General features: G+C 34.3%; 12 protein-coding genes and 1 long non-coding RNA gene across 19 annotated transcripts; 8 read left to right on the top strand and 5 right to left on the bottom strand.

The window, feature by feature from the left end:
* Positions 1–15,118: 15,118 nt before the first annotated feature.
* On the top strand, positions 15,119–18,910 carry LOC109005116 (GDSL esterase/lipase At1g29670-like). Of its 2 annotated transcripts, none has more exons than XM_035693667.1 (5): positions 15,119–15,485; positions 17,261–17,400; positions 17,621–17,863; positions 18,087–18,330; positions 18,459–18,910. In XM_035693667.1, the coding sequence occupies exons 1-5, from the start codon at positions 15,242–15,244 to the stop codon at positions 18,680–18,682; spliced, it is 1,095 nt and encodes a 364-aa protein (XP_035549560.1). In that variant the 5' UTR covers positions 15,119–15,241; the 3' UTR covers positions 18,683–18,910. The 2 variants fall into 2 exon arrangements, with proteins under 2 accessions (XP_035549560.1, XP_018839455.2); XM_018983910.2 differs by having other exon boundaries at positions 15,119–15,509.
* Positions 18,911–32,773: 13,863 nt separating this feature from the next.
* On the top strand, positions 32,774–38,871 carry LOC109022199 (GDSL esterase/lipase At1g29670-like). 2 transcript variants are annotated; one of them, XM_035693668.1, is made up of 5 exons: positions 32,774–33,151; positions 37,382–37,518; positions 37,723–37,968; positions 38,157–38,400; positions 38,553–38,871. In XM_035693668.1, exons 1-5 carry the CDS (start codon positions 32,893–32,895, stop codon positions 38,771–38,773), a joined length of 1,107 nt encoding a protein of 368 aa, XP_035549561.1. In that variant the 5' UTR covers positions 32,774–32,892; the 3' UTR covers positions 38,774–38,871. The 2 variants fall into 2 exon arrangements, with proteins under 2 accessions (XP_035549561.1, XP_035549562.1); XM_035693669.1 differs by lacking the exon at positions 37,723–37,968.
* Positions 38,872–42,508: 3,637 nt separating this feature from the next.
* Positions 42,509–43,928, bottom strand: LOC108979167. 2 transcript variants are annotated; one of them, XR_001994168.2, is made up of 3 exons: positions 43,698–43,928; positions 42,689–43,124; positions 42,509–42,583 (listed from the first exon to the last, which is right to left on the bottom strand). It is a non-coding gene; the product is annotated as an uncharacterized LOC108979167 (long non-coding RNA). The 2 variants fall into 2 exon arrangements; XR_004802291.1 differs by having other exon boundaries at positions 42,689–43,118.
* Positions 43,929–44,219: 291 nt separating this feature from the next.
* On the bottom strand, positions 44,220–45,687 carry LOC118349317 (spermidine hydroxycinnamoyl transferase-like). Its single transcript, XM_035693666.1, has one exon. It carries the CDS (start codon positions 45,619–45,621, stop codon positions 44,251–44,253), a length of 1,371 nt encoding a protein of 456 aa, XP_035549559.1. The 5' UTR covers positions 45,622–45,687; the 3' UTR covers positions 44,220–44,250.
* An 11,073-nt stretch (positions 45,688–56,760) lies between these two features.
* On the top strand, positions 56,761–60,050 carry LOC109018677 (GDSL esterase/lipase At5g45670-like). The gene is made up of 5 exons (XM_019000821.2): positions 56,761–57,134; positions 58,558–58,694; positions 58,872–59,114; positions 59,285–59,528; positions 59,659–60,050. The coding sequence occupies exons 1-5, from the start codon at positions 56,879–56,881 to the stop codon at positions 59,883–59,885; spliced, it is 1,107 nt and encodes a 368-aa protein (XP_018856366.1). The 5' UTR covers positions 56,761–56,878; the 3' UTR covers positions 59,886–60,050.
* A 3,437-nt stretch (positions 60,051–63,487) lies between these two features.
* On the bottom strand, positions 63,488–65,095 carry LOC108979504 (spermidine hydroxycinnamoyl transferase-like). The gene has a single exon (XM_018950193.2). The coding sequence runs from the start codon at positions 65,029–65,031 to the stop codon at positions 63,652–63,654; it is 1,380 nt and encodes a 459-aa protein (XP_018805738.2). The 5' UTR covers positions 65,032–65,095; the 3' UTR covers positions 63,488–63,651.
* A 1,350-nt stretch (positions 65,096–66,445) lies between these two features.
* On the top strand, positions 66,446–72,236 carry LOC109022161 (2-methoxy-6-polyprenyl-1,4-benzoquinol methylase, mitochondrial). 3 transcript variants are annotated; one of them, XM_019004985.2, is made up of 10 exons: positions 66,452–66,493; positions 66,586–66,722; positions 67,574–67,666; positions 67,861–67,987; positions 68,084–68,145; positions 68,488–68,646; positions 68,769–68,913; positions 70,143–70,214; positions 70,854–70,962; positions 71,949–72,236. In XM_019004985.2, the coding sequence occupies exons 3-10, from the start codon at positions 67,576–67,578 to the stop codon at positions 72,048–72,050; spliced, it is 867 nt and encodes a 288-aa protein (XP_018860530.1). In that variant the 5' UTR covers positions 66,452–66,493; positions 66,586–66,722; positions 67,574–67,575; the 3' UTR covers positions 72,051–72,236. The 3 variants fall into 3 exon arrangements, with proteins under 3 accessions (XP_018860532.1, XP_018860530.1, XP_018860531.1); XM_019004987.2 differs by lacking the exon at positions 68,488–68,646 and having other exon boundaries at positions 66,446–66,493; XM_019004986.2 differs by lacking the exon at positions 67,574–67,666 and having other exon boundaries at positions 66,454–66,493.
* Positions 72,237–74,912: 2,676 nt separating this feature from the next.
* LOC109022163 (60S acidic ribosomal protein P3-like) lies at positions 74,913–76,199 on the top strand. Its single transcript, XM_019004989.2, has 2 exons — positions 74,913–75,265; positions 75,825–76,199. The coding sequence occupies exons 1-2, from the start codon at positions 75,068–75,070 to the stop codon at positions 75,990–75,992; spliced, it is 366 nt and encodes a 121-aa protein (XP_018860534.1). The 5' UTR covers positions 74,913–75,067; the 3' UTR covers positions 75,993–76,199.
* Positions 76,200–79,804: 3,605 nt separating this feature from the next.
* On the top strand, positions 79,805–83,623 carry LOC109022165 (18S rRNA (guanine-N(7))-methyltransferase RID2). Its single transcript, XM_019004991.2, has 9 exons — positions 79,805–80,083; positions 80,327–80,402; positions 80,874–80,957; positions 81,065–81,120; positions 81,359–81,415; positions 81,517–81,566; positions 81,757–81,909; positions 82,916–83,051; positions 83,181–83,623. The coding sequence occupies exons 1-9, from the start codon at positions 79,985–79,987 to the stop codon at positions 83,343–83,345; spliced, it is 876 nt and encodes a 291-aa protein (XP_018860536.1). The 5' UTR covers positions 79,805–79,984; the 3' UTR covers positions 83,346–83,623.
* Positions 83,624–84,057: 434 nt separating this feature from the next.
* LOC109018920 (pumilio homolog 6, chloroplastic-like) lies at positions 84,058–92,968 on the bottom strand. Its single transcript, XM_019001115.2, has 10 exons — positions 92,755–92,968; positions 91,231–91,917; positions 89,588–90,975; positions 89,358–89,499; positions 89,104–89,211; positions 88,280–88,492; positions 88,073–88,183; positions 87,213–87,407; positions 86,439–86,610; positions 84,058–84,505 (listed from the first exon to the last, which is right to left on the bottom strand). The coding sequence occupies exons 2-10, from the start codon at positions 91,852–91,854 to the stop codon at positions 84,483–84,485; spliced, it is 2,976 nt and encodes a 991-aa protein (XP_018856660.1). The 5' UTR covers positions 91,855–91,917; positions 92,755–92,968; the 3' UTR covers positions 84,058–84,482.
* Positions 92,969–93,967: 999 nt separating this feature from the next.
* Positions 93,968–97,584, top strand: LOC109018921 (mitochondrial outer membrane import complex protein METAXIN-like). Its single transcript, XM_019001116.2, has 6 exons — positions 93,968–94,241; positions 94,904–95,232; positions 95,443–95,519; positions 95,645–95,705; positions 96,037–96,202; positions 97,070–97,584. Exons 1-6 carry the CDS (start codon positions 94,076–94,078, stop codon positions 97,249–97,251), a joined length of 981 nt encoding a protein of 326 aa, XP_018856661.2. The 5' UTR covers positions 93,968–94,075; the 3' UTR covers positions 97,252–97,584.
* A 752-nt stretch (positions 97,585–98,336) lies between these two features.
* LOC109018922 (protein ALTERED PHOSPHATE STARVATION RESPONSE 1-like) lies at positions 98,337–103,334 on the bottom strand. Of its 2 annotated transcripts, XM_019001117.2 has the most exons (5): positions 103,249–103,334; positions 100,499–101,730; positions 99,872–100,083; positions 99,524–99,747; positions 98,337–99,140 (listed from the first exon to the last, which is right to left on the bottom strand). In XM_019001117.2, exons 2-5 carry the CDS (start codon positions 101,616–101,618, stop codon positions 98,414–98,416), a joined length of 2,283 nt encoding a protein of 760 aa, XP_018856662.2. In that variant the 5' UTR covers positions 101,619–101,730; positions 103,249–103,334; the 3' UTR covers positions 98,337–98,413. The 2 variants fall into 2 exon arrangements, with proteins under 2 accessions (XP_018856662.2, XP_035549557.1); XM_035693664.1 differs by lacking the exon at positions 103,249–103,334 and having other exon boundaries at positions 100,499–103,214.
* An 11,955-nt stretch (positions 103,335–115,289) lies between these two features.
* Positions 115,290–124,833, top strand: LOC109016287 (putative inactive cadmium/zinc-transporting ATPase HMA3). Its single transcript, XM_035692974.1, has 10 exons — positions 115,290–115,431; positions 115,783–116,132; positions 116,945–117,202; positions 120,217–120,314; positions 120,455–120,710; positions 120,812–120,949; positions 121,067–121,394; positions 121,763–121,971; positions 122,162–122,358; positions 123,294–124,833. Exons 2-10 carry the CDS (start codon positions 115,922–115,924, stop codon positions 124,722–124,724), a joined length of 3,126 nt encoding a protein of 1,041 aa, XP_035548867.1. The 5' UTR covers positions 115,290–115,431; positions 115,783–115,921; the 3' UTR covers positions 124,725–124,833.
* Positions 124,834–128,417: the final 3,584 nt, after the last annotated feature.

The raw sequence follows: 128,417 nt of genomic DNA, 5'->3' as shown, positions 1-128,417 counted from the left end.
TTTGAGACGTGGCTTGCCTCTTGTAGCATTTTTAACAAGATATCTCCCGATAAAATTAATGTATAAAAGAATTATACAAAGTGATGGCTCCGTTTGGATTAGGAAAATTTTTCATCTCATCATTACAACTTTTCAAATTTTCACACAAAATATAATAAACAATTCAACTTTTTCAAATTCTAAAACAATAATAATATTAAAAAATAATATTATAACATTATTTTTTTCGACTTTTATCTTTAATCTAAAACAATCTCATCTCATCTCTGAATCAAAATTAGCCATTTGTGTGTTAATGAACAGAAAGTCAAGAAATCTATTATCCGCCATCTAACATGTCAATTATAACTATCATTGCAGCAAATAATTGATGTATTAGTTGACATATCAAATAACACAATGTCACTACAAAAAAAAAAATATTTATGACGAATTATTTGTAACGACAATGATTAAGTATGACGAGTATAGACTTAGTTTGACAGAAAATAATCATTTTAACAAAAAATAACTCATCACAATTAATCAATTAACATAAAATCCAAATCCGTTAACCACCTTTTTACCACTAATTACCGCATTATGTAACACACCCCAGATGTTTGATAAAAATACTCAAAGACCTGCTCATTTCATATGCGAATTACAATTGCAACTGATTGAAATTGAGGATAATCCTTTAACTTAGTAACAACGACTGATTTCTCAATCATTCCACCGAGAAGGAATGCAACCCCTGCACCAATAATGACACCGATAGAGTGGGCTACAAAGTCCACAAGCAGTCCAAAAACATAACCATCACCACCAAGCGTTAACATTGATGCTGGAACATTCAACACTGTCAGAGGAATGTACGCAACAGCTAGCACAACAGGACCCCAAGGTCCAAGATCTTGTTCAATCCATAATAAAAATTCCTTCAGAATCTTGTCTACGGGGAGAGCAAAGCAAGTGGTTGAATAGGAAAATCCTTCAAAATCCATACTAATCACGATCCTACTTTTTATCCTTCTGTGGATAATGGGAATGACAGAGATAGAGAAATCCCCAATGGTTTTGGTTGTTGGGTCTTTATCCTTGTGAGAGACGATTACAAAAGAGCCAAAGTAGAGCACGATGGGTGGAAGATGAGGAGAGAATCTCATGGCCATTTTTTTTTCTCTTCCCCTATCAAAGAGTTTGAAAACAACTCTAAGTGGTAAAAATCAAATAGCTGAGGAGCAATGCTCGTATCTACTAAAACTTGCAACTTAGTCATGTCCTGTGTGAAGGGAGAAAATCTCTTATACTGGGCCAAATGATAGGCCTAGATCACAACCCAGATATGTGGCCTGGGTCAGAGGCAAGGCCCAGCCATATCACATGGACTGAGTCAAACAAACAACCTAGATCAGGGCTCGGGCAGGAGAGAGACCCGGGTCGAGCCAGGCTGACGGGACAGAGGACGAAAACAAGGCTTGAGAAAGAAGGGACATGACATACATCACCAGGTGGAAGGGACTCGGGACAGAAAGCATGCCGCATTTAATGCAACCCAGGGCAGAAACCATGTCGTATTCAATGCAACCCAGAGCAGAAGGCGTGTCGCATTCAATGAGGCCCATAGCAGAAGGCATGCTGCATTTAATGGGTCCAGGGCAGAAATCATGCTGCATTCAATGCGACCCAAGGCTCGATCAACGCGCAGCAAGCCTGAGTCTTTCTCTGCTCGACAAGGAGACGGCACATGAGCAGTTCGGTGAATCAACAGCACAAGCGTATTATCCCCTGTTATGCTACCCCACTATGGTAGGGACCTGGTCGGTAAGACACTATCAGCAGTGGACAAGATAATCAGTCAATCTATCACTATCACCTTATACTCTCATTTTCATTACTGTTTATCATCTTTTTCTTCATCATACTGACTTAAGTATCGAAGGATCAACGGACCCCGAGGTCCGCCCCCTCCCCCGGCGCGGTAGTTACTATGCAGGTGATTGCTCGAATACCAATGGCGTGAAGTTGCCCAAGCCAGCGAAATACGACATCAACAATTCTGTTTGTTTTCAAGAAGCTCAACCTTCCCTTCCAACCCATATAGCATTTGATAGATTGATGCCATATCAAACCTGATTTGAGAAAGGTTTGATTTCACCTCATTCACATCATTTGCAATAAGCTTGGTTGTTTCCTTCTGCTCCTCCACCTTCCAGTCTAAGTTCTCCAGCTTCTTGGTTGGATGTCTCTTAGTTGCACCCAGTGCTTCATGGACATGCTCTAATTGTTTGGACACAATTGCAACAACATTTGCCATATTGTGCTTAGTTACAAACATTACATTAGAAAGCGACCAACCCTTCCACCACATGTCACAATATCCCATTACTCCATGTGCAGCAGCAGCCACTAAGTAAGGACTATAGCTCCCATTCGATGATGAATCCCCATTGAAGATGGTTACAAGATGGGACACTGCTAATTCCCTGATAATCCCATCAACCAAATCAACCCTCTTAGAGTTCATGCAAGCTCCCAAAAGCGCATTGAGTGATAAAACCGTGCGCTTGCAGTTCCTCTCAGTATTGTTCGTCGAACACTTTCTGGGCATGCTTGAACATGCCTAATTTTTCATAAAGAGAAACGAGTTAGACTAAGAAGCCTGCTTTTTGTAGCTTCGGCTCACCATGCTCTTTTATTATTCCATCCAAGGACAGATTTTCTACTTCCTTTACCTCTAATTTGTTGAGGAATCGTTTGCCATTGATGTGCTTCCATATATGTTCCTCAGACTTATATATGGTGTCTCCTATCAACTTACATATCAACTTCGAATAAGAGAGAGGGTCTTGCTTGAACATATTGAAAGGAAGTTTGTTTTGGGACCAAGCGAAGTCGATGAAAACCAAACTACAACTTTTGGAATGAGAGTAGGATTCCCTATCTTTGGCGAGCACTTCGTGGCCAGTCTCCATGCACTTGAATAGTCCATTTTCTAGGTCCGTGGAGGTAGGCGCTCTCAGATCCAGGATGGGATCTTCGTCCTCCTCTCCGGTGGAGATTGCAACATCCTCGAGCTTGCCAACTGGGGCCATTTGAGCGTCGGTGTCCTCGTTCTCGCTGGCAGAAGCTCTATCTTCCTCTCTGTCTTGGAGCTTTGCTGAGAGATTATAATGGGGAAAGAGGCTTTTCGGGGTTATTTCGGATCCACTAGGATCAAATTCCCATCTGGTTTTGAGAACTATCTCAATGGTTTTTCCTTTTCTGATCATTGTATAGACCTTGCTTGGGACGTCTAACGGAGGAAAATGAAAGAGGAGATAATTTATGGAAAGTGATGGAAACGGAAGTTGGAGGAGGAGATTTGAGTGTTGAAAAATTAATTTTGGATTTGTAACATAATTTATGGGAAAAGGAATTTCGATGGAACAACCCTTGGTTCGTTCTTCCCCTTCCTGCAACTCACGGAACTCTTGTTCCAGATAGGTGAACTATTCATTGAAGTTGTTCTTGAAGCCTTCAAAGCTGTTCTTGACATCTTTGAATGTCTGTAGAATTATTTCATAACGTTTTTGTGACTGCTCGGCCAACTCTTTGGTTTTGAGTAACGATGAGATAATTTCTTCCATTTCCATGGATTGATGAAGCTACCAAGAAAAGCCTGGCTCTAGATACCATTTGTAACATACCCCAAATGTTTGGTAAAATTACTCAAAGACCTGCTCATTTTGAGAGGAGCACCTCCAGGAGAAAAAGAGAGAAGACAGAAAAGATAAATAAAGTTTTCATTCAGGTTTTGCATGCCCTTACAAAAGTCTCATTTGTCTATTTATAGTGACCCAATCATTAACTAACTAGTGGGCCAAAGGCTAGTACAATAAAATAAAAGGAAATAACATAAGCATAACATGTCTAATAAAGTAAGAACTAGGCCATAGCCCAACCCCACTTACCCATGCATTAACACTCAAAGCTATGGGCCAAGTCCATCAACTACCCAAGTCGGCTATGACTTCAACTCCTATTGTCATTGTAACTACAAGTGTGACACATTAATATATTTGATGCAGAAGTCATTCCTTGAACCAATCGATCAGATTAATGCAAGATTCGAATCTTAATTTTTGCCCTATTTTACATAGGATTTGGCATCATGTCGATCCCTCGCTTTTTTTTTCCTTTCCCATTAATAAAATTAGAAAACTTATTTCACTACTGGGGGTGATAACTGGTCGGTCCGGATCGAAAAAATCGACCGGACTAGTCATTTCGGTTTGGACCAGACCAAACTGAGACGTTGGTCTCGGTCTATGTTTTAAAGGATCGAGAAGTTTCAGTCCAGTCCTGATCCAGGGTTTTCCCACCTCAGACCGAACCGGACCGAATGAAAAAAAAAATTATATATATTATTTATATAATAATTGTACAATTTATTATGTAATTTTCATCTAACCTATCACCATTAACAATATAAAATTTTAAATATGTTATTAACACTTGATAATATTTTATCAATTAACTAATATATAATATCAATTAGCTAATTATATAGTATTATATAAATTAATAATATAATTTTCATCTAATTTATTATCATTGACCATATAAAATATTTTTTATTGAGTTAGTTACATAATTCACATTAATAAGTCACTTAATTTGAGTTTAGTATTTTAAATAAATATTTTTTATTAATTAATTAATAAAAAGTAAATAAATGAAATAATAATTAGGTCTGACCGAACGGACTGACCGGACCGGACGAGACCAAACTGATAGCTACCGGTTCGGTCCGGTCCGGGAAAATGATGGACCAAAAATGACTGGATCGGACTGGACCGACCGATTTGCACCCTTATTCGCTACTTTCCAATATTTGTTGTACCCATTCTCTACTTTTCCTCCTCATTTCTGGCATTTGTGAAATACACGGATCTTATGCATGGCTTGATTCTTGAGTCGGGTGGCAATTTGTATTTTCAGGTTGTGATTGTATCATATCAAATCATGAACATTTGATTATATGGGTCAATTCGAACATGACCCGTTAAGTTAAATGTATCAAACTTTCAAACATTAACCCGACTCATTTAAATAACGGGTCGTGTCATATCTAGGGGTGTAAACCGGTCGGTCCGGTGATGGACCGCGGTCCATCACCAGACCGAACTGGACCGGACCGAACACCCCGTAGGGACCAGACCGGACCGGTCCGGTCTGGTCGGTCCATTTGGTCCGGTCTTTTTTTTTTTAAATCAATTAATAAAAAAAATTTATTTAAAATACTAAATTAAATTAAGTGACTTATTAATGTGGATTATGTAACAAACTCAATAAAAAAATATTTTATATGGTCAATGATAATAAATTAAATGAAAATTACATTATTAATTTATATAATTACTATATAATTAACTAATTGATATTATATATTAGTTAATTCATAGAATATTAACAAGTGTTAATAACATATTTAAAATTTTATATTGTTAATAGTGATAGGTTAGATGAAGATATATATAAAATATTGTTAATTTATAGAATATTAACAAGTATTAATAACAAATTATCAAATGTGGTTATTTTTTTTAAATGATAATTAAAAAAAATTATGGTTTGAAAAATTGATAATTATAATTTATATATATTTGTAATACATTTAAATTTTTAATAGACTACAGTGATTAGTATTAGTATTAGTTATAAACTTATATATTAGTATAACTATATTTAATATTAGACTATAGTTATATATTCGTATTAGTTATAAACTTAGTGATTTAATATAGCTATATAATATATTAGACATTATAATAGTATTAATATTATACTATTAGTATACTTATATATTAGTATTAGTTATAAACTTAGTGATTTAGTATAGCTATATAATATATTAGACTATATAATAGTATTAATATTATATTATTAGTATAGTTATATATTAGTATTAGTTATAATGAGCTATTTACAATTTTTTACATTTTGTATATGAAGCAATAACTAATAAGCATAAATAATTTAATTATCCATGATTCCATACATCCATACATGCTTTAAATTTACTTGCAAGTTGCAACTTAGGTCATAGTCTTAGACTCTCATAGATGTTGGTGGTCACACATTAGTTAATTATGAATTGATAGGTTAATTGATAATATATGATTAATATAATATTAATTTGTAATTATATATTTAAAATTTTATATTCTAAATGGGGATAGGTTAGATGAAAATTACATAATTTATTTTACATTTATTATATAAATAATATATTTATAAAAAAAAAAAAAATTAGGTCGGTCCGGTCCGGTCCGGTCCGGTCCGAGAAATCTCCACCCCGGGACCGGACCGAAGACCGAAATTCTACAACTTTCTAGACCGGGACCAACCCTATACTTTTTCGGTCCGGTTCAGTCCAGACCGCACCGATCGATCCGGTCGGTTTTTCCGATCCGGATCGGCCACGTTACACCCCTAGTCATATCACATGTTTTGAACCGTTTAATAATTAATTAGAAATATGTCAATGTGACGCGATTTATTTAAACTCGTTTCATGTAAATAGGTTGAACTAACAAACATATATAACCTATTTGACATGATTAACATAATTTCACATAAAAATCAAAATTTATATTTATTAGTAGCCACAATATATTAAAAAGAATAAGACTAACTACTAAAAAAATTATCATTATTTTTCAAATTTTAATGTATAATAAAACCAATATTACAAACCCTACAATAACAAATATGATCATAGGTATAGAATTACAATCATAACAATAAAAATATAAGCATATTGAGAAATATCAATATTACAACTCAACAAAAATAAAATTGTAATTTTGAAATAAAATCTAAACAGGTTGATTTTAAGTACTTAAGCAAGTTAAACCGTTATTGACCTATTTATAAATCGTGTTTTAATGAGTCAACCCGTTTTGATCCGAACCTATTAATTATATTAAACTCAAACCTATTAATTTCGTATCGTATTCATGTTAGATTCACAGATCGTATCACATATTGTCACTCATATTCTTAAAGCATGTCTCGAGAGTTTACTCAACGTAGCCAATCACATTGACTAAAAAAATCTATCCATTATCCACGTTAGAAATGATGAAACAATGATCATGGCAAAAACTTCTCTTCCTTTTATCCTATGGCCTTTTTTTTTAATCGCCATGGGTATTTGGATAGAATAATGCTAGATACAGTTATCAAGTATACAAATACTACATAATCGTTTTAAAAAATAGTTTAATTTATTATTAAAAAATTAGATTTTTTCGTAATTATTTATTTTTTTTAAAAAAATTAAGCAGCACTTACAGATTCTAACTGCTTTCTCTTTGAGCAGTCTATACATATACCTAGCTACTCTTTCCAGTTTCCACGCTACTTTGTTGAAGTTAACGTACGGGAACCACCTAAATTTATTGAAGTAATTTACACCCCCAACTGTCATAAACCCACCAGCAGTACGTATCGCTGCACGCACAGCTTCAATGAAAATCTTGAAGGATTTATTAAGAGGGTTGTGGGTTTTAGAGATTTCTGAGTATATATGGCTTATTACTTTTCATTTATGTATAAGAAATGTCGCTGTTCATTTTATTAAGTGGCTTTTGACTTAATTAATTGACATAAAAATCACTAATTAGAAAGCATTACTCTTTTTAATTTGTAAAAAGATTATAAAATTAAGATCGAAAAATAAGACTGCTCCATATTCTTTTTGTATAAACAAATCTTAATTTCTTTCCTATTAATTAAAAATCGTCCTTGGACGTTCCTCCTAAGAGCATGATCTCGTTGGCTTAGACAAAAGTAAAGCTAAAATCACATATTTTACTCTTTACCTATTTCATTCAAGAGAGATTTTCGCATTAGATTATCTATCTATTAGTCAAAATAATATTAATTTAATATTTTTTTTTATAATTTTTATCTAATTTTTTTTCTTATATTTTATAATTCAAATTCATTGTAAATTGTATATATGAACATAAGCACCTATATATAATAATAATAATTAGTGGTGCAATTGTTATGTAGCAACAAAATGAGAGAGAAATTAATATAAATTATTCAATGGAGAGTAAACAGTAACCATATAAACATAGAGAGTTGCTGTAGCTAGCGAGCAATATATTTATCTTTTGTCTCTTTCAATATAGACCATTTTTAAGAATTATTAGTCAAATTTTAGTTTACATTTACGTTTGATTAAGACAATAAAAATGCTCTAATATCCAGGTAATTAGCATTATATTGCTAGCTAGCTTTCTCCGTTTTCCTAAATTGGTGTGGTATTAAAGAGGTGGAGTACTCAATGTTGGAATAACATTAAATTACTGCATGTGGGCAGATTTTTTCCCTGTACGTGTTTTGTGGGCTATGGCAATTAAGACTAGAAATAATCTAATCTGATTATATAAAAATACTTTATAATAAATTTATTTTTATTATAAAATATATACGATGAGTTATATAAAATTACATCAATTTATAAAATTATTTATATAAAATTTTTTTATAGCTATATATAGCACTCATCGATAAGGAAATTGTGAGCGAGACAAATCAAGTACTACATGACGTACAATATTGTCTTTGATAATATTATTGCAGGATCTTCACCTTGACACAAATACACATAAAGCAACGCCACGTAGGAGCATGAGGGCTACCAGACCCAACGTACAGCTGACCGTCTATGTAGCTTGAATTGGCAAGCTGAATCTCTAATATTTTATTTCCATGTTTGGTTGCTATTTTATTTCCTTCTTAGTTGTTATTTTCTTACGCTAGATCATTTTATTTCCTTGCTGGTATTCTTTCTTTATTCAACCATTATTTCATTTGATGTAAACGATTTATAACAAACCATGGAACTTGTTGGAAGTTTTTATGCAATCAATTATTAACAAAATCTTGGTCTTTTCAATACCGTGAATTGAGAGAAGGTCTCTCTACACCGTGAGCAGAGAATTCTGGTGCTTGTACCTATCAATTGGTATCAAGAGTCGTATAATTTTCCTTTTTGCTGCCCATGGCTGATCCCGCAAAGACAAATAAGGTTTGCTTTGAGCAACTTGAATGAGCTGTGTTGGAATTGTGCCACGGTATGCAAGCTATGCAAGAGGCGAGTGTGACCGCCCAAACTATTCTTCAAGAGTTGGCCTCCCACTCCTCTGTTTGGACTTCAGATCATCGCCGTAAGGTTTCAAACTGCCAACTGCCCAAGAATAGTCCACCATCATCACCATGTTCCACCAATTCCAGGAGTTCTGACACTGGCGAGTCCGATGAAGGCGAGAGCGATGGCTCCCGTTCCTCTCAACTGTCAGATATGGGAATTGAAAATGGTCGTATTGCAGCTACAGACAAGACTTTGCGCATGCATTCTCGCATGAAGCTTGACTTCCCTCATTTTGCAGGTGAAGATCCAACAGTTTGGCTTGACCGTGCTAAGCAATATTTTGCTACTCAAGAAATTCAAGGCAAGAAGAAGGTGACGCTCGCTTCCTACCATCTCGAGGGTGAAGCCAACCAATGGTGGCAATGGTATACCCATTCTCATGACGGGAAAACCATCTCATGGCACAAATTTGAGAAGGGTATTTTGCACCGCTTTGGACCTATGGATTTCGAAGACTTTGATGAGGCACTTAGCAAAATTAAATTGAAGGGCACTTTTCGTGAGTACCAACAAGAATTCAAATGACTGGCTAATCGAGTGACTGGCTGGCCAAAGAAAGCATTGTTAGGCGCTTTTATGAGAGGTTTAAAGGAAGACATTGCAGTTGAGGTTCGTATGTTTCGGCCTAAGGGATTGAAGAGTGCTATCGACTTGGCCAAATGCTAGGATGAGAAGTTACAGAGGGTCTGCAAATCGTCTGGCAGTGTTCACCCCAATACTCGCTGTGTGGGCGTTATTGTCCCCACCAACTCCACTACTTCGTTGCCAACTGCTAAGCCTTTACTCATTAATGCAGTGAAACAATTATCATTCATGAGATGCGAATCCGACACGAGAAAAATCTCTATTTTAACTGTGACGAGAAATTTATTCTCGGACATCGCTAATAAGCTCAATCATGTTTCATCGAGGCTGATATTCCACTCGACGTGGAAGAGAATTATGACGAAGAAACGTCTTCGACTAATACGCCAACAGACCCATTTATTTCTCTCCATGCATTGTTAGGGAGCTTAGGCAATCATACTATGTGGGTCCGTGCTATGGTTAACCGGCAGGAAATTAATGCATTGATCGACGGAGGATCTAGCCATAACTTTATTAACCAAGCAGTGGTTAATCATTTGAATCTCGCGGTTACACCTATCACTCTATTTTATGTCCGAGTTGCTAGTGGGGAAAAACTCACCTATCAAGCCACATATGAGAAGGTACCTATTTGCATTCAAGGGTTTTCTTTCGAGACAACGTTATTTGCCTTACCTATTCGGGGCTTGGATCTCGTTATGGGCTATCAATGGCTTGAAGGCTTGGGATGTGTGGTTCATGACTATGCCCGCCGCTCTATGGAATTTAATATTGGCACTCGCAAATTTGTTATTCAGGCTGACGCCATAGGTCCCTCCTTGGTTGTAGACGTTAATTCTTTGTTGCAGGAATGGAAGCACGGCGCTGAACTATTTTGCTTGGTTGCGATCGAGAGTGATTCAGCACTCCAAGTGGATCCCACTCCAAATTTAGCTCAAGAAATTCAGGCTATTTTATTGGAACACCAGCAGGTGTTAACGACTCCACATGAATTGCCGCCCTCACGAATGTTTGAGCATCGCATCTTGCTAAAGAATGAATCCGTGCCCGTCAATGTCGCTATGCCCACTTCAAAAAAATGAAATTGAATGCCAAGTGGAGGAGATTTTGTCTATGGGATTGATTCGCCCCAGTACTAGCCCTTTCTCGTCACCAGTCTTGTTGGTTAAGAAAAAAGATGGTACTTGGCGCTTTTGTACCGATTATCGAGTCTTGAATGAGGCGACTATCAAGGACCGTTTTCCAATTCCTACTATCGAGGATATGCTTGATGAATTATTTGGCGCGACGTATTTTTCTAAATTGGATCTCAGGGCGAGCTGCCATCAAATTTGGGTTCACCTGGATGATGTCCATAAGACGGCTTTCCACACACACCTTGGACACTTTGAATATTTGGTGATACCATTTGGGTTTTGGAACCCGCCATCAACATTTCAAGTTGCCATGAATTCAATTTTTAAGGTGCATTTACATCACTTTATTCTTGTATTTTTTGATAATATTTTGATTTACAGTAAATCTTAGTCGGATCATCTATGCTATCTTCGGACTACTCTTGGGATATTGGTCGAGCATTCCTTTTACATCAAACCCTCCAAGTGTATTTTTGGTCAACAAGAGGTGGACTACCTCGGCCACATTATTACTCCGGTCGGCATGAGGGTGGATTCTCGTAAAATTGATGCTATGCTTTGTTGGCCTCAGCCCAAAAATATCACCGCACTACAGGGATTTCTCGATCTCACAGGATACTATTGCAAATTCGTGGGAAATTATGGCCTCATTGCAGGACCATTGACCCAGTTATTACGAAAAGGGTAGTTCGCATGGAGTGACGATGCTGAACGTGCTTTTACTTCCTTGAAGACTGCTATGACGACTACCCCTATTTTGGCTCTTCCTAATTTTTTGAAGATTTCATGATCGAAACAAATGCTTCTAGGGTAGGCGTGGGTGCAGTGCTCTCCCAAAGCGGTCAGCCAATTGCTTTCCTTAGCAAACCTATTGGACCAGCAAAGAAATCTTAGTCCACCTATGAGAAGGAGATGCTTGCAGTTTTGGAGGCCATCAAATCTTGGCGACCCTACTTATTGGGAAGAAGATTCAATATTTGTACTGACCAAAAAAGCCTTTGTTATCTCTTGGAACATTGCATCACCACTCCAGAGCAACAATAAGCTTTTGGGATTTGATAATGAGATCATCTACAAACTTGGGAGGGAAAATGGTGTGGCCGATGTACTTTCGCGCAGCAGCTTAGACCATGAATTGGTTGCCATCTCTGGACCGATATGAGAGATCTGGGATGATTTATGGGAAGCTACAAAAAAGGACGTCATTTTGGGTCCTTTGGAACGTCAACTGCATGTAGACCCATTCTTTGTTGCTGGTTACAGTTTGAAAAATGGGTGCATCATGCGGGAGGGTCGCATCTTAGTTCCTAAGGCTCCGGCCATTAAAGAGGCTCTTTTATGTGAATTTCATGATAGTACCGTGGGTGGGCATTCAGGCGTTCTTTGCACTTATAAGCGGCTTTCCTTGTTTTTTCACTGGCGGGGCATGAAAAAAGACATTTAGCTTCACATCCAACAGTGCGACTCTTGCCAACGGAACAAATATGACACACGACATCCAGCCGGCCTGCTCGAGCCATTGTCAATTCCATCAGGGGTGTGGACTAATGTGTCCATGGATTTTATCAGTGGCCTCCCTAAATCAGTGGGTAAGAATTCCATTTTCTTGGTCGTTGATTGCCATGGATTTTATCAGTGGCCTCCCTAAATCAGTGGGTAAGAATTCCATTTTCTTGGTCGTTGATTGGCTCACTAAATTTGCCCACTTTGTTGCATTGGCCCATCCTTATACAGCTCGAGACGTTGCTGATGCGTTCATCCAGAATGTGGTCAAACTCCACGGTCTTCCCATCTTCCATTGTCAGTGACCGTGACCGCATCTTCATGAGCCATTTTTGGTGCAAGCTCTTCCGTTTACAGGGCACAACGATGCACACTAGCTCTGCCTATCATCCGAAAACTGACGGCCAAACCGAAGTTGTAAACAGTTGTTTAGAGCAGTATCTTCGCTGCTTTGTACATGTGATGCCGAAACGGTGGGAAGCTTTTCTCGCATGGGCCGAATTCTCCTACAACACCTACTTTCATAGTTCCATACAGATGACCCCATTTGAAGCACTTTATGGCTGCCTTCCTCCCATTCTGAATGCTTATGTACCAGGTTCCATTATTGTAGCTGAAGTTGATAGTGCTCTTATTGCTCCCGACGGCATTCTCCGTCAACTCAAGACTAATTTGGCTATTGCTCGCAATCGGATGAAACAATAAGCTGATAAAGGCTGTCGGGATGAAGTCTTTGTCGTTGGTGATTGGGTCTATTTGAAATTACAGCCCTACTGTCAATACTATGTTCTTAAGCGTCCGTAGCAGAAGCTAGCAAACAAGTTTTTTGGGCACTATCATGTTCTGGAGCGCATCGGCATCGTAGCTTATCGCCTCCAATTGCCTCCTGATGCTAAAACCCATTCTGTCTTTCATGTATCCCTCCTGAAGCGTCGTCTTGGGGATACTACCGTTGTACCCTGCTACAACCTGAAGAGGTCTTGGGTTCACATTGGGTCCAGAGTGCTAGTGGGCAGGTCAAGGAAGTATTGATTCGTTGGAATATTTTACCAGCAGAAGATGCCACCTGGGAACCGCTTTCGACTATTAAGGAGCAATTTCCTACCTTTAACCTTGAGGACAAGGTTCTTCTCGCAGAGGGGGCAAATGCTACGATTACACATGAAGCAATGCCACGTAGGAGCATAAGGGCTACCAGACCGAACGTACAGCTAACTGACTATGTAGCTTGAATTGGCAAGCTGAATCTCCATTATTTTATTTCCATGTTTAGTTGCTATTTTATTTCCTTGTATATATATATATAAAAGAGGACGGTACCCCTAATTTAATCGATAGCACTCACTTGTGACAGAAGAAAATAATGATTATTACAATTCCAGATGCTTAGGGGATACAGATAAACAAAAAAGCCAAAACCCATGCATCAAAAACTAAAAATATCTACCCAAAATACCAAATACCTATAAAGTACAAAGTAAACCACAAATTCCAAGACCAGACCAAAAACAACCCTGGGCAAAACAGAAAACCTGCAAGAAAAGGCACATTCAAAAATGATAAAAAAACAAATAAACCAAAGCACCATACCTGGGATAACACTATGAGATCCGCAAATAAGGAAGATCAACTCTGTCCATATGAATAAAACCTCTTAACTGGCTAGGTAACATATCACTATCACTTGACCAATCTAAATTTGAACCCCCAGCTCCCTGCATGACAAGCAAGCCAATCACATGAACATACTCTATGCAAGATAAATAGACATGTAATTCATCCCATAAATCTTCTAAATACTAGATATTACAATTTCATTTAGTGATCCAATTAACAAGAAGTTGAGAGTCAGTCTCAATCTCTATCTGATAAAAACTAAGTTGATAATATCGATGAACCTCTTCTACCAAACTTCTAATTTCTGCAAAATTATTGGAGCTCTGCCCCAAGCTGCATGTAAATTACCACAGGCATCATGAATAACACCTCTGCTCCTGTAGGCTCAGAATTACCCAAACTATTACTATCAGTATTAAGTTTCACTCAACCCTGCTGAGGTCGAGACCATTTCACCACACGAACCTTTTTAGGTTTTATTGGTAAAATCGGAATATTCAGACGATTTAAAATATGCACATTCTGCTTGGAGATCCTAGAAACTTTCATGATCAGGTGCATAATTTTACGAAGCCATAATTTAATAACATGCCAAACTGATTCAACCATAACACCCTTGTGTTCATACCTAGCTTTGTAGCATCTATCCCAGTGCTTCCAAGCATAAATCATATATAAAAGTGATCCAAACCCTTTTTTTCTTTGGTTGAATCGAATTAAGAAGCTAGAGACCGGTAAATAAAGTGGTTTGCAGTACTCTAATTGATCAATATAGGCCGAGTTGAGGAGTACTTCATGGTAACTGGATCATGTAGTACGTACCATTTTTTTTTGGTTGTCAAGACTTTTTAATTAACTAACTTATTCCTATTTCTCTGCATGATCAAGTCAAGATTTGTGGCGGATCATAAAAATGCATGCATGCATGCAGGGGGCTATAAACTAGTATTCTTTATTCAAAAGCATTAATTTACTCCCATTAAATTAGATCCAGCTTGTGAGTAGTCGAAATCTGGTTATAAATAGTTATCCCCGGCCTTGTAAAGTGTTGTACATGAGATCGAGTTTCATGAAGTATTTCACGGCCTTCAACTTCTGATTTCCTTTCTCAGAACTAGTACGTACTACTACTGTCTCATCATATAATATAATTCCGATCGGAGCGATCTCCTTAATTAGTTGTTTTCGATCGTTGTCATTAATGGCATATTGGCTTGTAATACTAGGGAAGCTGCAGCTTGCTGCTTTGATCTTGCTGGTGTCAAGTTTCCTGCAGCAACATTTTGCCAATGGTCAGCCCCTGCAAGTACCTTGTTTCTTCATATTTGGGGATTCCCTTTCCGATAATGGGAATAATAACAACCTTAAGACGACGGCAAACTCCAATTATCAACCATATGGGATTGATTTCCCCAAAGGCCGGCCGACTGGGAGGTTTACCAACGGTCGTAATCTGCTGGATTTCATTGGTACATATATATGCATGCATTTTCTGATCTTAAATATTTCTACATAAGTTTATATATATACATATATTATATATATATGCATACACTTGTTATAACATGGTATATATGATCCATAATTAATTCTTCCATCTTTTTTCTTAGTCCAATATATAGTTGAAGTACCATTTCGTTTGGGAACCTAGAAAAAATTGATCTTTCAATATGATCAAGCTGGAAAATTGATCATGTTTAAATTCAAAAAAATTAACGTATTAAAATATTTCATTGTAAAATTGGGAAATGGTTATGAAATAGTTGTAATCGAATTATGGCTAGATTTGCGAAGTCATAAGGGTGTAAAAAACAAACCAGTGAACCGGTAAATCAGAACGGACTGAACCGGTGGGTTTGGTCAAGTAACGATTTTATTTTTCTTAAAATCGGTCAAAATCGGTCTAATTTTAATTTTTCTTTTTCTAAAATTGTACCGGACCGAACCGGACCGGTTCATATATATTATAATTTTTTTATTTTGTATCTGATTTTTATATATAATATATAATTGTATATAAAATAATTTTGTATTATATGATAAATTACTAATTAATATAATTTTAAATTTTAAAATCTTATATCACTATAGTCTATAATATAATTATAATATATATTATAATATACTACACTATATTATCACCATAGTATTATATACTATAATATATTATTATATATATTATATAATATATAATGTAGTATATTAAAACTTAAAAACTAGATCGAACTGAGCCAGAATCGATAAAACTGGAAGTACCGGTTTAAGTGATACGTAACGGGTATGGAATCAGTTTTTAAAAATATAAAATCAGTACATATCACCAATTTGATCACAAATTTTATCTAAAATAGATCAAACTGGATCAATTACACCTCTCGCCGAAGTGGAATAGGAAATTAACCTGAATATCTACCTAACCCGATTAAGCAAGATAATTAATTAATATTTGTTACGTGGTAATTAAAAAAATTAAAATGGCACCAAACTTGCCCAACCAGATCGACGCAGGGTGGCGGCGTGGGCTGGCTACAAACTTATTATAAATTGCACACTTGCATGAAGACTTTACCGGCCTCTAGTTATCGTATTTGGCAGGGTACGGCCGTAACATAATTCGAAGGTAGAATTGGTACTGTGTGCACTTGTACTACGTACGTATATATAATTCATGCACGTGTATATTATTAGTTTATATATTTACACGAAATAATGCTAGTTACACCTTTAGAATATTGTGTAAATTCATGCACTTTTTTTTTTTTTTAAAAAAAGAACATAATTTATTATTAAAAAATTAATTTTTTATATAAATTAATTTATATTTATATATATATATATATATTTTAAAAGGAATGCAATAGAGTTGCATATATACCCTAAAATTCTAAATACCGTTTTTCTATATAAAATCAGATACATTAGTTAAAATAGTTTGTCTTTCGATAAAAATATATTTAGATGCAATATTTTTAATATTTTTTTAAAATATATATATTTATTACTTTTACAATCAATTCATAATAATAATATCTGATTTAATAAATCATTTTGAAATTTAAAAATGCATAGTACTATAGATCATAAATTTTTTTTTTTAATAATACTACTATAATTAATTTGTGCAGCATTCCAGATTCTAGAATGAAGACCAACAATTTGTTCAGATATATATATATAGACACAGATCTTGCTAACTTTTGAACACTTTTTTCCATTACAGCGGAAGAACTGGGTTTTCCTGAGGATTCCATCCCTCCCTACGCTAAATTAGCTACCGTCGGACCGGTGGAGAAGGCTCTTAAGGGTGTGAATTATGCATCTGGCGCAGCGGGGATTCTGAATGAATCTGGAAGAACACGGGTAATTATAAATTATTTATTAGTTACACAAAAAGTGGCATGCATCGATCCAAATGAGTCAACTACGTACGCATAAACAATACTGCATGAACAGTGCACGAAAGATATATATGTATATCAATATAGCTAATTCAAAAACGCATCAGAAATATAAATTTAAAAACGTATGACGTCGTTGTTGAAGTTAATATATATATATATATGTATATATATATTTGCAGGGTGATCGGATACCCATGAATGAGCAGTTGACAAATCACCAAAAAACGGTGTCGCGCATTATCAACAAGTTGGGAAAGAAGAACGCCACTCAACTCCTAAACAAATGCATATACTCGGTTGCAATCGGCACTAATGACTACATCAATAACTACTTCTTGCCGCAGTTCTACCCTGCTAGTCGCATATATACCCCTTCTCAATACGCTGAAATTCTCCTTCGAAAACTCTCTCAGCAATTAAGGGTTGGTATATGTATTAATATATTTATATATATATATATATATATTATATCTACACGATTAAAGAAATGCTTGGTTTACAAAGAGATCGATGTCATAAAATTGTAAATTTTGATTTTTATTAATTTTATAAGAATATTTTGTGAACATAATATATTATTTATATAAATTTGATCCTGTTGAGTCTTGAATCCGATCTAAGTAATTATATACGTTGATGTGTTAGACTTTGCACAGGCGTAAAGCAAGGAAAGTAGTCGTTTATGGACTGGGTCTGCTCGGTTGTATTCCGTATGAAGTGAAAATGTACGGAGCTAACATTTCTGGATGTGTCGACAAAATCAACGAGGCAGTCATGCTTTTCAATAATGGGCTTAAATCACTGGTGTCCGACCTCAATAACAATCACACCATTAATGCTACTTTTATATTCATAAACTCTACTGGAATTTCGTTAACCAGCTCTCCAGGTACATGACCTACTTACTTTTTATCTTTTTCTTTCTTCTTCTTAATCTTTAATTTGGAGGTTACGTACTGCGCGCATGCATGGAGATGGAATGAAATTTGAATCCTGTGTGCATGTCTCTGCGCGCAGGTTCCATTACAGTCTCAAATGCGGCCTGCTGTCAAGTGTCGGAGGCCTCGGCGCCGCAATGCATACGCTCTGGAAAGACATGCAGCAACAGGACCCAATATGCTTTCTGGGATGAAGCGCATCCAACTGAAGCCGCATATTCGGCTACTGCGGCAAGAGCATACAGAGCTCTGCTTCCAACTGATTCTTATCCATTTGATATTCAACGCCTCGCCCAGCTCTAATTAAATTAACTAATATATATCGGAAGAGAAAATATTCTCTGGTGAAAATAAATTAATAATTATATATTGATGTAATAACCATGCATTAATAATAATGCTTAAATTACTGATGGGTACGTTTGATCTATATATAATATTCAATAATTAAAGTTCTAAAATATCCAGCAACAGATCATCGCGTGACAATATTGTTTTGGGTACAGACCATTTTTATATGTTATATGGATCATTTTTCAGAAAATTGTAATAGTAGTACTACTGCCCATAAATAATCAATGGAGCAGTTCGATCTAGAATTTTTTTTTTTGTCCAAATTGAATCTCAAATTATTCTCAATATATATATCGTTGACGAAGAATTATCTCTAGAATTCATGTTTATTTTTTTTTTCTTTCCCAGGTAGTAAACGTGGACAATCGTGACGGACAACTTTTTGCCACTACTCGCATTAATATATTAATTTGATGCAGTCCTGCAAGATTCCAATCTTAATTTTTATCCTTTTTTACACAGGATTTGGCATTGTCGATCCGGCCTTGCCTTTTTTTGTTTTTTTTTAATCTTTTATTTCTTCCTGCCCATTAATGAAATTAGAACTCTTATTTCACTATTTTCCAATATTTGTCGTACCCATTCTCACTTTTCCTCCTCATTTCTGGCATTTGTGAAACACACGGTTCTTATGCATGCCTTGATTCTTGAATAGGGTGGCAATTTGTGTTTTCTGGTAGCTCATAATGTCAAATTATGAACATTTGACTATATGGTTCAACTTGAACCCAACTTGTTAAGTTTAATGTATCTAACTTTCAAACCTTAACCAGACTTATTTAGATAACGGGTCGTTTCGTATCACCTGTTTTGATCTATTTAATAATTAATTAGAAATATGTTAACACGACACGACTCATTTAAACTATTTTCATGTAAATGTTTTGAACTAACACGCATATATAACTCATTTGACATTATTAACATAATTTTAAATAAAATTTAAAATTTATATTTATCAGTAATCACAATATCTTAAAAAAATAAGACTAACTATTAATAAAATATATAATTATTTTCAAATTTTAATATATAATAAAACCAATATTACAAACCCTATAATAACAAATATGAGCATAGATCTAGAAATACAATCCCAATAATAAAAACATAAGCATATTGAGAAATATCAATATTACAACTCAATAAAAATAAAATTTGAAATTTGAAATAAAATCTAAATGGGTTGATTTTGAGTACTTAAGCGAGTTAAACCATTATTGATATGTATATAAATCGTGTCTTAACAGGTCAACTCATTAATATCAAATCCAAACTAGTTAATTTCATATCATATTCATATTAGATTCATGGATCGTATCACATATTGCCACTCTTATTCTTAAAGTATGTCTCGAGAGTTTACTCAACGTAGCCAATCACATGGACTAAAAAACTCTATCCATTATCTACGTTAGAAATTATGGTGAAATGATGATCATGGCAAAAACTTCTCTTTCTTTTATCCCTGGATATAGTAGTCGAGTGCGCAAAAACTATGATCATGCCGACCCATTTGTTTTTTTTAATCGTCATGGGTATTTGGGCAGAGTAATGCTAGATACAGTTGTTGAGTGCGTGCAAGTGTCGCGCAATCGTTTTGAAAAATAGTATAGTTTACTATTAAAAAATTAAATTTTTTTCATATGAATTCCAAAATTATTTATTTTTTTTCAAAAGAATTACGCAACTTGCGCACACTTTTTCTTTGAGCAGTCTATATATTTACCTACCTACTCTTTCCAGTTTCCACGCAGCTACTTTGTTGAAGTTAACGCGGGAACCACCTTAATTTATTGAAGTAATTTGCACCTCCAACTCATGTACTCATAAACCCACCAGTAGTAGTACTACGTATCACTGCATGCACAGCTTCAATGAAAATCTTAGAGGATTTATTAAGAGGGTTGTGGGTTTTAGAGATTTCTGAGTATATATGGCTTATTACTTTTCATTTATGTATAAGAAATGTCGCTGTTCATTTTATTAATTATGTGGCTTTTGCCTTAATTAACTGACATAAAAATCACTAATTAGAAAGCATTACTCTTTTTTGTATAAAGATGATAGAATTAAGATCGAAAAATAAGACTGCTCCAATATAATTTTTTTTTATAAACTAATTAATCTTTCTTTCCTATTAATTAAAAATCATCCCATTTCTCCTAAGAGCATTCTCGGTGGCTTAGATCACAAAGGCAAAGTTAAAATCACATATTTATATTTTTATTTATTTCATTCAAGAGAGATTCTCATATCGGATAATTCATCTATTAGTCAAAACAATAATAAAATATTATTAATTTAATATTTTTTTATAATTTTTATCTAATTTATTTTTCTCATATTTTGTAATTCAAATTCATTAATTGTAAATTGTATGAATACAAGCACCTATATATAATAATAATAATAATAATAATAATAATAATAATAATAATTAGTGGTGCAATTGTTATGTAGCAACAAAATGAGAGAGAAATTAATATAAATTATTTAATAGAAGGTGAACAGTAATCATATAAACATAGAGTTACTGTATGTAGCTAGCAACCAATATATATATTTATCTTTTGTCTCTTCTAATATAGACCATTTTAAAGAATTTTAGTCAAATGAGTTGAGATGAGTTGAGATGAGTTGAGATGTCTTGCGAATCCAAACGTCTCCTAAATTAATGCATGGGGGCAGATTCTTTCGAATTCCCTGTACGTGTCTTAGGGGCTATGGCAATTAAGATGAGAAATAATATATATAATCACAAAGTCATGATCACATAAAATTAATCTTATAAATTGATATGTTTCTATATGCACGCATAGAATATAATTTATCAGATTATAAATTTATTTTTATTATAAAATATATATGACGGATTATATAAAACTACATTAATTTATAAAATTATTTTTATATCATTTTTTTTTTTGTAATTGTATATATATAACACTCGACAAGAAAATTGCTAGACAAACCAAGTACGACTACACATGATACAATGTCTTTGATAATATTACTGCAGAATCTTCATGAACGATATTGGCCATGATTCTTGGGCTTCTGTTACACCAATTTTTTTATTTTAATAATTTCTTTGTAGTTAGCCGCACATTCCGCTTGACATGTTGAACATAGTTACGCTAGCGGCTAGGTGTGAACTTTCTACGTACGTATATGCTAGTTGTGCATGCAATATCAGACATATATAGAGGGTTATCATGCCTTTTAATTAGGCTAACGGCACGCATTTCCTTCTGATCTCTTACGCACTAGAGGACGTTGAAAGTTGTGGGTTTCCATCTCATATTATAAATGAATTGTAGCCATTAATTTTCTATGAAAAAAAAGGTATTCGATCGATCGAAACAATAAATTAACGACTTTAACTTTAATTAATTAGTAGTACGTATAATCGGCAACCACGAATTTTCAAGTACATTAATCGATATATACAATGTAAGCATAAAACATATCTAAAAGTGATCCAAACCCTTTTCTTCTTTGGCTGAATCGAGTTTATAAGAAGCTAGAGAGTACCGCTAAATAAAGTGGTTTGCAGTCTAATTGATCAATATAGGCCGATCGTTGAGGAGTACTTCGTGGTAACTGGATGTACCATTTTTTTGGGTTGTACAAAATACTTTCTAGATACATGTATGTATACATATATATATATATATATTGAAGTTTATGAGAAAATGTGGTAGCCTTTATAATGATTTTCTTTCTCAGTACCGATGAAAAATAATTAACTAACTGGTGTAATATTGCTATATACAAACTTCAAATAGATAAGTTTCATACAAGTGTTTTATAAAAAAGTAGATCTCATTAATAAAGAATAGTTCTTTTTTGTTTTATCATTTTTTAAGGTAGAGTTCACTTTTTTACAATGATTTACATGAACAAAACTTGTCTATTTGAGACTTGTACAAATCATTTCTCTTCTTATATAATCCTCTGCATTATTCAAGTCAAGATTTGTGGCGGATCACGATAAAAATGCATGCATGCATGCAGGGGGCGATAATCTTATTATATTCTTTATTCAAAAGCATTAATTTACTCCCATTAAATTAGATCCGGCCAGCTTGTGACTAGTCGAAATCTGGCCATTATAAATAGTTATCCCCGGCCTTGTAAATTAAGTTTTGTAACATGAGATCGAGTTCCAAGTATTTCGCGGCCTTCAACTTCTGATTTCCTTTCTCATAACTACTACGTACTACTACAGTCTCATATATAATATTTCCGATCGAAGTGATCTCCTTGATTAGTTGTTTTCGATCGTTGTCATTAATGGCATATTGGCAGCTTGTAATACTAGGGAAGCTGCATGCAGCTTGCAGCTTTGATCTTGCTGGTGTCAAGTAACTTCCTGCAGCAACATTTTGCTAATGGTCAGCCCCGGCCTGCAAGTACCTTGTTTGTTATTTCCACAGTTTTCCTCCGTCACTAGGAAGGATTTATGAATAAAATTAAGGAGGAATCACTTTTGGACATATGGCCCAACTCTTTTTTTAAAAAAAAAAAAAAAAAAAAAGAGTAGCTTGTTTGTTCATATTTGGGGACTCCCTTTCCAAAAAATGGGAATAATAACAACCTTGCGACGACAACGGCAAAATCCAATTATCAACCATATGGGATTGATTTCCCCAAAGGCTGGCCGACTGGCCGGAGGTTTACCAACGGTCGTAATCTGCTGGATTTCATTGGTACATATATATATGCATTTTCTGATCTTAATTTCTACATAAGTTTATATATATACGTATATATATTATATATATATATGCACACACTTATTATAACATGATATATATGATCCATAATTCTTCCATGCATCTTTTTTCTTAGTCCAATTAATATATATATATATATATATAGTTGAAGTACTATTTCGTTTGGGAACCAAGAAAATTGTTAAGGGGTGGCTTGAATTCAGATGGAACAGTGCATGTGTCGTAGGTTCGCTCGAGCGAAGTTTCACTTGGCTCGAGCGAAGTCAGACAGAGAGTCTCGCTCAAGCATCGCTCGAGATTCAGCTCGAGCAATATGAAGACAGAGAGCTTCGCTCGACATTTGCTCGACACTCAGCTCGAGCGAATTCAGACAGAGAGTTTCGCTCGATATCCGCTCGACATGCAGCTCGAGCGGTATCCAAGTCAGAGAGCTTCGCTCGACTCTCGCTCGACTGTTGGCTTGAGCGAAGTACAGAAAACCTACGTTCGCTCGACACTTGCTCGAGTGTTCGCTCGAGCCAATGTTCACAGAAGTGAACATTACTGTTCCTATAAATACCAAACGGCGCCCACTTCTTCTAATAACTTCAGAAATCAATTTTTTCACTTGTTTTTAGTGTTTTCTTGAGAGAGAAGTTATAGAGTGAGTTTTGAGAGATAACTTCCTTGTGAAGTTTTGTTGTATTCATCTGTACTCCATCTTTGTTGATAGTGAAATCTTCGATACCGATCCCACCAGTGGACGTAGGCTCATTTTGAGTCGAACCACTTAATTCTTAGTGTTCTTTTTGTGTGATTGTCATCAATTTCTTTCGTTTAGTTCCGCTACGTACTATACTTCGAGTTAGTCTTAGATCTACAGTTATTCCCAACAAAAATATTGATCTTTCAATATGATCAAGCTGGAAATTAAATTTATGTTTACATTAAAAAAAAAAGAAAAGAAAACGTATTAAAATATTTCATTGTAAAATTGGGATCAAATGGTTATGAAATAGTTGTAATCGAATTCTGGCTAGATTTGCGAAGTCGAATAGGAAATTAACCTGAATATCTACCTAACCCGATTAAGCAAGATAATTAATTAATATTTGTTACGAGGTAATTAAAAAAAATGGCACCAAACTTGCCCAACCAGATCGAAGCATGAGGATGGCGGCGTGGGCTGGCTACAAACTTATTATAAATTGCACACTTGCATGAAGACTTTATCGGCATCTAATTATCGTGTTGGGCAGCGTACGGCCGTAACATAATTCGATGGTAGAATTGGTATGCATGCACTTGTACCTGTGTACTACGTACGTATATATAATTCATTCACGTGTATATTATTAGTTTATATATTTACACAAATAATATGTTAAATACAGTTTTAAAATATTGTCTAAATTCACACACTTTTTTTTTAAAAAATAATAGAGTTTATTATTAAAAAATTAATATTTTTCATGTAAATTAATTCATATTTATATACTTTTTTCAAAAGGAGTGCGACATATATCACTAAAATACTAAATATATATCCCTTTTCAATAGAAAATCAATTACATGACTAATTAAAATAGTTTGACAAAAATATGTTTAGATACAATGTTTTTAATATTTTTTCTTAAAACATATTTAGTTCTTTAAAATTTAGAAATGTAAAGTATTATAGATAAATTTTCTTTAATTTTTTAATAGTATTATAATTAATTTGAACAGTATTCCAGATTCTAGAATGAACTTGTTCAGATATATATATAGACACAGATCATGCTAACTTTTGAACACTTTTTTTTATTACAGCGGAAGAACTGGGTTTTCCTGAGGATTCCATCCCACCCTACGCTAAAGCTATCGTCGGATCGGTGGAGAAAGTTCTTAATTAGGGTGTGAATTATGCATCTGGCGCAGCGGGGATTCTGAATGAATCTGGAAGAACACGAGTAATTATAAATTATTTAGTTACACAAAAAGTGGCATGCATCGATCCAAATGAGTCAACTACGCACGCATAAACAATATTGCATGAACAGTGCACGATATATATATATATATATATATAGCTAATTCAAAAACGCATCAGAAAAATAAATTTAAAAACGTATGACGTCGTTGTTGAAGTTAATATATATGTATTATATATGTACTGCGCGCATGCATGGAGATGGAATGAAATTTGAATCCTGTGTGCATGTCTCTGCGCGCAGGTTCCATTCAATAGAGGCCTTGGCGCCGCAATGCATACGTTCTGGAAAGACTGCATGCAGCAACAGGACCCAATATGCTTTCTGGGATGAAGCGCATCCAACTGCATGAAACCGCATATTCGGCTACTGCGGCAAGAGCATACAGATCTCTGCTTCCAACTGATTCTTATCCATTTGATATTCAACGCCTCGCCCAGCTCTAATTAAATTAACTAATATATAATATCGGAAGAGAAAATATTCTCTGGTGAAAATAAATTAATAATTATATATTGATGTAATAACCATTAATAATGCTTAAATTGCTGATGGGTACGTTTGATATATATATATATAATATTCAATAATTAAAGTTCTAAAATATCCAGCCCAGATCATCGCGTGACAATATTATTTTAGCTACAGACCATTTTTATATGTTATATGGATCATTTTTCAGAAAATTGTAATAGTAGTACTACTGCCCATAAATAATCAATGGCGCAGTTCGATCTAGAATTTTTTTTTTTTTTTTCCAAATTGAATCTCAAATTATTCTCAATATATATATCGTCGACGACGAAGAATTGTCTCGAGAATTCATGTTGTAGTAAACGTGGACAATCGTGACGGACACCTTTTTGCCACTACTCGCATTCATATATTAATTTGATGCAGTAGTCATCCCTTGAACCAATCAATCAGATTAATGCAAGATTCCAATCTTAATTTTTGTCCTTTTTTACACAGGAGTTGGCATTGTCGATCCGGCCTTGCCTTTTTTTATTTCTTTCCTGCCCATTAATAAAATTAGAACTCTTATTTCATTCTTTTCCAATTGTCATTATACCCATTTTTTACTTTTCCCCTCATTTCTGCATTTGTGAAAGCCATGTACTCCTATGCCTTGATTCATGATGAGATATGTTGTTGGGTTTGGGAAGATTGGTTTATTTTTATGGCGGTTCAATTTGATGACACGATCAGATAAGGATACGTCAAGTTTATTTATTATTATTTTTTTGTTGATTTTCAATTAGGCTTGGGCTGGGAAATTTTTTTGACATTGTTTAATTGTGACTTGAGAATCGTTAGATAGAAAGTTTTCTCAACATTCGCGCGATAGGTCATTCGAATTAATGAAGTTTAGACAGAAAGTTTGTTCGATATGTTGCTCTAGCGAACATTATACAGAGAATTCGCTTGAGCGAATAACATGGTAATTGTGAAATTAGGATTTCCGTCATACAATCCTATATATATGTTTATTATGAACAATATGGCTAGTTTGGAATAGTATATTTCACTCCACAATGTGTTTTGTCATTCTTCAGGATAATAAAATTCTCAACAGTTCCATAGATGCAGGCACGTTGCCGAATTACCTAAATCTTTATGTTGTATGATTGATTTCTTGTTTTACTTTACTTTTTTTGCATCATTTTCACAACATATGTCTCGAGAGTTTACTCAATGTAGCCAGTTATCACATCCACTAGAAGAATCTATCTACCATCTACATTAGAAGATGATGAAAGGATGATGCATGGTAAGAAACATGGGACATAAAACTTCTCTTTCTATTACAATCTTTTCATTGTGCCTTTTTTTATTCACCGTGGGTATTTAGGCAGGCTACCTAGCTACTCTTTCTACACTACTTTGTTGAAGTTAATGGGAACTACCTTTATTGAAGTAATTTACACCTCTAACTGTCATAAATGTTGTGAAATCTTAATTGTACTCTTAATTGATATGAATCAAAACCAATATATCGTTGAACACATAAATAATTTGGAAAAAATTAGTCTCATAAATAATATTACTAGTCTTTATTGAGGTTTCATCTCCAACTTTAGTTGAAAATTTAACTAGACATATTCATGAAAATAAAGATCCAAAAATGATAATAATAGATCAAGACAGGGTAATGAAAAATGCAATTTTAATTGTTTTCCCCCAGACATGTCATAGATACTACTTGTGGCACATTATGAGGAAATTGCTAGAGAAATTGGCTTCCAATACTCAATACAATAGTGGGCAGCTCAAAAGTACACTTTAGCATTGTGTGTATGACTGTCAAACTACAGAGGAGTTCGAGAAGCATTGGGATTTATTTCTTGACACCTACAACTTGCATGATCATGCATAGCTACAAAGTCTATGCAGAGAAAGGATGCATTGAGTACCAGTGTATTTAAAAGATGCATTTTGAAAAGGAATGAGCGCCACACAACATAGTAAAAGCATGAATGCCTTTTTTGACGGTTTTGTTCATTCATGCATTACGTTAAAAGAGTTTGTTAATCAATTTGACAATATCTTGAGGAAGAAGGCTGAGAACAAGAATGCAACAGACTTCCATTCTTTTAATTGCACAATCTTGTGCGTATCTCCGTTACCATTTGAGAGGATATTTCAACATTTGTACACAAATGCCAAGTTTAAGGAAGTGCAACAAGAAATAATGGGAATGATTTGATGCAATGCTCATCTTTACAAAACCGAAGGTGCAATTTCAACGTATCAGGTGGATGACAAAATTACTTTAATAAAGATGAGTTTGAGGTAAAGTGTAATTGTGGACTGTTTGAAATGAGAGGCATCATGTGTTAACATGCTCTTTCCTTTTTATCTACACTTGTTCAAACTTTGTCTAAAAAGTATATTTTGGAACGATGAAGGAATGATATAAAATGAAGGTATACCCTTATTAAGAGTAGGTACGATGGCTTGAGTGAAGATTCCGAGGCACAAAGATATGATCGGATAATGAGGAGATGTTGTGAAGTATAAAAAAATGCTTCTACAATGGAGGAACATTGGATTGATTTGCTATAGCGGTTAGATGTCATGGATCTCAATTATCTTTCCTCAAGACTTCTGACCACACCTTCTAGAGATAATTATCCCATTGACCCCACAAGAGGGAGCTCAACAAAAGTGCTCAATCCTCATGTTGTGTGAGGCAAAGGCAGACCACCATCGATACAGAGAGTGCTTACAATAGAAAAAATTTCCAATATGTCAACTACGAGGAACAAAAAGGTAAGGGACACTAGTGGCATAAATAAAAGGAAAAAAAAACACGTTATACTTGATTACTTATTTGTAATAGTCGGTTATTTATTTATAAAGAAATTTGTATTAAGTGATGATTATTGATGGTAGCTATTATGAAGTATTCATTTGTGCATATATTTCTTCAAACACAACCATGTGAAACAACAGAATGATGTGAAATGTACAAATACTTGATTTTTTATGTAGCTAACTTGCAACAAGGTTATATGATACGAACACAACACAATGTCATAATTGAGGCTTATACTCACAGCCAAACATTTTACATTTTACTTGTTATTGTGTCATTTAACAATATATATATATCGTTCGTGGCAGATGCACTATATGAGAGATCATGGAAGTCCTGAAAATTGAAGACATTAAGAAATTATGCATTGCAGTGATTATGGGATGGTTTAAATGTTTCACTTCATTATTTGTTGAATTTTGATGTAATGTTTGACATATTGGTTGATTTTGAGGTATTGATGGAACATGTAAATTGCTTGATAGTCTTTTGGCAAGTTGTTGTGTTTTGTAAAATGGCCAATTGCACAAGTTACGCTAAAAAAAAAAAAAAAAATCTTATTCCATTATCCAAGTTGCATTATACAATAAAAAGTCAGAGAATTTCCCTTGTTAAACCAAAACAAAATCGTATTCTATAATAAAATCTAAATAGATTTTCTCATCCAAGTTACAGTACTATACCATAAGAAGTAAAAAAATTGCCACATTACACCAAATCAAAATTGATTACATTGTCCAAGTTACTCTTTTCGTACATTTTCCTCTTTTCTTACATTTGGGGCCCGAGTAAAAATTCACAAGTTTTTGAATATTGCGGCAAATTTTTTCGTTGCTAAAAAGTTAAAAAATCATTGCAAAAGGCCAGTTTTGCAATCCCATCTGACCACTTCCGTCACAACAAGTTTTTAAATATTGCGGCGAATTTTTCCGTCGCAAAAAGTGAAAAAATCATTGCAAAAAGACCAGTTTCAAAATTTGATGCTGTTAAAATACCAATTTCATCGGACCACTTTCGTTGCAACAAGTTTTTTAATATTGCGGCGAATTTTTCCATTGCAAAAAGTGAAAAAATCGTTGCAAAAGACCAGTTTCAAAACTTGATGTTAAAAGTCCGCGACGAAATCAAAATCACTGGAATTAAAGGCTTTTTGCGGTGATTTCATTTCCGTCAAACACAAAATTGCTGCAAAATGCCCTTTTTCTTTTAGTGTAGCCCTTTCCATGTTGGTGGTCTCACTAATCTATCGGTATTCAATGACTTAATAGTACTATGCTCACATATAGTACCAAGGCATTTTAATCCAGCCTACAGGTCGCCCCCTCTGTAACTTGAACTCGTGATACAATCCATGTTCTAATTTCAATTGTTAAAAACTCAATCATTGATCCAAAAATTCTAAAAATTGTATTAAGTCTTTAACCATCAGGATCATAATATAGAGGTTTCCAAAATCTGAAATCGGCGATTGCGCTCACACCTTCCTCTTTCTCTCTCAACCCCCTCCATCCCTGCTCGCCTATATATGTAAGCTGATCTCCACTACTATGTATATCATGTGGGTTATATCTTGCAGAAAACGTGGAGGGGCTAAGCTGGCGTCTTCGGAAACTTCTAGTGGCGTGGCTAATATTTGCAACGATGATGAGGTACAAATGAGATTCAAATTAATTCCTCTCTTTTGCTGATATAACCGATCAGATCAAAGGATCAATCTGTTCATTAGTCTTCCGTAATTAGTGCATTGGTAGGGCGTAGGGTCTATATAGGATCGGTGCAATTTGTTCTTCAAGTACTTAAATTGCGAAGTAGATCAATAAATAGCACATGATGCATTAATTCTAGGGCCATGGGTCTGATATCGTATATATAGGAGCTAGCTCACAATGCTTAATTAATTAATTAATTTATAGCGTTAGTTGGTAGCAGGGCCGGCTCAAAGGCAAGGCGACTAAGGCGCTTGCCTAAGGCCCTACTCCTTGAGCTCCTGATGGTTAATATGGTTTGTTCAAAAAAATTGACACAAGTCATTTATATTCTTTTAAAAAATAAAATTAATAGAAAATAAATATTAAAAAATGTTAGTATTGTAACCAACACATTTCGGATATTCTTTTAACGTTTTACTATGAGTTGTAAATAAATTAATAATTAATATTTTCAATAAACACCTTATAATATAAAAGCGTAGTTATTTCATATATACAGTAATTAAGAATAGAATATAAAATTTAGATTATAATCTCAACTTTAAATAATATTAATCATGATCTGAAAAAGAAAAGTTTTATGATTTTTTTTTTTCGATTTGGGAGAGGTGGTTTTGAATTTCGGACCTCTATTTTGAAGGCTGAATGTTATGACAATCAAGTCACATGCTTTTAGTTAAAAAAGAAAAATTTCTAATCTTAAAACTTACCAAAAAAAAAATAGTATATTATACAATCAGAATATTTGTTGATTTATATTATATTTAATTAGAGAGTTGATTGAATTATTATATTAAAAATTGATAAAAATAATCTCGTCTTAAATTCTGGCCTTAGGCCACCGTGTGCATTGAGCTGCCCCTGGTTGGTAATATTATTCCAACTTGCAGAGATCAGATCACCTCATGTTCTCGATTAATGACAATCTTTGTTCAGTTCATGTAAAATGTTTCGGGTGACAGTCAGATAATGCATATTCACAAAATGACAAAACTATATATATATATATATATATATATATTATCGAGAACCAATATTGCTAAATTATATTAATCGGAAAGTACGTTCGTTTCCTGCATTAAATTCATGCAGTGACAAATTAACATTCAATAAACAAACAAGATCAGTCTAGCTTATAAGATGCTGTATTAATTCCTAATTAAAGAGTTAATTCAAAACTTCAATTACTAGCAATGAATATGCAGGGACCATTTGACCAGTACTCCCATGCATGCATGGTATGTAACTGGGCGTATATAGCATTTTTTTTTTGGGTTGTACAAGCCTTTCTAGCTAGATAGGTATAATTTCTCATAAAATGTAGGCCGGCGTAGCCTTTATGCATTATCGAACGTGCGGCTATATACGTACGACTCGAGCTAGCTCGAGGATTGTGAAATATTTGTATTACTTACTCCTTATTCCATTGTATATATATAGGAGCCAAAATAATTAACTTATAAGTTATTCCTAATTCTCTGCGGGCAAGTCAAGATCATTAATTTGTCCCGGTTCTTAAAAATGCATGCATGGGGCTAGCTAATGTATTCTTTATTCAAGAGCATTTACTCCCAGTCTCCCACTTTAGATCATCGATCGGGGCTAGAAATCTGCCCATATATAAATATATATATATATATATATATATATCGATCTACTATATTATAATTAGTGAATATTTAACTATGAATAATAATTTTTGTTATTTTTTCATTAATTTTTCTTATTTTTCTATTAAGTCCGTTAAATCATATTTTACTAAAAAGTCCTTAAAATTCTTGACAATTTTACATGTAGCTCCATTGTAGAATTTAATAAAGGATCTTGTTTTACTAAAAAGTCTTTAAGACCATTGACCATTTAACGTGTAGCTCCCTTGTAGAATTTAATAAAAAATAATGTTTTACCAAAAGGCCCTTAATAGCCCCGCGGCGCACATGAATTGACGTATCTTTTTCATGTCATTTTTGTTCTGACAGTGTACTCATTTTTCTTTCTTTTTGTTTCAATTTTTTTAAATAAAAAAGTAATAATATTTTATTATTATATAGAGAGTAAATAGATAATCTAATATGGATGCAGACCAATGCTCATACTTTACTGAAATTTAGATTTTTTTTTTAATCTTTATTTTTTGTCTTTCTTTAACCTTATATTTTCTTTTTCCAAACAAATAAGTTACTGATTTTTTTACTTTTTTTATTTATTTAAATCATTATGTTAGGTGCACTCGGAGCCTTTCCCGCGTGTGTGTGTATATATATATATATATATATATATTTATATATATTTATATAGTTCTCCTCGGCCTTGTACAATTTTGTAGAGAGTTTCAAGTATTTCACCTTCAACTCTCGATTTCCTTTCTCAGAACTACTACGTAGTAGTTCCGAAGGTCCCCTAATTAGTTGTTTTCGATCGATCGACGTTGTCATTAATGGCATATTGGCTTATGATACTACTAGGGAAGCTGCTTACCAGCTTCTTGCTGGTGTCAAATTTCCTGCAGCAACATTTTGCTAATGGTGAGCCCCAAGTACCTTGTTTATTCATATTTGGGGACTCGCTTTCCGATAACGGGAACAATAATGACCGTGCAACGTTGGCAAAAGCTAATTATCAACCATATGGGATTGATTTCCCCAAAGGGACGACGGGGAGGTTTACCAACGGTCGTAATCTGCCGGATTTCATTGGTATGCATTTTCTTTTTCTACCTAAGTTTATATATATATATATATATATATATATATATATAAAGAATAATGATAGTAAGCTTACCACTCTTCTACTACTGATATTTTCATTTTTTATTTTTTTTAAAAAAATTTTCTTTTACTTAATGATTAAAAAATTGACTATTAGTGAAATTGTATATTTTTTAAACTTTTTTTTAATGATTAAAGATATTAGAAAAATACTTAAAAGAACAAAAAATAAATACACTAAGATTAGTAAAGTTGTGGTAAAAAGATTATAAGTCTATCATTACCTATATATATATATATAGAGAGAGAGAGATTAGAGAGAGAGAGGAAAATGCTAGCTAGGAACAGATGAAAGGGATCCTAATTAAAAGGATCCATAAACTGTCGTGACTTTATACCATGCGGTTAATTTTTTTTTTCCCCTTTCTCCACAACCCTCCCCCCTTTTCCCTTCCCAAAGCCCCCCGGCATAGACTTAGATCTCGTTTGGAATATGGACTCATCTCAACTTATCTGAGTTGAGTTTAAATTTAAGTCTAGCCCAACATTGAAATATACAATTTATAAATCATTAAACATGCATCACTCAATTCAAGACCTCTTTACATGTGAGACTCACAATTTTTTTCAACTCAACACATCTTTATACGCGAGACCCACAATTTTTTTTAACTTTCTATAAATACATTTAAACTCATCTTAACATCCAAATACATTTTACTCATCTTAGGTGTGTCCCTTAGAACTCACTCAACCATCTCAATTAACCATTATTTATAAAAAAACTCAATTTATCTCAACTAAGCTCAACGTCCAAACAAACCTTAGAGTCATGTCTCCCAATGCCCACTCCCTTGCCACAACCCTCACCGACAGTTCGACAACCCTCTGCCGTGCATGGGAGTTCAAATGAAACCTGGGTTCTGATCATTGCGTTGGTTGACTCTCCGACCTAGGTGCTATAGACCGCCTTTGCGTGTCCACCCCTAATGTAGGGTGGGTTTCGAAGCTATCCAAGTGAAATGATTTCTAAGTTAATTCGGCTTCCATGACCATTGCTACATGTAATGGGTTGATTTTTTTTTTTTTGCGCTTATGGTTCTTTGAAATCGGTTGCCCTCATTCTTTCGAGCTTGTAAATATCATGTTGATTCTGTCATTCTGGACATTGTAAATCGTTAATGGGGAGGAAGAGACCCAAATCTCAGTTTTGTGCTTCTCTCTTTTCTTTGAAAGTTTGAAGGGAAAAAAATTGCAACTTTTTGTATCGAAGAAGATGGAAATTAATCTTAGTGCTTCCAAAGAATGGGTATCAATTTATTTGAAAAACGTCAATTATTAATTTGTGTATGATTTTTTAGATGTCTTGTTGGATTATCTCTTAATATTAAACCTAGCTAATTAATGTTGGGTTAGCTCCTTTGGAGTCCCACATCGGTGGGAAGTGATGGAGGAGTCAAGGCCCATGGCCTATAAATAAGAGGGCTTAGCCTCTAGTTAAAATACACCAAATCATAAGCTTATTTAGTAACTTGTGACTCTAGTAAAATTTCTCTATTAGCCTTTTCTTGTAAAAGGGAAAAAGGTGATAGTTAAAGTTTTGCTAGTGGGAAAGCTTTGTGGGTGTCATTTGGGGTGAGGAGAAAAATTATGTGATTGTAATAATTTTTCACATAGTGTATTTTCTTCTCTGGGTCTGGTGGTTTTTCTCCTGTTTTGGGAGTTTTCACGTAAATTCTTATGTTGTTATTATTTCTCTATTTTTCTTCATATTTCACCAAAGAGTGGATCCTAGGGGGTGAATTTAGAAGGTCCAAATTCCTAACAAGTGGTATCAGAGCCACTAGGTTTTTTTTGGTGGGTGGAGTTTTGGTGTGGTAGTGTGGATACGTACAGTCTAAGGAGGTTCTGTCTAGGAGATTGGTATTTAAGTGGTCCAGTGTGACCCTCCAATCTTTCCTGGGAACCTTGAAGTTCTGTCTAGGAAAGAATAATCTTTTCTGGGAACTTACTTAGTGAGTACCATTCATTTCTACGGTAAAATTCATCGAGGCAATGTCAGGAAGTAAGACTTCAAATTCTATCATATATGAGGTGGAGAAATTTGATGGGAGAATCAATTTTGGCTTGTGGCAAGTTCAAGTCAAGGATATTTTGATTCAATCAAGATTACACAAGGCGTTGAAGGGCAGACCAACCCCTGAAGTCAGCAGTGATACTAGCGTGACTGATGAAACAAAGAGCAGATTTGTAATGAGCGATGAAGATTGGGAAGATCTGGATTTGAGAGCAGCAAGTGTGATACGTCTGTGCTTGGCCAAGAATGTTCTTGCAAATATACATGGAATATCTACGGCAAATGAACTCTGGAAAAAGCTAGAAGAGTTGTATCAGACAAAGGGCGTCTCAAATCGGGTGTACCTGAAGGAGCAGTTTCATACACTGCATATGAGTGAAGGTACGACTATTTCAGATCATTTAAGTGTTCTCAATGGCATTGTCTCTGAGGTAGAATCTATTGGAGTTAAAATTGATGATGAGGATCAAGCCTTGAGGCTCATTTGGTCTCTTTCATCTTCCTATGAGCATATGAAACCTATTTTGATACATGAGAAGGAGAAAATAATTTTTTCAGAGGTTACCAGTAAACTCTTTTTTGAAGAGAGAAGACTAGGTGGTGGAAGAAATGGTCCACTTGTGAACTTAGCATTGGTAGTAGCTGGTAATGGGAAGAAGAAAAACTCCATTAAGATGAAAGTAGTCTACTGGAGGTATGGACAATCTGGGCACGTCAAGAAAAATTGTCCAAGAGCAGGAGTAGGTTCTGCAAGTGGCTTCAAGTCAGTAAATGGAGATACTGGTAATGAAACTAACGTTGTGTCCCTCTCCATGGAAGACGATGTCTGTTAAAGGGACATGTACATCCTCATGGCATGCCGTTAATTCCCAAAGTTGCCATGATAGAAGATGTGTTAATGTTAGCAAGTCCACAAGTTTGCACACAGGCATTGGTTTGGCATTAATGCAGGGTGTGGTGGAAATTTATGTCAATGGCTGATGAACTTCCAGGAAAGTCAAACGTGGAAGTTGCACCATAATTTTTTAGCAAGGTTATTTTCGACATGTGTCGAAATTGAAATGATTGGAATTAGTTTATTCTGAGTGGGTATGCTTTTATGGTGGAGCATGATAGCAGAAGATATGAAGATCTTCATTGCAGTGGAGCGTGGCTGTGGGATCAGCCAAAGTCGCAAGGTGGAGATTGTTGGGTTAGCTCCTTTGGAGTCCCACATCGGTGGGGAGTGATGGAGGAGCCAAGGCCCATGGCCTATAAATAAGAGGGCTTAGCCTCTAGTTAAAGTACACTAAATCATAAGCTTATTTAGTAATTTGTGACTCTAGTAAAATTCCTCTATTAGCATTTTCTTGTAAAAGGGAAAGAGGTGAGAGTTAAAGTTTTGCTAGTGAGGAAGTTTTGTGGATGTCATTTGGGGTGAGGAGAAAAATTGTGTTATTGTAATAATTTTTCATATAGTGTATTTTCTTCTCTGGGTCTGGTGGTTTTTCTCCTGTTTTGGGAGTTTCCACGTAAATTCTTGTGTTGTTATTATTTCTCTATTTTTCTTCATATTTCATCAAAGGGTGGATCCTAGGGGGTGAATTTAGGAGGTCCAAATTCCTAACAATTAATTTGTAAGTTATTTCTAGTTTTTTACCAATTAGTATAATCATCTTTACTTGTAATCTTAAAACTATCTTATCGTTGTTCTTGTCTCTGACCTTTGAACGGCTGGCTTGTTAGAAAGCATATACCATTTTGACCAAGGAAAAGAGAAAGTGATGATAATCTGTTTGGTTGCCGGAAAAATGGTATTGGAATGATCTACTTGGAAGGGGACGAAAAACAGCAATGGAAGGGGACGGAGGGGATTTAAAAAAAAAAAAAAAAACATCCCTTACCGACCGTCGACGGAAGTGGACGATGAAGTGGAAAGGAACGTCAGGAAAAACACTACAAACGGCAACAGGCTGGCCGGTTTGGGGAGAGACTGAGAAAGTGGAAAATTAAGGAACGGGACAACTCTCAGGAAAAAAATAAAAATAAAACAAAACTGACGGGTACATTGCCATGTCAGTTTGGGGTTATATGTGTGTGTATATATATATATATATATTATACACATCATGCTTTTGAACACTTATTTTCATTACATGCAGCGGAAAAACTGGGTTTCCCTCATGATTCCATCCCATCCTACGCTAATGCTGCCGTCGGATCGGTGAAGAAAATACTTAAGGGTGTCAATTATGCATCTGGCGGATCGGGAATTCTGACTGAATCTGTAAAAACAATGGTAATTAATTAATTTTTTTTTTATAAAAAGTCAAGATCACGTGTCCAAGACAGAAAGTGGCATATTGCATCCATACTATTCAAACTGCATGCATGCATATATACGCATAAATATAAATATGTCCGCACGTTGCTATATATATTCTTCTATATATATATATATATGTAATTAATTGGTTCATATATTGATCATTAATATTTGCAGAGTGATCTGATAACCATGGATGAGCAGTTGATAAATCACCAAAAAACGGTGTCGCGCATTATCAATAAGTTGGGAAATAAGAACGCCACTCGACTCTTAAACAAATGCATATACTCGGTTGCAATCGGCACTAATGACTACATCAATAACTACTTCTTGCCCAAGACGTTCTACCCTACTAGTCGCACATATACCCCTTCTCAATTCGCTCAAATTCTCTTTCAAAAACTCTCTCAGCAATTAAGGGTAATTATTATATATATATATATATATATATATATTATATACGTACACGATTAAAAAAAATGCTTGGTTTACAAAGAGATGTCATAAAATTATAATTTTAAAACTGACGTACTGTGGCTCATTTTTAAATCTGACGTCCATGATCATGAGGCTTATGATCTTATATATATATGCTCATCATGTGTTAGACTTTGCACAAGCGTGAAGCAAGGAAAGTAGTCGTTTTTGGACTGGGTCTGCTCGGTTGTATTCCATATGAAGTGAGAATCAACGGAGCTAACATTTCTGGATGTGTCGACAAATTCAACGAGGCAGTCATACTTTTCAATAGCAGGCTTAAATCACTGGTGTCCTACCTCAACAACAATCTAACCAAGGCTACTTTTATCTTCATAAACAGTACTGGAATTTCGTTAGACAGCAATATTCCAGGTACAATAATATTAATAATTACCTCAACACCTAACTCTAGATCTCTCTCTCTCTCTCTCTCTCTCTCTCTCTCTCTCTCTCTCTCTCTCTCTCTCTCTATATATATATATATATATACACACACAATCATGTCTGCATGGGTTCCATTACAGTTTCAAATGCGGCCTGCTGTCAAGTGTCGGAGCTGGTCTCGGCGCCACAATGCATACCTTTACCTTTTGGAAAGGTATGCAGCAACAGGACCCAATATGCTTTCTGGGATGAATTGCATCCAAGTGAAACCGCATTTTCGGCTATTGCGGCAAGAGCATACAGAGCTCTGCTTCCAACTGATTCTTATCCATTTGACATTCAACGCCTCGCCCAGCTCTAATTAAATTAACTAGTAAGGGAAGAGAAAATATTCTCTGGTGAAAATAAATTAATAATTATTTATTGATGTAATAACCATTAATAATGCTCAAATTGCTGATGGGTACGTTTGATCTATATATAATATTCAATAAAGTTTGTTCTAAATAATTAATAGCTAACACAGATCATGAAAATATTAGTCCGGCTACATATATACCATTCATGCATGCATGGATATTTTTCTGAAAATTGTAGTATTACTGCCTGCCCATAACTCTTATTAGGCTTAAATCATTGGTAGTCGACCTCAATCACAGTCTAACCAATGCGACAGTAAATTATCTTCATAAACACTCCTGGAATTAATCTCGTTACCCAGCTCTCCTCTCCAGGTCTATATATATGCTGCATTTGATCGGAAAACTTAAACCTTCGAGATGAAAAGAGATAAATATATAAAGTGAGTCCAAACACTATATATGTATGTTGCCAGTAGGCATAATTTATGTGTCTATCTTTTTCCTATTTGGGACCTGGCCTCAAGTTCAGACAAGAAACTGAAAGGGATTTAATTAATCTATTACGTCAACAACTAAATGATATAATTTCTGTGTCAACTCCATGCACTTTGATTGCTGTGGATTTTTTTATCTTTTTTGTGATTCTACGTATAATATTCATTAGATTGAGATCGTTCTACAGTTAAAAACTCTTCCTGCTGTGAAGTGGTGGGGGTCTTGCAAGAATGCAATATACCTTTTGGAAATTATTGTGACAACAGGCCAGCGATTATGCGCATGCATTTTTGGATGAAATACAATATCCTTCTGAATCCTCATATGCGTCAACAGAGACTACTGCCGCAAGAGCACGCGCATGCATACAGATCAGCTCAGTCCCCGACTGATGCTTATCCTAATTTTGATATTAATGAACGTCTCTTACTTGAGCTCTAAAATGATCAGTTGAAAATCTATATCAATCTAATATTAATCATTAATGCTTCGATGGACTTTTATATATGTTTTAAATTGAGATTTCTTTTAATTTTTTTTTTCCCAATATGTATACTAGCTAATTTCTACAATTCGGTAAGAAATAAACACATTATACGAATCTCACAGCGTTAAATTAACAAGCGGCATGGGCGGAACGTCCTAGAACTTTTTGTTGGGAGGCCAACCAACAAAAAAATAAAAACATGTAAGTTCTAGTAGTCTCCCTCTATATAAAAAGTAACATTGTTATACAAATACATTATAAAAGCATGCAGAAGCAAATGATAGAACATAAGATATTTTCTAGCTTGCCTCCTATGAGATATATATGAAAAAGATTAAAAAAAAAATCAACGAGAGAACATAAGATTTTATTAATGACAAAAAATAGGTGCAAATATAAAAAAAAATTGTTGAGAAAATAAAAGAAACCTGTAAAACTAAATATTAAGTGAGATTTTTGAAAAACTTTTGGGGTGCAAATTGTAACGTCCCGACCCAGAGGGTCCGGAGAGTTAACTCATATCACCTAAAATCAACTCCAAATAATGCGTTTAAAAATAAACCAGAGTCTCCATAACATATTAAGCTATTTGTTTAACACAAATATCCATGTTCCTATGTACGGGCACATCAATGGTATCTCGTCGTTATACATAACTTTTCCACAAAGACTAGAAATATTCATTGCTCAACATACCAAAGTCACATAAAATATCAATACTACCAAAAAGTTACTCTCCAAAAGTTATTGCACCCTAAGGCACTTAGGGTAGGTTTGGGGGTGAGATGAGAATTTTGTGTTTTATTTTGAAGTTTAAAATATTAAGTTTTAATATTATTATTGTTTTGGAATTTGAAAAATGTGTATTGAGATTTGAAAAAGTTGAATTGTTTATTATATTTCGTATGGGGATTTGAAAAGTGTGTAATGATGAGATGAGATGATATGAGAATTTTATGTTTTGTTTTTGGCCCCAAACCTGCCCTAGTCTTCTATGTTCCACAAAACTTGCAAATACTCCCTATTCCTGATTCTCAGCTGTTGCATCAAAATTATCTGAAACATATTATGAAGATAGGGGTGAGTTATCAACAACTCAGTAAGCAGAGAGCATATACTAGTATGTAAACATGAGTTTTTTCAGAAAGTTCAGTAAGCAGAAACAAAAACATTTTATTTTTATATGTAGATCTCACAAAAACGTGTCATCAGAAAATCAGAGCGACTTTTCAATCTTTTTATACTCAAAAACAACAATTCATTTTTAAGAATCCATTTCATATTCAAAAACGCTTTGGCATAACATAACTGAACATTTTCATCTTATCATATCATATCATATACCATGTTTAACCCCCGTGGTAGGGTTGTGCTATCCCCGGTGGCCAAACCAAGCAGTATCAGGTGATGAACTTCTCCTTTTTCAATCTCGGAACCCCGAGTGTGCACACAGGAAAGAACACGTAAAAGGACCACTTTGTTTCCAAAGTGGGTGTACTCATATCATATCATGGTGGTACCAACCATATCACGTGAACAGTATCATCATATCAGAACCATATTCAGAACAGATAAGTATGCCAAAGTTTTATCATATCCAAACACGTGCGAAACATATTCATATCATTTCTATTTGATCAAAAATACAGATCCAAATCATTTCATATCACATGTATAAAAATTTCAATGATATCATATTCGCTCTTTTGCATATTTCAAAAACATGTCAAATATTGCTCATGTCTACACATTTCATGTCAAAAACATTTCTTTTCTCTTTCATACGTATCTCATGAGGGAATGTAAAACATATACTGAGGTTGTTTTTCACTTTTTTTTTTTTTTTAAAACAACATGCACATTTTTACAAACCAACCTCAGTTCATTTCTTTTTATGCAAATCTAGCATAGGAACCCCGCTTACCTGGACTTCTTAGCTTTTCGAAAATTTCCTCAACAATGCCGAACAAAATTAATCGTCACCTATAAGATAATCACGTAAATTTCCATAAGTCTCCAATCAATCTCGTATTTCGATATTCAAGCCTACAACTTCTAAAATAGTCCATTTTTAATTCCTCAAACTCAAAATTCTCATTATTCTCAAAATACCATCACTTTCTAAACTTATCAATATCCCACTTCAACTAAACATTTAATTCTAACTTATTTACGAAAAAGATCTTACTATAATTTATAATACAAAGTGACATAACTATAATAAATTCATTATACTTAGAAATTCATACTTTTGTTTAAATAATAATAAAACAAAGATATTCTTTTAAAAGGATAATTTAAAAGAGTATTTTAAAATATTCTTTTTAAGTGTTACTTATCAATCTACTTGCTAACTATTCCAATAAAATATTAGCCCTTTAAAAAAAATTGTCCATTAAACAAAATAAATCCATGCGTCTACGCCTAATTAAACATACTTTACAACCCACGCGATATACTCATGATTTCAAATCTGAAGTACATAACATAAACTTAATTAAGCTAACACCCTAAACACTAACCTTGGAGGCGTAATATAAGAGGACGGAAAAATAAAAACAAAACGATATTATTTCGTATTGTTAAGTTAACATAATTTACATATACATCCGCATATATATATATATATACATATATATATACACACCACCAGAAAAATGGATTTACGTATATATATATATATATATATCTCCGCATATATGTATATGCATGTACAAAGAAAAATACTTCACACAGTGCAGTGGAAGCACTTACGGAGAGGTGGGGAAGCATGACGGCGTGGAGCTGGGGCTGGCTACGGCGGATGAGGGTGGTGCTTGGTCACTAGCTGCGAGAGCAAGAGAAAGAAATGAGAGAGACAGACACACGGTGAGAGGACGGGGAGAGACCGAGAGAAAAAGGAACTCCAACCAGAAAAATGGCGTGAGCTTACCGAGGGCTAGAGGCGGCGTGCGGTGGTCTGGGATGATAGGAAGTCCTCGCCGGCAGTTTCTGTGGAGGCACAGCACGGAGGAGTTCACGATGGAGGGTGATCGCAGCGGCTTGGACGATGCTCTGTTTTTTACAACAAAAACAGAGTATTTCGGGGCTTGAAACCGGGGCTACGTGCGTTGGGTGGCAGCACCGTGAGACTGAGGTGGCGTGCGGCTGGGGTGATGGACTCCGAACGACCTAGGAACCGGCGTGAGTTTCGTCTGGTGTGGCTTCAGAACGTGTCTCGGCTAGAAGGTGGCAGTTCACTGGTTTGGAGCTTACGGGGGAGTGATGGCTGGTGCGCGTGATGCGGTCTGGTTGAGGTTCACGGTGAGAGGTGGAGACACAGATAGTTGAGCAGCTGCGAGCATGAAGATAATGTAGCGGCACTGAAACTAGGTCAAGAAGGATAACATATATAAGTAAGCTATAAGAAGTAAAGAGAAAAACCTAGAGAGAAGAGGGTTGAACGGCATGCATGAAAAAGGAAGGTGGACGGGATTCTACGTGACGTCAAAACTGGAGGTGTTTCACGGGCCTGGGCCTGAAAATGGGCTGGGTCTTACACAAATTGTCTTTATAGATGATATCAAAAGGATTTTGAAATTTTGGGAGGGGGCATCATGACTCTCCCAGCCCTCAGGGTAGCTGCATTAAATGCTGCCTATGGGCAACATATATAGATTTCAACATTAAATATAATGAAATTCTCATATTATATATATATATATATATATATATATCACCAAATTGTAAAAAGTGTTTTGATTCATAAAATTTTAATTAGGAGATTCTAATCCAAGGTATGGTACGGTACTTTATGCAGTTCTAAAACATTTATTCATGCCTCGAATTTCAAAAAATTATATCATAACCATGCATATCATGTTGCATCGATCGGCCTTATCAGAAAATTGCTTGTAATACTCGCCGTAAATAATTAATCAAAATTCCAAGGAGATAACTACCGTAAGTACTGCTGAATTATTCAGGCGCCAATAACTAACTATTGTAATGAACAGGAGCATATATACAGTTTTACCACTGCGGGAAGAGCATTTGCATTGCTTGCGGGAAGAGCATATATACAGTTTTACCACTGCTGATCAGTCTCCAATCGAGGTTTAGACAATTAGGTAGCCTCGCCCTACTTTGAAGATGATCAACTGCAATGAACGTACGTATAAATTAGAGAGGAAGATAATATATATATATATATATATATATATATATATATATAAAATATCGGGGAAAATGGATATAATAATTGGCAAAGCAACTTGATTTCTTCCTATATATATATAAAATTGATCCCATGCATAAAACGCGCGTCAGATATTCTAATTCATTTTATTTTTCTACTTGCTCATGATCTCCTTATTACTTTCAGTCTGAAAGCATGCAGTACGTATTGGACCTCTTCGATCGATCGATCGATCCTAGCTAGCCAGAGCTAGCTTGTTTATTTCAGGAGCATACATATATATATATATATATATGCTATTTTCGATTCTATAAAATTTATATGATATCTTCGTAGAAATGCTTCGTAAAAGCATCCATATGAGCTCTTTGCAGGCACAACATCACAATCAAAGATCCATCTCCATCAGGGCTATGGAGGACGAGCGAGTCCCCGTCTAAATCATGCGTTCCCGGCCCCATGTAAATTTCCTTCCCCCACCCAAAATCAAGCCCGTAGATCGGCAGCGTCATCCAGTTCACGACCCCGAGATTTGGGTTCCCATAGAAAGGCGCCTCTTCGGCACGAATGTCTTGGAACCGTGTCAAGTCCGGTTCATTCTTCAGAAATTCCAGAGCCGACTTCACGTACGTATCCGTCACTCTCTCAATCGCTGCTCTTATCCTGCTCGAAGCGTAGCCTAATGGTTTGGACATCAACTCCCCCGCATGACTCGTAGCTGGAATATCCAGCGCTGCATTTCCAAAATACTCTCGTGGCAATGGCGGATGCATGCGGCTCCGTGAATCGACACAAATACCTAATGCCGTAGGCTGTTCGTCTTTGTGTTGACGTGCTTTGCATGCACATCGCCATATGTGTCCTGCCACGATCTCGTATCGGGTGTAAGCACGGCCAGCAGCATCAGTACTACCGATTACTTGATCCTGATTTCCCATGTTCTTGAGCTTTTCAACTTGGGTTTTGGAAAGCTTTAGCATGGCCAACGTTGTTTTCTTCTTTCGCTCCTCTACATCATCAGACAGCCCGAGCAAGAGCGGTACTGGATGACTATATTCCGGATGGTCGAGGCATATTGGAGCAGCAATCGGGGGATCCAACACTACTTTTCGATCAAGAAATGGTTCTGCACCTAATGGCTCGCCCCTGGCAAGCCTAGCCCACTCGGAAAAGAAGTGCAGGGCGCTTGTTCCGTCAACAACAGCATGTGATATCCTTAGGCCGAGGCTAATGCCCCCACACTTGAATTTAGTGAGTTGAACCAACAACAATGGCAGATCATGGATTGGAACTGAGCCATAGTCTATAGATGGGATAAGGTACTGATCATATCCAGGAGAGGGAGATGAGTAGCCAATATCATCTAGTTTGGCTTCAGATTCGGCTACATATAATGAAACCCCTTTGGCATTGCAGTCAAGCTCGAGACGGCCACAACCTATCCAGCGCAAACGGCCTGCGAGTGGATAGAAAGGCACTAATGCCTTGCTCAAAGAGTCTCTGAGAGTATTGGCAATGGAGTCGGGTGGGGAAAGCCAGTATAGAGGTGGGCGGTAGAAATAGATTGTGGGAACATGAGTTATGGTGCCGATTTGATCCAATTCTGATAAGGGCAGGGGTCCATTCCTTGTTGGCTCCGCTGGCTTCACTGTGTGGCAATCCTTGAAGCTTACATTAATTAGTACCATTATTTCCTTTTTGAAGATGATCGGTATATAGTACTTGGAATCTAAATTATCATGAGATCGATGAAAATTGAATATATAAATATATATATATATATATATATATTTATATATATATAATGGTCGTTTTAGATTGTCGCTGTTGGTTTTTTAATTTAAAGCCAAATATATATACAACGTTTCATTCATTTCCCGCAAATGGTGTATGCAGTTCGGGAAAACGAGTTTTTCATGAGTGCGGTTGTTCCTAATTTTAGCACTATCAACATACAGAGGATACTGAGTCCTGCTAAATACACAACACAATTATACAAAACAATCTCATAAATTAATGTAATTTCATTTGATCTGTTAGTTAGGTTTATTTTATAATAAAAATAATTAACTTTTACAATCTGACGAACCATGCACATGATCAAACCACATAAGTTTGCAGGATTGTTTTTATGTAATCACTTTGTGGTTTCAGTATTTCTCTAACATTAATACATGAGTAATAATCTGTACAAATTCTAAATAAATAAGTCTAATATGATATGTATTTTTTTATATAAAAAAGTGGGCTTCACTGTAAAAAAAAAAAAAAGTATCGAAAAATCTATTCTTTTTAAATTTGATATACTTTTTTACAAAAAAAAAAAAAAATCTGTGAAAAAGTTACGCACACACTTTAAATTTATATATTGTATTATTTTCCGGACTCAATATATTATTAATAAATTATAGAGTTTTGTTATTTACCATCTTTACTTATACTATACTTATTTTATTTTATTTTTTTGTTTTATTTTTCCTAAATTAATTGATTTCTTTTAGAATAATTCTACTTATCATCCCCACACATCATACCTCTTTTAATTTTTTTCATAATAAGTATGTGGTGTATGGATAATGAGTAAAACAACTCAATTAGTTTAACAAGAATAAAATAAAAAAAAATTAAATATGTAAAGTGTGTGTGGTGTGTGATGATGAGTAGCATCCCTCAATAAAAATATAAAATTAAAAAAAGAATAAGTCTACTTATCATTCTCACACGCCAAACCTATTTTAATTTTTTTTTTCATTCTTCCTATAACAAGTATGTAGTGCATGTATGGATGATAAGTAGAACAATTCAATTATTTAATAAAAATAAAATATAATAATAATAATAATAATAAATAATTTTAAAATATGTAAAATGTGTGGTGTGGGATGATGAGTAACATCCCTCTTAAAAAAATCATTACAAAATATAACCGTTAGATTTAAAAAAGATGATCATTGCAAAAATCTATAAAAATAAGATGAAGAAATAATATTTGGAAAATTGCAAATTTATAATTTTTTTATAATTCTTTATAAAATGAATGATAGTTTTATAAATTAAATTGTATTTAATGATATAACATAATTATATATATTAATTAATTATAAAGTGAGTTAAAAAATAGTAAATAGTAGTATTTTATTTCTATAAAAGGAAGAAGATCTTTTTTTTTTTTTTTTTTTTGAATCTGGAAGAAGATCTACTTGAATCCAGCTTTAGGAGGTGGTTAAAAAAGGAGCATGCTTCAGCCAAAAATATGGTTAAAATTTGAGTATTCCAAAGTGAGTGCTTTAGGAGGTGGTTGAAATTTGAATGCAATTTTTATAATTTAATTACATTTCATACACAGCTCTAGCTTTGTGGGCAGTAATTAAAAACCAATACGGAACTCGCTTGACGTTGGCCGGGTTGCACGTTCTTTGGTTTCCACTTCCAGAAGTACCGTTTGAAAGTTGAAACGTGAAACAACAGTGTAGACGGAGAGGTAAAAAATAAATTGTTAAAATGAAGAGAAATGTTATTTATTTTCATGTAGGAAATTTTTAACATGAAAATTCCTTCCACTTGAAAACCCTTATCTGGTATGAAAATGATATAGTGTACCATACCGCAATCCTCATCTCAAGCTAAAATTCTTGCAGGGGATGTAGCTTTCCGGATCCTGGAAACCATAAACAGTGTCAAACATAGAGCAATGCAAGATGATCTTGAAGATAATTTGCATGAAGAAACTCGGATATTTGTATGTGACATCAACCCTAACATGCTAAATGTTGGTAAAAAGCGGGCCTTGGAGAGAGGTAAAATAAAAGGAGCTATTAGACTGACATTAGAGGACTTATATATATCATGTTCTCAATGGAGGATCACATGTGAAATTAATGTCAGGGTCTTACTATTATTTAAACATATTTTACTGACATTTTTAGGTTCTGGGGAAGAAAAATCCCTGATATGGGTGGAGGGCGATGCAGAAGCCTTAACTTTCGAAGATAACTCAATGGATGGTTACACAATTGCATTTGGGATTAGAAATGTTACACATATAGAGAAAGTTCTTGCTGAAGCCTTTAGGTAAGCTCACACGTTGGTATGGTTTTCTTTTTTCCTTTAAAGCCGGTAAAACATGTGTGGATGCAGAACAAAATACTTTCATGTACGTCATACAGGTTAAGAGTCTTGTTGAATTGGTTATGATCCCCTGCAGGTGGATGGTGTTTTCGTGTTTTGCCTTCATCATGACCTAAATTATCTCAAAGGGATCAATTAGGTTCTTGAATTTGAAATGTGTTAATCATTTCATTATTACATTTTTTTTGACATTCCTTAGTCTTTTTGCTCTAAAAATATTTTTTGTTAAATGAGAAGAAACTAAAGTGCATATGGTGTATACAAGACAATCCCCTAAAGAATTACACTCTTAAGTATATGACATCCACAAACTCAGCAAAAGAAGGAACAGGAACCCTTTAATGGTGACAGGCCATAGATACAAAGAAAGTAAGTAAGCACATTTAAGACTAAATAATTTAGTAGCTTCCAAGTGAAGGTCTTTTTATGCTTACTCAACTAGTAGCAACCCTTGCCAGCTAGACTTCACATCTACCACCTTTTTTGGTATTCCGTATTGAACACAAAAACAAAAAAGGTAAAGGACCATAACTCTTCTGACATGGATCGAGCAACAAGTGATCCACGGATTCATTAGTATCGGTAAAGGACCATAACTCTTATGACATTGAGAAACAAGTGACCCACAGATTCATTGGTATCTTTATACGTGCAACACCAATTTAGAGAAATAAATTTCCATTTAATAGTATTATCCACCGTTAAGATATCATCTAATGCAGTACTCGTCCATTTGAAAAATGTGACTTTTTATGCAACTATGATATTCTACCACTATAAATATTTTTCCATGTATTAAAGGATGTAAGTTCAACCCATACAAGATTATTGAGCATTGAAATGGAGAGTACATGGTAAAAAATGGACTCGGTTGGAAGGATTCAAGTGAATTTTGAATCAGGTGGTGGAAGAATATGAAAATCCAAGTTGTGCGGTTTTCAAAGCTGAAATGGCAGCTTTCAAAAGATTATATTGGAGAAGAATTTATTTTTCAAAATACAATTCTTCTGCTCCTGAGGGTTTTGCCACCCCTTTCATCCCAGACTTGATTTATGTGGTGCTTATCTGTAAAGAAACTACATGAAGTACAGAAGAAAGTATTTAGTACCTTTCTTTTGCTTTGAAGGAATTTTGTTCTTTGGATATTTGTCTATCATGCTGGCTTATATGACTTTGTTTATCAGGGTGCTAAAACGAGGAGGAAGATTCCTTTGCCTTGAACTGAGCCATGTGGAAGTTCCTATTTTTAAGGAATTGTGAGTATATCGTGTACGTCTACTTTGGACAAAAGCTATTTCTGAAAAACTGTATTTGCAGTACTTATCAAAAGAAAAACTAAATTTGTAGCTATTAACAACATTATGTCAGTTCTTTCTCAATTCTCGTTAGTATCATGATTAGCACCGCACCCCTTAATTTTGAGGAACCTTTATTGTGAAAATGCAATAACAGAAAAGATTAATTTTAAGACTATGGTGGTGGCATAAAGTTTTGGTTATTCAACTGCATCATCTCTTCTAATCTTGCCTCAAGATCCGCTGCTTAATCTAATCGGGTCAACAAGTACTATTTTTTCTTAGACCTCAATCGCGTTCTATCTCAAGTGTTGTTTCCTCCAAATCCTTAGTCTTGTCGTCATTTGATCTGGCTCGAGAATAGGAAGATGATGTTGATAATGGTTTTACTCAACGTCATAAGCCCCTCAAATATCCAGAACGTGATCCAAGAACTTGAAAAATGATCTGAGAATCATTGACAGATGATGCATCAGATGGATCCGCAGCAGTTTCCTTAAAAGATATCATCTTGTGCTACAAAAACAAAAACATTAAAGTTAGTATAAGTAACAAAAATATTATGTGACAATGGAATTAAAGAAACTTAAACTTACATAATTTATCTCTACTTCGGGACTGGCTCAAACTCCATCACGATTTTTATGTGTTTTAGCATACAATTGGGTGAAATTATAGTTAGCAGAACTTTCTTCTTTCTGCAAAAGGAAAATCTATATTAGAACTTAAATCAGAAAAGTGTATTATATCTTAATATTTAACGGGCACTAAAATAACTTACCATTTTGTTAGACAAACAATGAAAAGATCGAGAACCCGCATGATGGTTTATCTTTAAATTTGATCTATTTGCTTTGTTCACAGTACTCCGTTGCTAAAAAAAATATTAGTCTATATATTTAATACATTTATCATATACTATTAAAAAAAGATAGCAGTGATATTACCTGATAAGTAGGATCTTCAAACATATTACAAACCTTCTGCCATTCATTTGGTGGAATTGCTTTGAATGGATTTTGGTGCGCCTTTATTGTAGTACCGAACTTCTAATAGTCTAATACTTCTGATTGTGCAGATGTTCATTCTCCATCCCTCATCCCAAATATTTCTACCCCCAGATCGCCTAACATCTCAGTCATATCCTCTCCATTATCATCACTATCATTAAGATTATTCACATTAATGTTACCCTTCTCCATTTGATTGGTCTGACTGCTAAATCTAACTCCTTTGAAAAATTCTTCGCCATGTAAGACCTAAGGTGAGTATTTAGGATTAATTCCAATTACAAATAAATGATCCTCTACTACCACTAAATTATAAGAACTAAAATTTGTGCACTTCTTGCACGGACATCTAATAAATCCTCAACTGTCAACAGTCATGCGAGCAAATTCTATAAAAAACTTCACCCCTATGCATACTCCTTATAGTCTCACCCAAGTCTATCTCCTAGTAATATCCAACTTTTACCCATTGTATTTTCATTACTTGTCAGATGTCTAAAAAAAACACTCAATTTATGGGATAAACACTATCAACAGTATATTCATACTTGTTTACCATTTATTTTATAAGGTAGTTAATCATATCCCATTCGAGAGACTATCATCTATATCGCATATATATTCAGTCCAAAACTCTTATGTTAGTAAAAATTTCGGTTGCATTTCCCTACAATTCTCCAAGTATGCTAGTCACAATAAGTCGTTGACCTTATTCATGGGCCGAGAAACTTACAGACCACATACCCGAAGAATGTAAGGAATAACTAAACCAAAATTTTAATTGACTAATACAAAAGTTTAAATTGAATATATCTGCCGTATAAATGATAGAATCTCAAATTGTCCACTTTGAACAATTCAAGAGTTGTACCCAAACATTCTTTAAGAAAATATTTGACCACAACTCTCGAACGGGTCTAAAGTTCAAGTACATATAAAAATAACCCTAAAATCCAAAACTGTCCAACTCCTACAATTATATAATAAACTTGAAAGCAATCACATTTCAAATCACAAATACATTACAAAATTACAAGTTACAATCATTTAAGTATTAACAATTGATATGTTATATTATATTTTAAGTTTCCATTTTAATTTTAGTTTATCAATATTTTGTAATTATACTATATAGTTTTTTAATTAAATATATAGGATTTTGTTTATCAATATTTTATACGTATACTATACTATATTATTAGTCTGTTCAAACAGGATTCTGTTCGAATAAGATTCTGTTCGGACAGAATCACGTTCGAACTAATATTATAGTGTTTGAACGGGACAAGCCTAGATTCCAGATACAAAACATAGATAAAACATTTGTCACAAAACACAATTTTCACAAATACAATCTCATAAGATGTATACTGGTTGACGAACCATTTTAAATGGAATTGCATAAACACAAATATACCAAAAATATTAACATAATTAATTAAAAACTATAAATTATCAAAAATCTAAAAATTATAAATATTACCTCAAATTTAAGCAATCCAAACAAAATATGAATCTGCAATACTTACATAAGCATAAAACACATTATGAGAAAACTTTAATTTATGTGCAATAAACTAACATTAATGAAACTCAAAATACAAAATAATAATAATAATAATAAATAAAAAGCAATACCCCTTATAAACCTCTCATCTCTCTCAAGAATCTCTTCTCCCTCACTAAGTCTGTTCCTCTCTCTCTCTCCACAACACTCTCTCACACATACAAAATCATCTGTCGTGCTCTGCCTCCAAAGAAATCCAAGTTAATTGTTAAAATGAATTGGAGGTTGAGGTATTTGAATCTGTGAAGTCCCATTCGAACTGGATATTTACCGTTTACGCATTCGAACACAAAAATTTCGAATAGGCGCCAAGTTTGCCGCGATTTAATTCAAACGTGTAATATTTTCGTTCGAACTAACAAATCAGAATATTCCTTGGCATATTCTTCAAATGTAGAGAAGCTAAAAGGGCATTTTCGTAACAATATTCGACCAGTGCGTTCGAATGAGGAATTTTTATGTTCGAATAAACTAACATTCAGAATATTTAACACGAAGTTTCCCTCCAAACACATTCCACAAGATTAATCCGTTCGAACAGGACATTATTGAGTTCGAACTAAAAATAGTATTATTGTACTTATAAGTAATTTCCTATAATTTTAATAATCTATCGTATAAAATATTTTAATATTATATAGTATATAATATACATATACTATAGCAACTATCTTATATTATAATTGATAATATATAATATACTTTTGGTCTAATAGTTAATATAATACTTATACTATATATACTAATTATTAATATATAGTACTTATTAATATATAGAACTTATAACATAGTTAGCATTATATTATTATTTAACTTATATGAGTATAATTATCACAACTTATTAATATATATATAGTAACTATATGTAATACATATAGTTACTTCTAATTTTGCACTATATATTATATAACTTACTACCTTGTAATATAGAATATAATAAGTATAGTTATCATAATTTATGGTAGCTATAGCATTAGCTATATAGTAACTATATAATACTCACACTATAGTAGCTATATAACTAATAAGTTATGATATATATATATATATATATTAGTTATATTAATTTGTATATTATCATAACTTATAATAGCTATAGCTATATGGTAACTATATATAATACTTACACTATAGTAGCTATATAACTAATAACTACTATATATATATTAATTATATTAACTTGTATAGTTATCATAACATATAATAGCTATAGTATAGTTAGTGTAATTATACTAAGTACTTAGTATAATAGAATAAATGTATTTACAAGTAATATACTAAATATATTAATTAAAAGTATTATAATACTATTATTAGTTTTATTTTTATACTTTTGCACTTTGTAATATTATTATTATTATATATTACTATTAGTAATATAATTATAAATATATTAGTATAATAACTGTTCGAACGGATATTTATCTAGTTCGAACAAGATGCCACGATCATTATAGACCCAGTTCGAATATAATGAAACAAAAATCTTCAGTTTGAACCAGCAGCCATCGAGAGAAATTGATTTGCCCCTTATCTCTGCCGCGAAAACCACCACTCAACCCCACATTTGAACTTCTAAGAGTTATGGGTCAAGTCTTCATATCTATTGTTTGGTTTTATGTTTGAATGGGTTGTGTTTGGGGGTTATGGATTTCGAATTCAAAATCCCCCATTTTGGTGTATTCCATAGAAATAACATCAAGATAATCGGTAGAAATGATTGGGCTTCACTCCTTAATCATTTCTACCGATTAAAACAAAGGATAACATCTAGATTGAGTTTTTAAGGCCATGGTTGAGTCACCCTGGTTGTTTGGCTTGTTCCCATTCAAACTAACTCTAGTCCGTTTGAACGCTCAGTTGCCAAATAGCATTATTTTGGTTTGAACAAAAGAAGTTCGTTCTAATGAACAAAGATTGCCGGTTCGAATGAATAGAACAATCCATTCTAATAGCTTCTACTAGTTCGAACAGAATATATTCCATTCGAACTAATTATTTCAATTCAGTTCAATATAGTATAATTCTTCAATAATATAATTTAAATATTATGGTTAATTATATTCTTACTTTCCTCATTGTTAAGCAGTATACTAATGGCATCAAACAGAAGAAAACGTGCGAGAGATCAGCCCAATCAAAGTAGTGGAGCAGCTGATGCTCAGGAGACAAGGCATATACTTGTCGAGCGTGAGATCATTTTGTCTGACTTCTCTGATCTTTCATGAGAGGGACGGAGCATTTAGTCCATCGTCATCGAGCAGAGATGGATACCGATATGTCAGTAGTGGGGAACTGCATATCTAAAGATGGTCGGTGAGTTTTACCGTGCCATGGGAGATGATAGCGTTGATACTCTGTTCTACACCTTATCGGTCTAGGGAGTGAGTATTAATTTCTCTCCCTGCATTATTGCTGAGTTCCTTGACATCCCACGTGTGGCCGACGCATAACCTACAGCGGCTACAAAGGGACCAGCGGCTGCACCATCTGATTTCAACACACCGGCCGCATCTTTCACGCTAGCTCCGATTGTAGAGTCGGATGCTAGTTCAGATGGTAGTGAGGATAATGATCTATCTGATGATGGTCTCACAGACGATCAAGTGTGTTAGCTAGTGCGAGACCCTTCGGCTCCTCCATATGATGGGAGCAAGGTGATCCGACCGGCCGATTGTGTATCATTTTTCATAATGCTTTATTTGATTGTTGGCTATAACTTCGATCCAAAAAAACACAAGACTGATTTTGGGATCAATCGAGCCAGATTTTTGCTGCGGATAGCACGGGGGGACCCCATTGATCTGGAATTGTATTTCTTCCTCCACATTCAATCAGAGTCATGCTTTTCCAGTGAATGTAGTCTACCATTTGCATTGCTGATATCTAGCATCCTACTCCGATCGGGGATAGGATCAAGGAGGTCGCCACAGATGGGGCCCCTTAACAAGATCACATTCAACAAGAGCAAGGGGCACTTGCGGAAGACTGAACTAGAACAGCTTAGTGATCCTCCCACAAATCCAGCTTCTAGTAGTATTGTCGCTGTTGAGAGACAGTCTCCTGGGGCTACTTTGGATCAGGTACGAGCTCTGTTTGTGGAGTTTATTGAGCCCATCATGGAAAAGCTTAGGAATCTAGAATGACACATTAAAATGTTACAAGACGATGTTGATCTACTTAGGCAATAGTGATCATTTTATTTATTATTTTACTTTTTTATGTTGTATTGAACATTATATGTTTGTGATGTAATTAATGTATGGTTTTTATTTTTCGTGTTTGTTACCTTGTTTATTTTTTTCATTTTACTTGTCATTCATGATAATATAAAAAATGATATTATCTTTAAAGTTTTATTTATATAAATTTAACATAAAAGAAATCACTATAAAGTTTTGAAATTAATTACATAAAATTAATTTATGAATTTATAAATATTTTAACTCACCGCAAATCATAATATATAATATACAAATTTTTATATTTTAAAAATGATAACAAATTAATGGAAAAAATATTTATTACTTTAGTGGAAAAAAATATATACACAAATCCATACTAATAAACAAATTAATTGAAAAAATGTCCGTTTGAACAAAGAGATTTAAGTTCGAACGGTTATTAACTTTCCTCGGGAAAAATAAACTTAGTTTCGGCCAATTTTATTATTCGAACAGATTATATACTGTTCGAACAGACATTATTCCATGTTCGAATCTATTTTGTTCCATTCGAACGGTTGTCCTTTTTTTAGACGATTTTGTTCATCATAAATATCTTGTTCAAATGAATATTTATCTGTTCAATCGAATTTAATAGCTCAGACATTTTCGGAGACAAAATTTTGTCTCCAAAAATGACTTTTAGGGATGAAGTTTTAATTCATCCTTAACAAATTTCATCCCTAAAAGTCAAATCTCTTGTAATGCGAAGCAAATTGTTCATCAACTTAAATTGCGGAGTAGATCAGTAAATACTAAATAGCACATGAAGATGCATTTCTAGGTCCAAGGGTCTAATATCGTACATATAGGAGTTCACAATGCTTAATTAATTTATTTATAGCGTTAGTTGGTAACATTCCAACTTGCAGAAAGATCACCTCAGTTCTCGATTAATGATGACAATATTCTTTGTTCAGTTCATGTAAAATGGTTCGGGTGACAGTCAGATGCATATTCATAAATGACAAAACTATTATTGAGAACCAATATTGCTAAATTATATCAATCGGAAAGTACGTACGTTTCCTGCATGCATGCATGCGGTGACAAACAATATTCCACATAAACAAACAGATCAGTCTAGCTAGCTTATAAGATGCTGTATTAATTCCTAAAGAGTTAATTCAAAACTTCAATTACTAGCATTAATGAATATGGGAGGGACCATTTGATCAGTACTTCATGCATGGTACGTGACTGGACGTAGCATTTTTTTGGGTTGTACAAGCCTTTCTAGCTAGATAGGTATATTTTGAATTTCTCATAAAAGGTAGGCCGTAGCCTTTATGCATGATCGAACGACTATATACGTACGACTCGAGCTAGCTCGAGGATTGTGAAATATTTGTATTACTTACTCCTTACTCCATTGCATATATATATATATATAGGAGCCAAAATAATTAACTTATAAGTTATTCCTAATTCTCTAATTTATTCTTAAAAATGCATGCATGGGGCTAGCTAGCTAATTTATTCTTTATTCAAGAGCATTTACTCCCATTTTAGATCATCGATCGTGGCTAGAAATCTGGCCATAAATATATATATATATATATATATATATATATATATATATATAGTTGGCCTTGTACAATTTTGTAGAGAGTTTCAAGTATATTTCACCTTCAACTCCCGATTTCCTTTCTCAGAACTACTACGTAGTAGTTCCGAAGGTCTCCTAATTAGTTGTTTTCGATCGATCGACGTTGTCATTAATGGCATATTGGCTTATGATACTACTAGGGAAGCTGCTTACCATCTTGCTGGTGTCAAATTTCCTGCAGCAACATTTTGCTAATGGTGAGCCCCAAGTACCTTGTTTATTCATATTTGGGGACTCGTTTTCCGATAACGGGAACAATAATAACCGTGCAACGTTGGCAAAAGCTAATTATCAACCGTATGGGATTGATTTCCCCAAAGGGACGACGGGGAGGTTTACCAACGGTCGTAATCTGCCGGATTTCATTGGTATGCATTTTCTTTTTCTACCTAAGTTTTTATATATAGAATAATGATCATAGTCTTACCACTCTTCTACTACTCTTTCTAATTTTTTTTTAAGTTTTTTCTTTTACTTAATAGTTAAAAAAGTAACTATTAGTGAAATAGTATATTTTTTTAAATTTTTTCTTGATGATTAAAGATATTAAAAAAATACTTTAAAAAAAAAGAGTAATGTTACTCATCATCCCAACTTCTATCATCCTATGATGTGGCAATAAATGATTAGAAATTATTTATTATATTTTACTTGTAAACCTATCATTTAATATCACATCATGAGATGATGAAAGGATGATGGAAGTTGAAATGATGAATAAATTTTTTCATATATATATAGAGAGAGAGAGAGAGATCAGAGAGAGAAAAATAGTAGGGACAGATGAAAGGCCAGATCCTAAAAAGGATTCAAAAACTGTCGTGACTTTTTACCACTTGGTTAATTTTTTTTTCCCGGTTCTCCACACCCCTCCCCCCTTTTCCCTTCCCAAAGCCCCCCCGCATAGACCAACCTACTCTCGTTTGGAATATGGACTAGTCTCAACTCATCTGAGTTGAGTTTAAATTTAAGTCTAGCCTAACATTAAACACATAATTTACAAATCATTTAACATCACTTAACTCAATATTTCTTTACACGCAAGATTCACAATTTTTTTCAACTCAACACCTCTTTACATGCGGGACCTACAACCTTTTTAATTTTTCATAAATACATTTAAATTCATCTTAATATCCAAACATATTTATCTTAGGTGGGCCCCATAAAACTCACTATACCATCTCAATTCATTATTATTTATAAAAAATTCAACTTATCTCAACTAATCTCATCATCCAAAGGAAACCGAGTGGTGTCTCCCATCGCCCACTCCCGTTGCCACAACCCTCACCGACGGTCCGACAACCCTCCACCATGCATGGGAGTTCAAATGAGACCAGGGTTCTGATCATTGCGTTGGTTGACTCTCCGACCTGGGTGCTATAGCCCACCTTTGCGTGTCCGCCCCTAATATAGGGTGGGTTCGAAGCTATCCAAGTGAAATGATTTATAAGTTAATTCGGGTCAGGTTGATTTTTTTTTTTTTTTTTTTTTTTTTTTGCGCTTATGGTTCTTTGAAATCAGTTGCCCTCATTCTTTCGAGTTTGTAAATATCATGTTGATTCTGTCTTTCTGGATTTTGTAAATGGTTGATGGGGAGGAAGAGATCCAAATCTCAGTTTTGTGCTTCTCTCTTTTCTTTGAAAGTTTGACGGGAAAAAAATTGTAGCTTTTTGTATCGAAGAAGATGGAAATCTTAGTGCTTCCAAAGAATGGGCAGCAATTTATTTGAAAAACGTCAATTATAATTAATTTGTGTATGATTTTTTAGATGTCTTGTTGGATCAGCGGAAAAACTGGGTTTCCCTCAGGATTCCATCCCACCCTACGCTAATGCTGCCGTCGGATCGGTAGAGAAAATACTTAAGGGTGTCAATTATGCATCTGGCGGATCGGGAATTCTGACTGAATCTGGAAAAACACTGGTAATTAATTAGGTACACAGAAAGTGGCATATTGCATCCATACTATTCAACTGCATGCATGCATACGCATAAATATAAATATGTCCGCACGTTGCTATATATATATATAGTATTGGTATATATATTCTTCTATATATGTAATTAATTGGTTCATATATCGATCATTTATATTTGCAGGGTGATCTGATACCCATGGATGAGCAGTTGATAAATCACCACAAAACGGTATCGCTCATTATCAATACGTTGGGAAATAAGAACGCCACTCGACTCTTAAACAAATGCATATACTCGGTTGCAATCGGCACTAATGACTACATCAATAACTACTTCTTGCCGCAGTTCTACCCTACTAGTCGCATATATACCCCTTCTCAATACGCTGAAATTCTCCTTCGAAAACTCTCTCAGCAATTAAGGGTACGTAATTCGTATATATTATATACGTACACGATTAAAAAAATGCTTGGTTTACAAAGAGATGTCATAAAATTATAATTTTAAAACTGACGTACTGTGGCTTATGTTTAAATCTGACGTCCATGATCGAGGCTCATGATCTTATATATATATGTTCATGCATGTGTTAGACTTTGCACGAGCGTGAAGCTCGGAAAGTGGTCGTTTATGGACTGGGTCTGCTCGGTTGTATTCCATATGAAGTGAGAATGTACGGAGCTAACATTTCTGGATGTGTCGACAAAATCAACGAGGCAGTCATGCTTTTCGATAGTAGGCTTAAATCACTGGTGTCCGACCTCAACAGCAATCTAACCAATGCTACTTTTATCTTTATAAACAGTACTGGAATTTCGTTAGACAGCAATATTCAAGGTACGTACAATAATATTAATATTTCCTCAACACCTAACTCTAGATCTCTCTCTCTCTCTCTCTCTCTATATATATATATATATATGTGTGTGTGTGTGTGTGTATATAATACATTTATGTCTGCATGCAGGTTCCATTACAGTTTCAAATGCGGCCTGCTGTCAAGTGTCGGAGCTGGTCGCGGCGCCACCATGCATACCTTTTGGAAAGACATGCAGCAACAGGACCCAATATGCTTTCTGGGATGAAGTGCATCCAACTGAAACCACATATTCGGCTATTGCGGCAAGAGCATACAGAGCTCTGCTTCCAACTGATTCTTATCCATTTGATATTCAACGCCTCGCCCAGCTCTAATTAAATTAACTAATATGCATGGGAAGAGAAAACATTCTCTGGTGAAAATGAATTAATAATTATATATTGATGTAATAACCATGCATTAATAATAATGCTTAAATTGCTGATGGGTACGTTTGATCTATATATAATATTCAATAAAGTTTGTTCTAAATTAATAGCTAACACAGATCATGAAAATATTAGTCCGGCTACGTACATACCATTCATGCATGCATGGATCATTTTTCAGAAAATTGTAGTAGTACTGCCTGCGCATAACTCTTATTAGGCTTAAATCATTGGTTGTCGACCTCAATCACAGCAATGCTACATTTATCTTCATAAACACTCCTGGATTAATTAATCTCCTTACCCAGCTCTCCTCTCCAGGTCTATATATATGTTGCATTTGATCGGAAAATATAAATCTTCGAGATGGAAAGAGATCATAAATATATAAAGTGAGTGCAAACACTACATATATATTGTCAGCGGGCATAATTTGTGTCTATTTTTCTCCTATTTGAGACTTGGCCTCAAGTTCAGACAAGAAACTGAAAGGGATTTAATTAATCTATTGCGTCAACAACTAAATGATATAATTTCTGTGTCAACTCCACGCACTTTGATTGCTGTGGATTTTTATCTTTTTGTGATTCTACGTATAATATTCATTAGATTGAGATCGTTTTACAGTTAAAAACTCTTATTATTGTGACAACGGGCCAGCGACTATGCGCATGCATTTTTGGACGAAATACAATATCCTTCTGAATCCTCATATGCGTCTATAGAGAGTACTGTTGTGAAAAACGATGACAATAAAATAAAAGTAAATACAAAAGAATAAGCAATCACACACGACACAGTAATTTACGTAGTTTGGCAAATTGCTTACGTCCATAGGAGCTGCAGAGGATTTTTATTTTTTGAGGAATCACAATACAATAGTATGGGGTGGCTACTATTCACTATGTACGGTCACAAGCCAAAACAAATACATATATATACTTCATGCGGCAGAAACCCTAATAACTTCAGAAATAGTGATGTTCGCTTGAGCGGCGTGTCGAGCCCTCATCGAGCGAACCTGTTTCCCACAATAACTCAAGCCATGTGTCGAGCAGCTCTTCAAGCGAACTCTCTGACTTTCCTCCGCTCGAGCGGTGTCAAGCGAACTCTTTGACTTGCCTTTGCTCTAGCAGTCTGTCAAACTGTCTCGAGCAAACTCTCTGACTTGTCTTCGCTCGAGCGGCTAGAGACTCCACTCGAGCGGTGTGGATCAAACTCTACAATACTTAACAAGTACTACTGCCGCAAGAGCACGCACATATATACAGATCAGCTCAGTCCCCGACTGATGCTTATCCTAATTTTGATATTAATGAAAGTCTCTTACTTGAGCTCTAAAATGATCAGTTGAAAGTCTATATCAATCTAATATTAATCATTAATGCTTCGATGGACTTTTATATTTTAAATTGAGGTTTCTTTTAATTTTTAACCCAATATGTACACTAATTTCTACAGTTCGGTAAGAAATAAACACATTATATGAATCTCACTGCGTTAAATTAACAAGCAGCTGGGCGGAACGGCCTAGAACTTTTTGTTGGGAGGCCAACCAACATAAATATAAAAACATGTAAGTTCTAGTAGTCTCCCTCTATATGAGTTAGCGTGCATTATCAAAGATTTGTTTTAAGACTTGATCAAGTAAAAAATAAAATATATAAGAAGTCAACATTGTTATACAAATACATTATAAAGCAGAAGCAAAGGATAGAAATTAAGAAAAAAAATAAACTTTTTGTTGAATTTAAGATTGAATGTTGTAAAGCCTCTATATTGTAGATAGAGATTTGTTGCATTCACTCCCAATTGCATGTTAAGATATTTTCTAGCTTGCCTCCTATGAGATATGAAAAAGATAATAATAAAAAAAATCAATGTGAGAACATATATAAGATTTTATTAATGACAAAAAATAGGTGCAAATATAAAAAAATTGTTGAGAAAATAAAAGAAACGTGGAAAACTAAATATCAAGTGAGATTTTTAATTGAATAACTTTTGGGTTGCAAATTGTCTTTATAGATGATATCAAAAGGATTTTGAAATTTTGGGAGGGCCGGGCATCATGACTCTCCCAGCCCTCAGCGTAGCTGCATTAAATGCTGCCTATGGGCAACGTATATAGATTTCAACATTAAATATAATGAAATTCTCATATTATATATATATATATATATATCACCAAATTGTAAAAAGTGTTGAGTCATAAAATTTTAATGAAGAGATTCTAATCCAAGGTATGGTACGGTTTATGCAGCTCTATAATATTTATTCATGCCTCGAATTTGAAAAAATTATATCTTAACCATGCATATATCATGTTGCATCGATCGGCCTTATCACAAAATTGCCTTAATACTCGTCGTAAATAGTTAATCAACATTCCTAGGAGATAACTACCGTAAGTGCTGAATTATTCAGCCAATAACTAGTGTTGTGAGGGAGGGGCCGATCCCAGAATGGGCCAGGCCTGAAGAGGTCAAGTCACAAAACTCCAGGCTCAAAGACGAAACCCTCCTGTGAGCTAAGAGTCCAGGTCAGAAGACCACGTGCCGAACCCATGACCACAAACCTACCTGGGAAAGCCTTTTTTATTGTCGAGCTCGGATATATCAATGGGATCGTCTCGGGGCTCGGCAGCCTACTGAGCCCTACCGAAGAGCACCGGACAAGACGTCCAACTGCATGCAAACAGCTAAATGTGCCCAGTCATGGACTCGTCAGACTCAAGGCACGCCGCATTCAATGTATATGTCAGGAGACCCAACACGCAACGGTGCACCCCACATATGAAGGACGGCTCGCCCACGACCTGACACCCAACCCTGACAGAAAGGTGGCAACAAGACTGACCTAGCACGATTGACACGCTACGATCTCTCTCAACTGCCTAAGTCGTGACACATTGAGGCAGCAGGCAATGAGTGGTAACATGTCTAACACATGACACATCATGATCTCCCTCGGCAGCCGAACCCGGATCAGGTATAAATAACCGTCATCCCTTCGACCGGAGGGCTCTCTCTTAATTTCGATTGTTCTAATTATTATTCTTTAGAGTAGTTCTTATCACTGGATGATTGTTCATTGACTTTGGCATCGAAGTGACCCAGGATATTGCCGGAGCCCTTTCTTCTCAATTGCAAGTAGCGTGAGCTTGGTTATCGCGAAAGTGCTCGGGCTGCGAAATACGACATCAACAAGTGTAATGAATAGGAGAAGTTAATCTGTTCAAATTAAACCTTGTCTAATCCGTTTATGCATTGCTTGCGGGAAGAGCATATATACAGTTTTACTACTGCTGATCAGTCTCCAATCGAGGTTTAGACAATTAGGTAGCCTCACCCTACTTTGAAGATGATCAACTGCAATGAACGTACGTATAAATTAGAGAGGAAGATAATATATATTTATATATATATATATATATAATATCTGGGAAAATGGATATAATAATTGGCAAAGCAACTTGATTTCTTCCTATATATATATAAAATTGATCCCATGCATAAAACGCGCGTCAGATATTCTAATTTATTTTATTTTTCTACTTGCTCATGATCTCCTTATTACTTTGATCAGTCTGAAAGCATGCAGTACGTATTGGACCTCTTCGATCGATCGATCGATCCTAGCTAGCCAGAGCTAGCTTATTTATTTCAGGAGCATATATTATATATATATGCTATTTTCGATTCTATAAAATTTATATGATATCTTCGTAGAAATGCTTCGTAAAAGCATCCATATGAGCTCTTTGCAGGCACAACATCACAATCAAAGATCCATCTCCATCAGGGCTATGGAGGACGAGCGAGTCCCCGTCTAAATCATGCGTTCCCGGCCCCATGTAAATTTCCTTCCCCCACCCAAAATCAAGCCCGTAGATCGGCAGCGTCATCCAGTTCACGACCCCGAGATTTGGGTTCCCATAGAAAGGCGCCTCTTCGGCACGAATGTCTTGGAACCGCGTCAAGTCCGGTTCATTCTTCAGAAATTCCAGAGCCGACTTCACGTACGTATCCGTCACTCTCTCAATCGCTGCTCTTATCCTGCTCGAAGCGTAGCCTAATGGTTTGGACATCAACTCCCCCGCATGACTCGTAGCTGGAATATCCAGCGCTGCATTTCCAAAATACTCTCGTGGCAATGGCGGATGCATGCGGCTCCGTGAATCGACACAAATACTTAATGCCGTAGGCTGTTCGTCTTTGTGTCGACGTGCTTTGCATGCACATCGCCATATGTGTCCTGCCACGGTCTCGTATCGGGTGTAAGCACGGCCAGCAGCATCAGTACTACCGATTACTCGATCCTGATTTCCCATGTTCTTGAGCTTTTCAACTTGGGTTTTGGAAAGCTTTAGCATGGCCAACGTTGTTTTCTTCTTTCGCTCCTCTACATCATCAGACTGCCCGAGCAAGAGCGGTACTGGATGACTATATTCCGGATGGTCGAGGCATATTGGAGCAGCAATCGGGGGATCCCCAGCTCGGAACACTACTTTTCGATCAAGAAATGGTTCTGCACCTAATGGCTCGCCCCTGGCAAGCCTAGCCCACTCGGAAAAGAAGTGCAGGGCGCTTGTTCCGTCAACAACAGCATGTGATATCCTTAGGCCGAGGCTAATGCCCCCACACTTGAATTTAGTGAGTTGAACCAACAACAATGGCAGATCATGGATTGGAACTGAGCCATAGTCTATAGATGGGATAAGGTACTGATCATATCCAGGAGAGGGAGATGAGTAGCCAATATCATCTAGTTTGGCTTCAGATTCGGCTACATATAATGAAACCCCTTTGGCATTGCAGTCAAGCTCGAGACGGCCACAACCTATCCAGCGCAAACGGCCTGCGAGTGGATAGAAAGGCACTAATGCCTTGCTCAAAGAGTCTCTGAGAGTATTGGAAATGGAGTCGGGTGATGAAAGCCAGCACAGAGGTGGGCGGTAGAAATAGATTGTGGGAACATGAGTTATGGTGCCGATTTGATCCAATTCTGATAAGGGCAGGGGTCCATTCCTTGTTGGCTCCGCTGGCTTCACTGTGTGGCAATCCTTGAAGCTTACATTAATTAGTACCATTATTTCCTTTTTGAAGATGATCGGTATATAGTACTTGGAATCTAGATTATCATGAGATCGATGAAAATTGAATATATATATAAAAATATATATATATTTATATATAATGGTCGTTTTGGATTGTCGCTGTTGGTTTTTTAATTTAAAGCCAAATATATATACAACGTTTCATTCATTTCCCGCAAATGGTGTATGCAGTTCGGGAAAACGAGTTTTTCATGAGTGCGGTTGTTCCTAATTTTAGCACTATCAACATACAGAGGATACTGAGTCCTGCTAGTTAGATTTATTTTATAATAAAAATAATTAACTTTTACAATTTGATGAACCATGCACATGATCAAATTACATAAATTTGTAGGATTGTTTTTATGTAATCAATTTGTAGTTTTAGTATTTCCCTAACATTAATACATGAGTAATGATCTGTACAAATTTTAAATGGATCGAGAAGTCTCATACAATATATTTTTTTTTATATAAAAAAGTGGACTTCACTGTAAAAAGTATCGAAAAATCTATTCTTTTTAAATTTGATCTACTTTTTTACAAAAAAGAAAAAACTTGCACACTTAAAATTTATATATAGTATTATTGTCCAAACTCAATATATTATTAATAAATTATAGAGTTTTGTTACTTATTATCTTTACATACACCACACTTATTTTATTTTATTTTTTTGTTTTATTCTTCCTCAACTAATTGATTTCTTTTAGAATAATTTTACTTATCATCCACACACATCACACCTCTTTTAATTTTTTTTCATAATAAGTATGTGGTGTATAGATGATGATCTAGAACAACTCAATTAGTTTAACAAGAATAAAATAAAAAAAAATTAAAATATGTAAAGTATGTAATGTGTGATGATGAGTAGCATCTCTCAATAAAAATATAAAATTAAAAAAAGAATAAGTCTACTTATCATTCTCACACACCACACCTATTTTTTTTTTCTTTTTTCTTATAACAAGTATATAGTGTATGGATGATAAGTAGAACAAGTCAATTATTTAAAAATAATAAAATAAAATTAAAATAATAAAAAATAATTTTAAAATATGTAAAATATATAGTGTGGAATGATAAGTAACATCCCTCTTAAAAAAATCATTACAAAATATAACCGTGCGATTTAAAAAAGATGATCATTGCAAAAATATATAAAAATAAGATGAAGAAATAATATTTGGAAAATGGCAAATTTATAATTTTTTATAATTATTTTATAATTCTTTATAAAATGAATGATAGTTTTATAAATCAAATTATATTTAATGATATAACATAATTATATTAATTAATTATAAAATGAGTTAAAAAATAGTAAATAATAATATTTTATTTCTATAAAAGGAAGAAGATCTACTTTTTTTTTTTTAATCTGGAAGAAGATCTACTTGAATGCAGCTTTAGGAGGTGGTTAAAAAAGGAGCATGCTTCAGCTAAAAATATGGTTAAAATTTGATTATTCCAAAGTGAATGCTTTTGGAGGTGGTTGAAATTTGAATGCAATTTTTCTAATTTAATTACATTTCATACACACAGCTCTAGCTTTTTGGGCAGCAATTAAAAACCAATACGGAACTCGCTTGACGTTGGCCGGGTTGGTTCTTTGGTTTCCACTTCCAGAAGTACCGTTTGAAAGTTGAACGTGAAACAACAATTGTCAGCCTCTGTCTCAGGTACGCTTAATACTATCTGATTTTTCAATGAAAAACTGAACTTTTTTCTTCTTATTCTTTTTGGGTTTTGTTTTTTCATGCTTTGGACGTCGATCTTTTTCCTTTTAAACGCTCGATCGAATTCTTTCAGTATCTTGCTCAGCTATGAGTACACAAGATAATATTGTCTCTCGGTACCGTGTTCAGATACGAGTATACGAGATGATATTGTCTTTCGATATCATGCTCAGATATGGAAATGTTAATTATCTCATAAACGCAAATACCCACTTGTTACAGAAGATGTTTTAGAGTCGTTGCAGAAGATAATAATTGCCTCAGATATGGATATATATCTTATAAACTTAAAGACCCACTTGTTATGAATGGATCAATGGATTATGGTAATGCGGTGGGGGATTTAATTTCCCGCGAAGTGTTTGATGAATTGTCTGGGAGAGATTGCGTTTCGTTAAATTTGTCATCTTGAGTCTGTGCTTTGTTTTGACTGGTGCGATCCAAAGTGAATATATAAATTTGTGGATTCTGAGTCCTTGAGTTCTGACTTGGTAGAATACAGATGCCAAGTGCTTTGTGCTTAAACGCACGTCTAAACATAATGTGTTTGGCAGTACCCAAACAAAATCTTGAAACGCCATCTGTTTCCAATAAATTCATTTTATGGGAACCATTGCCTTTGTTTTGACATATATGTGCACTTCTCTTCAACTTTTCGCTAGATTGTGTTCTTTACTTTACATAATGCAAACCGACATTATCATCTCTCCAAGTGAAAAGGTCCGTTATGAATTATCATCTGAATGTCCACTCCAACTCCAATCTGACCCTCCTCTTTTAATTATTTATTTTAGTCATGGCCTTGAGAATGGTGACTGGAAAGTTCAGAAGCAAACTGTTACCCATGTTCTCTTCTTCTCTACTGCATTCACATGCCACCAGTTTTGGTTTGCCCTACTCTCTCTCTCTCTCTCTCCATATTTCTTCTACTCAGAACACCTATTCATCCCTTATTCTCTTTTCCCTCTAGGAAAGTGAATATATTGTCCTGATTCTTGATTAACTACTTGCAATGCTAATACATATATATAATGCTCTTTTGAATTATTTTGAGCAATCATTTATTATGTTCTCATTTCAGGATTTAAAGAAGTACATGAAGAAGAAAAAAGTCGCATGGTCAGTAATGTCTTTAGCAATGTTGCTTCAAACTATGATCTCATGAATGACTTGATGAGTGCTGGATTACACAGATTATGGAAGGATAGGTAAATTTCTTGTTCGCAGAATGTTATTTTATTTTTTATTTGAAAGGTATTGCTATTGCCTTCACAATGTTGCGTACTGTCTTGCCAACTTGTCAGGCTGGTTTCCAAACTGAATCCATTTCCTGGAATGAAGCATCTGGATGTGGCTGGTGGGACAGGTTGGCATTCCACCGACAATGATTGTGTCTTAAATATATTGATGTTTGTTAGCTGGAAAAACTTGAGAATACTCTAGGTGTGCTATTAAATTAGTCAACATGTAAAGAGCATTAGGGAAACGTTGAGAGAGAGAGAGAGAGAGAGGGAGAGAGAGGGGGGGGGATGGAGGGAGGTAGATGGAGAGGTAAAAAATCAATTGTTAAAATGAAGAGAAATGTTATTTATTTTCATGTAGGAAATTTTTAACATGAAAATTCCTTCCACATGAAAACCCTTATCTGGTATGAAAATGATTTAGTGTACCATACTGCAATCCTCATCTCAAGTTAAAATTCTTGCAGGGGATGTAGCTTTCCGGATCCTGGAAACCATAAACAGTGTCAAACATAGAGCAATGCAAGATGTTCTTGAAGATAATTTGTATGAAGAAACTCGGATATTTGTATGTGACATCAACCCTAACATGCTAAATGTTGGTAAAAAGCGGGCCTTGGAGAGAGGTAAAATAAAAGGAGCTATTAGACTGACATTAGAAAACTTATATGTTCTCACTGGAGGATCACATGTGAAATTAATGTCAGGGTCTTACTATTATTTAAACATATTTTACTGACATTTTTAGGTTCTGGGGAAGAAAAATCCCTGATATGGGTGGAGGGCGATGCAGAAGCCTTAACTTTCGAAGATAATTCAATGGATGGTTACACAATTGCATTTGGGATTAGAAATGTTACACATATAGAGAAAGTTCTTGCTGAAGCCTTTAGGTAAGCTCACACCTTGGTATGGTTTTCTTTTTTCCTTTAAAGCCGGTAAAACATGCGTGGATGCAGCACAAAATACTTTCATGTCAAACAGGTTAAGTGTCTTGTTGAATTGGTTATGATCCCCTGCAGGTGGATGGTGTTTTCGTGTTTTGCCTTCATCATGACCTAAATTATCTCAAAGGGATCAATTAGGTTCTTGAATTTGAAATGTGTTAATCATTTGATTATTACATTTTTTTTTTACATTCCTTAGTCTTTTTGCTCTAAAAATATTTTTTGTTAAATGAGAAGAAACTCGAGTGCATATGGTGCATACAAGACAATCCCCTAAATAATTACGCTCTTAAGTTTATGACATCTACAAAATCAACAAAAGAAGGAACAGGAACCCTTTAATGGTGACAGGCCATAGATACAAAGAAAGCAAGTAAGCACATTTAAGACTAAATAATTTAGTAGCTTCCAAGTGAAGGTCTTTTTATGCTTACTCAACAAGTAGCAACCCTTGCCAGCTAGATTTCACATCTACCACCTTATTTGGTATTCCGTATTGAACACAAAAACAAAAAAGGTAAAGGACCATAACTCTTCTGACATGGAGCAACAAGTGATCCACAGATTCATTCGTATCGGTAAAGGACCATAACTCTTCTGACATAGAGAAACAAGTGACCCACAGATTCATTGGTATCTTTATACGTGCAACACCAATTTAGAGAAATAATTTTCCATTTAATAGTATTATCCACCGTTAAGATATCATCTAATGCAGTCGTCCATTTGAAAAATGTGACTTTTTATGCAACTATCTACCACTGTAAATATTTTTCCATGTATTAAAGGATGTAAGTTCAATCCATACTAGATTATTGAGCATTGAAATGGAGAGTACAAGGAAAAAAATGGACTGGGTTGGAAGGATTCAAGTGAATTTTGAATCAGGTGGTGGAAGCATATGAAAATCCAAGTAGTGCGGTTTTCAAAGCTGAAATGGCAGCTTTCAAAAGATTATATTGGAGAAGAATTTATTTTTCAAAATACAATTCTTCTGCTCCTGAGGGTTTTGCCACCCCTTTCATCCCAGACTTGATTTATGTGGTGCTTATCTGTAAAGAAACCACATGCATGAAGTACAGAAGAAAGTATTTAGTACCTTTCTTTTGCTTTGAAGGAATTTTGTTTTTTGGATACTTGCCTATCATGCTGGCTTATATGACTTTGCTTATCAGGGTGCTAAAACGAGGAGGAAGATTCCTTTGCCTTGAACTGAGCCATGTGGAAGTTCCTATTTTCAAGGAATTGTGAGTATCTGTACGTCTACTTTGGACAAAAGCTATGTCTGAAAAACTGTATTTGCAGTACTTATCAAAAGAAAAACTAAATTTGTCGCTATTAACAGCGTTATGTCAGTTCTTTCTCAATTCTCGTTAGTATCATTAGCACCGCACCCCTTAATTTTGAGGAAAGTTATTTGCAATCACCTTTATTGTGTAAAGTTATATCGTAATTGTCTTGTAGTCTGCTGCATCAGTCTCCATCTTAAATTCAGTGGATCAGTAACAAATTTTTCCTGAGCATTATCATGCTCTCACGAAATACTGAAAAGCTTGAAATCACCATTATTCTCAACTTATTTGAAAATCCTGGATCCTCGAGATTTTTTCATGAATTTTGCCCATTTCACATGAAGAACAATTTATTTGTCTCATTCCTGCATCTGCAGTTTCCAGATATATCACCCACAACGTATTCATATGTAGATGTTCACATTGGAGAACATTATATTTTTTCCATATGAAGATCAAAGTATTTGTGCCATTACTGCATGTGCAGTTTTTAGATGGTGGATTGCACAGGCTATACTAGAATCTCTCTCTCTCTCTCATACATTTCCCTTTGCTATTTTATATGAATTTAGTGCTGCTTGTTTTCTCTTGCAGCTATGATTATTATTCATTCTCCATCATTCCAGCCCTAGGAGAGCTTGTTGCAGGTGATCGTGATTCATATCAATACTTAGTTGAGAGTATTCGCCGTTTTCCCCCTCAGGTTATTTTTCTTCTGTCTTCTCAAGTACATTTCAGCATCCATTGAAGTTTGATTGAAGTTTAGTGGTGGTACCAAGACAAATATGCTGTCTGATGGAAAATTGCATTAATGCAATGCCGGGTGCTACATAGCAAGTTAGCAACTATAAGCCTAAACAAAGTCACATCTATGTTCATTTGCATGTCACTAATACCATGCATAAAAATCAAAGAGGAGTCAGAACTAACTGAATAAAGTGGATTGCTTGCATTGGTATGTTCTTTTTTATATCCTCCAAGAAAAGAAGAGTACTTCAATATCACGAAGACAACAAATGTGGAAATTATAGAACATTCTTTGAAGTCATATTACATTTAAATTGATGCAGGTCTCTTAGAACTTCTGGTTTTAGTTTATGTTGTCTGTCTTTACGTGTCATTCATTCTTGCTGCATCTAAATCCATATTCCTTTATACCCGCTTGACTCCTTTCCATTATTAGAAAGTGAAATACCTTTTTCATTAATGGAAGCTTCCACTATATGTAATAGATGAAGAAATCTTGATCCACCAATGTAATTTGGATGACATTTGGGGAGCTGTCTTGATGATTACTTTAGGACATGCTTAGACCAATTGCATGCTTTCAGTAACCCGGCTTGTTAATGTTATTCAATCTATGCTTTATCTGTGAACAGAAAAATTTTATGACACTAGCAATAGATGTACTTAAATTTGTGTTTTTGAACTTGTGTGGAAAACAGTGTATAATTATGAAAATCGTATCTGTCATTAGGGAAAACCCATGTTGCCAAGGGCCCTCAAGAAACATAATTTTAGAGTTCTTTTAAATGAAATTGTTTTGTATTAGTAGAGCCCATGCATCATACTTGGAGCTTAATTGGCAAAAGTTTATAACTTGAGAAGACTTGCAGATTTTTCCAGTTGGATGCATGACGCTGTAATTCTTGTACTATAGAACTGATTTGTTGTTGTTGAGGGATGCAGGAGACATTTGCTTCAATGATTGCTGATGCAGGATTTCAGAAAGTTGAGTACGAAAATCTTGTAGGAGGAGTGGTTTCCATCCATTCAGGGTTGAAGCTCTGACTGTATTCTCGATCTGATGTCCTTATTTCATCGACCCATACATGTTGTATGCCTTGCAAAATTTTTGGCATTTAAGTTTTGTGCGTTATGCTAATTGAAATCTTGCATAAAGTTTGTTAATTTATGAAATAAAAAAGGACAGACGGATTATCGAAAATGATATAACGCAGTATCATCCCACTTTTACTCTCCTGTGTAATGTGTTAATGTGGCATTGCTCATATGTTGTAGATAATGCTGCATCGCTATAATAGAATGAAAGTAAGATAGGAATATATATAGTATATAGTTTTAGAGTAATGCTACATACAGTCTTGTAATGTATAAGCACCGTGCAATCGTTTTGAAAAATAGATTGGTCCATTATTAAAAAATTAATTTTTTTTATGTAAGTCTCGTATTTACTCATTTTTTTTCAAAATGATTGCACGACGTTTGCACATTTCACGACTGCAAATATTATTTGTCATAATTTTAAACTCTTTGAAAAAATAATAAATAAAAAATTAATTTTTCTTTTATTTTATAAAACCAGAGAAGGGAAAAAATAAATCCCTTAAAAGATGCAAAGTTTCATGTAAAATGGATTTCTTACTAGGAGAGGCCAGGGGCCGGACCGGAGAATTAAGGACTTTTCTATAATAGAATTTAGACACATAAGCATTCTAAAAAAAAGTAATAGAACCGCACAACATGCAATTAAAACTTAATTTTTCTTTTCTTCCTTCTCTCCCTCTCTCTCTCTCTCTCCCCTCTGCACTTGGCAGTGCGCTCTCTCTCCCCTCACTCTGCCATTGTTGGCCCAAAATCTCTAAATTCAAACAAGAAATTACAAAAACGTCTAAAATACAAATCAAGAAAAGGGTTTTTTAAAAAAAAAAACACAAAAATGGGTGAAAAATAGAAAGAGGAATATAATTTTCTCATCCTTCCCTTCTTGTCCAAATTCGGAGGGTTTACGGAGAGGTTGTATACTAGAAGAGAGCTTGCTATCGCGAATATGTATTTCTGATGCTTCAATCTTTTTGGTTGTTTGTTGTTGTCTGTCCATAAATATGGCAAATTCTTAAAGAAAACACACAAATTTGGGTTCATATGTTGAAAATTAGCTCTACACATGAAAAAATAGTGAAAGAGAGTGGAGAGAAAGGGAGAAAGAGAGAGATTGAAGGGGGGAAATAAGAGAGAAAGTGGATTTGATTGCCTGTGTGTGGTACTATTATTATTCTTTTAAAATGTTGTGTCAAAATTTTAGTAGTGGGTGTAAAAACCCCCTTATTCACCTGGTCCGGTTTGAAGTTAATCTCTTACTGTATAATAGAAGTCTTAACCATTGGATTAGCGCCTAGGGTGATTCATCGGTGGTGGCATCATTCATTATGTTTTTTTTTTTTTTAGGAAAACTTCTTTCATTTTTATTGTTCTTGAATTCAAGAGTTGTATTATGCATGTCAAAGTTTCAAACTTGCCGTTTATCATGAATTGTTTTTAAATACACGTGTCTTTATTTAATTATTTTGTACATACTATAAATACTGTTTTTTATTTTATTTTTATAACTCACTTACGGGACTTCACTTTGAATAAACTGTGGTTTATTTTTTTCCAATCTTCCATACCCTTTCTCTGCTAGGATTTCTTCTCTTTTCCACTAGGGTTCGAACTTTACACCGTTAACGAGCAAATTGGGATATCATATGAACTATGAAGCCATTTCCTAAGTCTGATGGTTGGGAATCTAAGATTGCAGCAGGTTATATACAAGCTAGGTTTTTTCTTTTTCCTTTTTGTGATTTGTAACTCTTTTCATTCTTAAAAGAATTTGGATGTATAATTAAACTATAATGGTTTACGACTATACGAGGGATAAAAGCTACTTGATTCGAATTTTTTTAGAGTTTCTACTGTTTTAAAGTGAGATCTACAAAATTTATAGTTACTCGAATAAATTTTTTGAATAGTATTAAATAATCATATATACTATAGATTTAATCTTATATATGTCTACCTCTCTGACTCGAAACTTTTAAGTATATTTGGATAATAAAGTGATCTCAAATCATCCGAGATAGTTTCGCACAGATGTATATACTCTCTATCTAAGTACACAACTTATTTCATTTGAAATAACCTTACGTTTTTCGACTTAACTCAGTATTGTTCATTGATAGGACTTTTATTAGTATTCCATCATTCCAATAACAAACCAATCATTGATGAAACTCACTATTTTTTCAATTTTTCATAAAATAAAAAAGTTATACATATCTCAACCTATACATCCAAACACATTCACACATCTCAATGAGATCTACAAAATTCATATAAGCATCTTAACTCATTACTATTCACAGATAAACTAAGATTACATAATATACTCTTACCATTCAAACGGAGCCTAAAATTCTAATTAAAACTCTAAAAAAAACTAACAAACTAAGATGGCAAGAATGGTAATAAAACATGTAGTCTAGAATTAAAACATAGATAAATATTTTAGTCACAAATAGATTTTATAAAAATAAACTTAAAAATTAATATGATTTCATATGATACGTTAAATTATAAATATAATTTTATTGTATATCTAAAATATGATATGAAGTTATATAAATTTTTAGATTTATTTTTATAGATGTCTTTGTAACACTTCTCATAAATGTAGAGAGCACTTTGACCTATTAGTTACTTGTTACAAAATAAAGTGTAGAAAGATGATTGAAATCATATGATTTCTCTGCTGATACCTCGCCCATGTAAAAAGGTTTTAGCATTAGCCCGGCCCGGCCCGGCCCACAGGGGCACCGAAGCGTCGAGCGGCCTTTAGATAAAAATGGACACAAAAGTCATTTTGAGCAGCGGCCTTCGTCAGAATCCTACTAGGGTTACGCTTCTCCAAGATATATAGCTACCCATATTCAGAACTCGACCCTCTCTTTAGAAGCCGTCGCACTCCTCCTCCTCCCTCATCTGTCAGTCTCTCTAGTTTGGGATTTTGTTGGATTTTTCTGTCCGCAATGGGAGTTTTCACGTTCGTGTGCAGGAGCTCCGGCGATGAGTGGACCGGTAAATCTCTCTCTGGGGAGCTCGAGGCCTCGGCTCCCTCCACCTTCGACCTCCAGAGGAAGCTCGTCCATACCGCCCTCTCCGCTGACTCTTCTGGTGGGGTCCAGTCCTCCTTCTCCCTCGTTACCCCTACCTCCGCCGTATTCCAGGTCTCTCTCTCTCTCTCTCTCTCTCTCTCTTCTTTGGTTGTTTGTTACTTGTGGGTTGTTATATTGGTAGATTGGATGGTATTTCTAAACATCTTGCGGTTCCGTTGGCGTACTAGTTTCTTGCTTAAAGGTGCGATCTTGTTTGCCTTATTTCTCCTTAGGATTGCCTTTCGTTAAAATTCTGTTTCTTAGATGATTGTCATATTATTTGAGGGGTGAGATATTTTGTGATATACTGGGTTTTAAATTCTATTTAGAACTCTATGATGGGTTAAAAAGTGTGAGATCGAATTTGTGTTGCAAATGTATCTGTGATGAGAAACACAAAGTTGCTGGTCAAGATCCTTGTAATTTTGATTGTCAATATTCTATAATATGACTGCATGGATTCACTTGTCTTGGTTGAATTTGGATATGCCATGTTTGGCTCTTAAATGTGGAGTTCTAGGTCACAGTAGTAGCTACAGAACCAATACGTAGTTTTATTTCTCCCCACGGCCTTCTTGACATTGAAGTATATTACTTTTTCCGGGTAAGATCTAAATATTTTTTGGAATAGGTGATTATTGGTGGTGCTTCCGGTGGTGCTTTCATTGGAGGTGGCGGAGCAGCTGCAGCTTCTGCAGGAGGTGCAGCTCCAGCTGCTGAAGCAGAGAAGAAGGAAGAGAAGAAAGAAGAGAAGGAGGAAGAGAGTGATGATGACTTGGGATTATCACTCTTTGATTAGTGAATTTCACGATAACTTGTCTACTATGTCCTAGTTTTACTTCCATCTTTTTTGTTGGGTCCTTGTTACTTATTAATAGTTTTAAACCTTTGTTAATTGGATTATGTTAGAGCGTGGGGGTATCCTATCTAGTGACATGATAAAATTTTGTGCTGAGATTTCTTTGTTGGGAAATATAATTGTCTGTTTCCTTTTAAGTTTCTCTGATTGAAAAGGTTCAAAATCACTTGTTTTCTTTTGCTGATGGCACGATAAGTTTTTACATACCTTTTGGGGAATGTTGCCGATTTGATTTAGTGCGTACCCAAAACATATTCGTAGTCATAAGAGCAATTGTGTTCCTTTTCGATTTTTAAAGATGGAAACTTATTTTCCAGGATAAGGTTTATATGTGAAGTGCATCAGGTAGATAGATGCGTTTGCCTTTCAAGTGTGAACTAAAAATGAAGAGCTACTAGGGATCTTGTAAGGGAAAGCTGGTGATGATAGCAAGGGGTGTGGTTGGTTGATGGTGGTTGTGGCCGTAGTCGCACCACCTTGACCCAACATGAGGAGGCAGAGGGCTAGGTGCTCCACTTCTGATGGAGGGTTGTCGAGACGGGGGATGTTTAGACCGCCTACTCTTTGCCCATGATTCCAGATGGGTGGCCTTCTCTTTTGCATTGTCATTAGGCCTATGCAGAAAAGTTGTTGGCCTGGTCCGTCTGTGCCACCCGACTTGACCCAACCGATAAAAACGGTTAGAACTAACTTGCAGGTCGAACTTGTTAAATGTTGGTTTCGATCTGACTTACACGTTTTAACAGCTCCCCAAATTTCCAACTCTAGAAAGAGAGCTAGGCCTCGAAAGATCGTTGAGAGACCTGACATTCAAGATAAAAAAAAAAGAACCTATATCAGATGAAGCCCAAGTGGCTGCGAGAGAGAATCAATCGAAGAAAGTGAAAATGGGCAAAGAAGAACCGGCAACATGAGCAACATCAACAAGAACAACAAAAGCTGAAGGGAGAAGGTTCATTTGCCTCCACGAGAGGAATAAAGAAAGTAGGGAATCAATCCGAGAAGATGGAGGTGCCAAGTGAAAGTAGCCTAAGAAGCAGAGCTAGGCGCAAAAGCAAACCCAGAAAAAGCAGCTAGTAGCTTGAGCTTGAATGGAAAAAACAAAAAAGCACACATTTTTCTTTATCAACAACCCCCCAACGATTCAAGGTGCATAAACCCAAAAGATTCTTCCTTGTTTTAGAATCATTTTTCACTTTATTTCTCTGCAAATATAATTTTTTACAAAAACTAAGAATTACATAATTTAAGCCAACTGTAAATAAAAAATAATAAAAAAATAATTTGAACTTTGTCATGATATTTCGAGCTTTTGCGGATAGAAAATTTCAAATTATGTAAGAACTAAGCGAATAGATGGGTGAGAAGGAAGAGAAAGATGCAAACTCTTAAGTAATGTATCAAAAACATTGTGAATAAATTGGCAAGGGAATGGCAGAAGGGGATAGAAGAGGCAGCCCCTCCCTCCATTTCAAGTTTTCAACAATGCAACAAGAGCTGAAGGAAAGGAAGATCGAGTTCATGCACCAAGTTGCGAGAGAGAACAAACTAGGATAGACACGAAATAGGAAGGAGACTTCATAGCGAAAGATCAAATGTCAACTCATTTATTTGAGATTGAAGAGATTTTTGGGAGATCAAACCACTCTTGAATATCATTTTTTACATGTTATTTTTATACTGTAAATACAAGATCTAATATCCAATATGTGTACTCACATACACGAATAATTAAGAGAAACATTTTTTTTCTAGAGTCATGTTAATTTAACAGATTTGGGTACCCAATAGTTCTTACTGTATAAATAACAATATAAGAAAGGATTATTAATGAACAGCTTACAAAAAATTCAAAGAGGCATTGATGTATCGTTATGGTGTTTTTCCCCGTTGTCGCTAACCAGCCATTTAGCAATTAGCACAAAAATCCATGAACAAAACGAAAAAGGGGTAAAAGCCACGGGCTACAATTTTCAATGAAGTATTTTCGTTGACTCCTGAGAGATAAAGATGTTATTATAATATGAAAAGGAAAATAAAATATATTTAATTTCACTCATATTTTACTACGCGGGTGAAATATTATCCATCAATTCTTAAATTTATTATTGTGAAAAAACAATAATTCATCTAATAGTCGATCAACAATACGCAAGGTCAGGTTTGAGGGGTGGAATGAGATACAAAATTCTCATCTCATCATTATATATTTTTCAAATTTCCATACAAAATATAATAAACAATTCAATTTTTTCAAATTGAGATTCACTTTTTTCAAATTTTAAAACAATAATAATACTAAAACACAATATTTTAAACTCTTAAATAAAACACAAAACTCTCATCTCACTCTCCAATAAATAGTACGATGGAAGTAACGTAGTAGTACAATAAACAACATAACCTCATTTGATTATACAAATGAGTTGAAATATGCTGAAATGAGATAAAAGTTAAAAATTGAATTGTTTATTATATTTTGTATGAAAATTTAAAAAAATTATAATAATTATATGAGATGAAACGAAACATCACATGAACAATAAAAAACTAGAGAAAACTAGAGAATACTTGAGCAATTCATCTTGATGCTCTTTTTCATTCAACTAAAATAAGAACTAGGGATTGGGTTAAGTGGTAAAGGTCTTGGATTTTGGGATATGCTCCTCCTAGGTCCAAGGTTCAAATAATCTCCAGGAGCCACACTCCCAAGTGGAAAATCAGCAATTTAACCAGTTCCGTGTAAGGAAACTTCTGAGGGTGCGATGCACGGGACTGAGGTTTACTCTGTAGGGATGGATCCGAATGGCCCTTTCTTGAAGAGGTTTTCTGACATAAAAAAAAATATATATATATATATATATATATATATATATATATATATAGTTGATCTTGTGTTAAAGAAGAAATCTCTTTATTTAAAAAAAATATTTAACTAAACCTCATTGGGTTTGTTAAAGGTTTTAGTTAAAACTTAGCTCCAAAAGCCATTTTAGTTATTTTATGTTGACGTACTTCTTATACGTTACACATTGTATAATCTATAAGTTTGGCTAAACATTAAAATAATGTTTTTAATATTTTATTTATTGTCTTATTTAACATATCCAACTGTCATAATTTTAAAATCCCAAAGTAATATTTATTATTCTATCTTAAGCTATTTTTATGTAACAAGCATTTTTTCTAAAGAGTTTATTTTTTTATGCAAAAGTAATTTTATCTAATGTTTATTTTTACTTAACCATATTTTGATCTAACTGTCATCAAGTATCTAACTGTCTTTTTTTTAATCTAACGGTGATTGTGCATCTAAGGGTAATATATATCTAACTCAAATCATGGTACAATTTAGAATATAATAAAACCCAGGGAAATGGTAGTATTTCATATAACATTAATCTCAGAATTTAGAATTTGGTAGTCTCAATAATAATCCATATATTTGTTTTCATTCCAAATAAATCTAATTAGCTGCCTTTTTAAAAAAAAAAATAAACAAAAAAAACATCCGATTTGCCAAGCCCGACTCTACCGGAGCCAAGTACGTTGTACAGCACCTCACTAGTATTTCATCTTATTTTATCTTTTTATTATAATTTTTTTAAATTTTCAGATAAAATAATTCTTCTTTTCAAATAATAATTTAATTTTTTTAAATTTTAAAATAATAATAATATTAAAAAATAATATTTTAATAACATCTTTTAAATTTTTATCTATCATATGAGAGTCAAGACCATCTATTTCATCTCTTAACCAAACCGGTCCTTGAGACTCTCTTAGCCCGACCCGACCTCATAGTAGCCCCCCATAGGGTTTAAGTCCTTGAGGGTTTCTTTAGCGTTCCAGTTTAATCCGAAGCTGCAAGTGCAAGCTCTTCTGCTCACTATCTAGGGTTTAATCTTCGGCTTTCAATTCTTTCGGTGGTCATGTCGTCGAGGCCTGAGGTTCAAGCGCCCCCTGAGATATTCTATAACGATGTTGAGGCTCGGAAGTACACCTCCTCTTCTCGCATAATGGAAATTCAGGTACCACATTCCCCATCCCACTGTGTTTGGTTCCCTAGAAAAAATTGTGATGAAAGTGGAAATTCTTGTTTTCCTGGCACCGAAATTACTTGAAATAATTTATGGGAACCAGGGCTTTTTTTTTTTTTTTTTATGCTATGCTTTTCCTTGTAATCAAATGGAGGGTGCATGTGTTTTTCTGAATTGGAAAGTTGGGATTTTTTTTTTATCTATGATGATGTTGTTGTGGGTGATGATAAAAAGGCAAAGTTGTCAGAGAGAGCATTGGAGCTTCTTGCTCTGCCTGATGATGGAGTGCCCAGATTGCTCCTTGACATTGGTAAACTCTCTTTCTCTAACTCTGTCCGTACAAGTATGTGTTTTTTTAAATACAAGTGGTTTTCAGGGGTTAATGATAGACTGCTTAATTTGGGAAAAAATGGGTACTGAAACGCGTGTTCATTTGTTTTGGTGGTACTTCGAAAAGAATGCGAATCAAGTGAGTAGACTGTTTCATTAGGTTCAGGCATTTGAATGTTTGGATATTTCGTTTTTCTCACCTATCAAAAAGTGAAGAATAATGACTCGTCTTTTTCTGTTTCACCTAAATATAAATATTGAAAAGAAAAGGCCTTCTTGGATCATATATTAGGAGTTTGGAAGTTGAGCTTTCAAATTATAAAGTTATGATATTGTTTGATTTCATCAAAGTTGCAGATGGCTTTTGAGCCTTGCCATATTGTATTTAAAATTCAAGAAGAGACTAATTAAACATGAGGAAGCTAGCTTTGACGTCTGTGGTTTTCTGTAGGTTGCGGATCAGGACTTAGTGGGGAGACTCTCTCTGAGAATGGACACCAATGGTTTGGTCTAGATATTTCACAGTCGATGCTTGGTATGCAAAATTTGGTTTTGATCTAAATTGAAAATACTCTCTCTCTCTCTCTTGGTTCTTCATTCCATTTTCTTTTCTATTTATTTTAGTTTTTTTCATGAATTTAGATGTTGCATTGGAGCGGGAGGTAGAGGGTGACCTTCTACTTAGTGACATGGGACAGGTATTCACCTAAGTTTGAGCTTTCCATTCATATCTGTTAATGCTGGGGTAATGACATGGTTCAATTAGCACATTTGTTGATTCAGTTCACTTTAGAATTTTTTTTCCAATACCTGAATTTTAAAAAGTGATTTTATGCAATAAGAAAAATGTAGGAAACTTTTGGCCTGAACTTCATGAGCAATTGGTTTTAACTCAACTGAAATTTATCATGGTATGTGCTTTAAATGGTTTTGTAGGGCCTGGGACTTCGTCCTGGGGTAATGGATGGGGCCATCAGTATCTCTGCTGTTCAGGTTTGCCTTCTGTTTTGGTTTTGAAAAGAAAAAAAATGTAATTTAAAAATCCACCTGAAGTATTTTGCTCATTGTTTCCGTGTTTTGAGTTGGCAATGCAGTGGTTATGCAATGCTGACAGGACCTCTCACGATCCACGACTAAGATTGAAGTATGTTCTCATTCTTATATATCACTGTTGTGGTAAAATGATGTGCTGTAATTACAGCGAAATATGCACGTATTTATCTTTTGGTTTTTCTTTTCTTGCTCTACCTTGGAGATAAGCATGATCCATGCTGTTATGCTTCTTTTACTGTAGTATTGAATCTATTGATGTGTTTGGCTCAATCTTTTGTTAGGGCTTTCTTTGGATCATTATACAGATGCTTAGCCAGGGGGGCCAGAGCAGTGTTTCAATTATATCCTGAAAATCTAGCCCAGCGTGAATTGATTTTGAGCTTTGCAATGCGTGCTGGATTTGCTGGTGGTATGGTCGTGGATTTTCCACACAGGTATGCAAATGATCTATTTGGTCAATCTTATAATAAACTAGTCTTCTTGCATGTGAAAATGGTTGCTGTTCATGATAAAAGCATTTGGAGCAGACACAAGTTCAAGGTTTTATTTTTTAATTCCCTTGTTATGCTCATCTATTCTTGTCATAAAGTTACCCATTATGCTAAGTTCCACGCAAACAGACTCATGACACGAAGTATCTACTCTCACTTTATGCTTTAGATTTAGGTATTCCTCATTTTGTTTGAAGTAATAAGTAATGTGTATGCAAAGCAACTCCGCAGTCTTGCTGTGGAAGTTTCTATCAAGGTTACCAGTGTAATCTTGTTTACTCCTGGAAATCCTAATGAACTGGATAATTTCTTTTATGTTTAGCTGGACACCTTTCTTGTTAAAACATGACCTGCCCTGGCTGAGAAAAGAAATGAAGAGAATATCATGAAGCTCAATGAGGTTTCTGTATACATGCGCGCACACACACACGTATATAGCCTAAAGAAATTATAATCATCAAGTTTGTTCTGTTTCATTTTATGGAACTAACTCAAAGTGTATGGTATATCAAAAGATAGAAACTTCTGAACCAATTAATTGTTGACTTATTGGTTATGTCACGTGGCAGGAGTTTGCCATCTTTTTAAACTTTGATATGTGTTATTCGTGTCATGGTATTATTGTCTACTCCAAAGATTATAGCATTTTACAACTCATATTCTCACATAATACCGTGTGTAGCTTTTCACCAGCCCCTTTTTTTCTTAACCAGTAACATATTGTTTCCTATAAGAGGTGGGTGTAAAATTGAATGACTAGCTCAAATTTGCTTTAGTGGATTTTCTGAGAATATATTATACTATGACTAGCATCCATTTAGGATATGAATGTTCAGGTGATAAATTTTAATAGAAAATTTGAAGTAAAACATCTCAAGTTCAGCCTAATTGCATTTTGCTCCTGGAATCTTCTATGGTTCACTGACTTGAGCATGGTTCTTTATAACAGTACTAAGAGAAGAAAAGAATACCTTGTCCTCACTTGCGGTCCACCATCTATAAGCACATCTGTTCCAAAGGGAAAAGGTGAAGATGGGGAGAGTTGCTCAGAGGATGAGAGCAGTGATGATGAAGCAGAACAGACGGTGAGTTTTTCTGAATTTCTCTCGCCCTCCCTCCCTGTAGATACCCTAACGTGACTAATTTTTTCATTTTATTTTTGTTTGTGCTGATAATTTTTTAATACACATAATCTATTTATTTTTGTCATGTAGGTCTGCATCTCAGACAGGCACAGACCCAGGAAAAAACAAAAATTAACCAAGAAAGGGAAAGGGAGAGAATGGATACTGAGGAAGAAAGAACAAAAGAGGAGAAGAGGGGATGAGGTACCCCTGGATACAAAATACACAGCTCGAAAACGAAAGCCTCGCTTCTGATTAGTTACACCAGGCCTATATTGTGTTAAAAGGGTGTTCCCTTTAGTGCTTAGATATTGTGTTTACCGAGGCATTTGTACTCATCACTCATCAGGGGCATCTAGGGGTCCATTGCAAGCATGAGATGTGATGTTAAACATTACTGCTTTAATCTGCCCCTGCTATATGAGGGATCCCGAGGAACATCGTAGATAAAATGGTTTTGGCATTTTTGTTTATCCAATAGAAAACTGAAATGTTTTCTGTGGTTTGTTAAAAACTTTTCGAGTATTTGATTCCTCAAGCATTGTTTATTGTTTATACTTGCGAAAAAGGGTATTTGACTCCATCGTGCATGGTTATTGTTTTGTGGAATCCAAACAATTCAGTATAGACAAGATTTCGAAGTTTATTTCGAAAAATGCTGAGGTGAGTACAGGATTGAGGGCTGAAGCTGAGCAATTAGCCATCTGAATACGCTACTATTGCTAAAACATCCGTAAGAAATAAGAATGAACAAAGATCTAACAAATCCTACCTTCAGCAAAAGTTAATATAAAGATATGATAATGACGACTTTGCAGCAGGATTAACAACAGACTTGATCTCCTGTATTTAGCTAGATGCAGTTGCTCCAACCTAATTCTCATCTAATTTGAGAAGAAACGTATTGCAAATACGGTTCATACCCAAAAGATGACCTTAATTGCAATCCACCCATGAAGACTATAAGAGAGTAAACCTGGGTTGCCACTTTTCTATAGTTGCAAATGTAAAGTACTGACTACACAAACAAGTTTCTTTTAAAAACCACACACCAGTAAATAATTTTTACAACCCAGGAAGGATTTCCTTCCAAATAATTACCCTTGCATTGCAATCTAAACCAATCACCCTACAGTAAAGATATAAAACCACACCTTTTAACATGTACATATATTCAGTCACTTTACAACATCGACCTGTTTCAGTAATAATTAAACTGGTTGAAGCTTCCTTAGGTGGAAGCTTACCGAATTTGCATAAATGAGACAATTGGAAGGCCCTCTCGAGAAACAACTACAACTCTCATGCCATTCCTTTCTTTCTACTGAGGCGAGAAATACATGCCAGAGCGGCACAGGCAAGAGCCCTGGCTGATTCCCCCAGTTTTTCGCATCAGGATCCAGATGTAGGATTTTCTGCATGAGGAAAGGAACAAAGACAATTTGAGATGAAGCTCCTTTGAGAGAGTGATCTAGCGCTTGGTGGACTTATGTTTCTTAATAAGTAATCTAATAAGTAATCAAAGATTTTATTAAAAAATTCATATAAGGTATAGCCCAAGCGCACAAGAAGAATACAGAAGAACCTGCAAACATGACCTATGAAACTTATAGGTACCCTCATAAGCTAAGAAGACATGCAGATTTGATTTCTGTCTATAAATGGTGTAATCACGCCAGCCATGGGGCTCAAGATTGAATATACAGAAGGATGAATAAGAAAAAGAAAATAAAGATTTCAATTTTGAAACTTTATTCCCTCCAAAACCTGCATAACCAGAGTCATACATACAAGCAATCTTCAAGTAAACTCCTGAACATAATTTCTAGGCCCAAAGTTAATCAACCCCTATACTTAAATTAATGGGGTTCAAGACATTCCAACCACATTAAAGTACCGTGTCTTGGTAAAACTGCCCACAAAATCAGCCAAATCCTAAAGACTCAAGTCAAATTACCATATTATGTGATATCCCATATGATAAAGATAAGGGTATGTGATGAATGTGATCTCACATTGCTTGAGAATGAGAAGTTCTTACTCTTTATAAAGTTCCAATGAGATTGTATCATTGACTAGTCCTTTCAAAGTATAGACCATGTAGTTTGGGTCTTCTATTATAGCGTTACGAATGGTATCAGAGCCTATCTCAACTAGAAATGTGGGACTTGGGCAATGTCACCTACAACGGACAGGCCCAACGAGGACGCCGAAAATTTAAAAGAAGAAGATTGTGATACCCCATATGATAAGGATAAAGGTAGGTGGTGAATGAGATCTCACATTGCTTGGGAATGAGAAATTTTTGCTTTTTATAAACGTTACATATTACCTTAAGAACAATTAAAAGGAAAATAAACAAAAACTAAAAAAGTAATAAAGTCGTATTTTTCTCTCTCTTTCCAATAAGTCTCTTCAGGTCAGGACCATTTTAAGGCTGCTCATTTACGTTCCTTATATTTGTTTTTGCTCATTGAACTTAATTGCATCAACAAAGTTCATTATATGATCGACCTCCTCCCCCCTGCCCGGGGGCCATATCCACTGTACACCCATACCGTACTTTAGTTGCCTCACTACTCCTTTATTGATCATCAATAAAACTCATCTTACAAATCTTTTTTACAAGCTCTACTAGTCTTACTAATTAAAAAAAGTATATTAGATAAACTTCTTGGTGAGTGCTTTAAGGCACTTCTTGGCCATCGAATCACTCAATCAATATGGATACAAGTTCTCCCATACTCCCAACACAATTTTGCTACTTAAATAAGTAATTTCATTAATTCATTGGGAAGTGCCACATCTATTCAAAGAAGAATAATTCCCCATGACAAGGACATGAGAAAAGACTAAAGAGAATCCTTCCTGGTTTTCTATCAAGTTTCCAATCCTTTTGGTTCTTATAAAGTGTGTCCTTGTAACTTTTCATAAAACTGCACATTTATTCAGAGCAGAACAGCTTCCGCACTGCACTCAAAATCCCTATTTCACTCATATTAAATTTGATTGCAGTGCATAAACATACTAATCTACCACCGCATCTATAATCTTTGTAGCCTTTTCAGATAGCTATTCATGTGCCTCAAATGTTTCAGAAGTTTTTCATATCCAAAGTTGAAAGCAGTTAGCAAAAGGATATCATGTTCAAGAAAATGGCGCTAAAAAATTATGAGGGGGAGCAGAGTTGACAGGGTGTAAATGACAACTAAGAAAATACAACTGAAAGGTGGACAAGTTTTTTGACTAGTGTGCTAACACATACATAAGGGAATGGATTATCAAAAAACTCTCCCACCAACACAAAAGAAGTGCATTCTTGTTTATTTTATCCCTATATGTACATACCTTCTCCGAATAGCTGTTCAAATCGAGCAACAATGTGTTTCCCATAAGTGTATTTCTTCAAAGCCTGAGCATGAACTCTTACATGACTAAGCAATATGGCCCGCTGATTATCAGAACATATTTCAAGAATCTTCTGAACCACGTAATTTGCAAATTGGTCCTTCATCATTGTCTACAAGATGTCAAATATAAGCAAGAAGAAAACAAATTGTCCTACTGCAAAGCAATTCAAAAGCAGATTTGACTTTATAATTCATGTAGACTACATCACATCAAGAGCTGTTCAACAACTCTCCTAATAACACCATGGAAAGCCTTATTGCTGATTATGCAACAAAACTTCAAGGTAATGAGAAGGAGAGGCAGAATTATCATCATGCACAGGCCCAGTATTTATAAATGAACATTAAACCTCAATAGACGTACAGTAACTAAATACTGACCTAAAACATGGTTGGTCCAAGAGGACTCACATTTTAAGCCAAAGAACACAATTACAAATGATTAAAAAAGCACAAAGTTTTTTATAAGTAAGAAATTTTATTAATGAGAATAAAAGATCAGGCAAAGCCCGAGTATATAGGATGTATACAAGAGTTAAAAAAACAAAAAAAGCTCAAGCATAAAATTTTTAAGCTAAAGGATACAACACATTATCACTTCCATGACTAAATTCATTTCAATTTATATCATATTTTCCAGAGAGTAGTAAAACACAATGCATGTATTAACGTATATAAGCCCAATAAAAATACATAATCTAGTTTGACTTACCAATAAATTATCAGTTCCTTCATCATGCCCAAAGATTTCTCCAATTAACAGTTCCCGTTCAGCGGGGCCACCATACTCCAAACATTTCTCAATGACATTTGAAGCAAATTTATGCTGGCTCAGTTGAAGAATATGCCCTGAGAGCTTGCTCATAATTTGACTTCTTTCATGAGGCTTTCCCCTCTCCAATACATGCTGAAAATAATCAACAAAAGCATTGCATTACCATCCAACGATTGACACGAATACACCAGAAGAAATGGAGGAAAATAACTTCAGGTACACAGTTCAAAATGTAAAATAAATTCCACAAAGACAAATAACACAAACAAATATAAAATCACATACATCTGCAAAAGCATCTAAAAGCTACCACATCTAAAATCACATTGATTCTTTGAAAGCTACCACATCCAAAAACCAATGGGTTCTTTTCCCTTTTACTTCTTTTTTGGTTAATGTTTAATGACCACATGATTTTCCTTACTATTTCTATGCAAAGAGCTTCCCGGCCAAAAGGAAAATATCAATCAATGGAGTAAGTCATTTTTAAAAGACCAAGAACTCGTAATCTTTAAAACTCCCAAAAACCATGAATGACATTCTTTGACTATATACTTTAAAAAAAAAAATAAAAGACATTCTTTGACTATATAGAAAAATACCATCCCTTTGTGTCATTCTATGAAAGATTAACACCAATCCAATTACATCAGCACAAAATTGCCCCCAAGAACTAGATTAATCCTCAGCAAGTATATAAAGCCATAAAAGGCAGCTTACAAGTGTCAAGGAGGGATTTAAAGAGAGAGGCAGAGAAGAAACTTACAAGTGTCGCGGCACTAACAAAATAAACTAACCTGGGTTACATAATTTCCATACTGGTCCTTAGCAAGAGTACAAACAGACTCCAAGATCTCATCCACAATAAACTGACATTGCAGGTCATCAGTACAATGCTCTAGAACTCTCTACAACAAATCATCATGAAACAGCTTCTTAGTGTTATGCAGAGAGGTAAAGGAAAGGACAGAGGAAGTGCTTCCACCATTCAAGTGTAACATTACCTGTATGACACGGCAACCATAAGGATGCATAGAAAGTGCGGCAACTTGGCCCCCAAAAGCAGATATGATAAACCCGATTTTCTCTGTTGGAATGCTCTCAATGCACTTTTGTATCACGTGATTACCATTTTGATCACGAACACATCTTATAACGTGTCCATCCAGCTCTCGAACAAGCTGTACTTTCTGTTCAAGCTCAATAACTTCAAGTGCCTAGAGCGGTATAGAATCAAATTAGTTTATTTTTTTTAATAAATAATGTAATCTTATTCAAAGCATAAAAGGACGCGACCAAAGTACACAAGAAGTGTACAAAACTATGTGGCCAACTAGTGATGAGAAGAAATATAGGAAAAATCCTAGGAATCTAGAAGGCTAGAAAACTGGGAGCAGTTTTGTGCAGCCATCCAAATATAAAGGGTGTTAAATATTAAGGCTTTTAACTCTGTCACCATCCTCTCAAGGTCTTCAAATATATTACATACATTGCAAAAACACCAAATTAATCACAAAGAAACCGTCCTCCAAACTTCTATATTTCTATGACTCTAGAAGGACTCCATCACCTGTTGGGGCATGGCCTACACGATCCCAAGGGTGCTGAATATCAAAACCCATAAATCCCGAGGCACCTCACTATGAAGCATAAGATAGCCAATGCTTTCCCAACACCACCACTCAATGAAGTAAGAGCCAACTCTGCTTACCGAAGATTATTTTTACAGCAAAAAAGGGTATTAAAGTGTATGGAAACAGCACATGAATAAGCACAGATCCATATTAATGCTGCAGGATGACATAAGTGAATATAAATGCAGACATACCTTTTGAATTACACGACAGCCATACATCTGCAGACTTAAAGGTAAGACCTTCCCTGTAAGTTGATTTGCAAGTTCCTTCCTCTGATCAGGGCTTCCATACTCAAAAAACTGAAGCACACAAAAGAACAAGTAAACAGGAAATAAAAACATTAAGGCAATAAGCGTATTAGAAATAAGTTTACAGAAAATTTTTTGCATTGTTTTGTGTATCAGAAACTTTTTTTTTTTTTTATAGATGCATATCAGAAACTTACCTTCTGAATAACATAGTTACCAAAAACATCAGTCATTAGTTTAGAAGCATGTGGGAGAACTTCTTTAAATACAGTCGCCTTATCTTCAACACTACAATTTTCCAACTTCTGCTGAATAAATCGACTCCCATGTTGATCAGCACTGGCGTAAGAAATTCATGATGACTTACTTTACAATGCAAATAAATGAAGTATCACATGAAAAGAAAATTGAATAAAGTGAAACTTGCCTGAATTCAACAATATGTCCTACGATATCAGACAGCTCAAATCTGCGACCTTTGCCTGATTTCAACTCTTCAAGAAAATTATATATTTTAGGGTCATCAAAACTCTCAAAGCCTCTTGGACCATGCCATCCGGGATATATGCCAGCATTTCTACTGGAACCTGGAGTAAATCTCATTTCATTTCTGCCCCGAGGAACACCAATTCCACCAACAGGAGATCCGGGTAAAACTGGACTAGCAAGGGGCGAGTTTGGGTACTGCATCAGAAAACCCAAGTTTGGTTGGCTTCCATAATAATTAGAACTCATCATCCCCCCTCTCCTTGGGTTTATATTACTCAGGCCTCCATTTATCTGATGGAATTTGTGGTCATCTAAATAACTAGCAATGTTGGATCCTTTCTGCGAATCAAGAGCCCTAACACGGCTCCCAAGATCAACACTACCTCTAGATACCAATGGATCAAAATGCCCAGAAATACCATTATATGCCTCACCATAAGACTGTTGATGGTATTGCATATACATAGGATCAGAAAAAGAAGGTTGTAGTGGAAAACCAAACTGTCCATAGAACTTACTTAAATTTTGCATATCAGCTCCATGTGCCATGTTTCCCCCAGCTGAAACCCCGGAAGTTTGAGCAGTATAGCTTGGACCAGCAGTTCCATCAACAACGAGAGGAACAGCGCCATGAGGAGGGTACCCAGCAACATACGGAGGAACAACTGAGGGACTCAAAGGATATCCACCTACATATTGAGGGGAATATAAGCCTGGGGCCTGCAAATTAGTGTAGAAAGGATTTGCTGAAGTCATGTAGGCCGCTGCAGTTGCATACAGTGGAGGAGTGAACCCAGATGACTGTAGTACTGGTTGTACCTCTGCTGTAAACTTGCTGGGATTTTGGGGAAACTGATTCATACCAATGTATGTGCAGTTTAGACCTTGAGATATCACCTGAGACTTGCCCTTCGGAAATTGAGATAAATTGCTCTGTTGTTCGTGTACCTGGTGTTGCGACAAACTATTCTGGCTGCTATGTTGCCATTGTTCTTGATTCTTTCCACTTTCTGGAATTGGAAGGTTAGATATATTAAGAGCCTTTATTTCAGATTCAATACTAGTGATGTCAAAATCATTTACATCGCCACTTCCTGAATGATCAGGAGATGCTGAACTTGGAACGGTGCCATCCAAATGATCAGAATTTGATGGTGCTCTTCTATCGTCGGCAACAAGAGTAGATGTGACACCTTTTGATGTGCTGATAATGGGATCATACAAGGAACTGGAATCAACATTGTGCTCAACAGCTTCCTCTACCACTCCATGGCTTAACAAATTAGGCTGACTATATACAGGAGACGGAGTACGGGGAAAATCTTCCTGCAATTTTGAGGCAATGATTACACATTAAAAATGATGGGATAAGACTTGAAGCAGATTCTCATCACTTCCAAACAACTCAGAGACTTACACCCACGGGAAGAAAAATCAAGGTTTTCAGTGCGGTAGATGTGTAATTCATCGAAGAGAGAGAGAGAGAGAGAGAGAGTGTGTGTGTGTGTGGGGGGGGGGGTTACAGCCGGTTAGAATTGCTCCAATTTCCGGGAATGACATATTCAAATACCAAAGATTTACCTGTATTAAATCCACTACATTTCTGTGTCGACTTGCCAATGAACCCACCTCCTGCACAGACCAAAACCCACTTGTCTCATCTACCCAATCATCAGAAGGTTTTTGGGGTGACTGATCATCTTCACACTCTTCATATTGGGTAGAAAGGGTTCCGTGAGACACATGCAGAGAACCATTGCCACTATCATCAACAGAAGTCAATGGCCAGTTATCGCCAAAACTACCGATGTGGCGTATGGTGCCGTGATTCTCTGATGAGATGGGCGGAGGGGGAAGCCTAGGGTTTAGGTTAGCCAAATAAGCTGGATCAGCACGCAGTTCTTCCTTAGACTCATGGTTTTGAATAGCACTGTTTAGACTTGCCAAGCTTGCATTCGAGTTAAAAGTCTGCTGGGAAAAAAGGTTATTAATGGACAAAAATGAACCTTCCATGCTTGGCGGTGCACTTCCACTTCGATTCGGGACCACATCCCTCCCCCTGCCATGAAACCTATGGCCCTTCAGAAGCAACCCCAACTCCTCTGCTGCCATGCTAGCAGATGACGCCGCAAAGGTTGCAGCATCCTGATGGGAGGGCCATTTCCCGCTAGTTTCTGAAATTCTGATCGGACTTTCCGTTGCCATACTACAGGAAGATTGATATGCTCCTTTCTTTCCTACTAGTATCAGGAACTCTCACATGGTCTCCTGAAAACCCACCATTGATTGCACAACAAATGAGGAGAACAAATCAAGCATAATTATGAGAGAAAACGCATTATATTATATGCTTCAATTACATCGCAAATAGGTGCACTGCGTTCAAAGGAAAAATATGTAGGTTTATGGCTTAAAAAACTAGAACAAAGCATACTTTAGCAGACTTCAATTGAGAAATAATAAAATAGTTACATTCAATAAACTCATTAAATATCAGAAGTGCGTTTATTGAAAGGGGTCGGGACCAATATCCCAATAAAGCAACATGTTCTCAATCCCAATATCCGCAGAACTTTCGTATGTGCGCACTGCTAAATACATAAGCTTTAACCCTCTACTGGTGAATTATGAACTTCAGCCCTCTGGTTGGTTGCTAGAAAAATCCGTGCAAAACAAACACTTAACTCGGTCTAGGCAATACGACTTCCTCATTATACCGAATCCCAAACAACGAATAACATAAAATTCAAAACTTCCTTCTATTTATCTCAGCCTCCTCAAAAACCCAAACAAGAGGCAAGAGAAAAGACTTAATCAAATCCATAGTCACCCAGAGTCTCACACAGACACACAATCATAATCGAGAGCAGCCCCCCTCAAAACAAGCATTCCAACCTAAACGTAAATTTCAACAGACCAATTCAAGCATATGCAAACACTGGAGGAAACCCACTAAAATTCAAGCAAGCATATACATAAAAAAGGTCAAAAACCCTCCAAGATATAGTTGCAGAACAGACAGAGAAAAAAAGGTTGCAACTTTGAAACCCCCCAACTACACTATTTGACAAAACAGATATGAGCAAATGGTGAAGATTCTCTAACCAAGAAACCGATGGGGCAAGATTCACTGTTTCTCACTGTTTCAAACCCTAGATTCTTTCTATAGAGAGAGACAGAGACAGACAGAGATATGGGTTGCTCTGAATATATATATTTGGCCCAACAGGGGTATATTTGGGAAGAAGGTTGAAGCTAGCTAAAAGGACCAAAGAAGAAAGAGAAGAAGGGCTAATTCCAGATAAGAGTTTGCTATGTCCCAGTTATGCTTGGGTTTTGCGACTTTTGTCTGTTGGGGAGTTGTTGATCTTTTACGGGCATCAGGCAGGAGAGGGACAAAACAAAATCTAGGAAAGTGGCAAAAGGCATACGTATGAATCTAGCATTGTGATGCATAACAAGACGGTAACAATGACACGTGTGAAAAGCACCTTTTTTTATTTTTGTTCATATCTCATGTTAAAAGCAAATAAATGAATTAGTTGTTCATGCATGTATCCAACATCGATGCCAAGAAGCAAGCTCTTTTGAACTAGATAACATCGGGTACATGGGAGACTCAACTCTAATCTTGTTTAAGTTTTAGTTCATCAATTTTCTTTCAGATGTGATATTCCTTCAAAATTAGGTTAGAGTGAACTATTTTAATCTTGTTTATCAAAGTATTATATATTTTTGAAGATCGATAAAAATCTCTTTTTTATTCGAATGTGACTATTTTTAATTATATGGACTGAAACGACATATTTTAAAGAATTTAAAAATAGAAGTTTTTTAGTCACAAAAAGATTCAAAAAAATAAATCTATAAACATATGTGCTTAATGTAATATGTTCGATTATAAAATTATTTTTATTGTAAAATAGATTTAACGTATCATATAAAATCATGTCAGTTTGTGAGTTTCTTTCAATAAGATCTTTTTATGATTGTAGTAGGTAACACTTTTCATTTTAAAAGAGAAATTAGAGTTACAATCGTAAGTGTGTAAGCATCTTGTAATTATTTTGAAAAAAATTAAATAAATATAGGATTCACATAAAAAAATAATTTTTTAAAATAATTATATAATAATTATATATTCTATGACTGCATATAGCATTAAATTCATGTAGCATTATTATGGATTACGTTAAGAGGAGTCCATTCCAAAGCAGCCCAAAATGATAAACGGGGGGCCCACAAAGACAGACAGAGACCCAAATTCAAATCGGCCGAGCAAAACGCAAAAGCCCCTTCGCTGACCCAAACCCATGCTGCTTTGACCCACTCCCAATTCCAAAACCCTTGCAAAACCTCCTATAGAGATTCAACTCTCCTTCCTTCCGACAGTTACAGGTTCTTGCTTTTGATTTTGGGAATAATTATGGAGGAGGGAGTGAATAGCGAGAGAGATGAGTACACTCTGGTCGCAAGGAAGCCCGGTTTTGGTCTCCCCACCGCATGCCCTTCATGCCTACCTGTTTACATCTACCTCAAATTTGCTCAGTTCCCCTTCCTTTTGGATTTTAACTGTACCTATCCCGACTCTGGTAACCCCTCTCAACTCTCTTTCTCTCGCTGCACGTATACATATGTTTCTCTCTTTCTTTATCTGGAAATTGGAAGTTAAATGAGCGTTTTTGCCTCTTCGTTTCGCTGGCTCTGTGTTTCACCTCATGGAGATTAAGTATCATTAATTTCCTTTTCCTGTAGAATTCCATTATTTTGTAATAAATTAATTCACTGTGTGTATTTCTGGGTTCCGTAGTTGCTGTCTGGCTTACTTATAATGAAGGCTTTTTTTAAAAATTTTGAAATTAAAAGGTGGGGTGCTTATGTTGATTTGAAAGTTTTACTTGTCAAAAAAATGTTGACTTGTAATTCTTAAAATACCACTGTTCTTCTGCAAGTTGTATTGATTTGGTCCACGTTTGAGCTGGAATGCTATTCACGATTGCTATCCTTTTGCCCGCTCATTGGTTGATTATATATTCCATTTGGTTGATATTGCATGACTTCTCGGTCTGTCTCTATGGAATCTTGGATATACTTGAAATTTACTCTTCATACATATAAACGTTTTGTGCATGTATTTTTGCAGGCATATATGTGTAACTGTTACAATCTATGTGGGTCAAACTTTTTTCCTCGTGTTCATATTCAAGTAAATAAGCATACTCATCACAACACTGTTTGTTGCTTTCTTTGTTAGATCAAATTCCTTACATTGAGTCTGGTGATTATGTGGCCTATAATAATGAGAATGGCGGGGTGATTGAAAGTTTAAAAAAGGATGGTATTGTTGATTTGGACTCCGAGTTCTGCTCATTACCAGAATGGATATCAACAAAAGCAATGGTTAGTTCTTGGCTTGAAGATGCGCTTATGTATGAACTTTGGGTGGATGGGACTTCTGCCGAGAAGATCTATTATAATGATCTTCCATGGCCGATAGGAAAGGTTCTGTTCTTGAAGCAAGTCCACTCTGTAAAGCAGTGCCTTGGAATAACTAAGGACAATGCCGAGCAAAAGGAAGAAGAGGTCCCATATTCTCATACTTCTTCCTTGTGTCAGATTCGATATGTTCTCTTTCTCACTCACACACGCACAAATGTTTTGGAAATTATATCTGCACTTGTTGTAAAGGTCCCAAACTAAATGTTGGTGGTATTTTTTTTTTCCTGTTTTCTCTTAGCTTATTTCATCAATAATATTTTTCTTCGTTTGAAATTATGTCCTGCTGGAGGACAGATTTACAAGAGAGCAAACATTGCGTATGGAGCTCTGTCAACTAGGTTAGGGGAGCAGAACTTTTTCTTTGAGAACAGGTGACTCTTGTTGATAACCAGTCTCTGATATTCATTTCCTATAACAAGTGTAGAGCTTTTGAGATTGTTTCTTCTTTATCAAGTGCAATTAACTATAATATGTTGCTGTTATTCCTTTCATGCAGGCCATCTAGTGTGGATGCAATTTTCCTTGCGCATGCACTTTTGATTCTTCAAGCATTACCTGTGAGTCATCTTACAGGTTGTAATGTTGTTGTGACACTTCCAGGATCTGAACTTTGCATGAATGAGGGTCTTTTAACTCTCATAAACTTCCCAAGATAAGCATTTATCAAATTTTAGTGTGAAACACTAGATTGGATCTTTTTCGGCAACAACTGAAGTATGCTGAAAGGAATTGGTTAAAAATTATGAACAATCTCCCCCTACCAGTATTAGTTTCAGAATTCTATATCAACATAAGGGTGTAATTAAAATTACTTATTAAGAAAAATATTTCCAGTCTTCTTATAGGGAAAAAAATTGAAGCTTGTTTCCTGCAATTACGTGCTATCAGGAAACATCAGTGCTGCGGACCAAACTCTTAGAGCATGGTAATCTTGTGAAGTTTGCTGAAAAGCTCGAGTTAGAGTTGATAGAGGCTGGTTCTTCATCTTCTTCGGTCCCATCCTTTCAGTCAGACCCGCCAACATCATCTTCAAGAAGGGGTCCTCCAAACTGGAGTAAGATGCTTTTCACTTTTTGGCTTTTTTTTTTTCATTTAAAATGTTTTAATTGATTTTTCTTTGATTGGCTGATTGCCTTTAACATATCCAGACTTTTCTAAATTTTTAGTATATTATGTTTGATATTGGTTCGCAGATGACTCAAATAAAATAATGGTTGGGGTTTACTGTTATAAATAATGTTCAATTTTTACCTTTTATTTTGCTTCTTCTTTTTGGCACATTTTTTGTTTTTTTAGTGCAATGGATTCGATCCTGCAGTTCACTCTCACAGAAGACTCTCTTCCTTATGATCATTTCACCAGTACATTTTGTACAGTATTATAAACATAGTGTACATTTATATCATCCTGAGCAAATATAAGAGTAGAATTTGGATGGGTTCTACTACAATTGTATTTGGAATTAAAAGCTTCTTTTTTTGGCTTTGGGGGGGGGGGGTCATATGGAATTGAAAGCAGTTTACAATTTCGTCACTCATGTTCAACCTAATTGTATGAATGGATGAAGCTGTTCTAAATATATGACTAGATGTATGTCTACCTGGTTGTATATTCTTCTTCTTTTTGTTATATCAATGGGCATGGTAGTTGCTTTTGGAGTATGATTGTCCATCCAGCTGCATGAGCTATTGTTATACTATTAGTCCCTCAAAAGTTCTGGTTTTATGTGAGCGATTAATTTAGTTAAAATAGTATTTCTGCCTTGCATAAATTCTATTGATAAGTTCCATCGCTGATGTGCACACATAATTTTACGCGCCACTTGCATGTATTGTCTTGTTCCGGTGAAGGGTATCTTAGCCAATAATATCTTTTTACAGACAGTTTTGAACCTTCTTAACATATGATGTTCTAATTTTAGGTTCAAAGCCCAGGAGCAAACCCAAAAGGCAAAAGACTGAGGAGGATAAAACTTTTAGAAGAAAGGCCAAATATTTTTTGGCAACACAGCTCGTTGCAGTTCTACTTTTCTTCTCTTTCATAAGTAGATCTGATGAGGAAGTGGAGATTGACGAAGATGAAGGGTATGGTTATGATGACTGAAAAGCATTCACGTGTAGACATAGTTCCATTCTCAATACTACGAATTTTCCTCTCGATCCCCATCCAAGGTTAGCAACTGGATAAGGATGAGTTTTCCTTATTTTCCTTTTGTTATAATTTTTTATGGAAATTTTGGAAATATATAGCCATGCATTTCTAAGGATATGACGTGCATTAGATTGAGCTGTATCTTGTGCTGTTCAGAATAAATCTTCTTCATATTGCTGGGTTCACATTTGATTTTTGTAGCACACATTTTGTATTCTAATTTGTCAGAATTTTTGTATCTGTGCCAGAAAAAGTAATGGACCTGGATGCTTTTCTTTTTGGTTTTATTAATTTTTTTTCAAGGGAATGAACGAACTTTGGTAAAAGGATGCTTTGGAGACTTGGGACGTTTTTCTCCAAGAGAGGCTCGAATAACTTGAATTTTGTACAGTAATTGCCCTGAATTACCTCAAATTCTCTCCAGATTCTAAGCAATAAATAAATAAATAACGTTCATATCTGTTCATACACGAAAGAAATGCTGATACAGTATTGAATACACGGTCTACAAACCCACATTACGGCATTGGTCGTTTTCCAGTTTTACTTGGCACTCTTGAAGTCATGTTTAAAATGAATGTATCATGTTGCACTCTTTTATTTTTCCCAACCCATCAGAACAAAAAAAAAAATGAGTGCAACATGAAAAGTTTTTCTGCACTGCTATCTGATCATTTGACTGAATATTGCATAAGTTTTCAAAAGAAATGATTCGTGAAAGTCTCATATGGACAAGTTTTATACAAAATCTTATAAAAAAGTAAACCACATCTAAAAAAAAGTGTAAAAAAAAAATTTATTCTTTATTAGTGGGATCTATCTTTTTATAAAAATAATAAATCATATGCTAGTGTGTGGTATGAGATGATAAATAGGTACTTTTAAGTAAGTGATTGACTTATTTAAGTAATTCAAAATGCCACATCAGTTATTGTGACCAAGAAGACTGATAAAATTTAAGATAAAGAATAACATTTTTCTTTATTTTCTCAAGAAAATAAATAGGAGAGATGTGATGCTAGTAACTCTATGATACCTTACGGCAAATTGAAGAAGTTAAATTTGTCATATTACATGGATACACAATTATTGAAATACGCAACAAAATTCCATGTTAAATTTCAGTGCCACTCGAACTGTGTAGCCTCTTGGTATTCTCCCATTGCTTAACGAGTTCTTCGTATCTCTCAGCAGAAGTGACTGAGAATTCTGTCAGTGAGGTCATAGCAACTGACATTCCAGCACAAAGCACCCTTATTGCAACTTCAGCCATTTTCTCGGCAGTCATTCCTTCTTCTTCAACCTGACCAACCTCCACCATTTTCATATTCCCTTCAAATTCCTCCAAACCATATCTCTTTGATCCAAATGGTGTACGACGAGAATCCTCCCTTTGCTGCTGAGCATAGAGAGACCCCATCCCAGCTGCAAAAAAGTCAAGTCCATCAAGCACTGGTGTTTCTCGGATCTCATTGAAGATTTTCAACCATTGGATGCAAAGTCCAAATATTGGAAGGGTTCCGCTGGACTGGCGAGGAGAGAAAGGTGGTTTTGAAGTGTCAGGATCAGACCCGACACACCGGATTAGCCAGCCAGTTAGAGCATGCACATAGGATCGTTGAGAAGTGATCCATGACTCAAAACAGACTTGCCAATTCCTGAGTTCTGTCTCAAGATTGGCAGCTGAACGGGCCAGCCTGTGAGGCTCAGTTAATGACATGTAATAGTGTTTTCTCGCATCTATTTTTGAAGGCATTCCTGCTAGTAATAGCTTGGCTTCGTCTAATGTCCGCTTCTGTGACTGATGACACTCTGCCATTACTTTCCACATCTTTGCCAACCTGAAATTAACCGATATACACCCATCAGAAAAGTGAAAAAGGAAACATGTCCTGCCAGATTTAATACCCATATCTATATTTGAGTTAAATGTCATTATGTCAGTATGAAAGTTTTAAAAATGTCAATATGAATCAAAAAGAGAAACAGAAATTGAAATTGACTGTGGGTAAGAAAAAGCGCAAGTATCTGACTCTTTAAGGGTGAAAATGTTGATGATTATCATAACTGTTAAAAGAATTATATGTCAGTATGATGATGACTCCATTCATGATAAGTGACAGCATGAGGAGCAATTAGTGGAATCTCCATAGATGGTAAACAGTAGCTTTGCATAGCAGGGAATGATTTCATAAGGTACATAATAAAACGACGATGAGATTACCCTTGTGCTAATTCAAGAAGTTGAGGCTGCAATTCTTCATCCCTTAGAGCTTCGATCCTCTTCGAAATAGCTTCAACTGAGTGTATCGAAACCTTTATCTGGGTATGTAGATCTCTGATGGCTACCCTTGTTTTATCAACTGCAGTGGGGTCGTCTCCTCTGATGTCTTGGTTCCTGAGTTGCATACGTTTCTTGTCATAAGCAATTCGAACCTTTTCGCTAGACTGTTCATGAAAATGGCAAAGACCATCTGTCAGATTCCCTTGCTACTCCAAGGACCCAATGATTAACCTGGTGAACTAGAGTATATGTGGGTAATTTGTGGGTGGGGGGGTTTAGAAGTATCACCTTGACTTCGTCATAGAGTTTCTTCTCCCAAGCATATAATCTGTCCAATGTTGATTGGTGACTACCTGAACACAAGCAAGATTCCTCCGAATAGTCACTACTGCTTTCATATCCTTTGTCTCTAGAACTCGAAGATTTAACTAAAAATCTTGATGAGGACGAACGAGATGAAGCTGAGCGGAATAAAGCTACTGGGTTCAACATTTTCAAGGCTGCAAAAATTACAAAATTAAAGTAAATACCCTATATTGGTTTCCTGAAAATTTAAGTAGATATAAAGCAAAACCAGAGAGAAGTATATCCTTCGATGAAGATTCCGCAACTCCAAGTCAATTTGGCATACAAGAAAGCAATTGAGACTAATATCTATAAAGCCAAACCGTAATTAAGTTTAATATCTAATGGAGATTCACCTATATCTTCAAAACCCATAGCTTCAGTCGGTTGGTGCAAAGGTGAACTAGGTCCACACTACTTCATTGTTGTCCAATTGCAAACATCACTTGAGTGTAATAACATATAACTTTCTAAAAACCAGATTGCAAATGAAAAAAAAAAAGTGCATAGATGCAGAATAAAAGGCAGGAGGCAGAACAAAGAATAATAGTTTGTGGAACTATTTCATACGTGTGAGTTCATTGTTGTTTGATGCATAATGAGCTCTGCTAGCCTCCAACAATGCCGAAACCTCATTGGCTGAATTGCAAACAATCATGAATTGAGTTTCAAGATCCTTGACAACTTCTGTCATGCTCGTTGGCCTGCGGTTAACATAAACAGTAAAACCTGGTGTTTCTTCCTTGGATTCTTGATCTCCGATTGCCATTTCTTGATTGTTAATTTCAACTTTTCCCGTGGTTTGAGCTTTTGATAGATCCATGGTTGCACGATGCGATTGTAAGCCTGCCTCCTGATGCTCAGTTTCAGTTTCACCATCTATTTCTTCCTCATCATCTTCGTCTTCGTCTTCATCCTCATCCTCATCGATATCTTCAACAATTCCTTCTCTTGGGAAATTTATATCAGGTTTAGTTCTTTCATCGGTCAGGTTTACCTTATAATCAGATTCTTCTTGTTCAGTTTCTTCTTCTAATTCTGGAATCCCTTCTTCTTCTCGGACCTGCCTTAGACCTCTAATATCATCATACATGACTGTATGATCAAGATTACTACCTGTGTGGTAGCCATAGTAGTCCAATGATGAAAATGGATTCCAAAAGAAATCCCATTGGGATGTTTGAGGTGAAGATGGGGGAATATTGGGTCCATTGTTAGGGGAATAAGAGAAGAATGAAGAACTCATGGACTGTGTCCCAAAAAAGCCATCGTTGCCATAAGGGTGCATTGGCGAGTAAGTTTCAACTCGGACAGTCTCTGGTGATTGAGGTCTCTCCTCAACAAACACAGCTGGCTCCCCACCCGGTCTTAGGTAATTTATTTTCAAACATGAATTAGGCTGAGACTGAATTGGTGTTGACGATAAGGTTTTGGATGATATAGTGATGAAACCAGGTCTGGATTTCTTTACAGGTGGGGTTATGAATGAATCTAATAAGAACTCACGAGGCTCATCCCCTTCGATATAATCATGAAGAGCAGCTGAAACTCTTTTTAAGGACTGAATATAGGCTATGTGTCCAGAGGCAAATCGACTTCTCTGCTCAACAGCCTCTTTGATCAATCTCTTCCGATCTTTACAAAGCTGAACTGCCTCTTCATCATCCAGCTTTGATGTGGAACATCCCATCTCCCACTTTTGATTTCCCTCCTCACTCAGGAATTCTTTAGGCTCGAACTGAAATGGAAATCAAAGTGGTATCCCTGTGTAGTTTTCTTCAGATTCATAAGGATTTCCCGGGCTGTTTGAAGGGAAAGAAAGTTTAGTAAATCTAAAACCTTAGAGAGCAAGAAACAGAAGCAGAAGAGGAGAGGATGTCACGAGAGTCATGCTCAAAGCAGCTAGTTTGAAGAATTTTTCACATCCAACAACTTCAAAAGCCTTGATGCTTTTCTTTCTTATTAAGTCAGAAATAGGTCGAGAACAATCCGAAGTTAGACAATAGAAGGAAGAAAGGGGATTCTTTTGGGCCTTCTCTATGAATTCTCCACAAACCCAAGAACCCAACTAGCTTTTTTTTCAGATATACCAGCCACGAGATCTTTTTAGAAAATAAAGAAAGAAATTTAATTTGAAGAAGGAATGAAAGACATGACGGAACTTTTGACCAAGAGGTCATTTGCAAAACTACCAGCTAAAGCTCAAGAGTCGTGCTCCATAAAAATTATATATTTTTAAATTATGTGTAGGAGTGTGAGACTTATATTTTAAATTTTTCAAAGTTCAAAGTGGTGAATAAATTTGTTCAGCAATGTTTGGGTTTAGGTAAATAAACTTTAGGTTAACATTTTTCTTTAAAGTCCTTGTTTTTTCAAAAAGACTTTCGGTTGAATTGACAAAAAACTGTGATGGAAAATCATCAAAATTACAGGCTTTGTTACTCATTAAACAAGCCCAAAAAACCAAGAAATATATATATATAACCTGAATATTAATGCAGATAAACAAGAAGTAGATGATTGCGAAAATGTTCTTTCGGTAGTATGATGACAACCAGTTACCAACGCAAGAGGTCAGGTCACACCAAAAGAAGATAAAGGTTTAAAGTGGAGGGAAAAATAAATGCACAAAAAGAAAGGGATACTAATGGGCTGCGCTCTGCAACTGCCTTAACCCAGAACTCAAAAATAGAGGAAATTTTAATTAAAATTTGGCATTGATGTAATGAAAATAAATAAATTTGTCGATGAAAATGATCTTTAAAGAAAAAAATATGAAAGACACCATAGCAGAAAGCCAGTTTCAAAAAGATTTTTTTTTTTTTTTTTGACTAAATGCTATTTCGAAAGCCAGAGAAACTTAAATGTCAGGGGAAAACGAAAAAAAGACAAATTTCGAAATATATAATGAAAGACTACACACCCATATTAGAGTTGGAGAAACTGTTTGAATTAATATACAATAATATTCCAAGAAGATGAAAATTAGACTCGATTAGCATAAAAAAAACTGGACCCTTGTCAAAAATCAAACAACTCTGCCCATAGTTGGCCTCGTTTGAACAAGTAATAAGAGACGGAGACGAAGAAGAAGAAGAAGAAGAAAGGAGGAGGAGATATTTAAAAAACGACAATCCATTTGGAAAATACTATGATCTTGCTGGAAAATGAAGAAATTGAAGAGGAAGAAGTGCTCCATACAACAGCCAAACAAATTAAGCAACGAAAGAAAAGGACGTTTTGGAAGGAATGATTAAGAAATTGTACAGGAAATCGGAAAAACATAAAGCTTGTGAATGGACTTTAGTGGAGAAGCATACCTGCTAATTATTGCGGGCGGGAATAAGACGATGGAGGTTTGATCACAGAGACACGGAGAGACAGAACAGAGAGAGACGTTGAGAAAAGCAACGGTCAAAATTAAGGAACAAAATTTAAAGTTGGAAGGTTGGAGAGCTAAATAAAGGCAGCAAAGGATGGGGAACAGAGAATAATAATAAATATGACTGGTCGTGGTTTTTGCCCTTCATGATCCCCATAATTTCATGAATGCCACTCTGCCACAATCATCCGTTTCCACTCAAATGACCCTGATGCCCATCATTGATTTCGTACTTTAGAGTTGTGAGATATTCTCGTTATAATCTCTGCTCAGTTTAGTTGGTCTGTTTTTGTCCGTTACCCAACTACCTATTAGAGCACTCTCATTGGAATGGTTAAACTAAAGTACATTTTTTATGAATGTAAGATAAATTTAACTTTTAACTATTCCATTTTTATAAATCTCCATATTGGAATAACCATTTTTTCATTATATGACAATAAAATAATATAAGATTAATTTAATTTTGACTATTCACATCAAATTTTTAAATTGAATTATCCATTTATTCATTATATAGTAATGAGTAATTAATAATTTTGAAAATTTTTTAATTTTTTTAATTATAAATTTATTTTATTTTATCATATTTTACTATTTATAATATTATATATTAATTTGTAATTGTATTCTAATTATATTTTTTCAATTGTCATTTAAAATAGAGAGATAAATAATTAATATTAAAAGGAGAGAGAAATAAATAATATAAAAATGATTTGATGAATAGTGTGTTCCAAATTTAGAAATTAGTTTGGATATTACTGTAGCTATATTCCAAATATTTAGAATATAGCTAATTCAATGTGAGCAATTTATTGACCTAATAGCTAAATTCTCATTGGATTTAACTTTTAGCTAATCCAATGAGAATGCTCTTAGTCGGTCCCTTATGTATACAAGGCTAAATTATTATAAAATGTTTTATGTTTTATATCCTAATTTATGTAACAATAATTACATTTGATCGACTAATATTATACATTACATTTTCATTCTATTTTAATTATATTAAATAGTATGTGATACATTCATTATCATTAAATGATAAAAAAATATGTAATAAATAATCATTTAATGGTGATAAATATGTCACATCTTACTTAGAATGATAATATAATAAATATAATTTTCCTTAATCAAAATATCAATTTGAATAACATATCAAATCGAGTAATCATACACTCAATTAATCTAATTAAATATATCAAAACCTTCAATCTTATCCCATTTCTTTTACTTCATATTCATAATTCTTGTAAAATTGAATTTTTTTGCCTATTAAACATTTAAATTTTTTTTTTTTTTTAAAAGGAGATGTTGGTAATTGGATTTCTAATATGAAAGGGTAAAAAATCAAGAAAAGAATTTTTAAAAAGCAAAAGAAAGTCGGGTGTAAAGTAAAGGAAGAGGGGGGGAACCTGGACCCACACCCTCTAAAGCGGCACGATACCCCCCCTGCATTATTTATTTATTTATTCATAAATATCGATTACACGGTACCGTACCCATCCAAAGAAAGTTGATTTTCTTGATAGGCAAGTTGGGCCAGATTATTAGCATTGTGGACTAGTTATTTGGGTTGAGTGGTTTTAGGCTGTAAATGCGAGCCCAGATGCAACATTCTGTTGGATCAGGTTGAGCATCTGTGGACCCATAAACTTTTATGTGTCTGTTGGCGGAACGCAACATTCTTAGTGGGCCGATCTTTATCCGCTCTATTCTAAGGATGTTCCGGGTCGACTGTCCAGCCCCATAATTTATAAACTCAACGATTTTTATTTCTTTAATGGGGAACTTATAATGTCTGCTCAGAAAACCAAAAATACACGAAACAATTAAATATTCGTGTATATATATATAATAATTACAAGTTAATTGGGAAATTTTCTCTATTAAGCCTCAAACATGTTTTTAAGAGTTTTGTTACATATAATTACTTTTGTATAATCTTTGCGTAATTTATTGATGTGATTGGCTAAAATAATTATTTTATATTAAAAAAATGATTAAGCCAATCACATCAGTAGAGTGCATAAGGAGTATGAGTGTAAATCTGTCCGATCTGGTCCGGAGTGTATTTTAGATCCATCATTTTCTCCTAACTGGACTGGACTGAATATCCTTAGGGACTGGACCAGACCAGTAGCTATCGGTCCAGTTGGTCCAATCCAAATTTTTTTTATCTCTTTTTAAAAATTAATTAATAAAAAGATTTATGTAAAATACTAAATTAAAATTAAGTGAATTATTAATGTGGATTATGTAACTAACTCAATAATATTTTATATGGTTAATGATGATAAATTAGATAAAAATTACATTATTAACTTATATAATTACTATATAATTAGTTAATTGATAGAATATTAGTTTGTTAATAACATATTTAAAATTTTATATTGTTAATAGTAATAAGTTAAATAAAAATTACATAATTAATTACACAATTATTATATAAATAATATATGTAGAAAATACATTTTTCTTTATTTTTTGAATTCAGTCCATTTGGTCCGGTCCGGGGTGGGAAAATCTTGAACTTGTTCCCACCCCAAACTAGGACTGGACCGAAACCTTTCGGTCTTGGGTTTCATGGACCGAGACCGACCGGTCTCAGTCTCAGTTCGGTCCTAACGGTTTCTCCAGTCCGGACTAACCAACTTTCATCCCTAGCAAAAAATATGCAAAAGTGACTGAACATATAATGTTTATTTTTTTAAAAAGAAAATTATATTTATCACATTATCATCTTACTTTCATCCTACTACATAATATATGACACATTTATTATTATTGGATGATCTTTTATTGAATGATTATTTATCAATTAATAATAATAAATGTGTCACATTTTACATAATGAGATCATAAAAATGAGACGAGATTATAATGTTAACATTACTCTTTTTTAAAACATCTCAAGTGAATATTTGCAACAGGAGTTCAGGTTTCGTGGCATTTAAAGTATTATTTGAGCTTTAAATTTCATGCTTACGATTTATCTAATGAGTAATGTTAGATACAATTTTAGAATGTGCAATTCATGCGCCTCCTTTTGAAAAGAAATAGGATCTACTATTAAAAAAATTGTTTTATTTGAGTCCTATATTTAATTTTTTTTTTTTAAAAGAAGTGCGTGGAGTTTATACATTTTAAGATTGTAAATATCATTTTTTTTCATCTTATTATAAATTAAGGCTATAATTTAATTTAATTTACTATGAAAGTTCAAAATCATCAGAAAATATTATAAGCCGAAGGTTTTCTATATATTTATTTATTTGTAGACATTAGTTTTCTATCTGATCAGCTTTGCGCAAGCTTCGAGTGACTTTTAGCCTTGGGGCATGCCAAATATCGTTATTTTGGTAAAATGAGAGTGCAATAGTCACAAAAATATCACATAAAAATAATTTATAAATTGATATAATTTATATATTAGATCACTTTAAAATAAAAATAATTTTATAATCAAATGCACCATATCAAATCACGCTAATTTATGAATTTACTTTCGTAAAATATTATTGTGATAAGGATTTTTTCTAAGATTTAATTAGCAGCTAGCTAAGTGGATCCACCACTCTTCAGGCAACTTCTCTATTAAATCAGCATATGCAGCCCTTCAACGATCAAATGAGACCGCTCAAACTTAACAAATATGCACAATCTGAAAACAAAAAAACTTTAGAAACTTAAGCTTCAAGATAGACTGAAATTTTTTCTTTGGAAGGTAATGCACAACATTCTTTCCACAAGATCCCTCCTTAAAAGCACACTTCGCCTAGATGAAAGCCATACTAACTGTCCTCTTCGCACCATGGAGGAAGAAACCCTTACTCATATTTTCTTAAACTGTCATTTCTCTAGGATTCTATGGAAACAATCTAAATGGCCATCCAACATTTTCCAATTCGCAAACCAACCCATTTCCAACTGGATATCAGTCATTCTAAATCCTTGTAATGGAATGAACATTCTTGAAGAAGAAGCACAATCTTTTCAACTGTTTGCTACAATAGCTATGGATAGCTTATGGTATGCAAGAAATCAGGTCATCTACAAAGAATTAACCCCATCTCCAGCATGGTTTGTCTCCAAGGTCACACAATTATTCAATGAGCATAACAAAGCCTGGACCACAAAAACAATTTAACAAGAACAAAAATGGCAGCCACCACCCCAAGGAACATTATCTCTCTCTTTTGATGTAGCAGTTAGACCAAAAGGGAGTTCAATTGCATCATTATGTAGAAACAGTCAGGGGGAATCTATCTTCATACAAACAGACTTCATCAACAGCACAACTCAAATGTAAGGGAAGCAATGGTAGCTCTGATGGCAATATAAGAGGCAGTCAAAAGGAAGATTGTAAAAGTTATCATAGAGGGAGACTCAAAGCAAGCCATACAAGCAGAAGCAATATCCATCTCAACAATGACAGCGGATTGGACCATGCAACCCACCATTAGAGACATCAAGTACTTACTCAAACACTTTCAAGAATAGAGGGTGCAGAAAATACACCGTTTCCAGAATTGATGCACACACAACCTTGCATAATAGGCAGCTTCCAAACTAACATATGGAAGCATACCCCAAAACTAGATCCCACCTATCCTACTTAACTTTCACAGCGGAAAGGATTCACCTTCTATTGTATAATTATTGTATTATATAATTAATACTCTGCTCATGTACTCTTCTCAATTTCATTATTAATATATTACTGCTTGCCGTGAAAAAACAAAAAATTAGCGGCTAGCTCGTTATCATTTTCAATAATTACACATCTCATGACTAAAGGAAATAACAAGAGAGGATGATTCTGTCATTAATTTCAGAATGAATGAATTAATTCGTTCTCAAAATAGCACTCCTAGCTACCAATCTTGCATGACAAGTACGACAATGCGTGCACCTTTCCAGCCTAAAAAAATAAAGAAAAATCCTCAAACAATCTACTTTGAAGAAGCAATCCTACCCATCTTTGCACGAAAACGACAACATGCACGTGAAACTTTCCAGCGAAAGAAAAGCCCCCCAAAAAATGGTGCCCTTCCCAATATCTCCCACTACTCGATCGCAATCCATGCCCCCAACTCCCCCAATCAAATCCATATTTAATTTCCAACAATCATTGTTGATTCGACCACCATTTTATGCGTATCTGAGCATGAGTAATGCTGGCACTGTAGTAATATACATTTTGTACTTACTGCGTGGCTGTTTCTAATTGATTATTTTCAACATTCACCTGAGGAGATGTGTGTTCTAGATGATGCCACATCATGTGTACAAAATGGATACTCTCAATAATAACTTCTATCTATATTTATTCATCTAAGAATATAATGTGACTAGGAATGAGAGAATTAATGCATTATGAATTGTCAAAGATGAATGCTACACAACCTCTCATTCTCTATACACCACTTTTTTTTAAAATTTTTAAATTTTTTTTAAATTTTTTAAAATTTATTCTATTTAAACTAATTCAATTTTTCTATTTATTATTCATATATTAAATATTTGATAAAAGAAAAAATAATAAAAATTAAAAAAAATATAGTGTGTAGAGGTTGTGTGAATAGTAAGAGATTATGTAGATTTTTTTATTGCCAAAAGCTGCGTACGTGCCAGGCCATTGGGCAGCTAGCTAGTTCCAGTTAAGTTATTTGATATTATTGAGAAAAAAAAATTGTTATATCTAATCATTTTTAAGTATTTTTTATACATTTCATTAATATGATTGATTGTGTCATTTTTTTTAATATAAAATAATTCATTTGACCAATCACATCAATAAAGTATACAAATAATACGTAAAAATATTATATATAACATAATTTGTTGAGAAAAACGGAAATATATGATGAGTTAATATTTGTAATGAAAATAATTATTTATGATAGAAAATAATGTATTTCGATAAGAAATGATTATTTTTATAGTAAATAATTAATTATAAATAAACATTTTTTATAGTGTTCTTGTTGTAAGGCATGCTGCAAAGATTAATTAATTAATCATCTTCGCATGCACCGTTCCTACGTGTGTTAATGCGCAAAGATTAACGTGGTTTGCTGACACTAGCCCACTAACGTTTTTCTATCGCTCTTTATTCAACGAGATTACAAGAGCACCAAATATATATACTAATTAATCCACCCACCCACCCACCCATAAACACCACATCGCCCATGCACGCCCAGTTTCAAGACTATACCATCGTTAGTACGTCTCTTTTAATTTGTATGATCTTATTTTTCAATGAGCTTCATGATGCTCCTCTTTTGTAGCATTAATACATGATCAGTTTGATGCTCTACATCATGACGATTACCGCAATTGAGATCTTACAATAACAATTTAACATTGATTGGATTGCATCAATAATCACTTGATCGATCGAGCGGTGACATCTTCTTAATTAATTCACACCGTCATTCAGGTATTTTTCCTTTTTGGTAGGCATATCCGATGCAAATATGAGTGATGAGAATTGAGAACCCTACGCTTAATTACCAAAAATGGTGTGTATATATATATATATATATATAGATGTTTTAGTACTGCATAAGGGTGTAAATTTAAACTGAAAAATCGGTCCGGACCGGTTCTTGTAATGTAAAAATTGGCCGGAACCGGTCCGGTTCCGGTTTTACTATTTCCCGAACTAGACTGGACTAATTGATAAAAAAAATATATTTTATATATAAGGTTTATACAAAATTAATATTATACAAAATATTTTATATATATAAGTTTTATATATAATGTATAATTATATGTGAGATTTTTATATATAATATATATAATTATATATCATATATGAAATAATTTCATATTATAATTTATAAATTTTAACAAAAAATATTAATCTTAAATGTGAACATTTGTAATTTGTTTGATTATATGCTATTAATATAATTATATATAAGATAATATTATTGTAAAATAAAAGTTTAATCTTAAAAATGAAAATTTAATTGATCATATATTATATAGCTATACTAATATATAGTTTATAACTAATACTAACATATAACTATAATAATAGTCTAATATTAATACTATTATATAGTCTAATAATTTATATAGCTATACTAATATATAAATTTATAACTAATACTAATATATAACTATAATAATAGTCTAATATTAATACTATTATATAGTCTAATAATTTATATATAAGCTATACTTATATAAGTTTATAACTAATACTAATATATAACTAGACTAATAGTCTAATATTAATACTATTATATAGTCTAATATATTATATAGCCATACTAATATATAAGTCTACAACTATTTAACTAATACCAATATTTTAATATAGACCATAGTTATACTTATACTAATATAGTTATATTAAATCACTAAAAGTTTATAACTAATACTAATATATAGTTTATAACTAATACTAATATATAACTACACTAATAGTCTAATATTAATACTATTATATAGTCTAATATATTATATAGCTATACTAATATATAAGTCTACAACTATTTAACTAATACTTATAGTTTAATATAGACTATAGTTATACTAAATCACTATCACTAATACTAATATATAATTATACTAATAGTCTAATATATTAGACTATAGTATATTAAATGTATTACAAATATATCTGCCTATTACTTAAAATCGCTTATAACGTTACTATTCATCGTGAACAGTAAATCTAAATCAGCCGCTTTTTTTTTTTTTCATATCTTATTACTGTTCATCGACAATATGATGAACAGCAATGAACAATAAAGTTTTTTTTTTTTTTGTCCGTGTAAATGCCAATGTGCGACGTAATACCGCAATCGTGCGTAGGGAATGAGAGAGAGGAAGAAAGAAAAAGTGAAAAAAAATATTGATTTTTGAGTTTTAAATGATCAATAAAGAAGCTGTTTTTTTTTTTTTGCATGTTTTTTTCGCATATTCTATTACTGTTTTAATTTATAAAATACTAATTTTTTATCATTAAATAAATGATGAAATTTTACTGTACATTTTTAAGAGAAAAAAACTATCTAATTAATTTGAATTTTTAATATAATTTAAATTTCATAATAAATGATGAACATAAATAAATAGTAATTTTATTCTTATACATTAGACTATTTTAATATTTGAAATTACACTTTATTTTTTTCTTCAATTTGACAGATGTGGCAAACGTACTTTTTTTTATCAATTAGAAAATCTTACGTCATACATGATTTTACACAAGTACCACTAATTTCAAAATAATCAAGCCATTTATAAAATACTAATATTTCATCATTAAATAAATAATGAAATTTTGTTAAATATTTTTAAAAAAGTATAACTATATAAATAATTAGAATTTTAACATAATTTAAATATAATAATATTCTTAATTAACTAAAGAGAACTGCTACAACTAATAACAAAGTAACCTGAAAATATGTCATGAATGTGTATTTTATTTTTTTATTTTTCTTTTCTTTTTTTCATGTACTTTTTTAATCATCATAAACATTTTTAAAAAAATAAAAAATTTACAACATCATTGGGTCAGGAGGGAATTGACAATCTATCTCTTCCCAAACAAAATTATTGAGTTCGAGGAAGAGATTAATAGATTCTTAGGTTTTTAGAAACTTTTATATATTTTTTAAAATATTATTTAAATATAAAATATTTTTTAATTTGTTATTCTAATCATTACAATTTTCTTAAATATAAATTTTTAAAATTTTAAAACAAAAACTACATTAAAAAATTATATTCCAATAATATTTTAACTTTTATAATATTTTTATTTTAACTTTTTTTTCTCTCATTTTCTAAAATCAAATAAAACATCTTAATCCAAATAATTTTATATATTACTATTCACAAACCATGTCAATACTATTAATACATCGATCCAAATCATATCTAAGGAGATGATGTCTACGTGTATTGTTTTTTGAAGGACAAGGCTGCTGCTGATACATTAAAATTTTTAAGATTTAAATCTAACCTTTCATTTTACCACTTCTCATTTTTTTTTCTTCGGTTAGATTACTTCAATTTATGCAGTGAAGTACTATCACTATCACAAAAATTCTCCACATCACTTGTTAGGTGCAGAAATTGAGTTCATAAAAAATTCTCTATATACTACTTATTTTACTTATGATTACATTTTTTTTTTAACCCAAAACATATTTATATTTTACAAAATAATTTATTTTTCAACCGGGCAAATGTGCCTCGCACATTGCCCAACCACTAGTGTATATATATATATATATATATCAATGATTCAATATATATTATATAGTCTATATATATATTACAAATATAACATAAACTATAGTTATACTTATAATTAATATAGTTATACCAAATCACTAAAAGTTTATAACTAATACTAATATATAACTATACTAATAGTCTAATATTAATACTATTATATAGTCTAATATATAAATCTACAACTATTTAACTAATACCAATATTTTAATATAGACCATAGTTATACTTATACTAATATAATTATACTAAATCACTAAAAATTTATAACCAATACTAATATATAGTTTATAACTAATACTAATATATAACTATACTAATAGTCTAATATTAATACTATTATATAGTCTAATATATTATATAGCTATATTAATATATAAGTTTATAACTATTTAACTAATACTAATAGACTAATAGTTTATTATAAACTATAGTTATACTTATACTAATATAGTTATACTAAATCACTAAAATTTTATAACTAATACTAATATATAGTTTATAACTAATACTAATATATAACTACACTAATAGTCTAATATCAATTCTATTATATAGCCTAATATGTTATATAGTTATACTAATATATAAGTCTACAACTATTTGACTAATACTAATAGTTTAATATAAACTATAGTTATACTAAATCACTATCACTAATACTAATATATAATTATACTAATAGTCTAATATTAATACTATTATATAGTCTAATATATTAGACTATAGTATATTAAATGTATTACAAATATATATATATATATCAATGATTCAATATATATATTATATAGTCTATATATATATTACAAATATAATATAGATTATAGTTATACTAAATCACTAAAAGTTTATAACTAATACTAATATATACTAAAAACTTACTTCTACACATGTCAGTTACTGATATGTTAAAAATCATGAAATTTGAATTTCAAAAGAAAACTAACAAAATGAGTCTTGTAAGTAAAAATATAAGTAAAATTGTAAGTACATGTAATAGTACTACTCTTTCACAAAACTTAGCTCAACGAAAAATCACTTTATGTGTCAAATTTCTATACAAAATATTATAAACAATTCAACTTTTTTAAATCTAAAAACAAAAGTTATATTAAAAAATTATATTTTAACAATATTTTATTTAACTTTCAACTTTTATTAAATGATCTCATCTCATCTCATATCATTTATGTAACAAAAAATAATATGAATGGATGATATTTTTTTGTACTGATAATATCTACTTATTTATTCATCCCAATTAAGTAACTTACAAACAAATGCATGTATATGCAGACTTTCTTTAACTTGATCTAAGTCAAGATGATCTTAAAATAAAAAGTAAGAATAGATACAGTTTTAGAATGTCTAAGTTATGCATACTTTATTTGGAAAAAAAAAATAGAGAGGGTATGTAAGCTCTGCGCATTCCATTTGAAAAGAAATGAGATCCACAATTAAAAAAAGAATTTTTTCATATAAATCATAGATTTACCTTTTTTTTTTTAAAAAAAATAGAATGTGTGGTACTTGAACATCTAATTAGGACTGCAAATATTATTTATTTAAAATAAAATGATACAAAATATATTGATTAGAAAACTTTGAGTGAGTTTCTATAGAATTATGTAACTATTTATATAAGAGAAGGGCTACAACTATAAATAAATCTCATAAAAGTAAACATACAAATTAGCATGAGTCATGATTTTATATGATACGTTAAATTTATTTTATAATAAAAATAATTTTATAATTTTAATATATCACATTAAATCACATTAATTTATAAATTTATTTTTATAAAATTTATTTATGATTAAAATATTTATCGTTACATAAAAATATAAAAAATAAAAAAGAATAACAAGATTATAAGTGCTGACGTAATGTTCTCGAAATTGGCCAAGCTGGTCGCTTTCTCGAAGGCAGGCCGGGGAACAAATATGAACTTTTCTACTAAATAATAATTAGAAGATGGCATGGGCAACAAAGATCGATATCTTTGCGTCTAATATTATTGTTTAATTCAATAAAGGGACAAAACTCATCAGCATTTTAAAATGCATCCAAGATCAACTGTCCCGAACGACAGTCATGGCCAATTTCATGAGGATCAATTAATACTAGCTATTACAATAACAACTTCGTATAATATATATTCTCTTTTTAACTCCTAAATGACTAAAATAATAATATTAATAAAAAAAGAGTAAAGAGTGAAATTAAGCCAATGAAACGAGAAAAAAAAAATAATACAAAAGAGAAAGAAAAAATGTGGACAATAATGAATTCAGATAGAGAAATAGAGGGAGTAAAAAGATGGAAATGTTTGGATTCGAAGATGACTTGAGATGAGTTGAGATGGATTGTGAATAGTAATGAGATGAGTTGTGAATAGTAGTGAGATTTGTGAGTTAAAGTTGCTGAATAGTAATGAATAGTAATGAGATGAGTTGAGATGAGTTGAGATGAACTGTGAATCCAACCAAGCCATAGTGCATGCATGCTAATGGAGATAAAAAGAAAATGTAAATATAATATTCCCATACGCTTTAGCACGAACGGAACATATGCCTGCTAAAGTGCTCGACTTTTCTATAATAAACAAGAAGCTGCGTTTACTGATTTCCGTATGGTCTCAGATATGGATTCCATTATGCCTGCCCCGCCCCCGCCCTCGGCCTCGTCCTCGTCGACACCCACTATCTATATATCCCCATGAAAATTAGTGCTCTGAAAATCATCCTTTACAGTACATGAAAGTTCAAAGTATATATATTTTCGTTTCCGGTCCGATTTATACAAGCCATTTTCAATCAGTACTTTGCATGATCATGTAAATTCCTTTCTTAACCCTGCCTTCTCTTCTACTTAAAACGGCCTGGAGCCTGATCTTCTTCATGATGCTCCACGCTTAAGTTCTAGGACTACTCCCAGATGATCAAGCATCTGATCTATCTCCATAATATTTTCTAGCTTCTTCTCTAAAGCTCTTCTCGATCTGGGTCATCATGTTTTAGATTGTTTTAATTCCTAGAACTTGCATATACATGTAGCTCTTTAGATAGTAATTTTCCCCTTACTTTTCCCTACCTGTTGATTTTGGTTACCAGCTTTATAATTTGTTTTCGTACTCTGCATCTTTTCTAACTTGCACCTCTCTATTATATCTCACGCGCGCGCGCAGAGATGGCAAGTTTGGATTCATGACCCTGAAAGAAGGAGAAGAAATACGTGATATATTCAGTTATTGAAGTATCGGATTAATTAGTTTAAAGAGACTTTCCTTTGTGTACGTACATCGGCAGAGCTTCAGAGAGAAAACTATGGCTTCCCTGGAAAAAAACATGACAGATGATCAGAAAAAGCTGCAGAAAAGCCACTTTGAGGTGTTGGGTCTGTGCTGCTCGTCGGAGGTTCCTTTAATTGAGAACATACTCAAGCCTCTTGAAGGTGTCATGGAGGTATCGGTCATCGTGCCATCAAGAACAGTCATCGTGGTTCATGACAATCTCCTCATTTCCCAGCTTCAAATTGGTAAGAGTACTCTTGCGCGCAGTTAATTTATTGTATCAACATATCATTTTTTTTTAAGATCTATTATAGTTATAAAAAAAAAAAAAAAAACATCAACATTATTATAGGACTCATTTCAATAAATAAGCAGTTGTATAATCATTTCTTGGGCCACCTAGCTAATTATGACTAGTCCTCCGAACCTGGTCCGGTACATTTTACTTTGATGAATGAAAAGATAGTGCAATTTTTTTAATATGCAAAAAGCTAGAAGGGCTGCTTTAACTTATCCTTCTAGATCATTGGTATACCCTTTTTTTTTTAATTTTAAACTACAAATTAAATTAGCCATAACAAAGATATATATATTCTTTACAAAAGCCATAGATAATAAACATTATCTTTTTTATATATGACTTTTTGACGGATATTTAGGGATTAAATATCTCTCTGTATATTTAACTTTGGAGAGACTTTCCGTTCTGATCATGATAAATTTAAAAATAATATATATAACTTTGGAGAGTGAACTAATTAATTAAAAAGATATATGGTGAAAGGCACGCTTTATGTTCCACGTTAAATAATTCGATATTTAGAGAATTAGATCAACCAGCGCCTAGCTATAATTCTTTTTAATTTTTGAACTAATTATTCATATATATATAGCTATTTTATTCTATTTTATTGGGTTTTAATTTCTTTACGTCATGCATGTATATTATAACAGATTATATATATATAATTATTAGACATGTTTTTTGTAATTAATTAAGAATATTGAATGAATATATATATATATATATATATTTATATATATATATAATGGACAGTTAAAGCTCTAAACCAAGCAAGGCTGGAAGCAAACGTCAGGGTATATGGGGAGGAGAAATACAAGAAAAAATGGCCAAGTCCATATGCAGTGGCCAGTGGTTCATTGCTTCTGTTATCATTATTCAAATATGTTTATCAACCACTCCAATGGCTGGCTGTTGGAGCTGTGGCTGTTGGCATATTTCCAATTCTCTTGAAAGGGGTGGTGGCCATCCGCAATCTTAGGCTTGACATCAACATTCTTGTTTTGATTGCAGGTACGTAATAATATATATATATATATATATATATACAAGTGACTTTTTTTTTTCTTTTATAAATATTATTAATGAACTGCTTTATATATATATATGTGTGTGTGTGTGTTTCTGAGGGCATGCATAATTAATCTTCACAATTATTCTTTTCTTTATAAAATAAAAAATAAAGAGAAGTCGTGAATATAATGTGATAGTGATGATGATACGATTATGTTCTAATAACATCTACATATTAATATTGTAAAAGATAAATGCTTTAGTCATAAAGAACTCACACAAAAATATGTAAATCTACAAACTGATCAGTACATTACATTAAATTGTAAAATTATTTTGATTGTACTAGTCATTTTTTAACCATTAAGTAAAAAAATTTAAAAACAAATAAAATATTTGAACATTAGGAACCATGAGACTAGAGTTAGCACTCTCATTGAATTAGTTAAATTAAAGTACATTTTTGATGAATACAAGATGAATTTAGTATTTAGCTATTACATTCACATAAGTTTCTACATTGGAATAGCCATTTTTTCATTATATGACAATAAAATAATATAAGATGAATTTAACTTTGACTATTTATATCAAATCTCCAAATTGGATTATCCATTTATTCATTATATAGTAATGAGTAATTAATAATTTTGAAAATTTTTTAATTTTTTAATTTTTTTAATTATGAATTTATTTTATTTTATCATATTTTACTATTCATAATATTATATATTAATTAGTAATTGTATTCTAATTATATTTTTTCAATTGTCATTTAAAATGGAGAGAGAAATAATTGATATTAAAAGGAGAGAGAAAAAAATAATATAAAAGGGATTTGATGAATGAATAGTGTGTTCCAAATTTAAAAATTAGTTTAGACTTTATTGTAGCTTTGGAATATAGCTAATTCAATGTGAGAGATTTTATGACCTAATAGCTAAATTCTCATTAGATTTAGCTTTTAGCTAATCCAATGAGAATGCTCTAAGAGGATCAAACTAGACTGTAAAAATTGATCGGACTAAATGGTTCGGTCTGGACTGATAGTCTTATTGGTCAGTCTCAAGGTGAGGTTTTTTTAAATCGGACCAAGACTGACCGAATGTGTGTATATATATATTTAAATACTTTTTATATATATAATATATTATTTTATATAGCAGTTATATAAGTTAATTATATAATTTTTATTCAATAATGAATTATTATTGACCATATATATAATTAAATTATTTAATATTTATTAACTATATATAAAATATTAAAAAACTTAAAAGTTTTTAATTATATATAATAATAAAATATTCATGAATCGAATCGGATTGACTAGACTGATAATTAACAATCCGTACAATAAAAATTAGAGAAATGCTAAACGTCCCGAATTCAGGATCTAAAAAGTGTCCTGAATGTTGTTGTTGTTTTTTTTTTCTTAGTGATTAAAAAAGTATTTTTTAATGATATTGTGATTTTTTTATTTTTTTAAAAATATTTATGATGATTAAAAAAATATATGAAAAAATAAATAAATAAAAAATTGAAATGTGCTATTAAGAAAGTGTATTCGAGAGCTTTTTTTTTTTTTTTTAAATTGTTGCAGCGCTCTAAAAATTATGAGCTAAAATGTTTGATCGGTGACTCACCCGAATCCCGGATCGATTACACTTACATGAGACATGATTTTCCTTTGAGCAAAACTTTGTCTCGAAAAGTCAGTATGATCGTCGGTAATATTTTCCCAAGCAACGACGACTCGGAAGTGTTTTGTGTTTCTGCGTACGGATGGAACTTGGAAGCCAAGCAAGTAAAGATTCCTTGACATATGAAAGGCAAGGCATTAACTATGCCTTGCACACCGACAGCTTTTGCACTGTTGTCCCTGGGTTTAGAGTCTTAGACTAGCTAGCGTGTTGACCGCTCGGCGTGGCGCACAAAATTACTTCTTTTATTTTTATTTTTAATATTTTTAAAAAATAAAAAATATATCAATATATTAAAATTCATTTTCTTAATTATTAAGTAAAAAAAATAATTTAAATACATAAGCGTCAAAATGAAGGGACAAACTCAAACGACATACTAATATTTTCCTATTTTTAAATATTTTATTGTTAGAATATAACATATTTTCAATTTTAAATTTTTATTCTTTTATTTAATTATTATAATTTATTTAAACTTTCAAACAGTTAAAAATAATTATTACTTTTTTAAATCTTGAAATAAAAATTAAATTTAAATAATTTTATTTAATTTTTTCTATCTAATTTTTTAAAATTTAATAAAATATCTTAATTTAGAGATATTCTTGTAAATATTTAAGTATTCAAACATTCAAACGGCCCTCAGTCTTTCTTGCTCTTAACATAGGAAATTAGTACAGCCTGCAGGAGAGTGCATGATGCACGTGAACAAGAACGATGCGAACCGTACCTGGATATTATTATTGCGCGCATAAAGCAAGGATGATGCTCATTGGTGGTGAGAAGTTACGTTAATCCATGTCAGCAACATACATATCATCTAGTGTTATTGCTGGCTATCATCGGTACTAGTCTCCAAAAGTGAGTGCATGGGATGACTAAAAAATAAGATATGTAGACAGACAATGGTTGCTGTTTGTCACGAGATCAGACGTACGGCGCATGTATGGGATTAACATCTCGAAGGAGGTGGATCGAAGAACCGAACATACTTATTTGGTAATGGAGATCAGAAAACAAAAGAGAACTAAGAAAAATGCAGAATGCCTTGAAGGAACCGGTCTGATATTCTCGAAGAGACAACTAATTACTGAAAGGATGAATTAAGCTGTGGGCTTCAACGTCGAATTAAGAGACATCGTCGACAGAATATCATGCACAGAAATTAGCGAAATCATGCATTATATATGCATTGGCCTGATTAATCTTGATAAATAATCTGATACAGTTTTCTAGCTAATTGGTGCTGTTCTTGTTGTTGTTGTTGTAAGATGCTATCTAATTCAAAAAGGTTTTATTTTTGGACAGTGATAGGGACACTTGCTATGGAAGATTATTTGGAAGCCGGCACCATTGTCTTTCTTTTTACCATCGCAGAATGGCTCGAGTCAAGGGCAAGCCACAAGGTCACCCTTTTCCATCTCTGTCCACCATGTCCTTATTTAGAATCTAATATCATAATTAATAACTTGCATAAGATTCCCAGCAATCTAAAACAACTTCTGCTACTCTCTTTTTTTATAATCTCCTGTATGTATGTACTCAGGCGAATGCAGTAATGTCGTCCTTGATGAGCATAGCCCCTCAGAAGGCAGTCATAGCTGAAACTGGAGAAGAGGTGGACGCTGATGAGGTGAAGTTGAACACTGTTCTCGCGGTTAAGGCCGGTGAAGTTATTCCCATTGACGGAATTGTTGTTGAAGGCCAATGTGAAGTTGATGAAAAAGCTCTAACTGGAGAGTCATTCCCTGTTTCCAAACAACAGGACTCTACCGTTTGGGCTGGTACCATGAATCTAAATGGTACCCACCCCCCTTCTGATCTCTTGCATGATTATATTTTTATCTGTTGCATGATTATATTTATCTGTACCATGATTATCAATTTTTTTGATTCTTTTCAGGTTATATTAGCGTCAAAACCTCTGCTCTAGCTGAAGAATGTGCGGTGGCCAAAATGGCAAAGCTTGTAGAAGAGGCTCAGAATAGTAAATCCAGAACTCAGAGAATCATTGACAAATGTGCCAAGTTTTATACCCCAGGTAAAGCAAATTTCCTGTTCATATGGCATATATATGTCGACTTCATAATATAGAAACAACTTGATGAAGAGTACATGTTTATCATAATTGAAACCATCTGGTAATGGTTTTTTGCAGCGGTTCTGATCATATCAACATGTTTTGCGGTTGTACCGATTGCATTAGAAGTAAAAGATCGTAACCATTGGTTTCATTTAGCATTGGTTGTTCTCGTAAGTGCCTGTCCATGCGCACTTATCCTGTCTACACCAGTTGCAACTTTCTGCGCGCTTACCAAGGCTGCAACCTCTGGTCTTCTAATCAAAGGGGGTGACTATCTTGAGACTCTTTCCAAAATTAAGATAGTGGCATTTGACAAAACTGGCACAATAACAAGAGGTGAATTTGTGGTGACTGACTTTCAGTCTGTTCGTGATGATATTAGCTTGAACACATTGCTTTACTGGTAATTATGACTGCTTTCTTTCCCTCCCCACTTTATCTTTTTCAGAACCTTCAAGAGTACTATTATTTGATATCATATTTAAGTCGAATTAGTAATTTTCTTGTACCATCCAATATAAAAGGCAGCAGCAGCCCGATGGATTTAGGAGCACCATCTAAAGTTTCTATTAGAGAAACCCCAGGAAATTAAACTTTCTATTTTAAAATACTAGACTGATCATGTATGAACTAGCTACAGAATGCACTGTGTTGATTCAATTTTTATTGGGCCCAAATTCTTCATTTTGAGAATCTGCAGTACTTTATGATATGGAAATGTTTACCTTGTGAGAGATTAACATAATTTGGTACTATTTCAACTTCCTGAAGGGTTTCGAGTATTGAGAGCAAGTCCAGTCATCCAATGGCAAATGCCCTCGTTGACCATGCAAGGTCACTTGCGATTCTGCCACTGCCTGAAAATGTGGTTGAGTTTCAAAATTTTCCCGGAGAAGGCATCCATGGAAAAATTGATGGGGATGATATTTACATTGGAAACAAAAACATAGCTCTGAAAGCAGGGTCATGTGGAACAGCAGGTGATCTTCAAAACTATGTGCCGGGACATCTTAGTTTCATGTATATACACTACTACTGTAAGCTAGACGGTCTGCGTAGCTTTGAGCAAAAATTGCACTCATATTCTTTTTAAAGACATATATAGTACTTATCTGTCTCCAAACATTCATTTCATTTCTGATCCTCCGATATTCAACTTTCTGGTTCCAGCCCTAGAAGGTGGTATGAACGAAGGAAAGACTATTGGGTACGTATACTCTGGCGCGACCCTAGCTGGAACTTTTTCCCTCTCCGATGCTTGTCGATCTGGGGTGTCGGAGACAATAAGGGAGCTGAATTTATTGGGAATTAAAACTGCTATGCTTACAGGAGACAGGCTTGCAGCAGCCATGCATGTACAAGAACAGGTGCACTTTCTACCTCTAATTATAAATCTGCATATATTTTCTCTGGTTGCCATATATAGTTCATCCGCCTAAGTTATAGAGGGTCTACTGTTTTTAGAGAAAAAACTCCACGCGCGCTTTCTGATTGCATAGATTAATCTATTAATTATGATTCGAGCATCAGTCATTGAATGATGTATCCTGGCCGGGGGTCAAAAAAAGCGCCCTAATTGGTCCAATCTGGACCGGCATTTCTGTTTGGCCGTATTTGTTGAGGTTTTAATACAGTAATTCAGTGACTCATTCTGGGTTTACGGAATCCCAAAAGGCAAGTTTAATCCTGGTCAAAGATCAAATTTTATATCACTTCGTAGCCAGGTACCTTTAAGACAAATTAGGATTTAAAATGGCATGATTTCATGAATTTTGAAGGAAATAGAACACAACCCTAGCTCAGATTTCCTCCTCAATCATAATCCCATAATTCCCTCCTCGATTACAGTAGTGCAATATACGGCATGCAACAATAAAAATAAAAAATATTTACGATGAATTATTTACGATAAAAATAATTATTTGTGATAAAAATATTATCATTTTAGTAGAAAATAGTAATTTTTGCATGAAATAGCTAGCCACAAATTAATAAGTAATTTTCTTGTAGTGCCACTCCAATGGATTTGGGTTTTGAACCTCTTCCTCTCAATTTTTCCTACAAATTTTAGCAATGGTATCCAATTGAAACACAGTCAAATGCCGCGAGAAATGAAAATGAACTAAATTTAGATTCTTGGACAAGCAGAACGTACGGTTTTTTCATTCAGGAGATCATCAAATATTTATATATCTTACCTACTTATATAGATGCGTTTGCCATCTGCCTATCAGGCTTTTTTGTTGAAAATTTGATGGAAAAGAGCTATAAATAATGGCATGTACCATGCTTTTTTGAGCAGCTGGATCATCCTCTAGAAATAGTTCATGCAGAACTTCTACCTGAAGATAAGGCAAGAATAATCAGAGAACTTAAAGAAGAAGGTCCAACAGCAATGATTGGAGATGGAGTGAATGACGCCCCTGCATTGGCCACAGCTGATATCGGTATCTCAATGGGGATTTCAGGATCAGCTCTAGCAACTGAAACTGGGCAAGTGATTCTTATGTCGAACGACACTAGAAAGATACCGGAAGCCATTCAATTGGCAAGACAAGCTCACAGGAAAGTCATTGTGAACATTTTTTTGTCAATCGCAACGAAGTCCGCCATCCTTGCTTTGGCCTTCGCTGGTCATCCACTTGTTTGGGCTGCAGTTCTTGCCGATGTTGGGACATGTTTGCTAGTCATCCTCAATAGTATGCTGCTTTTGCGAGGTACCCAGAAACTCAGATCAGGGACATCAAGCAAATGTTACCGTGCACAGCATACCCACAAACATGGAGGCAATGCCAGTAATGACAACTCTTCTCATCATCATGACCATCATCAACAAGATACCAACAACCATTGCTGCACTGACACCAAAGCTAAAATGGTTTCTCAGGCTCAAAATCTTCCTTCCATGATGTGTGCTGCGAAGTGTCAGTCTCGCCCTTTAAACTCAAATTCATGTGGAAATAAGAAACGCATGGATTTAAACAGCCAAAATATTGATGGATGTCAAACCAGTGATCAGGACTCTATTCTCGAGGAAAAACACTGCGATCATGGAAGCAATAATACGGCCATTCATTGTTTGGAGTCTCAGAAAATGCACAACGAAGGTAGTTCACGCCCTCACTACTTGGGATCATGTACAGAAGATAAATGCTCAAATTCGATGGGAAGGAAAGATGATTCTGTAGTAGAAGGTGATTGGCTCCATGAGACTAAACTGTGCAGCCACTTCATCCCTTCAGAAGGAAGATCACAAAAAGTGACAAATCATCATGATAACCATTGCCACTCAAAAAATTGTGGAAAGAACCATATTGTTGAGAACCAGACTGCCAATGAAGAAGGAAAGATGGTGGTGTCTAGTTATATTAACCATGATGATCAGCACCAAATTCCAGGGGACATTCATGATCTAGATCACTTGGATAAGAGCGCTAAAGATTACAATGCACCACTTCACACCACCGTTGAGATTGTGCTTGCATGTAATGACAATACCGTGGAATCGAAGACTGGGCATGCTTTGGTGAAGAGAGAAATGGGTGGCCGGTGTTGCAACCTGGGCCATAGCAAGGATTGCATGGAATTGGCTATGCAGGCCTGCATCAGTTTGGAGAATAGAGAAATTGGTGGGTGTTGCAAGAGTTACATGAAGGAATGTTGTCATGGCAGGCATGGACATATTGGCCGGACCGACTTTGGTGATGGATTATCAGAAATCATCACTGAATAAACCATGCAACTTTGAATTAGGCTAATTAGATTCGATCATAAATAACGTACGTACGTACGTACATTGTTACATGTTTTTATGAGGTTTTTAATATATTGGAGTTTTGATGAAAAAGCATTGGCATTTGGTAAATATGACTATGGGTTTAATTATCGAAAAATTCTATTTGCAGCCTTCATTTAAAGACTACATGTACAAGCCTTTCATTAAATGAAAAAAATTATCATTTAATAAGGATATTATTATAATTTTAAAAAAATTTAAAGATAAAATTAACTAGACTTATAATAGTCTTCATTTAAAAACTGTATATAGGCTTAATTACCATCATAAAAAAAAATGAACGATGGGTTGTATATATAGACTTGTAGTAGTTAATTATATATATTATGGGAATTAAAGCACATGAACTGCGTGCAGCTGCAAGGAGTTTGGCTTTGAATAGTCATGAAAAAGGCATCATGTACGGAAGTTGTGCAAGTTTGAACTGTGATTAAAAAATACATGGTTCAGTACTGACACTGTATGTTAATTAATAGGTCGATCATTATAATGAATATATAAAGATAATATATATCATTATAGTTTTGTAATTCTTGTATTGATTGTGCAAGCTAGCTAGCTGGGGTACTACTGGCCATGATCTAGCCGAAGGCAAAGAGTTTTAGATTAATTTTAATATGGGCGTGGACTTATTTAGCGTATAATATATAAGAGGTGTTTATAAATCACTTCACTTATTATATAACATAATCACTAATATACGTACTTGATCATAATTATTAAGATACATCATATTTTACGCTAGAAAAGGTATTAATTCATGTATTATATAATGGAACTTGGAAGTTGGTGATCATCATCAGACGGCCGGGTTTTTGTCTCTCCAAATTAGTACTGATGAAAGTCATGATCATTAGACACGGCCACTAGCTAGTGCAAGCCCACAATATCCTTCATCACAATCAAGCATTAATGAATCTTATCCTTGTATATATATATATATATAAGCATTTTCTTCGCGACACAGACTAGCTAGCTAGCTAGCCAGCCAGCCTGATTACCGGCCGGCGCCTGGTCTCTCTCAAAAAAAGGAAAAAGAAAGAAAGAAATTTCTGATGTGACGATCGAGCTGTACTTTACGAATTCATGACAATAGAATGAGATCCATGTACACGCGGTAGATCATGATGATCAATATTTAATAGAAAGAGCGGAAGGTGCGTGCAATCTTGTATGAAATAGTCATATAATATCAATATTTAAATATTGATGATCGATGTACATACATCATCAGTGGCCGACTACTTCAATTAATGCAACGTGAGAAGGAAGAATAAAATTCGCATCAAGCCATGCATCAACTGCATGATCAACATTCCTCACGTAAATTAATTATACGAAAACAAGTACGTGAACACGCGTTTAATATTCCAACTATATGGATCTAGCTGGACTTGCATGCATTTGCTGATCATCAGGACAAAATTAGGAAAAGGATATGTATATATTAAAAAACGCTTCTTTATATATATATATATATAAGAGGCCTTTAATTAGTATCAATTTATACGTACGTACATGATGTACAATGAATGCCACGGAAACGGACGTACAGGAAACAAAACTTTATGCCGGCACGGCCCTTATATGCAGATACCTTAACGTGAGTCAAAATCTTATCATGATCAAATAAATTAGAATCCGTTGACGTACATTTTGTATATATCCCAAGCACTGCTGCTTGCCACTATAGTTTTTAATTAGAATCTATTCTCTCATGAACACAACGAATCATCAAGGTTAATTAATTGGGTTGTGGAAGGCTATATATATATATATATATATATATATATATATATATATCTGGCTGCAGGCCAGAGGCTAATTAATTTATTGGAATATTTATATTGAGAGCGAGCTAGCTTCGGTTCGGTATATAATAATATATATATAAATATGTCAACCACATTGCATATATCATGCATATATAATCATTAATGCAGCATATATAATCATGTGTAAGTAGTGGCATGCATGCATGCATGCAGAGACATGCACATGAGAGTGATCAATTTGAGCTAATTAAGGATCATGATCCTTGCTCGCATGCATTCTCTGCAAGCAATTTGCCAGCTAGCTTCTCTCGATCGATCGGTTTTCGGGCAAGTCTTCCTTTTCTCTAGCTAGCTCACTCTCTTCTAGATCTCGGGGGAAAATCTTCCATCTAAAGCCAAACTTTTTTTGGCAAGTGAAAGAAGTAACCTGCATGCATGGCCGGGTTGAATCAGGCCTGGTACGACGTCGTACTACTAGCTAGTGGTCGCGGCAACTTGTACAAAAAGCTATTTAAATTATTATATATCATGAGCTAGCTATTGTTCGGCAAACTTGTACAAAAAGCTATTTAATTATTATATATATATATATATGTATATATAAACCGCATGATCATTTTATCTACCAGAATTTAATTTACGATAGGATGAGGTACTTCATGAGTTGCGACGTCATGCGCGCATGATTAGCTAGCTCGAAATTATCATATATATATATATATATGATAATGACACACTAATTAGTAAATAAAATAAATATAAATGGGGTCCTTATTAATTCAGTAATAAGGTTTTAATTCAGCTAGCGTTGTAATTAATTAGATATAAATGGCCTTATCCCTGGTGTTTTTATTATTATAATTATTATTTACCAAGTGCACGAGTGTTTAATTTGAAGGTCCAATCCTACTTTTCAGATCGATATAGACAGATAATATCACGTTATAATTAGATATATAAGATAATTAAATAAGTACTTAGACCAAGTCGATTTTTATAAATACCTGGACCATAAAAGTGGTAAGGAGAAATTAGTGCACAAATTCCCGTTGACATAGAAAGATCATCATCATCATGTGGCCCCGTATCTGCCTCGCGAGTGTCATCTAGCTTCCAGATTCTATTCCCAGAACAACAATCAATTGGACGAATTTACCTCCACATGCATGAACCGAAGAGACCGGGGTGATGAGATAATTGTCAAGAGCTAGTAGTACTAAATACACTTGATCAGATAAGAAGGGATTTGAATTTTGGGAAGGAAAAGACGTTGCAGCCACTTGGGAGTTGGGATCTCATGATCTACCTCTATATATATGTGTGTTTCTGTGTCAACCCTAGCTAAGCCGCAGGATGTGAACTAAATATATAGACAGATATCAACGAATACGGCCACTTTGTTTGGAGTGTCTTGCATGAAGAGACGACAGAGAGTGGAGTTGAGCCAAGAATGACTTGCCTACATTTGCTGCATGTGAAAACAATATGCTTTTGGCTCGGCCTTCGGTCAAGTCCTTGTTGGCTCTCCTTGGCTCTCTACATCTCTCATGCCAGGCCTCCAGAACATTAATGAGTTTTAAATCAGATTGTACGTGTATGTCTCTCAAACATACGCCCAGAGATGAGCTAGCAGCTTCAATATCGTTGATTGTTCTAGTTTCTGCAATATAGGTAGTTTTGGTTCAGTTTGTCAGGACCTTGCGTTGTCTCAAGTCTTGTCTTACTGCATATAAATATATAGCTACTAGAATGAAAATATAACATACAGAAAGTTAGAGTACCTAGCTAGTACTCATGCATGCTGTCGGCTTTCATTGTACGTGTGTCTGATCGCATGCATTCATGCGTAATCTCT

The sequence above is a fragment of the Juglans regia genome, chromosome 8 (assembly GCF_001411555.2).
Source record: "Juglans regia cultivar Chandler chromosome 8, Walnut 2.0, whole genome shotgun sequence".
Taxonomy (NCBI): domain Eukaryota; kingdom Viridiplantae; phylum Streptophyta; class Magnoliopsida; order Fagales; family Juglandaceae; genus Juglans; species Juglans regia.
Note: the sequence above shows the minus strand (reverse complement) of the source record. Positions and strands in the feature narration are given on the sequence as shown.

Bases quoted from the DNA above. Each gene is read 5' to 3' on its own strand.
- LOC109005116 (XM_018983910.2), top strand. From the start codon at position 15,242: ATGGCATATTGGCTTGTAATACTAGGGAAGCTGCAGCTTGCTGCTTTG. The intron at 17,401-17,620 runs GTAATTATAAAT...ATATATTTGCAG, and splicing joins ATGAATCTGGAAGAACACGG to GGTGATCGGATACCCATGAA. The intron at 17,864-18,086 runs GTTGGTATATGT...TTGATGTGTTAG, and splicing joins AACTCTCTCAGCAATTAAGG to ACTTTGCACAGGCGTAAAGC.
- LOC109022199 (XM_035693668.1), top strand. From the start codon at position 32,893: ATGGCATATTGGCTTATGATACTACTAGGGAAGCTGCTTACCAGCTTC. The intron at 37,519-37,722 runs GTAATTAATTAA...TAATATTTGCAG, and splicing joins CTGAATCTGTAAAAACAATG to AGTGATCTGATAACCATGGA. The intron at 37,969-38,156 runs GTAATTATTATA...ATCATGTGTTAG, and splicing joins AACTCTCTCAGCAATTAAGG to ACTTTGCACAAGCGTGAAGC.
- LOC118349317 (XM_035693666.1), bottom strand. From the start codon at position 45,621: ATGGTACTAATTAATGTAAGCTTCAAGGATTGCCACACAGTGAAGCCA.
- LOC109018677 (XM_019000821.2), top strand. From the start codon at position 56,879: ATGGCATATTGGCTTATGATACTACTAGGGAAGCTGCTTACCATCTTG. The intron at 57,135-58,557 runs GTATGCATTTTC...TTGTTGGATCAG, and splicing joins TAATCTGCCGGATTTCATTG to CGGAAAAACTGGGTTTCCCT. The intron at 58,695-58,871 runs GTAATTAATTAG...TTATATTTGCAG, and splicing joins CTGAATCTGGAAAAACACTG to GGTGATCTGATACCCATGGA.
- LOC108979504 (XM_018950193.2), bottom strand. From the start codon at position 65,031: ATGGTACTAATTAATGTAAGCTTCAAGGATTGCCACACAGTGAAGCCA.
- LOC109022161 (XM_019004985.2), top strand. From the start codon at position 67,576: ATGGCCTTGAGAATGGTGACTGGAAAGTTCAGAAGCAAACTGTTACCC. The intron at 67,667-67,860 runs GTTTGCCCTACT...TTCTCATTTCAG, and splicing joins TTCACATGCCACCAGTTTTG to GATTTAAAGAAGTACATGAA. The intron at 68,647-68,768 runs GTAAAATAAAAG...TGACATTTTTAG, and splicing joins AAAGCGGGCCTTGGAGAGAG to GTTCTGGGGAAGAAAAATCC.
- LOC109022163 (XM_019004989.2), top strand. From the start codon at position 75,068: ATGGGAGTTTTCACGTTCGTGTGCAGGAGCTCCGGCGATGAGTGGACC. The intron at 75,266-75,824 runs GTCTCTCTCTCT...TTTTTGGAATAG, and splicing joins CTACCTCCGCCGTATTCCAG to GTGATTATTGGTGGTGCTTC.
- LOC109022165 (XM_019004991.2), top strand. From the start codon at position 79,985: ATGTCGTCGAGGCCTGAGGTTCAAGCGCCCCCTGAGATATTCTATAAC. The intron at 80,958-81,064 runs GTATGCAAAATT...TCATGAATTTAG, and splicing joins TATTTCACAGTCGATGCTTG to ATGTTGCATTGGAGCGGGAG. The intron at 81,416-81,516 runs GTTTGCCTTCTG...TTGGCAATGCAG, and splicing joins TCAGTATCTCTGCTGTTCAG to TGGTTATGCAATGCTGACAG.
- LOC109018920 (XM_019001115.2), bottom strand. From the start codon at position 91,854: ATGGCAACGGAAAGTCCGATCAGAATTTCAGAAACTAGCGGGAAATGG. The intron at 89,212-89,357 runs GTAAGTTTCTGA...TGTGTGCTTCAG, and splicing joins GTAACTATGTTATTCAGAAG to TTTTTTGAGTATGGAAGCCC. The intron at 86,611-87,212 runs GTAAGTCAAACT...GACATCTTGTAG, and splicing joins AAGGAACTGATAATTTATTG to ACAATGATGAAGGACCAATT.
- LOC109018921 (XM_019001116.2), top strand. From the start codon at position 94,076: ATGGAGGAGGGAGTGAATAGCGAGAGAGATGAGTACACTCTGGTCGCA. The intron at 95,233-95,442 runs GTCCCATATTCT...GCTGGAGGACAG, and splicing joins CCGAGCAAAAGGAAGAAGAG to ATTTACAAGAGAGCAAACAT. The intron at 95,520-95,644 runs GTGACTCTTGTT...CCTTTCATGCAG, and splicing joins AACTTTTTCTTTGAGAACAG to GCCATCTAGTGTGGATGCAA.
- LOC109018922 (XM_019001117.2), bottom strand. From the start codon at position 101,618: ATGGGATGTTCCACATCAAAGCTGGATGATGAAGAGGCAGTTCAGCTT. The intron at 100,084-100,498 runs GTATGAAATAGT...TAATTTTTGCAG, and splicing joins AAACAACAATGAACTCACAC to CCTTGAAAATGTTGAACCCA. The intron at 99,141-99,523 runs GTAATCTCATCG...GGTTAATTTCAG, and splicing joins CTTCTTGAATTAGCACAAGG to GTTGGCAAAGATGTGGAAAG.
- LOC109016287 (XM_035692974.1), top strand. From the start codon at position 115,922: ATGGCTTCCCTGGAAAAAAACATGACAGATGATCAGAAAAAGCTGCAG. The intron at 121,395-121,762 runs GTAATTATGACT...AACTTCCTGAAG, and splicing joins TTGAACACATTGCTTTACTG to GGTTTCGAGTATTGAGAGCA. The intron at 122,359-123,293 runs GTGCACTTTCTA...TTTTTTGAGCAG, and splicing joins CCATGCATGTACAAGAACAG to CTGGATCATCCTCTAGAAAT.